We start from the raw sequence: 144179 nt of genomic DNA on the forward strand, positions 1-144179 counted from the left end.
AGCTGAAAGAAAACAACAATTCATTCTAGCTGCGTTTAATGTATGTATTTGCTGCCCGAGGAGCGGGGGGGGGGTATCCCTCGAAGTTGCTTAATCAGGAGCATTTCGTGGCAGCGGTGGGCAAAAATACTCGATCCGGGCACCGCAGTCTGTATAGCAGAGGAGCTATTATCACTGAGAGTTGCGTAAGATCCAGCGTCCTTAGCGTTAAGGAGAGCATAATTTTGAGCAATAGTATTACCTTTTTATTTTTTTAAAAATTGGTCAAATTACGGAGTAAAGGATCTGTCGAATCCCCTGCAGAAATCCGGGAAGATCCGTCTTTTCCCTTTTTCCCTTAGGGGGTGAGAGGCAGCCTGATTGACAGGCAGAAATCTGATCCTGTGAAAGACGCGGAGAGCCAATAGGATGCGGAGATCCATCAGTTTGGATTGGAGGCCCCTGGAGGAGAAATAGAGGAAAAACCACCGAATAAAGAACACTGTCAGTGGAGCTTTTCGTTTCCAAGGGGGAAGTGCTGGGAAATAATTAATGTTTTTTAAAAATTAAATTGGAAGGGCTTCTTTTTGTATGCGTGCACGCCTGTGCGCGCAGCCGATCGTCTGGCGGTACCTTCAGGTGGGTCTTTGGTAGCAACTTTGTTGTCCGTATAGCTTCGCCTGATTACGTGGTTGTGGTTTGCAAAAAGAAGGTAGTTCAGCCGTCTCTTCTCCCGTTAGGTGCAACGCGAGTTTTGTTGTGCGCCATTACTAGTTCTGTTCACGTTTACGAAAGAGCAGGGCTAGTTTGATCCCCAGGGCGCTCCAGGGACCAAACGGACGTATTAATCAGCAGCTTTGCTTCTCTATTTGATTTCTTCCTTCAAAAGTCCTTTTCCCCCTTCTGGCTGTCTTTTTTCCGGCTCTTGCTTGTAACCCAGGAGAAGGCAGCACAGAGAGGGAAGGAGGGAGGGAGGGAGATGTGTGTGTTTTTTATGAATGGGACTCTTGGAGGATTATTAGCTATGCAAATTCAAGCGGTTCATTCATGCCTTTTTTAAAATAAAGCTAAAAGCCATTTTGTGTTCCTGTTTTTAGGCTGCTTGAAGACTACATCTGGAGGAAACTTCTTTAAGTCCAATGTTCAGCAAATAATAATACTAATTAAAAAAAACACTCAGCTGAAGTCTGCAGAATGGATGGATTTTACGACCAGCAAGTGCCTTACATGGTCACCAATGTGAGTGATCAGTTACAAAGTTGCTTAAAGTTGGATCTCTCAGGGGTGAGGGTGCAATAAAGTGTGTGCATGTGGGGAGGAGAGGAAAGCTTTTGCGGGAAAATATTTTCTTTGCAGTGGGAGTAGGCTTCCTGTGTCTGGTTTGTGAGATGGATGTTTATTTCAATGTTTTCTCATTTTCTTCCAAAGACCATCACTGGTTGGATAAAAAAACACACACACTCCCATCAGTGGAAGAAGAGAACAGCGGCAAGGGCTGATACTGCTTTCAAAGTTTGTGAAGGTGTTTGCCATCTGGGAAGAATGATGTGGAGACAACCTATTTTTTTTAACCCTATCAATTTCTTTAAAAAAGGAACTTTCAAAGCACTTTAATGCCTTGAGAACAATAAGCCTTGAGAACAAAGCAGCCTGTTGTTGTCTTTGCGCTGTTCTCCCAATGAGCTTTAATGAAGCGGCTGACTCTTTAAAAATATTCTTGTGTAGGTGTTAGTGCTGCAAATTTCTAAAAATATATCCTAAGCTTAATACAGTGTTGCTCTGGAAAGTATAGGTGGCTGTAGAGATGTGTGTTTTGGGCAGGTGGGTTGAGACATAAAACATTCCCCTGAAAAATAATGCCAATAATCCTGACAGTAAACTCTAGTTTGAAGTTTAGGATTTGAGCGACTAGAAAAGTTTTTTCTCTTTCAGCAATTAATATTTTAGAAATATGTGGCTAGTATGAGTTGTTGTGTTGCCTCTTTTTTTTCTTGTTCTTTAAAAGTAACCAGTCTTTTCTATTTGTAGAATCCCTGTGGGAGAAACTGTAATGAGCGACCAACAAATGTCAGGAAAAAAAAATTCATTAACAGAGATCTGGCTCATGACTCAGAAGGTGAGGATTTGTGTTGAGGGAGGGAGGGTGAATAAATTGTATCCCCCCCCCCCAAAAATAACAAGTTGTCATGTGATGTGCTTTTTATATTCTGGTGTTTTTTCTTTCCCTCTTCCCAAAACTGGGTTCTTGTCCACATCTATTTATAGAAATAAGACAAGAAAACCACATTTAACAATATGACACAAGCTGACGAAAGCGATTCACCGCTAAGCTGCTGTACCTCTCTGTGACTCACCCCTCTCTGTGTTAAGTATTGTTGCACAGAAGGGACATAAATAATGTCACACACCTGAGTTGAGAATGTAGCAAGAGCTGACATGACAGATCCTAGAAGGGTGCGCATAGCTCCTTTGCTTGGATGGCTTTTTCCATCCCAACCCCCACATCCCAACAAAGTTTGTTTATGCTGTTGCTGCCATTGCTTTTCAGAGAGATGCTGAACTCTTGACGTTGTTTGCTTGGCAAACTGGGGGGTTAGCCACGTTATTGATACAGGGCACAAGATAATTAGTGACACTGTTAGAGCCCTGTCTTTGCTATCCTTTGTATCCCTGTTCTCTTGATTGTAGTAGTAGTAGTACTGACCATGCCATGAAATCTGAAGAGGGAATAAGGGCAGCCTTTGTAGCTGTACCTCCGAAGACAGCTCAGGCCACTAAGTCCCATAAAGCTAACTTCTTAGGAGTTTCACACAGTACTATTGCAGTATTACTTCAGTGTGTTTCGGTGTGGCTTGCCAGGAAGGAGATTCCTGCCCATATCCTGTTACAGTGAACAGCTGTTCTGCAGTGGTAATTCTTTGATGGATTGTTCCATGTCATGCAATCATTGGGTGAGGTGGGTGTATGGACACCCGCACAACTTTTTCTCAGATTGCAAGCAAGGCAGTGAAGCCCTTGGGAAATTGGGAGCCCTTAGAACTCAGTTTAGAAATGTCCGCCCAGTCTGGACACCTGCAACAGGAGACAACCTGCCCCCTCCCCCCCCCCACTTGGTCGTAGCTGAGAAAGTTCCCAAACATTCACCATCAGCTTGCAGAGAATGAGCTGTAAGAATGTGGAAAGTGGGTAAAAACACACACACTCTCCATTATTGGCTTCCTGAACTGTTTGTTGTACAAATAACTGATTTAAACTAGAATGACTTAAGACTTGAAAATGTAAACATTGGGTTCAAATTCTTCTCACATTTGGATTTGGGTGTGTATTAACGAAACATGCTTGCAACATAATCAATATACAATTCTTGCTTTACCATGACATGGAACTGCCTTGCCTAAAAAATAACAAATGGAGTTTGCTTCACCATTTTCATAGTGCTACATATGAAAGATATGGATAAAGCAGTGTACCTGTTTGTGCAAGGGTTTCCAGAACAGGTCTTCAATTGTTTCAGGGCAACAAAGATTATGGGAATTTTAAATGAAAACTCAGGCTTCAGACCTGTGCTCAGTTACTTGGGAGTAAGCCCCGGGGAAGTCAGTGTGACTTATTTCTGTGTAGACATGCTGGGAATATGTCATTGATTGACTAACGTTGCAATCCTGTGCATGTCTACTCAGATATGTCCCATTATTTGCCATATGTGCACGTTCAGCTTTAGAGCTGAAAAGGGTACTGATTATTATTGCCGGAGGTGATAGTAAAATACAGGCAGTCGGTCACACAGGTTTTAGAATCTAAATAATAATAATTTGACATTAATAGGGGTATTTTCAGTTTGCATCTATTCCAGAATAGTATTAGGAAGTACAGTTTGTACAAGGAGATGGGGGAATGAGGCACATGTAAGCATTTTATTTTATTTTTTTAAAGGGAAATGTGCTTTCCCTTTATTCATCTCTTCCTCTTTTCTTAGAACTGTTTCAAGATCTGAGCCAATTACAGGAGACGTGGCTTGCAGAAGGTAAGAGGGAAAAAGTCTTTTTGCAAAAAAGGAAAGGAAAAAAGGGGAAAACAACTCTGGATGAAAAAGGGGAGGGGGTTGGTGGAGGGAAAGGGGGGGGGAGGAAAAAGTCCTGAACTTGCTGTCTTAATGTTCAGCCCAATTAATTGAGCTCTAAAAGAGCCACCTCATGTGTCATGCATACATTAGAGCCTCTGATGAGTTTGTCTTTGGGGACTCTGGGGCTGCTCTACCCAATGTCATCACAAATTACCAGGAGAAATTGCTTCCAGCTCACAATCACATCTGCTTTTGGCAAGAACTAATGCTCCAAGACTTCAAGTTCCAAGCCTCTGTTCAGATTTTAATTGCAATTGATCAGGTTTATATTATTGTACCTCAAGAGACTGCATACAGCCAGAACTGGGCTTGCTGTTTCCTTTAGAGCAGTGCACACAATTGTTTGGTCTTCTGGTGGAAGTACTTTTCTGATGGCAGAATATAGTTTCCCTGGGCTCATCAGGACGGGATGCTTCAAGATTTAAGTGCAAGTGTCTTCTTCCCACCTTGCTCCCAACACAGAACATTAGGTGTGTATCGAAATACTGAAGGAGCAATGAGCTTTATTTTTTGGTTGTTTTGCAATGCTTTTAAAAAAAGAGAAACTGTTTCATCCCCCTTGTTTATTTTATTTGTGACGGTTTGAAATCTGATGCTGTGACTCCAGCATTGCTGTCAGGTTTTAAGAAATTAGTTTAATACTGAAGTGGAACAGCTGTGATGTTAAGAGAAGTTTTGCAAAAGCAAGTGAAGTTATTCCTAGCTTAGGGATATTTTTCTGTGACCTGTTTGGCTGTTTTAAAATGTGTTTATTTCCACCATGAAATGAAGATGACTCAGTATAGATTATCTTGCCTTCCTTTAATATATATTTTATCTAGAAGCATAAGGCTGAATTTTACCTTGTTCACATATAACCAATACTGTGCATGCATTCTGACTTGTTTATGAATGTTGAGAATTCATGGGAGTTTTTATTTTATTTTTTTTATCTCTGACTGAATGTACATTATTGTCTGTTTGAATGGACATTCTGTTTCTTTTGGAGGGGAGAACCAGAAGAGAGAATTGAATGTGACTACTTAACATGGAAAGGAGGAAATGCTGTAATGGTATAGGCTGACTAGCTTTTTGATCTCTCTCCATATATTTTTGCCAAGTAGTTAGCATATAGTGTAAGCTTTTCCGTCCTTTTTCTAATCTTTTATTCCTAGTCATGTTTTTTATGTCCAACATCAGTACGGAGAAACCAGGTGCCCTGTGTGCATAAGAGATGGTAGAACTTTAAGTTGGAAGAGCACTTGTAATAGGACCAACTGCAGTGAAATTCCTCTTTAAAATGCAAGAGTGACTCATTATATTAAGGTAACTTAAGTTGTTCATAGACCTTTACACATTATTCATCATAATAAACCAGAAGATTATTAAAACTCTAAAAGCTGAGATGAGGATATTAATTTCAAATTGAGCGATTCATTTTTTTGAAGTTGCAATTTGTATGTATCTGTTTTGGATTTTGGTTCAGTTGATAGTGACTAAATGTTGGCATTAATTTGAGAAATTATTATTGGATCCAATATTTTTGCTGCTGAATTGCTATTTTTAAAAACTATTTTAATATTTTCATATGTTCCGTAATAGTTTACTTTATTCTGTTTATGAAGAAAGGATTCAGAATACTTTTTTCCATATCAATTCATTCATTCATTCATTCATTTGTGTGTGTGTGTATGTGTACAGTCCACATACAGACAAGAGAATTAAGAATTTAGGCTACATTCCTGCATACTTCTCTGGGAGTAAGCCCCATAGAAAACAATGGGACTTACTTCTGATTAAATATGTACCCTATACCTGCTTTACTGGAAATAAGCCAGGAAACTCAGTGGGACTTACTTGTAAGTAGACATGTGTAGGATTGTTAAGTAAAATAAGAAAGTTAGACTATAGTATTACTGAAATATCCTATTTAAAATGAATCACTGTACAGAAATATTTGTATATTGTGTACTGTTACAGTAGCTGCTCTTTAGAGTTTATTTAAATAAGCTTTTAAAGGTGAAATTGATCTAGTTATTTTCCTGTTGTTCAGAAATATCAGTAGTTGAAAGTGAGTGTTCTGGAAGAAAGGAAAGTGGGGTGTTTTTTTTAAAGAAAGCCAGAACTGCACAGTCATAATTTCATAATCTCTTTTTGCACATTAAAGGAGGAAAATATAATCCAAAGTTTGCAGAATATCTGTTAGGGATGCTTCCATTCAGTGTCAACTGCAATTGGACCAGAGATGACTTTTTAACCCCCAAACTGCTATTTCAGCTAATCTCATTTTTACCTTTCCCTTGATTTTGTCCATTGATGGTGGTCCTGGTTCTTTGTAAAGTTACAACTCGACCAAATTTGCAGCCATGCTATTTGTTCACACAATTATTTTCATGATGCTGTGTAGCCAGGAAAGTGGCCATGACATGTTGATACCTCCCTTTTTTTCAACTTGGAGCAATAGCAATTGATAGGATTCTTCTATGAGTTCAGAACTCCCATTGGGTACTAACCAGGTCAGAAAAAAATCCTCTTCTCTGTTGCACTGCAACATACTTAACTCTGTGGATATGAAGAATTGAGGGAGTGGGGATGAGAAAGAATTGCCCTTAATAGTTGAGACGCTTCAGCTGCATATTTATCAGCATCCCTATTCTTCTGTGGAGAATGTTGCTTAAAATGAGTAATCATAAACAGTCTATTCTCTTTTCAGTGTGTGCACAAAAAGTGCCATTGGAAACAATGGGATTTACATATGTATTGAAGGAAGAATATAATTCAAAGTGGTGAATGGAAACAGGCCATTTTATTTTGTTGCTGTTGTGTGATGTGTGCACTATGCCAAGCCCAAAATGTCACACTCAAAAATGTGTTGCATCCTGTAGTGCAAGAATGCAACAGAGGGTTCCACAGAATTTCTTCCTGCTTTACATATAAGGAACAGAATTAGATGACTGCCCCCCCTCAGTGGGGAAAGGAAAATAAAACTCCTGTTCCTCTTAATAGCAATGCTGAGATTTAGAATAAGCAATCGATATCAGGATATTAAAAAAAGTGATGAAAGGCTGTTAATAATTTCCTCGTTTAGTCAAGCATTAATATTTCTTCCTAACAGTCAATGCTATTCAGGCTCTTATATGCATGCACGTAAAAACTGGCCTCGAAATTGGTGGAACTTGCTTTCAAGTAATAAAAGGATTTCAGTACCGCTATATGTGAATTTCCACCATCCCTCCCCATGTGAAGTCATGGTGGCCCCATGCTGACCCAGCAATACTATGCAACTCCTCTTATTGAATCTGTAGCTATTGCATTAAGTTTCTCTTGACAAATAGAAGTTAACCATTGACTTGAAAGAATCGGCTCAAATATGAGCATAATGTATTTTTCATTATGGGAAGCTCCAGCTGTTTGTTCTGTAACAACAACAAAAAGGAAAAAAAGAAGAAAAAGAAAAAGAACTGATGCTGAAAGCCTGCTGTGTTATGGTAGAAACGTTTTTGTGGTTGAAAGAAAAATGAGCTAAAGGGGAAGTATGCTTTTAAATCCTTATTGAAAACATTAAAAAGTTGAATAGAATAACCAGAATGTAAACGTTGTGGGAGAGATGATAAGCCTGTATTTCTGTTAACGTTGGTATTGATTTGACCCAACGCCATTTGGAATTTCAGTATAGACTAATCTGTTAATCAAAGAAGTAGGTGAAGGAATTGCTTGATTCTTTCCTTCTCTGCAAAGTGGCAAGGGATATCCAGGTAAAAGAACTGATTTCATTATAATATGTTGGTGCTGCGTATTGGTCAGTTCTGGTGAATGAACGTTTTACGAAAGAGGGTGCATCAGATCTTTTGCTGTTAGCAATGCTTATACATAATGAGTGCCATGACAGTTTTGATTGCTGCCTCTCTTTATTTCCAACGAAACTAATAGCTACCAATAGAAGTCTCCACCTCCCCTAACATTCAAGTTCTTATTTCAATAGGATCAGTTATTCAGGTGCTGTAAATCGGGTCACCCTCCAATGTTTGCCATCCTGCCCCAAGTCAAGGGAGTTGCAGAATCTTTGACAGTGCAATCGTATGCATATCTACTCAAAAAAGAGCCCCATTGACTTCAGTGGAACTTGCTCCCAGTTAACTGGATAGAGGATTGCAGCCTTAAGTTGAGGGATCTTGCTCTTGTTTGTTGGTACAGTGTTTTTAAAAAAAGTTTTGCCTTTTTTTGAAGATCTCATAATCCGATGCAGGAAATAAAATAGTGCACTGTATTGAAAAATTAATCAGTGGAATATTGGAATGAACTCAGTGCAGTAAAAAACTGGGAAGTATGATAAGACATTATGTTGAAATGGTAGACCTAGCACACAAGTTTATTTTTCATTGGGAGGGGGGGGGATCTTGGAGGCTGAAGCTTCCTGAAATTGGGAAATACATACATGTATGTATGTGTCGCAAATGGGCAATTCTGAGCTTTATAGGAATTGGTGTAATGTTTTGTGCCACTGAGTATTTCTAACCCGCCCTTCCCCAACTTCACTACTTTCTGGAGTTGTTTTAAGAATGCTTATAAGTTTACAAGGTCTGAGCTGCACTTTCAAAATCCACTTGAATTTTACATACCGTCATCCAGTTTGCATGCAGAATTGTATGGGTTCTTAAAAGTGTCTTGGGCAAAACTTCTAGCAATGTCGGCAACATTATATTTCTTGGTACTTTCAGAAGATGCAAAACATGTGCTGTCTTCAAATGGTTGGGTACTCTTCCTGTACAGCTCATTTTAGAAAAGTCACCAGTCACATAGAAGAGACCAATGTTCACTTCCTACATTTTAGCCACCGAATAACTTCTTGCTTCCAGAATAATCAAAGTAATATATCCCCTCTCAACGTGTCTTGATGGTGGGGAAAAACTTTAGGAAATACCTAATCCCTTGATAACCCGAACTCACTAGAGGAAGCGCTGCCATACTCTGGAGGAAGTTCTTCAAACAAGAAAGGGAATAGAAATAGTTTCCCTGCCAATCTACCTTGTCTACTCTTTTCTTTCCCCCCCTTCCTCCCCCCCCCGTAGATTCTGTGACTCTTCATTTAGGGAGCAGCTTTTATCAGCTTCTTAGTTTTTGCTTGACTGCTCATTTATGGTAAGTTTGCTTGTCCTAGTAAGGGCCTGTGCTGTATGTGAGATGAAGCAGCGGAATGGATGTGTTTATGTAAAAAGTTCAAGTTTACTCTGTTCTCTCTTTCTCTTTTTCTTCTCTTTTTTTTTTCCTACCCCGGTGTGACTAGAAAAAATGGTGGTTGAAGCCAGATGTTTCTTGCTGGATTTTTTTTTTTTTTTTGTGAATGGAGGCAGAGCTCCAGTTTTGACTGCTTGTTGTGAAGAATGACTTAGGAGATCAGCTGTCTCATTCACTGGCAGAAAGAATCACTCCTACGTCTTCTGCCTTGTTTGGCTGCAGGTCATTGTTATAGTGGGTAGAGCTGGCTTTAATTAAATAGCAACTCCTTTTTGTATGGGCTGGTGCCTAGTTTTCCATCCTCTCTCTTTCTCCCCACCTTTCAGCACACTCATGCTTTTTTTTTTTGTATATTTGCCAGAGAAGAAAGTAAATTGATCTTCAGCTTATGTCTTTTTCTTTTACAGCCTGCTTCTGGCTTGCTTGATACGCTAAAATCTGAGTGTCTTTCTTTGCCCCACCCCACTCCAAGTAACATGTTCAGATCTCTTCCTCTTAATATTAAAAAAAAAGTTAATTTCTGTACTGTGTTTAAAATGCCAAAAGCACAAAGGGCACGATCTTATCCGCACCTCCGCTGGTCCCATTAAGCTTGGATAGGGCTTGTGTCCCTGTAAAACATCATATGTGGGAGATTGGGCTGAAAGGAGCTCATGTTTTTAACCAAGCAAGTGATTTTAAGGAAAGTTTAAAAAAAACAAACACCAAACTGAGAGCTCTTTGTAAAGATCATAATTAATGCTGTGTTGCCTTTACTTCCACCCATGGGAGATGGGGAGAAGCTGGGAAGGGAGTGGGAGAGGAGAAACATTTGGTAATAATCAGGCTTTAGCAAAGAACAGATGTTGGTCGCTCAAGTAAAGAGTTGGAGAATTGGTGGCAACTTGTCTATATTAATGCAGAACGAACCTGACAGAGCTGTTCCTGCTATTACCAGTATTGTCACATGCTTAAGCTCCTCAAAAGGCTTCTGGTGTTTATTTCCCCCTTCCTTCTCATTTAATTAAACAGAGTGGGGACATGGTCATCTTAAAAAGATGGAGATTATTACATGCATTTGAAGATTTTTGCCCCTTTATGTAATTATCTGTGTTCAGGAAATAATTGTGTTGATGTGCCTCCCCCCCTTTGCCCTGCACACTGACACTGTATTCAAAACCACTGTAGCCTTTATGACAGCCTCACAGAATTGCAGCAACTGCATTGACAAGAAGAGAGGAAATGAATGATATATAAATGTGCTTGCAGTTACATCCCTCAAAAATTATATTTTGCTTTTCAGACGTCTGTGCTTTTAGTTCTATTTAACTGCCTGCTTGCTGGTCTAACTTGCAAGTCCTTCAAGGTGAGGCTCTTTTGGGGTATGTGTGTGTGAAAGTTTTTTTGACAAGATTACATTAGTAAGGGTGTACATCTTTACAAACTTAGCTGGGAGTGTCTCATTGAACCCAAAGGGGCTTACTTCTGAGTGGACTTATGTAGGATCGCATGTAAGTTACTAATGCATCACTGCTCCCCTTCTCTAAAAGGAGTGGAGGCACTGTGGGACAAGAGATTAGACACGAGTCTTTTATTTCCAGGAGAGTTTAAATCTTGGTGTCCTGTACTAATTCTGATATCATCTTTATATTTGATCAGTGTTTTCATTTGTAATGTTAAGGGCAGGTATATATATTTTCTTATACTCATCAACATGGGATTGAGAACTTCTCCAAAGGGAGGTGTTTGCATCCAAGAAACAGCATAAAATGTCAGAACAGGTGTCTAATCACATTTAATTTACTCCCAATAGAGAAGAAAAATCTGCATTTCAGACATTCTTTCTACAGAGTTTTGTAAATGGCTCAGTAGTACTTTTATTTTTTAAGAAAGCTTTTTTAAAACTGTATTTATAAAATGGTGTATACTTGGGGGGGGTTCTCCTTGCATAGATATATTCTATGAAAGGCAACAGTGGGTTCCCCCTTTATTGTCAATCTGGCACATCAAAAGTCAATGCAGATGTAACCTAGTGATAAAAATGAATGTTAATAGTGAATTTCTGCTGTAGATTTTCTGTCCTTTGAAAGGGAAAGCTAAGGCTTTGTTCTAGTTTGTTTTTTTGTTTGTACTGCCTTCAAGTCGACCCCGACTTATGGCGACCCTATGAATAGGGTTTTCATGGTAAGCGGTATTCAGAGGGATTTACCATTGCCTTCCTCTGAGGCTGAGAGGCAGTGACTGGCCCAAGGTCACCCAGTGAGCTTCATGGCTGTGTGGGGGTTCGAACCCTGGTCCTCCAGCTCATAGTCCAACACCTTAACCACTACACCACACTGCCTCTCCACTGTTCTAGTTTGTAATACTACTAAAATGTGTGCAATGAGTGGGTTTCACTGGTAAAGGACAACTTCTGTACAAATTTGTATATAGTACAGATGTAAGTGCAGGCTACATCCTATATTTACTACATGTAGTCTCTGCTACATGTGTCTGCAATATCAGAAAAATGATCCAGTTCATTGTTTTCGCTTAAGAAAGTAACTTTTTAAAATGTATGCTAGTCTGTTCATCCTTGTGTCTTAAATATATCCCTGACTTCCAGTATATCGAGGTCAGAGTGTACAGATACCATTTCGTTGTATCAGATTCTGCCACTCATGATGCTGATTAACAAGTTTGTTACTCTTTTTATTTTAACTTATTAAAATACTTCAACCAATTTTTAAAAGTTAGTCTGAGGACTTTCATTTATACTTCCATTTTCCCTCCCCCACATTGCTACAAAATGCAAAGCAGGTTCTGCTAAGCTGAATAAAACAACTTGTGGAATGCTGCTAAGTTTGCTTTTTCTCTTGGGCTTGTGAATCAGCATAGTGGCTAAGTGTTTAGCTTTGACATGGGGAATTCAGCTTCAAGGCTCCCCTTGTGTCATTATGTCTCAACCTAAACCTACCTCATAGGATTGCTGTGAGGCTAAAATGCTTGTTTTAAAAATAAAGAAAAGTAGGCTGTGTCCTCCTAATGCTAATGATGTCGTGGTTCCCTTTGATGGGAAAAGAGGTTAATCTATATGTACTACTGGAATATAAACTGGATTAAAATATAGAATGTGCAGGATCTTTGTAGTGGCTAGGCTTCTGTGGCAATAAGGGAGAGCAATGAAAAGGGTGGTACATTATAATTTGCAGTTTTGACTATAGTCTCAATGCTTTCCCAAAATGAACAACTATATGAATATAGTCATGATCCCCTATATGCCTACTACTGAAACTTACGTTCGCATTGTTTGGTAGTTGCCAAAACACCATAAACCATTTTCACATTTAAAAGAGTAGAGGTTTTCTCTGTAACATGTCAACAGTAGATGCTAACTTGGATATATAAATTAGCTGTTATACAGATGACAATGCCTTTACCTCAAATATCTCTTGATTCTAATGCAGTCTAATTCTGCCCAATTAATAAAATCATGAGCAAGTGGTGTTGTTGTGAGTGTGATCTAGAAGCCCTGGTCAAGATCTAGGCAAAGAAGAAACTAATTCTGTGAGCCAAAGAACTGTCACACGTGGCTTATCCTCAAAGAACAATATCTCACGCTGCATGGCAATCTGTCTTTGGAAATGAGGGGAGATTCAAAAGAAGCTCATGTTACGATATGGGGCCCAGTTGTTCAAATGAACCTGGGTTGGCATAAGTCATGTGCTCTGAATCTAAGCAGCTCATTAGATAACAGCCTCAGTAAACATCTTTTTGGGCTAGTGTGGACTCCTCTCATATCACTCTTCTTGACTCGTATATGATTTTACATTGGCCTTAATAGGAGCTGTGTATGTTGGATATCTGTCTATTGTGTGGATGTTTTGTGTCAACGAAGCCCTTAATGATAAGATGAAAGCCTGTTTAAAAGTGTTTCATGCTACATTCATTTATTAGTGCTGCAATAGTCCAAAAGGAGTTTTTGTTCCTGCTAGCTGTTTGCCTAATGTTATATATATATATTTGAAGGAGAATAAACCAGTGTCAACTTTTGACACTGGGGAAAATGATGGTGTCTGGTGGTGTCTTAAAAGCAAGCACCCAACTCATCTTGATTTTAAGTATGTTAATAACTAGGGTAGGACTGTATATTTGTTGCTGACTTTAATTTACCCAGATGCTTTCCACTAAGCAATGCCAGCAATGATTCTGATCATGAGACAAATTAACCCGTATAGGTATGAATGTATGGTTAGCCAATAAGCCCCTAGGAGAGGACTCTTGGTGAACTAGGGAAATGAAAAACAAAAACAAAAAATACTGCTGAATATAAACGTAGATTTACAGCTGTGTTGCTTAATCCTATGCATCTTACTTGGAAGTAAGTTGTATTGAACTCAGTGAGCCTTATTTCTGAATAACCAAGCATAAAGAGAAGGCTTGAATTATATGCGGATCTTAGAATATGGTGAAGTGAGATTTTGCTATGTAATGTACGTTTATTTAACAATGTATTTTAGCCACACTTGTGGACACATAGTGGATCCTTGCTAATCTTAATACTGCTTAGGTTTCTTTGCAGAAATGTCCTTACTTTCTAAGCTAAATTATGAATGTTTCAAAGACATTCTTGTTTTAGAAGCATGGAGCTAAGTTTCCATCTGTGCTAAATTAAAAAAACAAAAAATTGGTACTCCTTTTGAATGAGCAGTCTGGAGTTCTTGGTACAATGAATACTGGTTTAGATGGATCCTAGAATTTCACAGCATTCACAAAGAAATGAATCCTTCTAATCTCTTCATTGTAAACAACTACTCCACCCCACCCCCCTTTGACTGTAGCTTTTCTCTTTTCAATAAAATGCTACAGTTCAAAAGTAACAGCCTGAAAAGCTTACATGGACTTCTGCATACATTATGTTTGACCGGTTGGTTGCTTTCTCCAGTGATACCAGCCTAATTTATTACTACATAGATGCAGTGCTTCCTCCTAAATGTTGGTCAGATGCAAGCATAAATCTAATGTGGGTAACTGCTGTCTACCACTAGTTTTACTGTCAGGGTACTTGGCAACCAACACATCACCTAATTTATTGAAATGCACACTTTAACGTTCTGATACGTACCCGCCAATATGGAAATTAATGTTCAATGGTAACAAATGCTCCTGATCATGTGCAGAATTTACACACTCAAATTCTTTTTCTGTTGGTTTTTGTACATAATTTGAATTCTTATTAATGCTAATCATCATCTTGATTTGGCTTCGGCTAGTCCTAAGAGTTAAGATAATTCTTATGTTTTTAGTGGCTTTTGTATGTTAATTCCTTTCTTTCTGTTTTCCTCCACCTTATCTTCAGCTCAGGTACCTGACAATGATGAGCAGTTTGTGCCAGACTACCAGGCTGAGAGTTGTAAGTATAGTGTGACTCACCTCTTTTATTTTCTTTAAAAAGAAAATGTTTTCAATGTCTGCCTCAGGTGTGGGGAATCTTTGGCCCTCCAGATGTTGCTGAGTTACACCTCCCATCAGCCTTAGCAACTGTGGCCAATGGATTGTAGCCAGGAAAAGTGGTTTGACAGAAGCCAGTTTCATTTTTCCTTCTTTTGTGGAGGGGCAGTTGGTGAGAGATGCGTTTTTGCAAGTTGAGGGATCTAATGTGTTCTTGTAATACAGATATGAGCAACCTGCAGGCCTCCAGATGTTGATGGACTACAGCATCCATCACCCCATGAGCACTGGTCATGCTGATAACACAAAACCTGTAAGGCTCAGATTGCCTATCCTAGATCCAACATGATGAGCAGCATAATTTTGAGAGCCTAACCCTGCTCTGAATCACAGGGGTGAGGAAACTGTCACCCTCCAGATCCTGGGCTAACTCCCACCAATCCCAGCCAGCATGGCCAGTCATTGGAGATGATGGGAGTTGTAGTCTAGCAGCATCTGGAGGTTCTCCACGCCTGCTGTAAATGCTAGTGTAATAAGATGAGGGATTCTTTTATGCTGACACTGACAGGAAGGGTGACGGGGTGGAGGTAACCTGTGACCTTCCAGATGTTGCTGGACTACAACTCCCAGCATCCTAGACTATTGGTCATACTCGTGAGGGCTGATGAAAGTTCGAGTCCAACAACATCTGGAGGGTGTGTTGGGTTCTCCATCCCTCATCTAGAGGTAGCTTTGCTTCCTATAGCTTTGTGTCATGTTGCTTGCCATCATCAATGCTGTTTTGCCAGTGCTGGAGAAAAGCCTCTGTGCAGTTCAGCAATAGCACATATGAGGGCAGAAGCAAAGTAGAGAAATAAAGGGGAGTTGAGGCAGCCCATGGTCCCAAGAGTCATGAATGACTAGTGTTGGCAATAAAGGTTAGCAATGGGTTCTTGAGTTATAACTGGGCACTTGTGTAGGATTTCAGTTTAGCTATTTCACTGCAAACACAGCTACTAAAACCTCAAATGGGGTTGGGATGTAGAACATATTTCAGTGTGAAATTGGCGAGATTCGCACACAGCTTATTTCCCCAAAATATCTTAATTTCATAGATCTTTTTTTTAATGTTCTTTTAGCTGTTCATCAAAGGGTTGGTTCACATGAACAGTTCATGCCCCTTTCATTTGCTCAATCACATTTGTTGTGACCTAGATCTCTGTAAACTGCTATTGGTGCCCAGTGGTGCAAGAGCCACAACATGACAGAGAGCTTATTGTGGCTAGCCATTTGTGTGGTAACTGTGATCATCATGCAAATACACTGGATATATGAGCTGCCTATTGTGGGACAAAGACTGAATAGCAACCCCTGACAACAGCTTAGCTCTGATAATGTTCTGGTCTCATTTGCCCCATCCTCCCAGCAGCCCCTGTAAAAGGAAGCAGGAAAAGGATCCTGTTAAGTTAACAGGCTCTGTTTGGAACGCCTTGACTGTATGTCTTTGCCTGTCCCTTGCCTATCTATCCTGGAGTGTCTAAGCTTACAAGGTAGGCCCCTTATCTAGTTATGTTGCTTATATCCTAGTGCAGCCTTTCCCAACCAGTGTGCCTCCAGATGTTGTTGGACCACAACTCCCATCAGCCTCAGCCAGCATTGCCAGTGGTCAGGAAGATGGGAGTTGTGGTCCAACAACATCTGGAGGCACACTGGTTGGGAAAGGCTGTCCTAGTGAGACCTTGACCCAGACATTAATGGGGCAGCAGAACCATTCAGGACATTGTATTACAGTAAACACCTGAAGTCCTAACTACTTCAGGCCATGATGGAGAACTTATACAGATGGTAAATGTGTCAGTACTTTGTCCCTTAACAGTACTTGCACATTTGCAGTTGAGGGCTTGATTCTTGACCTGATAGAATGATTGTTTTCAAAGTAAGTTGCTATCTGTCTTTCCCCGCTCCCAGCCTTCAAACTTAGGAAAATTCAGCATAGGGATGGGGACCTGTTTTTGGGCTACAGCTCCTCTCATTCCTGACCATTGGCTATACTGGCTGAGGCTGATGGAAGTTGAAACAAAGCCCTGTGAGGAGAGACTGAAAGAACTGGGCATGTTTAGCTTTGAGAAGAGAAGACTGAGGGGAGATGTTGTCACACAGAGGAGGGCCAGGATCTCTTCTCGATAATACCAGAGTGCAGGACACAGAATAATGGGCTCAAGTTACAGGAAGCCATATTTTGGCTGAACATCAGAAAAAACTTCCTAACTGTTAAGGCAGTACAACAATGGAACCGATTACCTATGGAGGTGCTGGGCTCTCCAACGTTGAAGGCGTTCATAAGGCAGTTGGACACCATACTGTTGGGTATGCTTTAAGCTGGATTCCTGCACTGGGAAGGGGATTGGCCTTGTAGGCCCCTTCCAACTCTACTATTCTATGATTATATATGAGGACCACAGATTCCCCACCCTGGCAGTGAGGTTGTCAAAATGTATAGCATTTAGCCTTGTGAGTGCATGCCTGCCCCAGAGTTCTTGAGTATCATTGTTGGCATGTCTGTCTTTTGTTTCTTCTTAAGTCACAGTCCTATAAACAGAGGGTAGGGAACCTCAGGCACAGGGTCCAAATGTGTCCCTCCATGCTTCTCATTCCAGTCCTTGGAACTCTGCCAAGGCCACTGTTCCCCAGGCCACACCCCTCACTGACCCTGATCTGTTCCTCTGGTTAATCTACCTGGCTGGAACATCTCCTTGAACTGTGGCAATACCTCTTGCTTACCTGGATGGAGAGTGGTGTATGTATGATTGAGCCCACTTTTGCCACACCCACTGCAGGTAGGTAGCTCCCAGAAGGTTGCCCATGAGAGAATGTGACGCTCGAGCTAAAAAGTTCCTCACCCCTGCGAAACACACTTAATCTGGGAGTAAGTCTCATTAACTACTTCTGAGGAGACATGTATAGACTTGCACTGTTACTTTTCTGTTCTGCCACCAGCTTTATTTCAAGGGGTAAGCCCGTTTGTCATGACTGACTTTTGTGGTCGAAGAGTCATTGCTGGTGACCTTCCTCTCTCATTTTGTGTGATAAAGAGGTTTTGTGAAAGTACCCTCCCCTGGAAATGTACAAATCATAGATTCTGAAAATAACATTAAATGGTCCTTTCAGAATATGGTAATGTGATATTTTACCACGATCTTGTGTGTGCTTAGTCTCTTTCATCTCAAAAACTGGCATCGTTCTTAAAAAAAAAAAAGGCCTATATTTCTCAAAACTAAGCTACAGTGCTTCAACAGTGGCCCATAACTGCTGGGGACACAGAGCCTTTACCTCTAACATTCTTCACCAAGTACACATTGAATGCCTAAAACTGTATGTGGTTAATAATACGTGTTTTAAAGATTTATATTAATATGTGCACATGTCCTGTATTGGTTTTTTAAAAATTTTACCTCAAGAATTTCTTGATTTTTACTATATACGGGTTTTAAATTCAATATTCTACAGCAAAGGGGGAGGGGGAATTTCAGATTTGTTCTGGTTATGCAATTTTCTTATGTTAAGCAGTTCTCAGGTTTGGAAGCTGTAACTGATGTATAATTTGTTCATCACACACACACACACACACACACACACACACACACACACACACACACACACACACACACACACACACACACACACACACACACACACACACACACACACACACACACACACACACACACACACACACACACACACACACACACACACACACACACACACACACACACACACACACACACACACACACACACACACACACACACACACACACACACACACACACACACACACACACACACACACACACACACACACACACACACACACACCCCCCCCAATTCCAGCCAGCACAGTAGATTTTCTGACTTCCCTGGCAAACCTTTCCTATTCCAGTAAACAGTGTAAGTAACTTTTCACTTGCTGAAATAAGTTATTGATTGGAAAATTATAATCTTTGAAATCAAGTACCTGTCAATTTTAATGTTGAGGTGTTGTAAAAATGACATTAAACAAAGACAAGTGAAAGAAGCATATTGTGTCACGTTGAGTGCTATGGCTAAATAATAGCCTCTGAACCCCTTGTTGGATGAAGTTGCCTTTTGTGCGTGAAATGAACCTTGATGTGTTGGCTTGAAATGGAGTTTGATCAAAGTAATTGGAGTATTCAAACTGCATCATACATTTAACAGTCAATCCCTCTTCCCAGGGAACTCTGGGAATTGTAGCTCTGTGAGGGGAACAGGGTCTCCTCACCACTCTCAGTGACCTCAAAAAACCATGACTGTCGAAGTGGTATAATAGTGTCTTAAATGCACAGTGCAGATGGAGCTTTAGAGTACTCCAGAGACTTCTGATGACAAATAGGCAATTCAGTTGAAATGATAGTCCTCTATGGCAGATTGTGGCTTGTATCCTGGCTTTTTGTTGATGCTGTTCTTCTTTTTTCAAAATAAAACTAATGAGCATTTTACAGCGCCCTCGACAAACTACAGTTCTCAGGATTTTGCGGGGGAGGCCATGACTGTTTAAAGTGGTATAATAGTACTTTAAATATATGGTGCAAATGTGGCCTATACATTTTCATTGCCACTTTGTATATTATAATGCAAGGCTGCCTTTGCTGTGTGTGTTGAGTGCACATGTGAAAAAAAGATCGTGTAGAACTCCATATATTTTGACGCTGTGAGCCTATATAGCAGGTGTGGGCAACCTGTAGCCCTCCTGATGTTGTTGGATTCCAGGTCCCATCAGCCCCAGCCACCATAGCCAATGGGATTTGGAAGGTGAGAGGTTGCCCACCCCTGCTATAGAGGGATACTTCAGATTTGGAAAGCTTGTGGCTGCTAAATTCAGTGTCTGTACTCAGTGCAAGTGCCATTTTTGGGTATATCCAAATTCTTTCTCTGGAAGTGCAAAGTTCTGCTGATTATTTTGTTTCACCAGCTATTGTTACAAAATAAATCAATGATTCGTAGAGAAGGGTTATGAACTGTGAATGAGAAATCCTGTCAAATATTGTCAGGTTTCTTCAGTAAATGCTATCCCTTGGACATTAATGCCCTAATCCAGTTAGAGGCCCTCTGTGTGCATAAGCAGACCTCTCTGCCTATGTATCCCTAACTAGATAGGGAATTGTGTGTGCAAATGGTCCTGGATCCATAATTTTCATATCTGAACCAAATTGTTAGTGCTTTATCTATGGTCACCTTTGAATTGGCCATTGGTTTGGTGGCGAAAGTGGGATGGGGGGAAGCACTGGATCCATCCTTCCAGCATTTTGGTGATATTTCAAATGTTTTGATAGAGCTCCATATGCATGACTTCGGGCTGCTCTGCACAAGTGCTTTTTGGATTGGGGCATAATGTTGTAACTGGAACATCTTCAGGTAGAATTTACACAATACTTTCCAAAGATTGTGTATTTGTTTATTTTCTTTGCTTTTTCTTTCTAAAGGAAAGGTCAGGCAAGCTTCCTGGGGAGTTAATCCAGCAAAGGTTACAGAGTTTCCTAAACAGAGTTTAGCTATGCACGTTACATCCATGAGCTGTGTAAAATATCAGGGTAAGCAAAGCTGTTGTGTAATTTTAAGTGGGTATCCCATTGGTGTATTATACAGACTTGCTGTGTATAGCTCTATAAATGTAGGCATACATTTTTTATTTTGGTGGTGAAGGCCTCTGCCCAGAAAAGGATTGTACTCTATGGGAGTGATGGAGAGCACAGAGAAATTGCAAATCTGTGTAGAGGGGAAACAGAAGAACAGTGTGAGGCAGAGGGGGTAAGGGAATGGAATGATGTAAACAGTTCTGATAAATTTCAAAACTAATGAGAGCATATGAAGAAAACATCAGTGCTAAGCCAGGAGTAGATCTGAACAAGTTGCAAAGCTTTATAGTGCCAAATGACACAGGCTTGAGCAAACTGGAAGGAGAGTGTTCCTTTAGTGTATCTTATAGCACCTTAAAGACTTAACAAATTTATTATGGCATAAACTGTCGTGGGCTGGAGTCCACTTCATCAGATACAAGTAGTCTCTTTCCACTGAAGCCTGTGCCATAATAAATTGGTTAAGTCTTCAAGGTGCTACAAGACTTTGTTTTGCTGCAACAGGCTACCATGGGTATCTCTCTGTACACCATTAAATGTGTAGGGGGGACATCCATGCTTGTGTGCTTGGAAAGTAAGCAACGGTTTGTTTCCTTTTCTAAATAGGCACCTTAACGTTAGTTATGTCAGTCTGCTGACAAAGATTCCCCTTTATCCAGGACAGTAGAGTCAATTTCTGCACTGTAATAGGGAACAAAATAGGGATAGTTGGTACATGTGTGGAATTGGCTGCAAATGTGTATAGCACAGTGGGGAGGAGAGCCTGGCTGGGAGTCCAGAGTCTGTGAGTTCAAATCCCCGCTCGTGTCTCCTGGGTGTAAAGGGCCAGCTAAAGATCACCCCCACAGTGAGTGGCTCAGGGGTTACGTGCCCTCCCACCTGTGCAGCCGTGGGCAAGCTGCATAGTCCCAAGGAGCCCAGTTATACCCCACCTGGGAGTTGTGGACAAGGAAGGGGCTGGCTTGTGCAGCTGTAGCAAGCTGAGCAGGCCCTAGTCAGCTGGGGAGGACTGGCCTCAGAGGGAGGCAATGGTAAACCCCCTCTGAATACTGCTTACCATGAAAACCCTACTCATAGGGTAGCCATAAGTCAGGAAGGCAGTCCATTTCCATTTTCATGGGTGGAAAGTTCCTGGAGACTCTTCTGCCATGTAATCACCAGGCAGGTGGCTGTGTTAGCCTTAATCAACATTCCAGTGTTGAATGTCTGGATTTCCTTTTGTAATGTATTATGATATGAGATATAGTTTGGTGATGGGAAAGCTTTCCTTGAGGCATTTAATCCGCTCTGTCTGTTTCACATGAGCAGAACATCACTTAATGTTACAGTGACTGAGTGATCCTTTCTTGTGAACTTGCCCAAAGCTAGGTGATATTTGGGATATTCAAGAAACAATTTTTTAAAAAGCAAAAAATTATATAAAATATTATTTAATAAAACAGCTAGAAGAATCAAAGGTATTCTTTGGAAGTGCTGTTGAGAGCCTTTTTAAAAAAGGCTCTAAAGATCAACAGCATTGCAGGATATTTCTCTTTGATGTCAGAAGAAACTTTCCCAGCTAATCTCAAGGCTTTTGCTTTATTGGGAATGTTTCTTAACAAATATATCACTGTTGTCAGAAGTGAAAATATGATGGTATATACAGCAACAGTAGGTGCTGGCATTTTTAAAAAAATGCCATGCATGCTTTTTTAACTATTAGTTGCAACATCTAAAGCAGTGATGGGGATCCTCTAGCCTCCAGATGTCATTGAACTCCAACTCCCATCAGCCCCAGTCTCCATGGTGTGTGGTCGGGTATGATGGGAGTTGTAGTCCAGCATCACCTGGAGGGCCACAGATTCCTCAGCACTATATGAAGCCACCTTCAGATATTCTTTTTTGGTGAGGGGCCTGTGGAGATGTGCATGCTAGGTTTTACCTGCTTTCACCATCCTGACTGTAACCTTCAACAAGTTGGAGGGCAGCGAAAGCAACCGTGGTGGGGGCAGAGCTAGCACGCTTGTCTCTGTTGCTGCCCCTCCCCCCAACCCAGTGAAGAACAATGCCTGAAGAGGAATTTAATCTTTATCATTATCACAAAGATTTTGGTAAAATCTATCTGGCAATTAAACTGAAATAATGCAAACTTTAATTTTGCAAGCAATCAAGCTCCTGTAGTAGTAACATTTCCAGCCTCTCTCATACACCTCTCCCACTGTCCAGTTTACCTGGGAAGGTGGAAGGAGGAAAATATCTAGTTTACATCTGACTCACTGCCAGAGCATGGACTGTTTGCCAAAATCTAGAGTTTTGCAGTTCATTCATAGTCAGTGACTCGTGTTGCTTTGTATGATTCGGGCATGTATACAGATAATCATAAAATGTTGTATGAACACTAGAAGAGCCCTTCTAACTCTGACCAAAGGCCTGATCTAGGCCAGAATCCTGTCAAGGATTTCTAAAGGCACTTCTAGGCAAGCATGTTCCTCTGGAGCTATTGCTCCATTGACTTTGCACTCACCTCGGGCCATCAACTATGTTGTCACTCTAAGCTGGAGCCATCTTGGAGAACTGCAGGTGACATTTATGCATAAGTGCCGTTATACTGCTGTGATCTCATTGCTGCCATCTGCAGAGAACCATAGTAGTGTTGGCCTACGTTTCCCTTGTGCTACTCTGTTCTGTTTTGAGATTTTAAGCTCTGCAGCAGCCTCCTGCCTTCTGTGTTGAAGCGGCAGCTAGAAGAAAATATGCTGCAGTACTTCTTTGTTTTTAGCCTCCTTTTGTATAACCTTGAGATTATTGCTGTTATTATTTTAATTTATATCCCATTTTTCCTCTGAGATCACTGCAACGCTGTGAGGTAGGTTAGGCTGAAAGACGGTGACTGACCCAAAGTCGCCCAGTGAGTTTCATGGCTGAGTGGAGATTGGAACTATTCTCAGAAAAGGATATTTTAGCAGTAGAGGTCTCAGTATTTGTCCATCGTATTGCTTGATTGAGTTGCTCTTCAGGGCCTCAGGCACTGGTTTTTCACATCACTGGCTACCTGATCTTCTTTTAAATCACCCCTACTGTTAAGAAAAAGAGAAGCAACAACATCATTTCATTTTATTCTGAAAGCTGAGCACAAAGCAGTGTTGCTGGATTGGTGCATCTTATCTAGAGTCAGTCCAAGTTGGAAACATTTTTGTTTCTTGAACTTTTACGCTGCATACACACTTTACATCTAAAGCACCCCACCCCCCAGGAAAGAATCCTGGGAATTAGAAAAGAAAAGAATCCTGGGTAGTTTAGGGGTGCTAGAGCCAGTGTGGTGTAGTTCTGTGACGGATAAGCTACAGTTCCCAGGATTCTTGGGAAACCATGTGCTTTGAATGTATGGTATGTATGCAGCCTCAATAGTTCTGTGCTGAAAATTTCACCTGTGTTTTTTCCCTGACCGTTCTCCAGCAATTAATGAAAAACAATTGTGTTCATAAACCATCAAAGGCAGGGGGAGAGAAAATGTTAGTCAAATTGTCATGGGCGCTGGGGCAGCGTGTTTTTTTTGGTTGTGCTTAACTTTCAAGCAGTGCTATGAGTTTTCTGGAAAATTTTGAATTAGAATTTTTTTCTGTGCAAACTAGAATAATTTTTGCTTAACTTGAATTGGAAAAATTTCTGATGCCCTAGAGTGATCTAATCTAGCATGTTTGTTTTTACGTGTATTTAGGAAGGAAAGCTAGAAGTGTTGAAACTGCTAAACTTGCTTGATACTGTATTTTCAGTTGACATAAGTTCCTTGTCACTATTAAACTTATGAAATTGATTTTTTTCCATGGTGGAAAAATAACACACTGGAAAAAATTCTGCTTTCACATCACTGCTTATAGATGACCAAGGGGTGTTTTCCATTCTACACATCATCTTTCTGGTATGTAATTCTGCAGTCACCCTGGGTGCCCACAATCCCTGAAAACTCCATAATGTCCTTAGGTAAGCTTTTATGTAAACAGGGGAAGGTGGGGATGTTGCCTACTATGTGCCTTGATTGCTGTTTGTCTTTTTTAAAAAATATAGTGATCCTTTTTATGTTTAAAGAAATTTGGGTGGATTTTTTTAAAGCTTAAAGGGAAAGATGAACTTTAAAAACAAAATCAGCAAATGCACTGATCTGAAGCAGTCAAAAGCCAGTTTCTCTGCGGGAAGCTCAGGGGAAGACAGTAAGAGATAACTTCTCCCATTGAGCTTTTTCAGACTGAGGAAGTGCGGGCAGCCAGGGGGACTACAAAACACTGAAGAAATGTTAATGGAAAGAAAAACACCCACACCACCCATAGCAGCCTCACAATGATAAGGAAAACTCAACCCTGGACCCACCAACATTATATGGAAATTCTGAAGTGCCTTGAGAAAGAGACAGAAAAATTGATGCCTCTTTTTGTAGGTAGGGATGTCGGAGAATTCTGACAGAAATGAGAACAGAAATTGCATTTGTGTGCTCTTATTCGTCCCATGTCTGGAAGTCAATCTATGAAATACAATCAGTATTTGTTGTTGTTTTTCAGTCTGTAAATGATACTTAATTAATGTTTCCCCCAACTTGCATTGCATTTTCTTTGCATTGAATGGCCTTTGCATTGAAATGAATGGTGTGGAATAACGTAGCAGTAATAATTACGTAAAACTCAGCCACAGCAGACAGTGAAATGAATAATGTCGTTTTTGTCAGAAGCCAAACTTCAGCGGAACAGACATAGTGCTGCATGCAATAAATATGGATTGGAATGCAAGTTGATGCCTCTTACATCTCTATTTGCAGGGCAAGAAAGGTTTTTGAGAAATTGGGGGACAGATTTTGGCACAGCGCTAGTTTTTACTGTCAAGAATAAAGTCCTCCTCGTCTCCTTCTCTCACTTCAGCTGAGTAAAATAGTTTTAATAATATAGTTGCCTGTTTTTCTTTTCTTCTGACCTCTATGGTTTCATTTTGTGGTTAGCCCCAAGCATTAGTCTGTATTTAGCACTATTCTCCTTTTCTCTAGAGAATTTTTTTTGGAGGGGAGGGCCTACTTAAATTTGATGAAGCCTATTCTTCATGAATATAGCGAGAGAGAGGGCTCACCACCAGACTCCTCCTAGTCAATAATGCCTTTAATCTGTGGTTGTAGTAGCAACTTGAAAGCTTTATTTTGGTTTTAATAAGTAGTTCTTGTTTTTCTGCAGACTGTGGAGATTTTTTATTAATATGTAACTCCTAACTCTGAAGGGTACAAAGACCTTGATATATTTAGCCTCAGTATTGATCTGATACACAACTCGCACAATATTATTATAAAATAAATGGCTGCTCCCTGCCAATGTATATAGACAGTATTGATGTTTAATCCTTTTGGAAACTTTATTTATTTATTTATTAAAAATGACCTTGCTGCTGGGAGGTGAGCACTCTGCTTGCTGACATTGTCTTCTCGCCATACAGGGAAGATGTCAGTTATAGGCCCATGTCCTTTGACTTGACTAGTTTTGGGCATTTACGATGCATGCATGAAATTAACTGACCGGTTTTTCTTTAACCTGATAGATTTTTCTTTAGTCCAAGTAAATACTTTGCCATTGCGGAGGTTCTTGTTCTTTACCAGTCAAACCAAGCTTTTACTTTGCCAAGCTCTGTTGCTCACTACTTTTTAGGGGATTTAAATCTTGGTTTGCATTAAGAAAGTTACCTGCTAATCTTCAGTCCATCAAGTGCTTTCCACATGGCCTCAAAAATCTTAACTGCTGCATATATTTTTTCTCTCTCTTTCAAACTGGGTGGACTTTTGAGTCTGTCCTTTGGTTCTGGAATTTCTTTAAACAAGTTCTGTGTGCTTAGCTATTCATTTTTTAAAAACTTAATGACCCAATATTTTTTCTTCTGGGATTCTTGAACATGTGTATTGTAGGAATAAGCTAGTCAAGTGAACTAGACATTAATAGGTCTCTGGTTTGCCTCAACACAAACATACATGTACACACACACTTGTAATGCAAATTGTCATTGGAGAGTCAAGTCAAGTTTATTGCTTGGGGCCATAGGCCACCGCAGGGTCATATACAGGGTACTAAATATAAAATCCAAATAGAAAACGTAAAAATATAGAATACAGGTATTAAAAATAAGAATTAAAAAGTACAGTACACAAGAAACAGTTTAAAACTAAGGACAGTGAGTACAATTACATCATACACCCTTGGACACAGGGCCCAGGTCAGGCCAGCTAAGATTTATCTGAAGACCTTGCCTGTTTTTGAAACTTAATCCTGGTTTTTGCCGCAGCAAAAGCAAAATTTGCCACTTGCCTCGTAACAAAATTGTCTGTGCCCGCTAAGAGAACACAAACTCGTTCCAGAATGGACCTGTTCTCAAGAAGATGGATAATAGGAGTAAAAAACTTGGACCGCAGATCATTATAAAGGGGACACCTCAGCAAGTAATGAGTAATATCCTCTATCTCACCCAAATTACATATACAGTACCGAAGATGGATCGGTATATTTGCATATCTTCCTTCAAGAAGTGCAGAGGGCATGGTTTGAAAGCGGATAGCTGTAAACGCTCTTCTCAAACAAGGAACTTCTAAGAAGGAGAAGTAGGGCTCCATATTAAACGTGGTTTTAAACATAGGGAACCAGCAGGAAAAGGATGACTGGGTGGAAGCATACAAATCCCATCGTTTGGCATAAAAGAGTATTCTATCCCTCAGTATCCTTTTGGCTCGTGGGGTTACAAAAGAGGGAGGGGACTCGATGCTTATCCCATAAAAAGCTGGGATTGATTTAATTCTAATTAACCAGGTAGATTGCAACGGATTTTGTAGTTGCTCATGGAGGCATTTTTTAGGCAGCCAAGAAAGATCCATGGCAGTTAATCTTAGCCAAAAGGAGGCAAGGGCAACATGGGCCAGGGCTACTAAAGAATATAAGCCAGTCTCAATCTTCAAGAAGGAAATCAGCGTTCCACGAGGGACTGCTAAGACCCTGCGAAGGAAGGCATTTTGGACTTTCTCGAGACAAAGAGGCTTTGCATGACTCCAGATCTCAGCGCCATAGAGTAGCATAGGAATGATTTTCCTTTGAAACACCTCCAGAGCAGGTGGCACCAAGCTGCCTCCCTTAAATTTAAAAAAACGCAACAGCGAATGAATGGAATTGGTGGCTTTTAGTTTAGCTGTTGCAACATGTAAATTCCACGAAAGGGTGGAAGTAAAGGTAAGGCCCAGATAGGTAAAATGGCGCTGTTGATGAATAAGTCTACCATTTAGTTTCCATAGATGGAGTTTAGGTTGTCGACCAAAAACTACAACTACCATCTTAGAGTAATTTATTGTTAAGTGCTCCTTCATGCAATAGGATCCCAGGGTTCTTAAAAGTCTCCTCATGCCTATTTGTGTGAGGGAAATTAAGGCAAGGTCGTCCGCATATAGCAGTACCGAAATCTTTGAGTCCAATATCGAGGGGGGAAAGAAATCGGGGCCTGCTAACACCTTTACAGTATTATTGATGTATAGATTGAAAAGAAGCGGGGCCAAAAGGCACCCTTGGCGAACTCCTCTCTTTATGGGAACCGTGTCTGAGAGAAGACCGTTAGGCCCCACTCTAACCCTAAGGGACGTATTAGTGTGGAGTATACGTAAGAGACAGAGCAGACGACGGTCAATATTTGTGCTTGCCAATTTCTGCCATAGCCTCTCTCTGTCGATTAGATCAAAGGCCGAGGAAAAGTCGACAAAGGTTACAAATAACTCTCTTCTCTTGTCAAGGGAGTACTTCTGGATTAAATGAGATAGGGTAAAAGCATGATAAATGGTGGACTTACCCCCAAGGAATCCGGCTTGCTCTTCTGCGATAACCTTATTCTTGAGAGCCCAGGACTGTAATTTCCCCAGCAAATATTTGGCATATAGTTTTGCTGCGACATCGATAAGGCTGATGGGTCTAAAGTTTTCCGGAGCATCTCTGGAGCCCTTTTTGTGAATTGGGATCACGACACTGTTCTCCCAGCCTTTAGGGACAGTGCCAGACTGATTGATGTAGGTAAATAGCTTGGCAAACTCAGGGGCCCACCAGTCAGGGGCAGCTTTAAATAGTTCAGCCGGAATCATGTACTGGCCCGGGGCTTTTTTAGAAGGAAGGGAGTTGATCAATGGGGATAGCTCTTGTGGGTCCACTGGGGCCCACTCTTCACATGCCTGTAAGGCCATAAAGGGAGAATTGACATGAATGTTTGGCATAGGAGAGGCCACACCGCCGGCCAAAAGGTCTGAAAAATATGAACACCAGCAGGCCGTGGTGATGTGATTATCTATTGGGGAATATTCCCCTTTAATTGTCATTGGAACAACCCTCTGATAGAAAATTATGTGTTGGGTGCATGGGTCCATATGTTTCAAGCACTTTTGGTGGCAGTCTTGAAGCAAAGGGGGTTTTTACTAGTGCAAACTGTTGCTCATGTGTGCAGCTGAGAATCTTTAGTTTGTCAGACTATTTCATCAGTAGATGTGTGTTAGGGAGCCATGACCAGTTGATGTGTGTGTCTTTGCAAACACATGTCTGTGTTCCCATTAATTTACCAGTGTAAATACAAGTTTATATACAGCAAAGTTGCTTTCCATTTAAAAGTGTGAATGGCACTCAGTTTTTATTTCCTTGAAATAAGCTTTTAGCCTGATAAACAGCATTCCATATGATTGAGCATACTGTATCTGATGGTTTGTTTCAAGTTATTCCAACAGCACTATCAAAGGTTTTAAGGATTTGGAGTGGTGATGGGGACCTCAGATATGAAGGTTAATTCAAGCTCTTTCTGCCTGATCCCATCCAATTGATTCACCCCCTCCCTCATGTAGCATTAGGTCTGTTCCAATTAGCATTTTTAGGCTGGAGAAAGACAATAGCCTTTTTGGAGGGTTTATTTATTTATTTTATTTATTATTTTATTTATACCCAGCCCTTCCATCCAGGAGGAGCCCAGGGCGGCAAACAGAACACTAAAAGCACTTTAAAACATCATAAAAAGACCTCAAAATACATTAAAACAAAACAATGTTAAAAACATTAAAAAAACCTTTAAAAACAGCTTTTTTAAAAAAAGGGTTGAAGGCGTTTTATTTAAGGAGAGATTCCTACTTTGGATATGGAAGCTCATTTTACTTTCACCTCCAGTAAACCAGATTTTGTAGGCATTTGTAGTGGTTCAGAGCCTTCAGAGCCCATATGGCTAGAAGAAATGGTGGGCAAAAGAGAGTCCCTCTCTCAACTATTGTTTGTTTCCAGTCTGGGAGAACAATGGAATGCCCCAGTCCTGTGTTTCTCCATGGAGGACACTCAAAAATGTAATGTAAAAAAATCTGCATGAGTAAGTGGAAGGAACCAAGAAGAACTTGCCCCAATACCAAGAATTTGCAACCACTGATTTTTAAAATACCAAGTTTATGTTTTTGAAAGAGTTTTAATGAAGAATTTGATGTGGTAAACTTTTAGGAAGAGTCAGGCACCTTCTTTGCTAACTTAAAACAGGTGAAGACCCCTAATGTCCTGTGTATGAAGTGTATAAAAGATTGGTGTGTGCTCCAAAGATTTAAATTTGGACACTGAAGGAGGTGTGTGTGTCTGTGAGAGATTTTGAGAGAGAGAAGGCTGCATATATACCATACATTTAAATCACATTTCTCCCCCAAAGAATCTTGGGAACTATAGTTTAAAGGTGCTGGGAACTGTAGCTGTATGAGGAGTAAACTACAGTTCCCAGAATTTTTTCTTCTTTGGGGGTAGGGGGAGGATGCACTTTAAATATGTTTTTAAATGTATGGTGTTTACACAGCCAGTATGTGTGTATACACACACAGATGTCCATATAAATAAAACCAGCATTTTAATTTTCTGCCTTCCCGCTTCACAAATTTAATACCTGTCCCATGGTCAACCTGTGCTAGATTGTGAGAAGTGATAAAGAGGGATTAATGGTAGTTCTTAGATATCTCTAATTGGATACCTTGAAAAAGAGATGGGTCATGCAATCTTGGCTTTGGAAATCAACCTTTTAATAGCTCTGTTGTATGCCCTTATGCGAACAGCAGATTGCTTTTCCTTTTTTTATCTTCATAGTCTTCAGTATCCTTTAATTGGAATATTTTCCTGACCCTTATTACAGCTGTGGGAAGTGTACGCAATTTATCGACATAAGTAATGGCTCTGTCATAACATGAAATAAGCATATGCTGTTCATTAGATTAGACATGGTTACTACTTACATTTGGAAGAGCAGTGTAATTAATTGGGGTTTGACTTTGGAAATCATGGCTGCTTTTAAATAAAATAATCTACAGTTTGATTGCAAGTATGCCTAAAGGTGAAGGCTCAAATGTTGTTTTACATTTTGCAGGTGGAACTTTGCCAGAGGTAACTGATTTTTTTAATACACGGACACACAGTTTTCTCTTAATATACATTATACATAGGATTCGGTATTTGACTGGACAAATAAAACGTGGCTAAGTGGTCAAACATTTAAGGAGTGATAAGAGTTATAGATCTAATAATAATAAAATCCTCAGTGGGAATGCCATTCTTGTTGAATCACACTATAACATGAGATTTGGCCTCAGACCTGGTCTCAGTACTGGCGTGGTAAGGCAAAGGCCAGGGCCCAGGAGGGCCCACTAGGACTGGTTGTCACATTTCTCTGGGGTCTTGGCTATCAATTTGATTACAGTATGCCCACCTCCCTAACACAAATGTAAAAAAGGACCCCTGCCTCCCGCTTCAGTACATTTACTTAGGGGGCCCTGCAAAGATGATGAAGAGGATTCCCAGAGGGCATCTTGCCTAGGGCCCCCTTTAACCAGGCACCAGCCCTGTTGGTTCTGGGTTGGGAAAGCAATTGAGCAAAGACACTTCACTGTTAGGTGTCTGGTTGCAGCAATAGTCTCTGGCATTTATTGGACACAACCAATTGCTTCTGTCAAGAATGAGTCTTTCTATAGGTAAAGGTGTTCAGAGAGACAAATAGGTTTAAATTACAGATCTTGAAAAATGCGAACAGTTGACAGGCATGGTGGTAACTAGCACTGTCAGTGATTATCTGTAGATTTATTGGTTTCATGTTTATCTTGATCTTTCCTCTTAGAAGTTCCAATGTGGCGTGCATAACATCCACACAGTTTTCCATCGCTAGATTGGTCAGATCTTAATCTGCCTGGTTTCTGTGATGGTAACTGTGTGCCTTGCAGTTATAGACCTTTTTCTGGGATGGAATGTGGACAGTTTTAATCAGCTTGCATGAAATGCTAGACAGCTAGAACCCGGAATAACAAAAATTATAAAATGTCTCAATAGCATAAATATGTACAGGAAACCATATTTTTTCCATTGTACTAAGTCCTAATTGTAGCTAACAACTTGATGTAGTGTAATATGGAATTCAGCATCTACAGATTAGCCCAGCAAGGGTGTTGTCCTAAATTATGCTTTCCATTAGCATACTAGCTTTGGAACTAATATGGTTTTGTTGCTGATAGCCCATTCAACTTTTCTTGCGTAAAACAGTGTTTCCTAAAGTTTTGCTATCTGGAATCCATTTTTTTTCTGGAATAAAATTGTTGGTACATGTCACTCTTACCTTTACCTTTTGATTAAATTACATACACAGAGCGCTTTTTTTTTGTTAAAAAAAATGAGGTGCTAGTACTCATGCCTTGATAAAAGTGCTGGGGGTGCCAGCACAAAATGGTTGGCATGGGCAGCCAAAAAAGAGGTGCTGGTACTCCATAATGGTGCCTACCATCACAAAAAATTCCTGTGTGTGTATACACACACAGAGACTCTTTATCTGTTCTCAGAATAATGAATAGATACCTTCCTTGTAACTTTGTTAGAGGAATGAAAATCGTCTATTCTTGTGCCGTTCATTGAGGACTCTGGGGAAGGGACTGTGCTTTCTGTTCAATGGTGATGCTTCTTGAATTCTGCCAGCAAGAAGTAGACTGTATCAGGGAATCCTATTGTCTCTGCTCCCTCCTATAGGGTGATAATTGTCCATATATTGCCAGGGAGAGAGGAAAGCTGCAAGGGGTGGTTCCACATTAAGGAGCTTAGAGTGGAGGATGAGTCCTACTTAGTAGCTTAATTTTTACAAGTTATGCCTCGGTTCCATCTCACTTGATACAGTCAGACTGGAAAGGTTTTTTCCAGCATCCGTTCCTGATGGGGATGAAAGCTGATCTGATGGAGGGTAGAGAAAAGGGGAAAGAAGACATTGGAACTGGCTTGCAGAGTTGAGATTTCTGGAGAAAAACAGCATTTTTGGGGAGGCTCTCTTGTTGCTTTAGAACTGATTTTATCATGAATCTTCTTTTCTGAGTGTGATTCCTTCTACGTTACCATTCACACATGACTCTAGTAGAATGAGAGCCCCCTTTGAGTGGTGCACCCCCATGCTACAGAGGAATATGTGTAAGTAATGTGACCACGTTCAGGAGGGTGGTCATCTGGGTTTTTCACACCTATTTGGCACATCCTGCTGGATGATTGTGCCAACTGGCTCGGAAAGAAATATCACTATGTTTTCCTGCACTCCTGTGCCCCTTTATTTGTAGGCACATCCAGTAGCGTGGGATCGTGTTAGGTGGAAACAATTCCCATCACCCCTCAATATCTTGTTTGAACTCTGCATTGATAAATCACAAGATGGCATCAGCCTTCAGTAATCCAAAGTTAAATGCATTGTGTAAAAGCTCCCTGGGAGTTTTCATGGCATGTGGGTCACTCAGAAGTGTTTGTATAAGAGAGTATGCATAATAGTTAATTTCTAGGTTTATAAAATGGCTCAGAAATTAAGTAACCATCCTGGTCTTAGACCTAATATTCGTGCCTAAAAACCGCCATGACAATCCTATCTCTGTCTCATTTTCTCTCCCCCCCCAACAAAAGGAAGTCTTTTTCCCTCTCACCCACCTCCAGTATTGAGCTCTGTAGTTAGAAGGATGACCTGCAAATGTGTAATAGTAATAAATGAGGACAGCATCTATGATATCTTAGTCCTGTTGCATCTATCTGGCCTACAGAGAACTAAACATGAGTCAGTCATTAGCAACTTCCATTTCTGGCTTGTTTTTTCATATTTTGTTTACAAACTTACTCAGCAAACAAAGCTGCTGGTATATTAGTGCAGTGAATGGTTTTGAGAATAACAAATAGTAACTCTCATGTTAGATGGATTGAATGGAAAAATTGTTAAATAGCCTAGTGATCTGTTCTTACTGTATACTCGGTGTTTATATGTGAACCTTTGGGTTGTACTGGCCTTCTACGATTTTATTAGCTTGGTAGAACTTTCCATTTTATTTTCCATTAATTACTGGGAAACTGAGGACCATTTCTGAAGTTAGGCCATCAGAAGAGTGACAGAAGCACGAGTAACTCAAGAGTTTCCTTCTTTATGGCATGCAGTTTTAATGTGTGCATCTTCTCTTGTGAGATGCATGTGCTCCCAGAATGGGGACTGTAGGGTGCTGGAGATGTTCAAATTCTTGTTTGGTTAATACCTTATCTGGAAGTGCAAATTGAGTGCCTCCTTTTCTCCCTGCATATTGTAGTGTTCAAAGCTGATCTAAATCTGTAGTCCTGCGTGTCCTACACATTTGTGTAGAAGGTCTGTGCATGGCTGTTATGAGTATTAACCCAAAATGTGAGAAATGTATCAATAGATCTTGGGATGGAATGATGGGTCATGCTTGATCTAGTTTTTCAAATAGTATTTTAAAAAGCCTTCCCTTTCACTTTGCCTCTCTTCAGGTATTACAGCCTGATAAGCTGCAGATTCAGATCAGGGCTTATTGAAAGCCTTCTTCAGGCATTACAACTATGAAGTGGCAACACAGGTAGAAAAGGGCTACAGTTCTAAGTCTTCAGCCCCTCACCCTTCATCACGTGGCCTCTTCCATCTTTTCCATGTTCTTCTGTGACTTCTGTAACTCTACGTTATTCTACAACTTTTGCTTGTTTGCAGAGTTAACAGCTTTGCAACTGCGAGGTGTTGGAAATTTTTAGCAACATCAGTCTTGTTTGGGACTTGCCTCCTTTGTTTCCGCTTAGAATTCCCTTCCTCCCCTTTTACCACAGGAATAACCAGGGCTTTTTTTTTAGTATGCCCCTGTGCCCATTAATTACCCAAAATGGGGGATGTTTATTTTTAATGCTATCTTTGCATGTGAAGGGATGGGGTTTCCACACAAAGGTAACATAATGGTCTATAAGCTATTCACATATTTAGAGTTAATTGGTGCATTTTGGGCTTATTATCCTCTGATGGTACATCCATTCATGCAGAGGTGCAATGGCAATATCTCTGTTTGTTTTCTTTTTTTAGCAACATGCTTCTATTTAAGTGTCAGCAAACATGCTGGCTTGAGATAAGGAACACGTGCAAGGTCTGATAATAATTTGGCTCGCATTTCATAGTACTGTCATAGAACCCATTGTGAAATTCAAAAGAATCCATTCCAAATGGCAATGATATCCCTGGGTGTTTGCACTTAGAACATTTTGAATATTACAAATATTAATATACTGGAGGATTTGTAGCCTCCCAAGCTTTGAGTAACCTCTTGCATATAGACCCCATTTTAGTGAATTAGGTTTTACAGTGATATAATTAAATCCACCTGACAAGAGTGCCTTAATCGTGGAACAGTAACTTTTTATTTGTTTGATCTGAATATTTACGTGGGTGTGAAATTCATTGTAGAGATGACGCGAAGGAACATTTCATGGGCATCGTCAGTTACCTTAAACCAGGTTGGTACACCTGGGCTCTTTCTGCGAGGAACGATGGGATATAAATTTAATAATGATGATGATGATAATAATAGCCTGATATTGGTTACTCTGACTGGCAATAGTTGGAGTGGTCAACCAAGCCATGCCAAAGAGAATCCTTTCAACTAGAGGTGTAGGCGATACTTATACACATCTTAGCTAAGAAATATGAAATGTGGGGATTGTAATGTTTGCCTCAAATATGAGGTGAACATCACAGAGCTATAATTCTTCTTTGACTTGGATTTTAATCTCAGCTGGGAAAAATAAAACTCTCTTCCTCCCCCCACCCACTTATCTGGCAACGGTAGAGTGGAAGGAAAGAATGGGGGAATGAAGTCAGTTCCCTGTGGTGCCTGACATTGATGCAACACATTGCAACATTGTTGTTGTTGTTGTTGTTGTTAGCCTTTATCGTCTGACCTTCATCCAGAGATCCCAGGGTGGGTTGCAACAGCCTTAAAATACAGTGTTAAAAACAATTAAAAACAACCAGAATCACAAAATAGGATGGGTCCTAAAATATACATTTCAGGTGTCAAAGGACAGAGTAAAAAGGTGCACCTTCAGCATTTGCCTAAAGCTATATAGATGCACTTCAGTGGGGAAGGAGTTCCACAACTTAGGGATGGCTACAAAGAATGCCGTCTCCCCGGCCGCCGCCACCCCAGCTTCTGAGGGTGCTGGAACTACCAAAAGGGCCCCTTCTGCTGATCTCAACACCCGAGAATGTCTGTAGGGAAGGAGGTGGTCTTTCAGATATTTGGGACCCAAGTTGTTGAGGGCTTTAAACACTAGCTTGAGCACCCTAAATTGCACCTGGAAATGAGCTGGCAACCAATGCAGCTGTTTTAAAATAGGAGTTATATGAGATATATGAATAATCTAGCTACTGCCTTTTGGTCCATTTGACGTTTCCAAGCCATCTTCAAGGGCAACCCCATGGAGAACATATTGCAACAATCCAATAATGTACAAATAGACATAGCAAATTTAGCTTTCGAAAGGGCTATAGTAGCCTTTTGGAAAACTACCTTTACCAGATCTGCTTTCATGGTGTGTATGCACCTGGAAGGAAAGAGACCTCCTATGCAGCTTCTGGAAGGCCCTGCCAGGTAGAGGGGATGGAAGAAGACATGGGAGAGGAAGGGGTTGTAAGGAGACATAGGGAGGAAGCGACTTAGACTTGCAGGGATGGGGGAGGGGTTTGATCTCATTGCATCCCCAACTGGGGGCATGACAGATCTGAATTTATTGATTATTTGGTCAGAAATACTTGGTGGGAATAGGTCAACTTATTCTGAACAATTCCAAATTAAGCCTGTGGGAGCTTCCCCATCATTACTTAAGGAACTTTTTAGTGGTGGTTCTTCGTTTGTGGAATGCCCTCCCCAGTGGGGTATGTCTGTTTCCCTCATTATCGACTTTTAGAAGGAAATTAAAAACCTTCCCGCTTACACAGGCATTTTATAGCTGAAGGAGACTGTTCCCAGCAACCTGGAGATCACTGAATGGAAAAATGTTTTTATCTGTAACTGTTTTTAGATTGTTTTTTTGTTAAAAAGTTATGTTGGTGTGTTTGTTGCCCTGGGCTCCTTCGGGAGGAAAGGTGGGATACAAATTAAATAAAAATTAATAATAATAAATAACTGAAGATATTGGATATTGCATCTAGAATCTGATGCAGATAAAGCCCATGCTTTTCCATTTTGCTGTGGGCCATCCCCAAATGATCTTCAGGATTGTATTAATCGAATGGCTGGTGCCTTGCTCCCGTGGTTTCTCTGAACTCAGTCACTATTCTGGTGTAACGGGCCTATTAATTAATCACTATTATCGTACATTTTACTATTTGTGTATTTCTGGCAGGTGTTTTGGGAGGGCAGGCACCTGAAGTACAGAGAACACTTACTTATATAAGAGGGCAAAGCAGAACCTGAAATGGGAGTCAACAGACAAGCTTGACATGCTTTCAGGCTTCAGTGATCTTTGGCAGATTTGGGGGGGGGGAATCACATGCCAATTAAATGGGGTATGAAATGTTTCAGGAATGTTTCTCATTCTTGGAAGTGCAGTGTATGATTGAGTAAAGTTAATAGAGTTGAAAACCTAATCTGACTCTTTACTATTCCACATAAAACTAGGTGTGCATTTATACTGTGAGATTTATGTGCACTGCACCTTCCTCCATGCTTTGAAAGCTTTGACAAACTTGGTTTGGTGATTCTTATTATGGTGTGATTTAGAGCGGCTTTGGACTTTATGTAACATTAGGGCAGAGTGGGAAGGAAGGAGGACAACACAAGTTACCCATGCTTACCTTTGAAATATCAAAAAAAATGCTGCTTTGCCTACCTATCAACCTCTATCTCTCCATCATCAGATATGCAAACTCCTGAAAGAAGAGTGTTTTCAGCCTAAGAATGTGAGGCGGAGATGGAGAGGTAAAAATGGAAGGACAGGACAAGAACAGGAGGGGATTCAGATGGTTCTGCTTATTGGGAGTGTTTCAGATATTTGGAAATTGTTAATCTGCTTAACACACTATGCCTTGTTCAGTTATTTGTTCAAAACCCTCATCCAGTGAGGTATTAACGCATGCTTTGGCAGAAATTCAGGGCAAACAGGGTTTTTTTTAAAAACGAAACACCTGCTTTAAACCCTTAGCTGGTTTTCCCTAAAACAGGGGTGGCTAACCTGTGACCCTCCAAATATTGCTGGACTACAACATACCACATCCTTGACCATTGTCTGTGCCACCTGGGACTGATGGGAGTTGGATTCTAGCAACATCTGGAGCAATATAGAAATATGCCTTACAGTGATTGAGGCTATTGCTCCATCTATCTTTATATTGTCTTTACTGATTAGGAGGAGCACTCCAGGACTTCTAACAAGGACCTCTCTTAGCCTTACCTGCAGATGCTGGAGATTAAACCTGGAACTTTTGCATTCAATGCAGTTGCTCTGCTACAGAGCTGTGGCCATTCACTGGCCAAAGGATACGCAAAACTCCTCTAAATCACACCATAATAAGATTCACAAAAGGATACCCAACCTCTACCCTAAAAGATAAGAACATAAGAAGAGCCTGCTGGATCAGGCCAGTGGCCCATCTAGTCCAGCATCCTGTTCTCACAGTGGCCAACCAGGGGCCTGGGGGAAGCCCGCAAGCAGGACCCGAGTGCAAGAACACTCTCCCCTCCTGAGGCTTCCAGCAACTGGTTTTCAGAAGCATGCTGCCTCTGACTAGGGTGGCAGAGCACAGCCATCACAGCTAGTAGCCATTGATAGCCCTGTCCTCCATGAATTTGTCTAATCTTCTTTTAAAGCCATCCAACCTGGTGGCCATTACTGCATCTTGTGGGAGCAAATTCCATAGTTTAACTATGCGCTGAGTAAAGAAGTACTTCCTTTTGTCTGTCCTGAATCTTCCAACATTCAGCTTCTTTGAATGTCCACGAGTTCTAGTATTATGAGAGATGGAGAAGAACTTTTCTCTATCCACTTTCTCAATGCCATGCATAATTTTATACACTTCTATCATGTCTCCTCTGACCCGCCTTTTCTCTAAACTAAAAAGCCCCAAATGCTGCAACCTTTCCTCGTAAGGGAGTCGCTCCATCCCCTTGAACATTCTGGTTGCCCTCTTCTGAACCTTTTCCAACTCTATAATACCCTTTTTGAGATGAGGCGACCAGAACTGTACACAGTATTCCAAATGCGGCCGCACCATAGATTTATACAACGGCATTATGATATTGGCTGTTTTATTTTCAATACCTTTCCTAATTATCGCTAGCATGGAATTTGCCTTTTTCACAAGATCCAAGAACTCATCTAAATTTTCAGTTCTTACTGTGTCCACTGGATGCTTTTCACCAATCCCCAAACCTGCAACTTCTCTAAATGAAACCTGCACACACCCCCTCCACGTCTTGTTCTTGGCTTATACCCCATTAGTGTACTCAGGATGTTCATGGCAATAAGGAGCGCACAAGGAACAGCCACACATGCTGGCAGTTGTGCTGTTTAAATTAGGGATTTGGGCTTTAGGGGATTAGTTGGACATACTTCAAAATCAGATCAGTATAGGTTTTGTGTGTGATATATGAGTACCTGGTTGCACTGTGAAGACTTGTTCATCTCCAGTATTCAAGGGGACATTCCTCCAGGTATAAGTAAGGTCCACTTGTGACTTCCCACTAGCATTCATATTGAGGGAGCTGCCAAAAGTAGTCAGGAATAGACTGAAGGATTCTGGACAGAAGGGAAGCCAGTTGGTTCACTCACTCCTGATTCCTTTGCAATGATGGGCAATAGCTGTGATAGGGTTGTGATAGGAGTGCTTAGTTCAGTAGGTATTACGGATGTTCTTATAGTACCATCTGTTGACAAGTTGCTTTTTTAACACAATAATGCAAGCAAAATAAAGATCCCTTCTCTAAAGAGCCTACTGTTTAACATCAATATGGGTTGGGTTAGGTTGTGCAGGGAGGAAGAGTTGGCACACAAGTAAAAAGAAACAAAGAATATCTATTTTAAAATAGCTACTGCCCAGAGTTGGAATGGATACAACCTTCTAAATGACTGCATTCTACAGGTTTTCAAATACCCTTTTGTTTTCTTTAAGACTGAGCATTTCCATAAGAGACAGGAGGAATCTCCTTTTGGGGGAATATTCCAAGGCAGGGCAGGAGGTGAATGTGATCCTGACAGTTTTCTATTCATCCTTTTTCTCCCTCTATTATTATGCAAGTGTCTTCTTGGGTTTTGTTGTTGTTTTATCTTTCTTTTGGGATTTTATTGCCACATCAGTTATTGCTTTGGGATGCTTCTTTTGTCTTTCTCTGTTTGCATTTGATGAGGAGACATATAATTAGGGCCATTTCCAGAGGCAAACAGGCAAATGTCTAGAATGAAATTAAAACATTACCATACTATAACCAGTGTAGGAGAGGACGCCAGTAGGTTTAAAATAACTGTCTGAAATCTCATTTCTGCACGAAGTTTACGTTTAGAATGTATAGCAAGGCTGTTTGTACTGTAGCAACTGAGCCAGTGGAACATATATGCTGAAGCTTTCAGCAATCGTAGCGGATAGGGTGCTCATGAATGATCTTGTAAAATGTGTATCAGAGTTGTAATTTGGTGTATATCTGTGCTCTCCCTGCCCTCCTGCTTTTTTAAAAGTTCTTTTTCCTCCTCCTACAGCTGTCAGAATCTTTTCTAGTAATGTGAATTTCCAGCCTATTAACAGCTGAAACAATTTAGGACACTATCCGTCATTTGGCCTAACAAGGTGTTTACTGGCAGCGTATTGAAAAGTTTTCTTCTGTAATTGCTTTGTCTTTGCTGTTTTGGAAGCAGGTTAAGTATCCTTGGCATTTAGTGAAAGCTCCTCTTTGACAGTACCAAGCTGGCCTTCCATTTTTTTTAATGTTTTGAAAGGTGCCTGGTGTGCATAGAGGTGTAGGGGAAGCATTCCTCATTTGATACTTAAATTATATTTGCAATTGTGATTTGTTAATCAATAGGGTGTCCTTTTTTACCTCAACAAAAACATAAATAAATGACTAATAACGTTTGGTTAGGGTTCAACCATGTCTTCATTGGGATTGCATCATAATCACTCTGCAAGTGTAAATCCAATCAATTGGACAACCGCTGCATACTTCCCTATAGTTACACTGAAATAATTCTAAATAAGTGGCTCCTTTAAGGTTTCAAGTGCAGTAATATGCAGAGTTCATGGCTTGTTAAAATAAGACTTGGGTGCTATATTTTCCTTGCTGTAGTTACCTAATTGGAGAAGTGGGAGCAGGTTCCAAGACCAGCCAAATCCCGACTGGGATTCCCACCAGTGGGTCATGAGAGTCTTATCAGTGATTTTTCTGACTGTCTGCAAAGCCTGCTTGGGTGTCTTTAGCTGAAGAAGCAAAGGAGCTTTCGCTTTTGAGATGGAAAGGTGGATTTTCCGCTAGCGATGAAATCATGCAAGTGGGATAAAAACTTTCAGGATAAAATGCTGCATCACCTACAACAGATTTAACTTGGCACAATTGCCATGCTATAGTGTGATATAGTTGTTAGACTCGGACCTGAGAGACGTGATTCTCTCTATCCTTCCTCCAGGCTAGCAAGTGACATAATCTGAATTCAAGGACACATTGCAGCTAGGCAAAACTCTTAAGGAGCGTGTGAAGCAGGACCGGTGAACAAGTGTGTCCGGAGGAGGGGAAGGGAGGAGGGGAAAAGAGGAGCACTTGCCCCCTATGGAATTCTATATGTAATGGAGAGTGCAGTGGGTTGCCAATGACTTGTAGTAACAATTCATAGATCTTGTCTAGAAATATTTCTAGATCCCTCTAGAAATATTTCTGTGGATGCTCTTGCCAGTGAGGCGTGTGGCCTCTAAAAGGTGGTCGTGGTGACATGTTGTGGCCTGGAGATAGTCTCAAGAATTAGAGAAGTCTGGAAGACCACATTCAACTCCCAGTCCTGAAGTTCCCCTCCCCTGTCCTACAGGGAGAAGGCAGTGTGTGTGGAAGCTGCTCCTCCTCCCTATTCCTTGTCTTTGTCTGTTCACCTTGTCACTTCTTTTGCGCGGAGGGGAAAGAACAAGGAGAAAATCGGTATGATCACAGATCTCTGGAGGTTGATTGTGGGCTGTGGAATGATGCTAGCCATTGGTGCTAAGCATGAAGACTGACAGCGCTTAACACACCTGTCGGAGAGTTGGTGTTCAGTTGCAGAGCGCTAGGATGATGCATTCATGCATTCTGTTGGAAACGTTTAGGAGAGGCGAAGGCTTAATTGGAAGCTTTCCCCTATTCAGAGGACTCTAGATAAAGCAAGGTATGCAGCATAAAATATAACTTTTGCTGGTGAGTGACTTCTTCAACTATTGTGGCTGAACTTGGAACTTTTGTAGCCTCCTGTCTATACTTCCAGCAGGGAAACTAGGTTCTGTTTGCCATTTTATTCTTATGTATAATTGACTAAGATTATTTACATTGACCATAATACAGCAGGCCCCAGTTGCCACTAAACTCACCTTCTTCTGAAACCAATAGAGGCTGTATGTATGTTTGGCAAGCTTTTGTCTGTTTTATCTTTCCAATTCCCTCTGTTAAGTTTTCATGTCTCTTCCCAAGGAAGTGGTACAGGAATGGAAACCCTAATATTCCACAGTGGAATAAGAACTGAGAATGAGAAAGTTATTTCTCCTTGGAAAATTAAGGAGTTAGAATATATGGGAGAGGTTGGGAGAGCCCCAGCCCTTAGTAAAAATATGGAAGTGTTAATATGGGGTTAGGCTCAACTGAGTGATGGTGGTTTCATGGAACTTTATGGTCTCAGGATGATGTGGGCTACTGCCCATCTTGAGCTTTTGGAATGGAGTACCACTATTTTAAAATAAGTATCTTAAGGGAGCAATGCTTTGCTGGCACAGAACCTTCAAAACTGGCATTTTGTTCTGTAATATCTGATAGTATCATAGAGTTAGAAGGGGTCACATCTAATTCAACCACCTGGTGATGCAGGGAACCTACTAATACAGCATATCCCTGATAGGGGTCCATCCAGTCTCTTCTTGACAACCTCTGGAGTCTATTACCTTCTAAGGCATCCAGTGGCTCGTAGTGGCCCCGTTGGCACGTAACACTAAGCCAAACTATGGCTAAGCATGAATGAGCAAATGTGCTGGTGTACAGAGCAAAAATTGTGGCTACATTACTCCTCTCCCAGGCTGCTGCACTACTGGGAGCTAATCCATGTTTTCGCTTAGCATTATATGCAAAACCAGACTGATGGTTTGTCTTGGTCCAAAAAACCCCACAAGCTGTAGCTAAAGTTTGTTCTTCGCTTATCACTTTTTTGTTTGGGGGAGACAAACCATGAGTATGGGTTTGCACATAACGCTTAGCCAAAACATGGCTTAGCTCCTAGTAATGCATCAGCAGCTTGCTCACATGTAGCCATGGTTTGGCTTAGGATAACCAGGCCATCATGGGCCTACCTCAATATCAAACTGTGTAGTGTCCGTAAGAGAAATTTATTTTCTTTTGAATTCTGTTATCTTCATGTGTGCTTCTTTTATGTGCAAGGTGGGGGGAAATCTTGGCATGGTGATGGGGTTTGAACAGGCAATATTCTTAAATGTATCTACAATACTTTTTGGATGCTTTGTTTTCTAGGAAAGGTGGCAACGTTTACTGCATAGCTATACTTTTTTTCTTTGTTAGAGAAATGTCCCACATGGCTTCATCTCGCCCACATGATCCATTATTGCAGTTGGCTCAGCCTTCCAGTGCTTGGGCTCATCATACTGAATTAGTTTCCAAAAATGAGATGCCATGCTGTTTCCATCCACTAATCTAGTGTGGGTTGGAAGGATCTGATCTGAAGCCAAAGCAAAACCAGATAGGATTGGATTACATCTAATATCCTTGCCAAAGTATTGTCAAGTTTTGTAGCTTTGCTTTCTGGGAAAAGATAACTAAAGACTGCTTTCAGTATTAATGTTTTTGTTCACATAAGTGATCCTGCAAGTAAATTCTGTGAAGCAAATTGTAATATGGGAACAGTTTAGACTATTATTAAGCCATTAAGCAAAGTGCCATATGGGTACTCCTGAGTGAGACAAGGTAATGGCTAGTATAAATCCTTCACAAAATGGTAATTTGTGTTATGGTTTGTAGGGACATACAGTATGACAAAACATGTAGTACCTGAAGCCCCTGTAAAAAGGGGAGGACTGTGATGATGTCAAAATGCAAATTGACTGCTTATTGTCAGAGGGGGAAGGGGAGTGGATGGTAGAGTCATCTCCAAAATATTGGTGTCTGTTTATAATCTGTTGGAACAATATATTGAAATAATACATTCACAAGTATTAAAGCTTTATTGTAGTTTGTCTTCAAACACATATAATTGGCTATCACAAAAGCATTGCATGCAATTTGTTTTGTTCTGTTTTGCTTTTGATATTTCCAATGTGTGTATTTTTGTGATTGTAATTTCTGTAATGGAGAAGAGATCAGCTGTATGGATGCTGTTGAATTCTTCCATACATGCATCTCCTGAGGGCTGGACTTTTGTGTCAGCAACACCATATGCATGGAGCATCTTATGCTGCATCACAGCAATTATATACACATACCTATGCAGCCAGCTGTGGCAGGGTAACCAGTGACTCTTGGTGGTCCAAGCTAGAGCTGGGCCAACCCACAGCTGGACCAAGCCATGCTCTAGAGAGTCCAGAAGGAGCCAGGCTTTTGGTGAAGAGCAGAGATGTGTTTGAGTAGAAAGTTGGAGACAACCTGGTGGGTTTTTTAAAAGGGCTTATCGGGGTGATGGAGTCCCCAAGTTATGCCCTGGAAGCTTTATGAGAAGGACAGTTCAGGTTCAGTGACTGATCATGTGGAGTTTTCTGAACCCTGCAATTGGGGTTTGGTGAATGGGACAGATTGGTCTCCATGCTGCTAGTCACTCCAATCATGCTACATCTTTCTCAAAGCCTCCAGGATATGACATGGTGCCTTTGCCCTTTCCCTTTGACTTGGCCAGAGTTACAGCTTAGGTAGGGTCTGGTTGCTTCTGTGTTTGGTATGGAATTTTGCACATGTGGCAGAAAGGCATAAGACTATGGGGCTTCGCTGACAGGAAACAAGCTCACAGGATCCAAGCAATGTTTACTGTTGATTGCTAATACTTGAAAATCCGATTTTGAACCTGTTATTCTTTGTAGTCTCGAGAGTCCTACAAATGGGATCTGTCCATGCACAGGTGAAACTTCTAAGGCTTTAGGGGATGATTTTTGGACCATGATGTCATTGTTGCCCTTCCCTTGAGTAGTGTCTTTTGGTGCCAAGCACCTTGATCATGGAACAAAATCAGGACCTCACACACTCAGATCATTTTTGATACCATGGATAAAAGTAGAGAGGGCTCAACAGGCAGGTTCTAGTACACAGTCTAACCCATCTACTAAGCTTAAAAGGGGGCTTATAACGTTTCCCATAAGTGATCTGAAGAAACTTGCGAAGAACCCTAAAACTAAGGTGGCTGTTAATGGTGTTCCTGCTGGTTCCAGAAACACTGGATGCCTTCAAACAAAAGGAAAGAGATGCCCCCAAATAATCTTGTGTCTAAGCAAAGACTGTTATGGATTCAGAAAGTGGAAGAAGAAAATGAATCTTACCAATGCTTGGGAAGGTTATCCCATGCTTTCTGGGGCTGATGGGAGTTGTAGTCCAACCCATCTGGAGGGCTCTAGGTATTGCCTCTGTTTTTGGAGGATAAGATATAGGATAGCATGCTTAGTGAAGAAGAGCCAGTGTCTCTGGTGCAGACAGTATTCTCTTTCAGCTAAGGAGAAGAAGAGTGGTGAGGTGATCTTTCTTCTCTCTCCCAAAAAAGTGAACCAGGCACCCACCTGGATCTTCCTGACAATCCCAAAGGTTCACCTTTAATTTTCTAAGCCAAACAGTATCTGCAGTGCCAGCCCTACTTTGACAGTTTGGATTGAGACAAATGGACTACAGCATGGCTCCATTTCCATTCCACTATCTTAAAGATATGGATATATTTGTGGACTATCTGGATTCAAGTCCCATGGCATCTGTACTATTCCCAGACGAAGGTGCTCCTCAAGAATGTATCTAATGCTGCATCGGGAGCACCATCCTTCATCTCTGTCCCAAGTTCTTCAGAGATGTCCCTAGAATAGAGGGGTTTTAGTACTATCAAATAGGTGCATAGGTATAGACAGCATTTTTTTCTGTCACCGGGGACTATCTCTAACTTTGCAGCACTGTGGGACTCAATCTTGATTCCTTGGAAGCTTCATTTCCAATTCTGTGGGACAGGTTCTGTACTTAACACTTTTCTCCAGAACCTCTGATAACATGCACTGTGGTCAACATGCATGCTTACATGCCAAGCTTTACCAAAACAACTGTGAAATCCTCTCCTTCTGTCACTGGCAAGAGTTCAACTAATGCGCTGTCTCTTGATCCCAGATCTTTTAACACACCAGCACCCATCTTCTGAAGATCCATTTAAGAGCATGGAAGATCTAGTGGGTTTTTTTTAGGTGTTTGAAGATGTTCTTTTTGTGTCTATAAAAATTCCACATGCAAGAAGTATGGGTGTAATTGCTCAGTCCCTCTTCCAAACAACCCTCTAATACTTTTTCATGCATCTTATAGTACATTGTAAAAAATATCTTCTCCTGTTGAGTGGTAATGGAGCAGGAGGAACTCATCTAAAGTTCAATTTGGGGTAGAAACACACTTCCTGTTTTGCCAGTTCCAGTGCGTTTCCACCTCTCTATTCTGAAAATGGGGGCACACAATGCTAGTCAAACCCCACCCCTTTTTACTGTAAAATCCGGTGGGAGCTTCTTCAAAGAGATTTCACAACTGATCGACAGATCAACCCATCCCCCTCCAGGTGTGGTTAATGGAAGCACTTTGTAGTGTGTGTACAGCCTTGGAAGCTATCTCAGCTAATATATCCCATTTTAAAGGACATAATATTTTCTTGTCCAAACAGAAGTTTCTTAAATGTATATCCCACAAGATTCCTCTAGCTTACACTGCAGCATCATGCTTTTGTCCACTTGGTAAGCATTCATTAGATTGCCACCTCTTTAACGTTGTGCTTTTGTAGCATTTTACTTACACTAGGAGAACTGATAAACAGGGAGCTTTATATGACACTCAGTTTCCTAAGATACATGGAAATAACCTGCTCTGCAACCCGGCTTAGAGTGTCTCTTGGTAGTACCCTGCTCTGACCCATGCTTCATGTTAACCAGGACATAGGCCTGTTTTTAATTCTAAATCCACCGTGCACTCTTCCTTTGTGTTTGCAAGCTCCTAGTTTTTATCTGTGCAGGAATGCGCATGATAGTTAATGTGTATTCCCAGACAATAAGTACTTGGATTACATCTGAAATTTAACTGTGAAGTTGGCAAATTTGTCCCTTCCCTTTGAAGATGAATGTTCACTCAATACAAGCCCAAGTTTCTTCAGCAATACTTTGTAGAGGGCTGTTAGTGGCAAAAACTGTACAATTACCAGTTGGCTGTGACGCACACTAGGCCATCGATATTGGGGCCAATAAAGAAGCCCATACGGACAGGGCAGTCTTACAGAACATTGATGTGAATGGTCCTCTACCCGGGAAGATTGCCTTCCCTTCTGAGAGCCAAATGCCAATGATGGGTGGGGCAAAAGTGGGTGGACCAACTAATGTAAATGTTACTTTTATACAATAGGCTAGTTTCTGCACACATTCACACACCCCTCTCTGTTCTCCATTGAGACAAGCAAGAGGCATCATCAGAATTCAAGGCCACTTTCTGGCTTGGTAAAAACACTTGGGGTGGAAAGCAGGGCCATTGAGGGGTATAGCCTAGGAAGAGTTCTGATTATTCATTGTGATCACTCATGGCTGAGTAAGATTGTCTTCCAAGATGAGGTCTTTAACAGTGGGTCCATAAGTGACTGTGGAGGCCAATTCTGGATCCACACAGCGTCCCACAGTGTGGACATAGGTTTCCAGATGGAAGATGGTTGCGATGAGGATTTGTTTGATGTGCTTTCTGCTTAGCTCGTTTGTCCCGTTCACCTTGTATTCATGCTGTTTCAAAGTCCACAGCACCTTTGATAATAGCTAACCTCCATTTGGGACATTCATGGGCCAAGAATTCCCAGTTGTTGATGTTCATTTTACATTTTTTTAGATTTGTTTTAAGAACATCTTTAAACCTCTTTTGCTGTCCACCGATATTCCATTTTCCATCCTTAAGTTGGGAGTAAAGTGGCTGCTTTGGAAGACGGTGATTAGGCATTCAAACAACATGGCTGGTCTAGCAAAGTTGATGTTGAAGGATCATTGTTTTAGCACTGGTAGTCTTTGCTTCTTCCAAAACACATTAGTCTGTCTTCCCAAGTAATTTCCAGAATTTTCTGGAGGCAGCGTTGGTGGAATCTTTCAAGAACTTGGGAGTAGCGTTTATAAATGGTCCATGTTTCACAGGCGTACAGTAAGGTCGGTAGTACAATGGCTTTGTAAATAAGCATTTTGGCCTCCCTGCGAATATCCCGATCCTCAAACACTCTACGCTTCATTTGGGAGAATGCGACATTCGCACAGCTCAGACAGTGTTGAATTTCAGCATCGTCAGCTTTTACAGAGAGATGGCTGCCAAGATAGGGGAAATGATCAACATTCTCCAATGTCACACTATTAAGCTGGATTGATGGCTACACAGGGACTAGTTCGCACCTGTTGATGTACTTGGTTTTTTTAATATTAAGTGAGAGCCCAAGCTTTCCATATGCTTCTGCGAAGACATTTAGGATAATTTGAAGAACTTTCTCTAAAGGTGCAGAGACTACATTATCATTGGCATATTGAAGTTCTACGACAGAGGTTGACATTACCTTACTTTTTGCTTTCAGCCTACTGAGATTAAAAAGCTTTAATTAAATTAAAAGCCAGATTATTATTATTATTATTTATTACATTTGTATACTGCCCCATAGGCGAAGCTCTCTGGGTGGTTTACAACAATTAAGAACATTAAAAACAAATATACAAATTTAAAAACACTTTTTTGGCCGCTAGGCCTCAAGTTTCTCACCCCTGCTCAACCCCCTTCTCCAAGTTCAAGTTCAAAAATCTCCCAGTTGTGAGACTGCACAGAGGCTATGAAAGGCAAAACAGAGTTGCACATGAATGACTACTACTTGTTCAAATGGTTTCATGAGCAGTCAAACCATGTATTTCCCAACTGTGGTGCTTTCATGGATCCACCTTCATGGCATCTGGGTGGAACTAAATGGGTAAGGCACTAGTTCCTCGGCTAAGGTTCTTGGTACCAAAAGACACTAGACATTAGTCAATGTGAAGGAGGGGAGAAAGACTGCTTTAGTTTCCGTGATTTGACCTCCACATGTGTAGCTCTCGATTGTTGGACTGCAGAGCCACATGAAGAACAGCCAGTAAGTGTAACGTTGTTTTCAGTGCATCTTCAGTGTTTTCATATGAATACGTTAGTCTAGAATGCATCTAGTGAGATGTCAGCCTTGCATCTCTTTGGTAGAACTCAAGTCTGTAAAAGACACGAACATTGTGATTAGGGTAGTATTGTTACAAATGTATTTTTAGCATCAGCAATTCTTGATTCCTTTTGGAAAAAAATATTAATGATTGTTCTTTTTGTCAAGAGCACTTATTAGTAGCAGAGCCCATCAAGGCAATCCTGTAGCCATTTTTGGGGGGTGGGGTGGGGTGGGGGATTGCATTCTTGGTAATAAACTTTTTGTATTACCTAAAGATACTTGAGATGATAAACATCATTATCACAGTCCCACCCTCCCTCCCCTGCAAGGTTTGCTTCTTAAAAAAAAAAACTTCAGCGGGAAACATTTGCCCACTTTTGAGCAGGTGAAGAAAATTGCAAACAAAAACAAAATCAGGGCCCCTGTCCTTTAAATGTATTTCAGTTTGCATTTTGATCGCAGTTTAGAAACGTTATCACCCACTTTGTCACAGACATAATTCACATCTTTCTTCAGGCACTGTAAACAAGAGAAATGGTTTAATGGTTCCCTAAAAGGCACTCTGCACTGATAGCTGAGATTAGACCCTTTAGTAATGGATTTTTGCGAGCTGGAGAAAGCAGGGGGAGGGAGGGCTTGGCAGAGGGAAATGTACTGGAAAAGAATCTTTGAGAGGCAGTGGTGATGGATCTGAAGTGCCTGCTGCTCTAAGTCTTATGCATGGGCAGGTAGATGGGTTTAACGAATCTTCAACACTGTGGGTTTTATGAGTAGCCTTCTGCCTCTGGAATTTAACTGCATATTAATTGAGGTCATCTCAGTCAGTTCATTTGGAGACAGAGTGAGATCAGCTGAGATAGGATTATGGCTGGCCCATCTTTTCTGTTCACTCTCATGAAAAAGCATGTGCCCTGTACATATTGCTTCGTTATAAGACTCTTCATTCCAGATCACTTCTAAAATTCCTTGATTGGGCTGAAAGTGAGTAAAGCTTTCTTGAAGACATAGGTTTTTTTTAAAAAAAGTGCTTTGTATTAGGATGTGTGGGAGAACTAGCCAAGACATCCCTTTCTGGTTTATGTTTTTTGTGGCAAATCTTGTGTCTTTTGTTACTTTCTTTTCTGGTAAAACACAAAGTTTTTCTTTTGTACGCTTTTGGATCTAGCATTGATAAATGTGCGTTACATGCAGGTTTGCAGAAGCTAATGATTTGCTGTTGGCAATGTTTTGCACCAGTCACTGCATGAATGTCTCTGCTTTTATAGATTTTAATATACATGTTATCTTTTGCTCTATGAACTCTGCACGTTGCAGAACTTAAGTGTCTGTGGTGAGAGCTTGTCAAAGGTCATATGCAAACAGTAAAAGTCCTGTGATCTGCTCAGAGTGTGTCTGTGTGTATGCATGGAACACTGAAGTCTTACCCCAGGCTTAATCTTTTGCTCATTCTGATCAGGCCAGGAATGTTAGTTCACAATATTTTAAATTGGAGATATCTTCCAGCTTTTTACTCAGAAGTACCCCGGGAGGACTTTTCTTCATTCCAGCTTTGCCCATCATTCCTAACTTGTTCTTCTTGTAGGTCACTGTAGTTCACATCCAGTACCAGCATCCTTATTATCCTTGTGTGCTTGGCTCCCTGAGATGAGGAGGCCTTGTCGGTGTGTGTGAGTTGCTTCTTTCATTGTTCTCAGCAAAATTTGAAAAGTAGTTTGCAGAAGCTTCCTTTAGACTTGATGTTTCTATCAACTATTCTCCTGTCCTTTCTATCAATGACTCTCTTTTTGCTAGCACGTTTTGTACAAGCTTCCTAGGTGAGCGTCAGATCCTTGAGATTAGCAAAGGAAGCCATATCAAGGGAAAAATGCCTAGGTCTTATAAAATCAGTACAGAATCCTGCATGTTAATGCAGGCATTTGCTTACTTAAGTTTATTTATGTGTGATTTATGGAAGGGCATTTCACAGAAACTTCCTGGACTGTGGGATTTGAGAAGATGACCGTCAAAGGATTTGGTGATCTGTAAACTGAATCCTAAGGGGGAGGGAGACATAAACTTGGTGGTAATGATGAACAAAGGCTTGTGCAGAGTAAAAGGAACTGAGGGAATGACTCTAATGGGGCTCAGTAATAGTCTTCATAAAAATGTAGGAAGCAATCCAGACCGTCAGTCACATGGTCTTCAGTGTTTGTATACTAATGCCCAGAGTATGGGAAACAAACAGGACGAACTTCAACTCTTAATACAGGAGAGTAAATATGATTTGATAGGTGTAACTGAAACTTGGTGGGATGACTCCCATGACCAGAATGCAGCAATTGAAGGATACAACTTGTTCAAAAAGAACAGAAGATATAGAAAGGGAGGTGGAGTCACGTTATATGTAAAAAATATATATTCCTGCACAGAAATATAGGAGAATGAACTTTCTCCTACAGAATGTGGAGGAAGCAACTAGAGGATCAGCTATCCTTCACTTGATTCTAACCAATAGAGATGACTTGGTGGATGAAGTTGCAGTTACGGGAACTCTGGGGGAAAGTGACCATGCTATACTTCAGTTCTTGATTTTAAAGGAAGCAAAAGCTGAGAGTAGCTGTATGTGTGCCCTGGATTTCAGGAAAACCGATTTTAATAAACACAGAACAATAAGTAAAGTTTCATGGCAAGCGACCCTAATGAGAAAAGGAGTCCAAGATGGCTGGGAGTTTCTAAAAAAAGAACAATTGCAAACAATTCCATCAAGAAAAAAAGGGAGAAGAGAGCAGAAGAAGCCATTGTGGCTTCACAGAAAGCTTAGAGATGACCTGAAAACAAAAAAGGACACATGCAGGAATTGGAAGGAAGGCCAGGCCACAGACAGGTAGCGTGGAATTGCAGGGATGGCGTCAGGAAAGCTAAAGCTGAGAATGAGCTGAGGTTAGCAAGAGATGCCAAAAGCAACAAAAAAGCTTTCTTCAGGTACATCCATAGTAAAAGACAGAGAAAAGAAATGGTGGCACAGCTACTCAGTGAGGATGGCAAAATGATAACAGATGACAGAGAAAAGGCAGAAGTGTTCAATTCCTTCTTTGGCTCAGTCTTCTCCCAAAAGAGGGTTTATGACCCTCTTGGGAAACGTGAAGTTGAATGGGCAGTATTGCAGCTTGAAATTGATAGACAAATGGTCAAAGAATACCTAATCACTTTGAATGAGTTCAAATCTGCAGGGCGCAATGAACTGCGTCCTAGAGTATTGAAGGACCTGGCTGAAGAACTCTCTGAACTGCTGTCTTTGTGAAATCTTAGAGGATGGGTGAAGTGCTGAATGACTGAAGGAGGGCTAATGTTGTCCCTATTTTCAAAAAGGGCAAAAAGGAGGTACCTGGGAACTACAGACCAATCAGCCTGACATCGATCTGGAGCAGATTATAAAGCGGTTAGTCTGTAAGCACCTTGAAAACAATGCAGTGATTACTAGAAGCTAACACAGATTTATCAAGAACAAATCCTGCCAAACTAATCTTATTTCATTTTTTGATCGGGTAACTTTCCTCATAGATTGGGAATGCCGTGGGCATAATATATCTCTACTTCAGCAAAGCTTTTGACAAAGTGCCCCATGATATTCTGCTTAGCAAGCTAGCTAAATGTGGGCTGGATGGAACAACTATCAGGTGGATCTACAGTCGGCTACAGAATTGTACTCAATGCTTATCAATTGTTCCTTCTCAAACTGGGGGGAGGTAATGAGCAGAGTACCGCAGGGCTCAGTCCTGGGCCCAGTGTTATTCAACATTTTTATTAATGACTTGGATGAGGAGGTGCAGGGAATGCTGATCATATCTGCAGAGAATACAGCATTGGGAGTGATAGCTAATACCCTGGAAGACAAACAAAATTCAAAGTGATCTTGATAGGCGGGAGCATTGGGCTGAAAACAATAGAATGATATTTAACAGGGATAAGTGCAAAGTTCTACACCTTGGAAAAAGAAACCAAATGCACAGTTGTAAGATGGGGGGGGCAGGATACTTGTCTCAGCAGTATGACATGCGAAAAGGACCTTGGGATTGTTGTTGATCACAAGCTGAATATGAGCGAAGAGTGTGATGTGGCTACAAAAAAGGTAAATGCTATTTTATGCTGTATCAACAGAAGTATAGTTTCCAAATCATGTGAAGTATTAGTTCCCCTCTATTTGGCCCTGGTTAGGCCTCATTTTGAGTTCTGGATACCATACTTCAAGAAGAATGCGGGCAAACTGGAACAGATTCAGAGAAGGGCAATGAGGATGGTCAGGGGACTAGAAACAAAGCCCTAGGAGGACAGACTGAAAGAATTGGGTACGTTAGCCTTGAGAAGAGAAGCCTGATGGGAGATATGATAGCACTGTTCAAGTACTTGAAAGGTTGCCACACAGTGGAAGGCCAGGATCACTTCATGATCGTCCCAGAGTGCAGGACACGGAATAATGGGCTCAAGTTGCAGGAAGCCAGATTTCGACTGAACATCAAGAAAAACTTCCTAACTGTTAGAGCGGTACGACAATGGAACCAATTACCTAGGGAGGTGGTGGGCTCTCCAACACTGGAGGCATTCAAGAGGCAGCTGGACAGGCATCTGTCAGGAAAGCTTTAAGTGGGATTCCTGCATTGAGCAGGGGGTTGGACTCGATGGCCTTATAGGTTCCTTCCAACTCTATGGTTCTATGAAATTGCATTTCCCATTGGCATAATAATCTACTTCTAAAAGACACCGTTAATTCTTATCTTCCAAGGAGCGGTACTTGTGTTTATTCTAGCTGAAAGTGCTCAGCCTAATTTTTACTACTTTCCTCCTAGGGCTTAGTTTTATATTAGATGATATGTGGGCTTAGCACTAAAAGACTTATTTGGAGAGCGCTGAATGACAGAATTATTTCTCCAAATCAGTAACAACAATTTGTATAACATGTACTGTTCTAATCTTTCCTAGATAAGATAGGCACCTTTGCAATCTAGAAATGTTCTTCAGAAGCAATTTTGGGAGAAGGTCTCGTTTTCCTTGTCTCCAAGGAATAGAGAACCAGATGGCTGAATTGTTTATGCTTATTTATTATTTTCTTACTCTTTCCATATAGATGCTGATAGAAGGTAATGAATTTATCCAGAGACCTCCACTCTGTTTTAAACAAAGTTTCAAAGATTCCAGTAGAGAATGTGATTGTAACATAACATGAACAGTGAAAGGGGGTGACAATGGGAGGCTTATTTTTGGCACTAAAAATGTGTTTTTTAGCATCTGGTTACTGTGCTGTTATAATTCATTGAAGCTTTAAATAGATTTGAAACAATAAAAATACATCTGAATCAAATGAGTAAGTTTGCCTCTTCTGTAACAAACAGGCCCACTTTAAGATACTGCGGATAAAAGTTTTGCCCAGTAAACGGAAACTTCACAGGGAATCCCTTGGAGGATAGTCTGCCCAACACTACTGCTTGGAAATTCTTGCCTCTCTCAGTGGAGATTGTACAGAAATGATGCTTAGTGGATTGCCCTTTGGAGTTTTTGAGGCTTCCTTCCCCGGTCCCCCCCCCCCATGAGATGAAAGAGTTAACCTCTGAGATGCTGCGTCTCAGATAACCCGAAGAAGGTGGGATGAACTTTAATTAAAACTTCAGCACGCCAGCCTCCTAGTTCTGTATGCTGGAACTAGCTAGTCCTTTTCTGTAAGCAAAATAAAATATACCTTGCAGCTGAGGCAGAAGGCAGGAGCCGTGTTCAGTGAAAGTAATTTAATTAGTGTTGATCATGACTCCAGATGATGGTGATTTGATAAGGAATAATTTAGTACTTAACAGCCTTTTACATGCACCAACTCCATGTGGGAAGGTAAAGCAAATTGCACAAAATGAATGCACTGCTTTTTCTTGTCCCAGTGCCAGTGAGCTGGAAAACTGCCTGCTAGCAGCCATTCAGCTTCTCCATGCTGTGGTGAAATACTCCAGCATTTCTCCACATAGGCTTGTGATGTGGGAGTCTCTGCGGTCCCCTCATTTTAAAATAAAGAAGGGGAATGCATTTTTCATAGCAAACTCACTGCAAAGAAGGAAATGGAAGGAGCAAAGTTAGAAAAAGAAACTGGGACCCGTCTGTAGTTTTGTGTTGGGTGTGGGATATGAGCATTTAAAAGGGACAGGAATGTGTTGTTTTAGGCAGGTTTTTTAAAAAATAATAATTGTTTCCAGTTCTGGAAATTGTTTGTATAATAAGTCTGATTCTCATATTACTTCTTCAGTAACACAGAATAGGCCTTTAGACCCAGATAAAATGCTTGGTGAACATAACACTCTTGGAAAAACAAAGATGACTGCTTGATATCAACACATACATTATTTATATGGCATTGAGGAACAGTCATGGCTCTGGAATTCTTAAATTATTATTGATTACATTTATATCTTTTCCTTCAAGGATCTCAAGGTGACGTACATTGTTTTCCCCTTCCTCACATTTTATCCTTGCAACAACACTGATATAGGTTAAGTCGAGGGGTGGTGACTGGCCTAAGGTCACCCAGTGAGCATCATGACTGAGTGGGAATTTGAACCCTGGTCTCCCAACTCTAGCCAAGGGTGGGGAACCTGTGACCCGCCAGCTTTTGTTGGACTACAACTCCTGTCATCCCAGACCATTAACCAAAGTCAGCTAGGGCTGGTGGGAATTAGAGTCCAACTACAGCTGGAGGGGCCACAGGTTTCTCACCCGTAATAACTACACCAAACTGGCTCTTTGGGATGTCTTCAGTAGCTACCAGCACACTTGGATCCTGATTGTTCTATTTGGTAGATGTAGTTCATATTCCATTAAAACCTAAGAAGAGTTTTAAAAACTATACATTATTGTCTACTGGATTCTCTTTCCACAGTAGAACTATTGAAAATGTCTGGGTAATTTGAAAACTTGCCAATAAAGGTTGGTCGTTTACCTATTTTGTATACTATTCGTTGTCCGTGCTGGAACCAAGTGGACGTCATTCTAAACATGAATATTGATGGACTAGTTTGCATGCCATGCTAAACCAAATCATGTGGTGGCTCTGTGAGAGATCCCAACTGCTTTGAGCAGGTACTGGGGATGTACATGCAGTCACAGTGGCAGCACAGGGTCGCTTTTTTTAAAAAAATGTTTTACTCCTATACTAAGTGGGGAGGAGAGCCTGGCTGGGAGTCCAGAGTCTGAGTTCAAATCCCCACTCGTGTCTCCTGGGTGTAAAGGTCCAGCTAAAGATCACTGCACAGTGAGTGGTTCAGGGGTTACATGCCCTGCCTCCTGTGCAGCTGTGGGCAAGCTGCATAGTCCCAAGGAGCCCAGTTGCCCCCCAGCTGGCAGTTGCAGACAAGGAAGGGGCTGGCTTGTGCAGCTGTGGCAAGCTGAGCAGGCCCTAGTCTGCTGGGGAGGACTAGCCTCAGAGGGAGGCTTTGGGGAACCCCTTCTGAATACTGCTTACCATGAACACCCTATTCATAGGGGTGCCATAAGTCAGGATCGACTTGAAGGCAGTCCATTTCCATTTTTTCAGTCTTAATATTTTACTTATTATTTTACTTATTAAAACCGATGTGGTAGTCTTTAAGCATTAACATTCCAACTTGTACATCCTTTTCTACCCATGTAAAAAGTGAATAGCCAATGGTCATAGATGATGGGAGTTGTAGTGCAACTACACCAAGAAGACACCAGTCTTAGAAGGCTGCTCTTTAGAGTTGTGTGCCTGATTTGTTTGTCCTAGAATTATTTAAATGTGTGTGTAGGGGGGGGTTAAGTTGGTGTAAGTAAAAGTAGCTCCTCTTCATAAGGAATAAATTTTGCTTAATGCCTTTGTATTTAAAATCTTGCGATTAACTACCTTGGGAAAGGGTTAGGAGGTTTAAACTTGAGCTATTTTATTCTTAATATAGAAAGACCTTTATTTTCTAGTTTACATACCAGCTAGAAGGATTTCCCAGGGTATGGTCTGAAAACACATGAGGCCATTATCCTGCTGAAACTAAGCTGGAGACCACCTTGGAACCACAGGTATGCTGCCTTGGATTCCTTGATGAAAGGAAGGCAGAGTCTAAAAGTAAGGAAATAAATAAAATAAATGCTCCAAAGGATTTTTTATTTTATTTTAAAGGAAGCAGTCTGTGGAATTGCCACATAATGAATTGGATCTAGCCTAGGTTTGTTATGCTTGTCCCATTGAAATAAGTGGGGATAGTGAATCATGACTGAAGTCCCATTTTATTGTAATGACACTTGAGTGCCACTTATGAGTAAGTCCCTTTGAACATTGTGGGACTTACGTCTGAGTAAGCATGCAAAGGATTGTCCTGGACTGCTTGGATCCAACCGTGTATGTTCTTGAGTACAAGCTATAAAATTATGTCTAAATTACAAGTTGCTCCACAACTTAGATCAGTGAGCTATTGATGGCAATGCTGGATGCTGATAATGGACGAAGTCATTTTGCTGTTGAGCTAGGAATTTATTTGAGCTACGTTGTTTTTATAGCTAAAAGTTGCTCCCTCTCCCGTAATGATATTTTCAAGTCTTTTCTCCTAGTAAGTGCAATATCTGTGATATAAATTATAGTAGCTAAAAACAAATGTAAATGGGTCATGGTTTCCTTGCTAATGAGCTGGGAACTTGGCCATGCTTCAATTTTAAAGGATAAAAGTGCTAATAGCACAAAGGATCCCTGGTGCCTCCAATGTCTATTAGACACCCCAAGAAGTTCCTGATAATACTCACTCACTCGCACCCATACACACTCTCTCTTTTGGCACTGCATTTTTACTCCAGTGATTTAATTAATCATGAATTTTGTTAGTCCCATAAACCAAGGGGAGGAAGGATAACTTGCCCCACATTGAAGGAAAAATTGGAAATATAATGAACTACAGGCCTGCAGCTACTTTGCTTATTTTAGGTATGTGGAAGTAATATATGCACTGGATTTGGGTATCATTTCCATGAATCCTGGAAGGTGCCAAACCAGAGTTGATGGACATACGGCTTCGGTGCACCTGTTCTGTGCTTGTAATAGGGAATCGACATTTGTTTGTGTAGCCTTTGTAGAAGAGAACAGGAAGCATTAGTACATGTGGTTGGGAGTGCTAAATTGCATCAGTTCCCTTCCAGTCTGAAAGGAGATGATGGCATGTTGGGCAGGGAACATGGTGGGTTGGTTTGAACATTGTGAAAGTTTTTTTTTGGAAGGAAATAAATCTTAATTTGTGTTTCTTCTTTTTGCTACAGTCCTGATCCTTAAGCATTTTCTTATCATATTTTCATGAGGGCTATAAATGTGTCTTTTAACATCTGAAATCCTTTATATATTAAGAGTTTACATAGCACAAGAATATGCTTTTTGATTCCCATTTTTAATGAGGCGTTGGGCATGCCTGAAATGTGCTTGCTTGTGAACTATTCCATGCAGCCATATTCATGTATAAATTCAGCCCTTGTTCATAATGTATGCAGTGTTAGCATACTAGGAGCATGCTGCTGACCAAGGCCACAATATCACAGACGGAGCCATAGTTCCTAAGTTCTGATGGTCTGGAGTCTTCCCTAAAAGGTAAACCTGCTATGCTAATGTTTCCCCCACTCCTATCAATAGAAGCCTGATTTTAAACACAAGGCAGGCTATATAAGATGCCTTATAGGCAAACAATTTCAGTTCATCCAATGTCGGCTTTAAAATGGACCCAAATCATATGTGGTCTCCTGATTCTCGCATCTGATTGCATTGCTTGTACTTGATGATTTTTCTGTTTTTCCCCCCGTCTTTCCAGTGGCTTTTCATGGTCTCCCAGTGAAAATCAAGAAAGAACCTCACAGTCCGTGTTCTGAACTCAGTTCGGCTTGTAGTCAAGAGCAACCATTCAAATTCAGTTATGGGGAAAAGTGCCTGTACAATGTCAGGTAAAGTAGCAAGTGTATTTTTGTAGTGAAACAGCCACACATCCACTGATGGGGGACACAGAGGACAAAACTGCAAGTGCCTATGGAAAGATTTATTTTAGGCCTGTCACATTTCGGAATAATCCTTCTTCTTTGAGTGGTGTTTTAAGAAACAATTCTTATCAAGTGCACCAACTGCTATAGTAACTCATATAGTAACTATGAAGGGGCATTCTTAAAAGCATTTGGCCTGAAATAAATCTATCGTCAAGCACCTGGAGTTCCTTCCTTACCCCCCCTCCATATTTTGTAGTAGCATTGCCAGTGGAAACAAACTGTAGTAATAAAGCCATGATGGTAACTGAGCCATAAAAATTCCCCTTCTCCTGCAGCTACAGCCTGGTCTAGACTTGAAGCAGAATGTAGTCGGAAAAGTCCTGACGTGGTAGAATAGACTATACTGCTTCAGACTGCAGTTGGGGCAAACAAATATTTTAATGTTCCACAGTAGGGCAGTGGGCTAGGTTAGAACCATTACCCTGAAATATTAGAGTGCTTTCAGTCTGAAGTGGTACAGTCCATTCCACTGCTTCAGGATTTTTATGTAAAAATACAGATGACAAAAAGAAAGATCACCAGATAACAGTATAACCGATCCTTAGACTGATTAGAACACATTTAGCTGAACAGGAATGGATATATTTACACTCTGATCTGACAAGTTCTAAACGTTGTTGTTGTTGTTATTTATATCCCACCCCTGCTCCCAAACGAGTTTGGGGAATGTCTGCTGGAATTTTTCCAGTGCAGGGGTGCTAAAAATACTGAAAAGGAAGCAGACTAGTTTCTCACACACACACAAAAATGAGAAGATTGTTCCTGTATATTTTGCTTTGTATCTTGGGTTCTACAAATTATTATAATAATTATTATTACTACAATAATTATATTCTACAAGTGCTAGACACTGACTCCTTTTTTAAAATGTAAGGTGGGGACCTGGAGATTTCTGTTTAATGCCAGGGAAGGATGGGCAGCTGCCCCTTTGCCTCTCTGTGGATGCCCATTGTTCTAAAATCATTTTAAAGTAATAGCATCCCTTTATATATCCGCAGTGCATTTCACATTCCTTAGAAACAGCCTGAATTTCAAAAGGGAGGCTTTTGGTTGCCATGAGGTAGGTAGGTAGGGTGTGTGTGTGAGAGAGCACTTTTTAAAATGCATTACATGCATTAGGTTGAAATAGCCCTTCTTGCAAAAGATAGGCCTGGGCAACACATTTGGTGTTTCTGTCAACGTTCGCAGATGATATATGTGTGCATTCATGGATGATTATTAAAAGTCTCATTTTATTCGGCTTTACAGACACTATTAACTCTTGAGAAGCAAGTTGCTTCCCTTTGGGAATGAAGGGTGGAGAGCCAAACTTTTTTAATGGCTTGTAGAATCAGTTTTAATTGGTGTGATAGCATTATGACCTTTAATAGCTTTCTGTTTTGGAAGCTTTAGTTTATCAGCACAAAGTTTCTGTATGCATTGCTTCTCCAAAATCTTATAATCTATGTAATCTACTTAGAAGTTACACCTATGTAGTAACCATCTACAAAATGTGTCCCAAATTCTTGCACCATCAAAGGACAACAGGCCTTTTATAACTAACAGTAAGAACGCTAAAGTTTTTACTATTATATTTCCCCCAAAAAATGTTGTAGATAAAATCTCGGTTAACAGAAATTGTACTTGGCATATAAACATGTTGTCCAGCGTGAGCCACTTCCATAAATTGCTGGGCATCATTTTGTAGTTACAGAGGTTGGCTCCAGTATTTTTAAAATATAACTGGTGTCCCCGTTGTACATATTATTCCCATCAACTGGTAGGACAGTCTCATTCTGATGGTCTCTGGGCTTTTTCAAGAGATTGTTTTAAATATGGCACTTGGATTTCTCAGGTTTATAAATAAACAAAGAACCCAGTTCACAATGTCATATTAAACCATAGTTACTGTTTAACTGTGGTTTTATCTGGCCGTGCCAGTAGCAACAAACCACAAGTCTTGACTTGTGTTGTTTGAACTTGGGCTAGTGCAAACCGCATGCAGTAACCAAAGTTGGTTATTTATTTATTTATTTATTTATTTTATTAGATTTTTATACCGCCCGACTAGCATTAGCTTTCTGGGCGGTGTACAACAAAATATAAAAAATACAAAACATCTCAAAATCTCATAATAAATACAGCATAAACATATATAAAAACAAGGAATCAGAAAACAATTACAACAAAATTTAAAACTAAAACAAGTTACATATTAAAACGCCATAGCAAAGAGGAAGGTCTTATCGCTTGTGGTTTGTTTGGGAGAATCAAACCATGAGCCTGATGTCAGATGATAAACGCTCATGGTTTGCTAGTCCTGTTACAGCCAGCTCCAGGAAAGGAGCAGTGTACCCCAGTACTTGTCCTAGTTAAACCATAGGTAAATAGTTTGCGATGTGCAAACTGGGCAAAATATCCATGTTGCTTGGAACATACAACCTGTTTTAAAATGTTTTTCTTCTGCTTTGTGGTTCTTCTTGGAGACACAGAGTGCTTTCTCCTTGTTAGTCACCTCAGCCACTTGTTGAGGAGAATGAGAAGCTTCTGGGGGAACTCTTCTTAAAAATATAGCTATTTATTTTGAATTCAGTTGAAAAACTGGGAATGGATTTAGGGAAATGTCTAAGCACAATGTAAAAGAATGACATTTAATACATGGAAATATAGGTCTGTCAATAGACAGGTTCGGTTAATAATGCTCCTAGTCTAATAAAACATTGTTAGACTATGAATGAATATTGCGCTTGCACAGTCATGTCTCCCTTCACTCACATTCTGGAACAGAAGACTGCCTAGGTTTCTTAAACCATAGTTTCTTGTTGCATCTGAACCAGACAGCTGTAGTTTAATCTCATACTACAAACCAGGATCAGATTCTGATTTCATATATTGAATTCCAAAATGTTTCATATACTGGTTTGCTGTCTGAGATTAAAGTGGTGTTTATTGATTCAGATGTGCTCCACAAGACTGCTTTGAAGCCTACTACATAGCACTCCACAAGCCCCCGCTATGGAAACTTTGCACAGCACTTTACAATGGGCCTCTCAAGTTCCAACAATCAGCTAATTGTTGGGTCTTGCAAAAACCATTGCAAAGCACCCCACAAGACTCAACAATCAGTTGACATTTCTAGCAAGCACAAAGAATATTTGTTTTGTATATTACATCCATGTCCTGTCCTGTCCTGTCTTTAACTTTCAAACTGAGTTAGGAAATGATGGTGGATAGAGAATGATTTGTCTATTAATATGTTACCCAAGTTTCCCATGTCTATGACCAACACCAGCCATTAGATCATATAAAACTGCTTTTTACCACATCAGACCATTGATCCATCTAGCTCAGTATTATCTACACCGACTTGCAGCAACTCTCCAGAAATGTTAATGGTTGAACCCAGAACCTTTTGCAGGCAAAGCATGTGTTCCTCTGCTGAGTATATGACCCTGTCCGGACTACACAATAGTTCTTAAAGAAGGCTAACATATTGCATCCCTTTGTTTAACTGGCAGTGCCTATGATCAGAAGCCACAAGTGGGAATGAGGCCCTCCAATCCGCCAACTCCATCAAGCACTCCAGTTTCACCACTGCATCATGCATCCCCAAACTCAGCTCAGAATCCTAAACCTGACCGGGTATTTTCTGCTCACTTGCCTCCATCCCAGCCCATCCCAGACAACGCTTTCCCCATGGACCACAGGTAAGAGAATGTTTTTCCTCACTTCTTCCAAGTCAAGTATTTTTCGGTGGGTATATTACTTATTTGTATTGGTGTTTATAGCTGATTATGCCATCATCATTCACCATATTTGCTGTTATTGAAAACTGGGATTATTTATGCAGAGCCAAAAAGCACGATAGAAATGCAGAGACGCAAAAGACCAGAGGAACACGCTGGTCAGCAGTGCAATAGGTTTTATTGTAGCCTTGTTTATTCTTTTTTTTTAATTATTAGAAAAGTAAAAAACACACACAATATACATTAAAATACACTAATTTGATCATTATGTATAAGCTATTACCTTCATTTTCATTTGAACTTTATAATATAGCGGAGATTAAACACCACAAGTAAAGACTACAAAAAGTAAATATGCACACACAGACAAAATACTGCTAAAATTTGAAAAACAGAATAAAGCTAAGTGTCCTTGAGCAATCTTACTACATATCTAATTGCCAGGAAGATTATGTAAGAAAAAATATCATATACGAAAAAATAAAATATAAGGCTAGACATTATCTTGAAAACGTATATTCCACCTTCCAATAAATGTGTTTGGTAGCCTTGATTATTCTGTGGTCCTGTCTTCAATAATTGATGCTCTTGGAGAGGGATGGGGAACTTGTGCCTCTCCAGATATTGCTGAGCTACAGCTCCCATCAATTCCAGCCAGCATGGACAATGTTCATGGATGATGGCACTTGTGGCCCTCCATGTTGTTAGCCTACAAGTTCTTCATTCTTACTCTAGTGTCTGCTTGTCTCTGGATGCCAAGGGAGCAATGATGAGCAAAAGGCAAAGGGAAGCTCTTTAAGGAATGTGACAGGTAGGTGTTCTTCGGAGGTAGCAGTTGTTATAAGCAAGCAACTCTCATGTCCATATGGGTGTTCAGAGTTCTACTGTTGTAAATCTGATCAAATGCAGCACAATATTTCTGTAGACTACACAAACTATAAAGGAGTAGGGTAGAAAGCATGGAGGTATATGCATATGTATAAATTTATTTTCTTGGAATCGGGTAGATAAGTATCATAGTATATTATTCAATTCAGGAGGATATGACTTTTCAACATAACAAATTACTAGATGTTTTACATTGTACTTAACTTTTTTTATAGCCATCATCTACAGGCATTACTGCTTGTTGTAAAAATTTGCATAGTATCCATTGAAAGGGTGTTGGTTTTTTCCCCTTTGAGCTTTTTGAAATGCAACAGCTTAGGAAAAGGAAGTTAAGCTGCCAAAACAAACTACGTTCAAATAACGTTAGGCTGAGCAAAACCACAAAAGCTAAAAAACTGTATTGAAGCTTCAGCTACGTCCCTAAATCACCCTGCTTAGTCTTTGTACTTGAAGTCCTAAGGCAAAGCATTCATTGACAGAGCTAAACCTTATTTTGCTTAAATTTTGCTGTGGCTGTGTTTGAATTGTGATTTTAATTGTTGATTCAAGTCTGATCAAACATTTACCTATTTGGTTATGTTCTAACCTGCCCAGAACATAAGAAGCCAGTTCTGATGTAATATTATGTGTTTCTTTCCCCAGCCCCTGTGAAGTAATGTACAGACCTACAAATGGAATACTACTTACGAATTTGTGCCATTATGGCCCATGTAATTTGATGACGGTTCCATGTGGTGGTTTGATTTATGCATATTCCTAGCATGATCATTCCAACACAATGTAAATGCAGTTTTAGGCAATCTAAGAGTTTCTATAATTATGCCTATCCCCTTCTTATGTAATCATTAATGAGTGAAATAGCCTGTTGCCTTACGATCCCCTCTGTTAAAATATGCAGTTCAAGAGTACAGTCCAATTCTATCTATGCCTACTTGGGAGTAAACCCATTGAACTCAGGGGCTTGCTTTGCAGTACATGTTCAGAAGATTATATAATTCTTCTGCTCTATAGATTATGCTATCGCAGAGGCTTCCTTGACACATTACTTTTATCCACGATCATGATCTCATTTGACATCCTGGCTTTTCTGTAATTGTATAGTGGCAGGGCATGGCAAGGTTGGGGTTGGAGGGAAATGGAAGAAAAGTCAAAGTTTGCAAAATTTTGTGAACCTCTGGCTTAGCATACCTGCTGCTCCAATAACACAGTTTATAAAAGGCATAAGTATGTAGAATATAAATGGCTCTAACAAGCACCAACAGGAATCAAAGCCACTTGTATAAACACATGGCTTGATTCCATACAAAACTTCCAGTGCAAGTATTAACTTCCTTTGAGGCTTCATAAGTGAGCCTGTTTCTTATTTTAAGTTCACTCTTTGTCAGGTTTTAATGATGATTTCTGCTTCTTTTCTTTACTGAAGGGGAAAAAAAGTGGGAGAAGAGTATGAATGTAGTGCCAGTCAACTTAGCTATTTTCTGATGCTTTGATGTTTAAGACTTTATTTTCTGAATGCGTAGGTGGACTGCAAAGGCATCACTCCTTTCACCATGGCACAGAATATTTTTAGCAGCATGAAATATATTTGCTTCCATTCTATTATTTTTTATTCTTTGGAATGAATGAATTCAGCATTACTTTGAATGAACCTCAAAATTTAAATGAATCCAAGCAAAGACAGAATTTATTTCTAACAATACTTTTGGTCTAATCCTTTTGCTCCTGTAGGCATATGGAGACTCAAATATAGTCTGTACAGTATACAAGGATGGGCTGTACCCTATTATATGCATAATAATACTCTTTGCTGTCATGAAGTACCCTTTCATCTTATTCTACTTGCTTGGTCCAATATTACTGTCAAAATAAATTATTATTTCTAGCTTCATTTTTTAAAAACGAATTATTTACATTGAAACTTCTGAAGTTAAAATAGTATGAAATTTGACATAGCATAGTGGTTAAGTCTCGGATTTTATGTTATGGTCAAACTGGGGTTTTGCCATTCGAACTGTGTTTCCAGCTTGCTGTGCTCTCCTTTTTTCATGTGCTCTAATTCCCTCCCTTGCTTCCTAGTTCCATAGTTTACCAAAACATTCAAATCCGGCAAACTGTGGTTTGTACAAATTATAGTTTGTTTCAAACCAAATTGAATTTAATGATCAGTTTGAAAGTAATGGCAAAGTGGGAATTGGCCACACCAGAAAGCAAAAAAGGAAGGAATCTGAGTGCATGAGGGAAGTGGATGTGAGATCATATGACCTCAAGGAACGGTGTCATCAAAACCATAGTCGGCCGTTAGATGTCAGCTGAGCCTCAGCATATGTACATAGGCTCATGTTACCCATATATGTAGGCTCTTTATAGCATGCCTCACAGAGACAAGAAGTCTTGAATCATACTATCCATTTCATTTGAACTGGGAAATTATCTGCTTTTGAAAAAGCTGGGATCTTATACCTTGTTTTGAAATTGGTTTAAGATCCTACTTTGTTCCAAAGCTTGTAGCCTTAGAGACACTTCAGATGTCTCAATAAACTATGGACTCTCATACTCTCATCTTGCGTAGCCATGTCTGTGTTTAGATTAACTGAACATTTTCTGTCCAAACCCAGCCACTGTGTTTGAAGCAAGCCATCTTCAAACAATGAGTTAGGAAGCTGGCTTGTTTCAATAAAATATTGTTAAGATTAACCACAGTTTAGGGTTTTGACGTAATGCTAAACTACACAAATGAGTAGCAAAAATTGTCAATCTCCATGTGGCCATGCCACAATCAGAGTGGTCGGAGGGTATGCGAACCCGAAGATACTACTGTTAATTCCCATCATAATCATTTTGTATGCTTTGTTGACCATCTCATAGTTTCCTGTTTCATCCAAACCAGGAAACTATGGTTAATTAGGGACTTCCTGGCTTAGCAAGTTGAAGAGCAAAGCAGCTGTATGCATAGGCAAAAGGTTCATGCATATTTTTAGCAAAGATTACATACATGACCGTATATTTTTCTTTTGTTATGCTAGAACAGGGACATACTCTACCATAAAGGAATGTACAAAGTATATTATAATATGTTATAGGAAGGAATATCACTTTAGCAGAAGCCAGCATGTAAACCATCATCTGCAGAGCATTTGGAAATGAAAGGGGTGGAGAGTAAAAACCTGAATAATGTGTGTATTTGATTTTTTTATATCTCAGTGACCAAACTTTTTAACATTATAGTTTATAATAGTTGGATTTTTTTACACCTCATTTCTAAGACTTTTGGGTTAATATTAACAAGAGGTTAAAAATAAAAAGAACTCTCAACTGGTGGTGCTAGGGAAATAATTTGATCATTGGGCCTATCATAAAACCTTCTCCAGAGGCAACTTTGCTTATCTAATTCTTGGAAAGTGATGCCTCTTATGTTAGGTTATAGACAGACTAGTCAAGGCATTACTATGCAAAAATTTATATAAGCAGTATTTACATTGGAGAAGGGTTTCCTTCCCAGTAAGCATACCACCACAAACTGTTTCCGTATCGCCTGGTGTGAGAGCTTTCTCCCCTCCCATTTCTCTACTTTGTCATGCTGATTCCCCCTTCTTCATTTTTTTCTCTTGGATTAATATTAACAGCACTCTGTACCTGGATTTTCTCTCTGTTTATATGCTAGATTCCGCCGTCAGCTCTCGGAACCTTGCAATTCATTTCCTCCTTTGCCAACCATGCCAAGGGAAGGCCGCCCGATGTACCAACGCCAGATGTCTGAGCCAAACATCCCTTTCCCACCTCAAGGGTTTAAACAGGAGTACCATGATCCAGTGTATGAACACAATGCCATGGTTGGCAATTCAGTCAGTCAGAGCTTCCCCCCTCCTCTGATGATTAAACAAGAGCCTAGAGATTTTGCATATGATTCAGGTAGGTGGAAGATTATTCTTTCTTCTCTTTAGTTCAGTAGGACTTTATTTCACAGGCTGTGCTTCCTACATTAAGCCTCATAGGAGAGGCTCTTGTTTGATAACTCAGAAAGGAGTATTCCAATTTATCATGTAAAAGCCTTTTGTAGTATAACAGTCTTTATCGTACTGGACAGCAGATTAGCAGTGCTGTCTCATCAGAACAGAAAAAGTTGTGTGCTAATGATCTTGCTATGCTCTCTGTCTCTCTCTAGAACACTTTATTGATGAATTGCATGGGAAACAAAGCATTTAAGCTCTTGAGGAAGAGAGATGGATGTTGAACTTGATGCTGCTGCTCATGATAGTTATACATCCTTTTGTCTAGACAGTGATGTTTTATTTATTTATTTATTTATTTAATTTATATCCTACCTTTCCTCCCCAACCCCAATTTTAGGATCAGAATTGAAATGCTTACATTCTTATAGCCATCTTAGAGGCTGGATTCTGCTCTTGGTTGCACTTGTATTAATTGAGAATGTAGTAGAACTCCATGCCAATCAAAACAGGGATGGGGAGACTGTGGCCCTCCAGATGTTATTGGACTCCAGCTCTTACCAGACCCAATCAGCACAATGAATGGTTATGGATGATGGGAGCTGTACTCCAGCGATATCTGGAGGACCAGATTTTCCCCATCCCTGCTCTGGCATCTCCATATCATTGTAACACCATTTCTGTTTATCTCAGTTTAGGCCCCATCTGCACTTAAAGCAGTATTATACCATCTTAACAGTCGTGGCTTCCCCAGGGGTGTAGTCATGCAGGGTCTTAGGGGGGCTTAAACCCTTTACTTTTTTGGGAGCAGGGTCCCTATGTCTCCAGCATCCTACAATCCAATCAGCATGAAAGAGTGAAAGAGGAGTGTATTAGCCACTGAAAAGAGTCTTTTAACCTGTTTCCTTGTCCTTTTGTGGTGATTGGAGCCAATCAGAGTGAAAGGAGGTGAGTCAAACAATGAGAAGACTCTTCTCAGTGCTAACACTCTCCTCTTTCATGCTTATTGGTTCCTAGGCATTAACAAGGATCTCATTCTCAACCCCACAGTGAAAAAAGCAGGTAGGGGGAATGGCTGTGATTAACATGAAGGGACCTTGCACTTCTGAAGTTGCCACTATACTACTGGGCTTTCCCCAAAGAATCCCAGGAACTGTTGTTTAAGGATACTGAGAGTTTTTAGGAGACCCCTATTCCCCTTGCAGAACTACAATTCCCAGAGTTCCCTAGGAAGAGGTACAGGAATACCCCGCTATACGGACCTTCACTTTACGGACACTCGCGAGTACGGACATAGTTACAGTAGCACCATTCCCCTGTTTACGTACGCTTGCTTCGCAAGAATGGACATTTAATGGCATGACACCACCGCCCGATCAGTTTCCAACTACAAACTTGCAGCTACGCAGAAGTAAGCCCCAGTGAATTCAAAGGGGCTTACACTTGCCCCCCACCCAAGAAATATTTTTGTGGACACTCTTAATTCGCAGGTGAAACGAGATTAGGATTGCAGCAAATTTTTAACAATGCGTTGGATCAGACCACAAATGCTTCCAATGCCACAATCAAATGTCTTAAGGTCCCACCAGGCTCTTGTTTTCACTCTAGCTTCCATTTTCAACAAATAAAAAAGTCATTCTCATTCCCTGTCCCTATTTTGCCCCAGCACAATCCGGGAGGGCTACTCTCAAGCAGGTGCGGCGAGCGTGGGTTTTGGAGAAGCAGCTGACCTATCTCTCCACGGCCATATCCACGGGTCACATCCCCGGGCAGCCCTCTCTTGGGGAAAAAAAAGCAAAACCCCACGTCGGAGAACGGAGCCCTTTCTCCTAGTGGTGACGAGCGCTCATGAGGCCTGGTGTACGCTGGGCCGGCTTCGCCGCCTCTCTCTCCTCCTCTCTCTCTCTCTCCCCCCCAAAAAAGGTTAACAAGTGGGTTGCCTCGTCCGAGGAGACCTCTTTGGCCCTGCCGAGAGCACGCACCACACGCCTGCAAAAAGGTTTCGGGAGGGGATGGGGGTGACTAAGGAGAATGGATTGTCTCCAAAGTCGGTTAGCCGAGCCAAGAAGTCCTTAATAGAAAGGACTCGAAAGAGGGGCTATTGCAGCGCCCGCCGTCTTTTTTATTTAGTTTGGAAAGCACGTCCTCGATGCGCCTAAGGAGAGCCCCCCCAAAATGGTTGGGCCCCGAAAGCAAAAAGAATCCTCTTGGGGCGCAAGGGCTCACGCGTCTCTTCGCAGACCCGGGCCCCCTCTGTGCCCTTGAACCTCTTGGCTGCCTGCTTTGTAGGCCTGAAGTACACGGCAGTGTGCACTCTTTGCCATAAAAAAGGAACCCCAAAGTGTCCAGAGATGCGAGCGCACGGCAGCTGCAGGATAGCCCTCTCCTGGAGAGCTGGATGCCCAGGCCGTGACTCCAGCCTGCCCACGGCTCTAGTGCTTCGGCCTTCCTCGTGGTCGAAGAGCCCGCACGCTCAGGAGAGGCTGAGATTTCGGGAGACTGCGGTGGGGAGAGCCTGGGAGGGGGTGGGGAAGAGTGATAGGCGTCATTTCCCATGAAAGAGCCGCCTTTAGCGGCCAGCCCCTACTCAGTTTTGCGCCTCTCATTGGAGTAGGTCATTTCCCCTTTTCAAGAGAATCACCCCCCAAAAAGGGGCCCAAAGAAAGCGTCCTGAGTGCCAGATCTTTGTAAGATCCTTGCGTTCAGTTTGTTCCCTCTCCTTCATCCATCTTACAATAAATTTTTGTTCATCCATTTCGCAAAAATCAGCCGACATTAAAGATAAGCTTACCCTTTTTCTTAAAATAAGGCCTACAGTACTGTGTTTATTTTAGTTATAAATGCGTTATTTACTGTACATCAGTTATGCCCCTATATGACGATTGCAGTGCAGTACATGCATCAATAAGTGAAAAAAGGTAGTGCTTCACTTTAAGTACATTTTCGGTTTATGTACTCGCTCTGGCCCCATTGCGTATGTTAATGCGGGGTATTCCTGTATTGAGTGTTAAACCACTCTGGGAATTGTAGCTCTGCGAGGAGAATAGGTGTCTCCTGAAAACTCTTAGCACCCATAAGAAACTACAGCTCCTAGGATTCTTTGGGGGAAGCCATGACTGTTGAAGAGGTATTATAGTGTCTTAAAGGTACAGTACAGATGGGGCCTTACAGTACTCCAGAAACTTTTGATGATAAATAGGCGATTCAGATGAATTGACAGGCAGATAGTGACTTGTATCGTGGCTTTCAGTTGATGCTGTTCTTTTAAAAAATAGTAATAATGAGCATTTACATTATGGGTGAAATACATTTTTCCTCTTCAAGAAATGTTGTGGATGCACTTGCTTGATATAAGGCTATGTGTTATAGATTAAAGCTCCCATTGTTGGTTATTGCCTGGTCTGGTTATAAGATAATCTACCAAGTCTAGGAAGCTAGGTGTGCAGCATTGGAAGCTGCTTTTCACAGAGCCCTTGTCCTTTGTTTAGCAGAAGGCCAGTGCTATTCGCCACCTGTTAAGTTGCTCAGGAGGGGCTAGTTAAAGTTCCCGTTGACAGATCTTGAGCACTTTTCTCTCAGAATTGCAAAATAAGTGTTCCATATTTTTAAGAGTTGCTCAGAATCTTGGAACTGTTTCATTTTAGCATTGCATAGCAGATGTTGATACCCCAACACAGGGGAAAAAAGAGCCTATACAGTCTTGGGCACTGCTTTAAGAACTTTAAAAGTGCACTTATTCAGGCTACTAAATTTAAATGACAACAAGGCTCCATTGTCAACATGGTTTTATGTTTAGGCAAGAAGTGTGCTATTTTTCATACTTTTATGTTAAACTGATTCTACTACTAATTCTTTTTCATTTATTCATTAAATGTTTCCTCTGGCTTCTTCCCTTTCACAAAGATTCTCATCTGGTAGAGTAGTGTGTGAACCTCTGTTTCCCATTACTGTTCTCTCTCTCTCTCTCTCTCTCTCTCTCTCTCTCTCTCTCTCTCTCTCTCTCTTTCTTTCTTTTTTCACAAGTTCATTTGTTGATACTTTTACCCATGAAGGCTGCCTTTCAGACTGTCAATATTTTGCAGGTGGGATTTAATCACATACTGGAAATTTAGGAATTCAAGATCAATGCTCCTTGTCATATAACCTCCCTACTAACAATTCAAAACAATTGCTCAATAAGGACCAGACCTAGTCTAACTGCTACGTAACCTTTGTGCAAGCAAATCAGGATGAATGCTCAATAAACAGGTTGTCTGGAGGAGCCTGAGGTATCCCTAATTGTGAGAAACAGCTTTGCTAGACTTTAATTTATTAAGTGGTTCTTCTCTCTGCCTTCCTTTATCTTTGAAAAGGAAAGTCATTTATTATCGCCACATTAAAGTTGAAATATACATTTTTACCCCACTCTTTCCTTCAACGAAGTCAGGGTGGTATCCAAGATTCTCCATCCTCTATTTTATCTTTGGAACAGCCCTATGAGGTAAGTTAGGCTGAGAGACCTTGACTAGCCCAAGGTCACCCAATGAGCTTCATAGCTGATTTGGGATTTGAACTTGGGTCTCCTCAGTCCAAGTCTGATACTCTAATCACTTCATGCTGCCTTCTTGTCTGTGGTTGTGTCTAATTAGATGCCTTCCACACAAGGTTCTTCCAAAAGATGCCATGTTTTCAATTTGATGGAAAAATTTTGGGCAATCCTTTCTGGTATGATCTTTTGCATCAAAGGATCACACTAGGACCCAGTGTAAACCTCCTGTCTTCAGCATGTGGACATCACATCATCTCAGCCATTATCTGAAAAAAAAAAAGATTGGAGCACCCCCTTCACATCTAGTCCTCCAAACTCTCTCATTTGTTTATTTAAAGCAGTTTTATCTCCCATTCCTCAGCCAAAAAAGGCAGTCAGAGCTGCTTACAGATGTCAATGATTAACGCTGTCCCTGCCCTTTAGTTTATAATTTTAAAAATATGACACAAAAGTAAAAGGGACTGGCATGGAGGGAGGATAGCGGAACACTCAGGCAATAGTACTTAGTTACTGTTTCTCTCTTACTGTGGTATGACCCAGAATCTGCTTAGAGTAGGAGTGGCGAGCCTTAACCTTCCAGATGTTGCTTAAATGTAACCAGGGCTGGCTCCAGGCATGCCGGGGCCCTTGGGCATCAACTTGCCCTGGGCCCCGGCGTGTGTGTGCGCGTGTTCGCGTGCGTGTCCCCCCACCTACCTGTCTCCTGTCTTTTACTAATGCCATTAACCAAGATGGCGGCCGCAGTTTCCCTAAGGGGATGAAGCCTCTGCCACCATCTTTGTTGATGGCACACATGCGTGCTATGTGCGCGCATCTCTGCCATCAACTAAGATGGCAGCAGGGGCTTCAGTACTATAGGGAAACCGTGGCCGCCATCATCATTAAGGGCAATACTAAAAGGCAGGAGACAGGTAAGTAGGGGGCGTGGGGGGCTGCAGATCGCAGAAGGGGAGCAGAGGGCTGTTGAGGGCCCCCTGTTACCCTGTAGCTCCTGGGGCCCTCGGGCCAGTGCCCCACCTGGCCGCCCTTTAGAACTGGCTCTGAATGTAACTCCCATCAGTCCTAGCAAGCATAGTCAATTGCCAGGGACGATGGGAGTTGTAGTTAAGTAACATCTGGAGGGCCTAAGGTTCCCCATACCTGGCTTAGAAAATTGTGCTTGAATAGATTCTTTGGCTGGCTGAAACTTTGACTGTGTTGTTGTCACATTTTGAGTAATGGATATTATGCATATTGTAATATGTTTGGGTTCGATATATAGAACCAACAGTTAACAACATAGTTTTATTAAGTAGTAGATACAATAACACCATGTTTTCCCCTCAAGCTCCTTCAGTCGGCCAGCCTCCACCCCCTCACCTCATTCTTCAGGGATCATCTCTAAACTCCCATCCCAATGTTTCTTGTCAGGAAATGTCTCTAAATTACTACAGTCACTACAGATACACAATGAGGAATGAGAGAGATGGCTCTGGTAGGGCATTATTGTGACCCCTCTATGCACTTTTATTTTTCTTTAGTACTCAGGAATATGGAGGACTCCTCATTCCAATACGAGTTTGTTTCTGATTCCCCTTCATTTCTACTCATTATTAACTTCAGGAGTTGGTATCTTTGCTTTTGCAGGAGAAGAATTCGTTCTAAAAATGAACTAACAGTGCAACCAGTGGTCATTAAAAATTGATTTGTGGCCTCAAAGTACATTTTATTGGCTCCAAAATTCCTGCATTTAAATTGACACATCTGTACACAACATAAATTGTAGTCAACAACTATGGTCTGATGCTATTTTGTCTTGTTGCCATCTATTCTCCAAAAAACATCATTTTCCCAGTCCTTGTTCTAAGAGTACATTAAATAACCCTTTTAGAGACACAATGCATTTGCCATTGAATCATTGATTTTATTATGCTTATGGATGTTTGGGTATAAGTCGCTCTGAGAAAGAGCTTGCATAATATTGCTTTGCTATCCAGATAAAAACTCAAAAATCTGTTTTGTAAGATCATTATACTAAGATGTTCCTTCTGGGATATTTTGAAAGAGCCTCATAACTGCTGATTGCTTTTGAGCACTGTATTCTTACCCATTTTGGAAATCTGGTGAATGAAAACCATTATTATGGAATGATTATAACTCTATTAAAACATGACATTAATTATGACATCGGAAATGGCAGATCAATTAGTTGTAATTGTAATTGCAGGTATGCAATTTCTATTGCAGAATGTTGAGATAATGGAACATAGAAAGAAAGAGAAATGTCAATAGAACAGAAGCTATTTTATTTTTCCACCCATCTTAGGAGCCATGCTATGGCTGGGGTGGGGGGATTAAGTAATACAAATTAAGGCAGTTCCTTTGATTTGTCTAACTTCTATTGGGGGAATAATACAAGCTGCTTAAGTTACACAGAATTCTGCATGGTGAAATGTTCTAGGTAAAATGTTCTATGCCTGGTACCTTCTTTATCCATCTTTAGGCACCAGGCAAAGACCTTCCTTTTCACTCAGGTGTTTGGCCCTTGAGGTGTGCTGTCTTAATTTCTTTTGTTTGGGTTTTAAGTTTTTATATTGTATGTTTTTAAATCTGTTGTAAGTTGCCTAGAGACCACTGGGAATGTGGCAACCAAAAAATGAAATAAATAATAAATAAAATAATAATAAATTATTCTGTAGCTTCTATACTGTCATAAGCAACTGAAGTTAGTATATTTAAAATAGGAATTTACCTATATAATGTTTTGTCATTAACAAGTATTGGTACAGTAGGGACCCGCTTTTCGGCAGCTTGCTCTTCGGCGTTCCGCTAATACGGCGGCTAAAATTAGAGTAAGGCTCCACTCATACGGCGCTTGTTCTGCTTTTATAGTGTTTTTTGGGTGCTGGGCATTTTATTGAAGGAGTTCCGCTTTTTGGCAGGTTTTGCTTTTAGGCGGGGGTCTGGAACGTAACCCGCTGTATGAGTGGGACCCTACTGTACTGGACATATCCCTAGTCAGCTATCACCCTATCATCAGCCTTCCTTTTTGGGAAAGGTTGTTGAGTGACTAGCTGCTTCAGGTGTGTCTGGATGCTGCACGTTTTCTATCCCTTTTAGTCTGGATATGGCACTGGGACTCCACTTGTAGCTTACAGAGATTCTCTTTTCTTAGGCAACATTTGGAGAAATTATGCTGTATTGTGATGGCTGGGCCTGTTGATTGTGGAAGTGCAGATTTTCCTGGGACTTGTCTCAGACTGATCTGTTCATTTTTGTGAGGGAAGTCCCAAAGTTTGGTGTTGAGCAACTGCTTATCTAACTCCTCACTTCTTCTCTCTAGTGCTCTTCAGGGTTCAAATGTTTCCCGTAACCTTCAGATTATATAAATTGTGTAGTGTACCATCTGGTGTTGTTTGTCACACAGCTGTACATGCAGATCATTTTCCTTTAGCCCAGTTCCTTCCAAATTATTATTTTCCTTATTTATAAAATACCTACACTTGGCTGTCGGGTAAATCTCTTTCTTAAAGTAGTTTTGCATGTTATGAACAAGTAGTGAAGGTGCAAGAGACCTGTGCATGCTTTCTTTTTCTTTTCTGTGTGGTTGCAGCCATGCATAGATGCATCTCCCCCATATTACAGTATGTCTGCTTCATATAAGGACATTTGTGTTTCCTCTGTTGGTGTTATCTGTGTAATGTGCCATGGTGGGAGATTAGATATCGGTGAGCCCACTGAAGCTTGGTGTAGACCACCCTGAAATAAATTATGATTGGCGAGTCATGGGTTTTAAAATTTTTATTTGGGTAGAAGGGGCTGATGAGATAGCAGAGGGTGCCCCGTGTTTAATCAGTTCAATCTCTGATGGTGAACCAGATTCACAACCTTGAATATTTTTCAATCATTACTTCACCTGGATCCTTATTTGATGCTGTGGCCAGCAGTGTATTTATCAATAAATATTCTTAATCAATAAATAATAAACTCCATCCGATTAGGTTTCTGTGGATTTTTTAAATTGCAACTTGGGCCTTCACTATGACTGCCATTTAGGGATTTCATAAAGCTAGATTACTTAATGTAAAATATTTGGGACAACTAATGCTGATTCTTCAAAGCTTCAGCTGAAGCAAAACATGATAACTTGCCTCTAGATGAGGGTAAATTGCATTCAGCATCTGTGATGGTTCCCATTTACTTCTGGGCATGATTCAAGGTGCTGGGTTTGATCTACAAAGCCTTAAATGACTGGAAGCTGAACATTTCTTTTGAGACTGCCAGAAGAGGCTGAGGAAGCTGATCTCCCATCACCCTCAGCCAGCATTGCCAATGGCCAGGAAATATGAGAGTTGTGGTCCAACAACATCTGGAGGCACATTGGTTGGGAAAGGCTGCTCTAGCCCTTTGACTTGAGGAAAAGAATGCCAGCAGTATTTGACCCAATTGCTCAGTCAGAAGCTAACATGCTTCTGCTTGCCAATAATCTGGCCAGGGAGCATAAGGGGATTAGAATGAATTACAGAACCCAAGTGCTGATATCTATAATTCTTAAGAATGTTTAGTTAAAAACAACAACACTAAAGTGGTTCATAAGAAAAAAAATAGCACACAAATAAAAATACATGAATCCATAGCAATGATAACAATTCAGAATTACACAGCAGAAAATTATAACAGAAGAAACAAAATCAGGAAAATGAAGCGACAAAAATAACTTTCCTTTCTGGAAAAAAGAAAACAAAAACAAATCAATCCCCAAAGGTCTCCCTAAGAAGCCCAACTTTTCTTGGTACTCTAAGGACCAAAGTGTTGGGGTCTGATCGGTTTCCCAGTATATAAAGAGGGCATTCCACAAGGTTGGCACCACAACAGAAAAGACCCTGCTTCTGGGGACATAGTGACAATGTTTCAAATGGATTGTGTGATGGGGTACTTATAGGGCAGTCATTATATAACTTTGGCTTCCTGTATTTTGGTTTGGGCTGTGCTTTTATTAATTTCTCAGGAGTACCCTTGGGTCTCTTCATCACCAAACTTCTTAGCATGAAACTGGACCACCTTTCCTCATGTGCCCTATTGCACTCTCTTAGAACATCCAAGTGTATCCTTCTGTGTAAACCCAATCTATGTAAATTAAGATCAAGGATATGAAGTGTTCTTGGTGATCACTCTCCAGTTCTGATTTTCTCTGGCTGAGCCTAAGCATCTTCTCAAGATAAAATGAGATCTATTTTGTTTAAGAAAGGATTTTGGACATAAGTAAAAGTGATTTTTAGCAATATGTATTAGATCAGGGGTGGAGGACTACAAATCTCATTATCCCTGACTGTATTGGTGATGCTGGCTATGACTGATGGGAATTAGAGGGCCACAGATTCTCCATCCCTATATAAGATTGACTTTTTTGAAAAAACAAAGAATCTTCAATACAGTAATTTTATTTATTTGTCTTTAAAATGTTGTTTCCTTTAGAGATGGGATAAGTTATATCTGACCAACAGTTCAACCCTAAACATGTTTAATCCAATTAAGTTCAGTGGGATGTATTGCTTAATAAATGTGTTTTAGTATTACAACCTAGAGATGTAACATTTCTGGAAATTTTGAAGCCATGGGAAAAAACTGTGTTTTTCTGGGGGGGGGGGAGTTCAGGAAAAAATTGAAATTTTCAGAAAAATTGAAAAAATGCAATATTAGTACTTTTTACAGATTGAAAGTCACTTTGTTACTTCAGGAACATAAAATGTAATTAGGTACAAGTTGGTTTCGCATAAAATTATCACATTTAGTATATTAAAAGTACATTTTATTCAAACAATTATTACAAATTGAATTTACTTTTTAAATTTTTTACCTTTTTTTGTAACAAATGGATCTACAAGATTCTGAACTGTAAGGAACCTCTTTGTTTTGCCAGTGCAGGCAAAAAACAATTTAAAAAAACAGAAGAAACCATCAGCATTAATAACAAAGAAAATTATTTGTCTCTGCTAGTCCTCCATAGCGTTAAGCAGACCTAAAGCATCCATTCCCATAAAAAGAACTGAGAAAAAGGAGGTGACCAAGATTCAGTGAAACATTTTATTTATCATGTTAAAATAAAACGTTCCATAAACCATTTTTTCTTCATTTTTTTCAATTTTTCCAATTTTTTGAAAAAACAAAACAAAAACGGCTTCAGAAAAAAATGGGGGGGAAATGTTTTTTTCCTAATTTTTCTGGTTTTTTCCCCTAGGCCTTCACATCTCTACAACCTATACCGTTCCCCCCCGTTGTGCTTCTTTCGAAAGCTGAAATTATCAGGTGTAATCTGAAATTTGGCTAAGATTGTTATGTTATGTCATAAGATTTTGTTTTTTAAAAAATGCTTGAATCACCTTTTTAGATGAATTCTGTACATTTCTAAAGTAGAAAGTGTTGCAGGCTAATTGGTGGCTTTTTGATAAGCTGTATATTTTACAAGCTTGTGTAGGGTTTGCACACCAGTCAGTTGCAGTTGATTGACTGCTTCTTATTTGACTGCTGTGAAATACTCCAAGAATGCAACTGTAGATAACATTATCTTGCTGACTTTCATTAGCAAAAGTGAGACTGAAGGCAGTTTACCTCTGAATTCAACTTAGCAGTCATCAGTGACAAAGGCTACTGCATAGTTGGTGTCTGGCTAGGACCAGAGAGACCCAGGTTCAAATTCTCATTTAGCAGGAAAGCTGATGAGGTGATGTTGGACCAGCTGCACACTGTAGGTTACCTTCATTGACAAACCATGACATTACAATAATACCTCAGTTAACAAATCCTCCAGGAAAGAAACTCATTTTAACAGTCTTTTTTGGGTGTGGGGGGCATGGAAGGGCACACACTCTGACATAGTCAGAATGTGGCTCCTAGTCTACTGGATTGCAGCTGCTGCAGGCAGCTCCCTTACATGTGGTTGTAGTGGCACTCCTTGCCAGGTGGTACAGATGCCTGTGCAGTAAACAGTGCTTCCTGCAGGCATGTCTGCTCGAGTGTAGGGGAGGATGGCAGAGACAGAGAGACCCCAAGCACAGGGTGGTGGTGGTGGCTGCCCCTTGCCTACCTGCTTGAATATACAGAGAGGAGAATTGTGCTCAGAGCTTTTGATTGCAATAGCAAGATGCTACATAATAGAAGAAAAAAGGCAGGCATTCCTGGATGCATTTTGGAAGAAGCCTTCAAGTGGTCTGTATGCAAGGTTTACCTGACCTGGTGGTTTCATTTCAGACTGCGTATTGTTTTGAATAAAAAGGTCATTAAAGTATGTTGAACTGCTCTTCTTTTTTGTGATGTGGGAACCTATCCCTATACTTTCTATGTTATTACTTCCTCTGGTACCAAAGTTTCTGTTAAAGAAGTCATGTACTTCATTAACTGAGGTATTACTATATCTAACTTCCATCATTCATTCTTTAAAAATACTTGACCGTCCTTTGACAATATTCAGCAGGTTAGTTGTCCAAACCTAAACTTGTGCAATCCATTACTAAACTATCTGAAAGTCCTACCTGTGTTTTCAGCTTCATAAAGAAAAGCCAGACTATGATGGTACTGTACTGCTTTGCCTAAACTGAACTACAGAGATAGCTCTGTACATCTGGAACTTTGTGTCAATATGTTCTGTATGTTACAAATCTTTGTGTCAAAATATTCTCTGTTCACTGTTCTGGAATGCTGTTTGTTTTCTTCTGTTTGAAATATTCAGAGAAAATAAGACACAAGAATGACAGCAGTCTGTCACTTGTAAATTTAGTGCATGGTGGAGAATTGGGATGGGAGTTGAAAAAAGTATACCAGCTCAGCAAAACACTTTCAAAGATAAAGGGTTTTAAAGTCGACTATTCTCACCATACCACTCACAATTATCATAGCCTACAAATTCCTTTTTTGTCATTGCGAAGATGAGAAAAGCTTGTTGTTAACTAGCGTTGTGCACTCACACCCAATCCGATTTGTGGCTCCGATTTATAAATACAGATAGGTCCAATCCAGTCTGGACAGATTCGGACCCGATCCGACCTGATTTGGATCCAAATCTGGATCACAATCTGGATATTACAAATTCCTGGAAATCCCATTGATTTACATTGCAGAACTGAAACTTTATTGCTTTCCACCTAGAGACATTAAATTTGGAGACATGGTAGCACCAGGGAGTCTCTACACAACAGAAGGTCCCAGGTTCAATCCCTAGCATCCCCAGATAGGACTTGGAGATACTCCCCGGCTGAAACCCTGGAGAGATGCTGCCAGTCTGTGTAGGCAGTACTGAGCTAGATAGATTAATGAGTCTGACTTGGTATGAGTTGGCTTCCTATAGTTTTAAAATTGGAGAGATGGAAGGAAAGAGCAACGATTATATAACCTATTATTGTTTGTCTTCATTTTGGCTATTTTTCCTTTTTTTTCTCTCCTTTTTCTTATGTTACAAACTTTTATAAATGCCTTTTCTCTTTGATATACATCACTCCACTCTGTAGAGTAATACCTAGGTTGCAATGCTAAACACACTTTCCAGGAAGTAAGCCTCATTGAACATACTGGGACTTCTGAGTAAACATGTATATAGTGCTGCTCTTAATGAAAAGGGTCAGTGAAGCTTACAGTTCTTTTCCCATTTGATTGTTATATTAATATTAGGGACAAGACAATTCCAGTGCAAATTCATGTAGATACCTTGTGTATCTTCCATAAATCTCTGCTTTACTTCCTGTAACAATTTTTTTTAGTACTTCTCTCTTCTCCAGTTTCTTTCTTGTTTACGCTAATGCTGAAGTCCCCATCAGTACAACATTACTAGTTTCAAATGAATTCCTAAATGCCCTATAATGCAGAAACAACTCTTCTGCTAGTTTATATGGCAGTCACAATGGTATTGTCCTGTTTTGCCCAAGGCAATGAGTTGTAGTGCACTTTGCTTAACACAATTCAGGATGATTATGTACAGTTCTTTCTGCTAGACAAAAACTGTAACAGCTTCCCACAGATGCCAGTGACAGCAGCTGTCCTCAACACATCCATGGAAATGAGTTTATATTGATGTCCCTGATGGTTTTAGTTTTTAAAGCCCTGTTAATAACATGGCATGAAAAATACAATGCAATAGGCTGCTGCCCTTGTTGCTTGTTGCTTCACAGCCTCTATAAAGTTGAATGTGTTGCATCATGCTGTTCTGAAGGTTTTTTTCCACAAACAAACAATAAACCTTCATGTGGTTGCATGTGTAATGTAGAACTCTTAACTTTGTCCTTATGAGTTGTTCCAGCAACCTGATCTGGCAGAGATCATCCACTACAATCTGATGCTATGCAAATAGATAGAACAATTGAACTCAGGCTTTGCCCCATAGTGAAAAGACTATACATGAATATAATGTGCAATAACACACCTGTTCACATAGCTCCTAGTGTGTGGATGAGTAATGTTCCATTGTAAGGATTTCTATGTTGAGTCCTATGAGGCTATTCCCTCATATTATTGGGTTTGAATTTAAAAGAGGATAGATTGGCTGAGTGTTGCTACTTTCTTATTTCTCATCAGTAAATAAGTAATGAAGAGGAGAAAGAACAGGCCTACAGGTGTCTGGAATGAAGGCAAGGACAGACATCCTGTTGGCTTTCAGCCCACACAGCTATAAATTGTGGAGTTTGATTCATTTATTAACATATTTTCAACCTGCCCATCAGTACAGGGCTAGATACATTAAAGTATTTATTTATAGCAAGGTTTATATACTGCTTAATCAAAAAAGTCTAAGCAATTTACATAAAATAGTATAAAATATTTAAAATAGCAATAAAAACAGAGTTAAAAATAGTAGCTATAATTTTCAAAATATAGATAAAATCAACCATTTAGAAAAGCAAATGTACACAGTAAAATTAGATGTCTGAGCAGGCTTGCCTAATTTTTTTTAGCTGGTGTCAAAAACAGAACAACGAAGGCAACTGCCTAATATCAGAACATACATAAAATGAAACTATATGTAGTATTAATATGTACATAAAAGTGCATAAAATAACATTAATACCCAATGATATAACTGTAAAATGCCTTCTAGGGACAGCAAAACCACAGGCAGGATTGGCCCAACACCGATTAACTAAGGCCACATCCACACCAGACATTTATTCAACTTTAAACAGTGATGGCTTCCCCCAAAGAATCCTGGGAAGTGTAGCTTGTGAAAGGTGCTGAGAGTTTTTAGGAGACTCCTCCTGACAGAGCTCCAGTGGCCAGAATGGTTTAACAGTCAGCCCCTCCTCCCAGATAATTCCGGGAAATGGAACTCTGTCTCCTCTCAGGACCCTTCACAAACTACACTTCCCAGGATTCTTTGGGGGAAGCCATGACTGTTAAAAGTGAAATAAATGGCTGGTGTGGATGTGGCCTAAATCCCTAAATATGCCTGTGTAAACTGATAGGTCTTAACTGAGTGCCAAAATAATGTGCTGTCACCAACTGTGCTTCTAAGGGGAGGGTATTTCACAAGTGGGGCACCCCTGCAGAGAAGACCCTTTTGCACATCACCGCAAAACACACTTTACCCAAGAGTGGAATGAGAACAAGATCCTCCTCTGAAAGCATGGACAGAATGACATAGGGGGAGGTGATCCTTCAGGCAATTGGGTCCCAAGCTGTTCAGGACTTTATAGGTAAACACCAGCACTTTGCCATATCAACACAAGATGGAGGTTCATTCTAATTGCTGTAAGAAGCAAGTGGTATAAATGGGATAAACAGGCTGTTTTACCCATCACAAAACAGATAGCAGTCTGTAGAAATTGTGCATGTTATGGAGAGAGCATTGCAGAGTTTGAAACTGTTGGTCAGCCTTTGAAAGTGTCTGTCTTGGCCAGTATTCTTCCTTCACTTCCCCCATTTCAGTTGTCCACATGTACACAAAGTTTAGAAGTTAATATTACCAAGATTTTTATTTTCTATTTTAGAGGTATAACTCCATAAATTCCATAGGTCTCCTGCAGAGACTGCTATATTAACTCTAGCAGGCAATATCTATAATGTTTTGTCTTGTTTCTCCCTCCCCTTTCAAAGAAACAGATAAAATATCCTCTGAATCTACAGTTACAGTAAGTGGCACTGGCTAATGATTTGATTTGAGAATTGAGAATACAGTCTGGATTTACTCTTTGTGCATTAACGCAGGTCAAATGGACATGGGCTGCATTTTAAATCAGTAATGGAAGGCTGAAGCTTCTCTTAAACCAATCACATCAGTCTTTCCAAGACTGACTGATCCCTAGAGGCCAAGTCTAGTAAGCAAAGCTTTTATATGAATGGACTCTGTGCAGCCTGGAGTTTCATTCATAAAATGGATGCTGAAAGGGAAAAGGAGGGGAGGGGGTGGGAGAGAAACACATATTGGAATGTCCATTTATAGAGAGCTGAAGGGTGTAGTGTTCCATCAGCTGCTGCTCTTGCCCGTTGACTTGAAGTAATGATTAATGCTCTCTGGCCGCCTCTGCATGTAACTTGACACCATTTATGGCCTTGGTGCGTTTCTAATATATAGTGAATGAGAAGGCTACATTCTCCAATCAGAAACATAAACAGGAACTGGTTGGTCTGAATTCCATTCAAATATGTCACTTCAACCAGGCAGTATTTGTCGAACTTAAATTTTATAGACACAGAATGGGGTGGAGGAAGAGGCTAAAGTGAGCTGTGCAGATGTTTTTTGCAGCCAAGGCTTGTGCGAAACATTTTTATGTGTTTTCTTGCTGGTTAACCTACACACAGTTTTAAAAAGTAATCTCATATGACAGAAAATAAATTGATGTGTAAAAGTGGCGAGCCACCCATTTGGAGAGGATTGTACATTAAAAATGCGATAGCTTTTTTATATTTTGGATCTGCTGTCAACAATAAGTAACCTTTTGTTGAAGGAGGCTGTTGTTGCCTAATGTGTTTTCTGAAAACCGGATGTTGTGATGATGCCAGAGTAAGCCAGCAGTTCGCTATATAAAGCAATCTGGTGTATTTCAGGGAGGAAAACTGGGGATTTTATTTTGCATGTGTTTTGGTTTCTTTTGGAATTGCTTTATCCAAATTAGATTACAACTTGTAAGTTGTTGCCAGATGAGAGGTAGGGATTAAGTTCTCTTTCTATGAAGCCTGGCTTTTGTATTTATTGACATCTGTCATAATACAATGTTTCTGTTACCCTGAATTAATTTTAATTTTTAACTTAATTTTATGGAGACATATTTTTTTTGCATCCTCCTTTAATATGATCCTGATGTCCTGGCTCAAGTATTGGGAATGTTGCTAACAATACTTGTGTTATGTAAAGGCTGAGAACATCTTAAACTATTACCTTCTTCCAGCAATTCTTTATGGGTATGGGTCCCCTATCTGCCTGAGCTGGTCTGCTTAGCTAAGTGAGGTAGAAGGGCCCCGGTGCAAATTCATCTCTCCCTCTCTCTCTCTCTCCCTCTCTCTCTCTCCCTCTCTCTCAGATATATTGGAACAAGGAGGCAGACTGTGCAAGGGAGCCATCAATACAATAGGCAACTGCATCTGTGGAACAACTGCCAAACCAGTTTTCCAGTTAATAGATTTAACAACTTAGAGTCAATAAATGGTATCACTGATAAAGATATCCTAGGATTTTCCTTCTGGTTTTTAATATTAAAGGGATATTGCTGCTGCCAAGATGGTCACTGATTTTAAATTGCATTGTACTGTTCAGCTCATCTGGCCCAGTTAAATAATGTAAAACTGAAGTGCTTTATCATAATTATACAGCTTGGAAATATGACAATCTGTGTTTTAAGGAAGTATTTCTTAAAACTGCAGGAGAGACTGACACATAGTTGTGGCATTCTTCTTGTCAAGTATCGAGGATTAACAGGGAATATATATTGCTGCCATCAGGGTGTCCTTGTTAATTTCCTTAAAATATATGAATATATAATATAAAGAGGATGTGATATAAAATGGTCCCCCTGATCTGATTCAGATGGCGATTCTTGAATTAAGAACATATGCAGAGCCTTGCTGGATCAGACCAAAACCCAGTCTAGACCAGCATCTTGTTCTCACATTCACCAACCAGATTCCCATGAGAAGCTCACAAGCAGGACCTGAGCACAATAGTGGTCTCACCACCACACTTGTGATACCCAGCAACTGGTATTTTGAACTACACTTCCTCTTAATACTGGGAGATAGTATATAACCATCATGACTAATTTGTATTTATTCTTATCAATGGCTTACATAGTCATTTATAGATTTATTCTCTATGCATTTGTCTAATTCTGTTTTAAAGCATCCAAGTTTTAATTCTGATGCTGTGGCAGTAGAAGACATCTAGCATAGTCTATAAAAAAAAAGACATCAGTCAGTTCCATCACCCTGTCTACTTGTCACATGTTGCTACTCCAACTTTGTGAGGAACATGGTTGTGACTGATTTGTTGCATCTCCATTTATTATGTACACCCCAAACGCAAGATTGCTTGTTACACTCTTGCAAGTTTATGGTCTGGAAGGCAGCTGTGGTTCAGCTCTGCTTAAAATGAACCATATATTTCACTCTCTCTCATTTTTTTATATAAGTTAACAATTTGTGGTTCAAGCAAAGTAATGTAGGACAACTACGAAACTAACAACATCTTAGGAACTGGTGTTTTCTACAGTTCTACTCTCTGAACACTCCTCCTGTTCTCTAGCCGTGCTACTTACACCTACAACTTCACAGATCACCACTACAGTATAGTAGGTCCCCAGTGTGTGAAAATGGAAAATATTGTGCTTAGGGGAATCCCCCAACTACTCCCTGGATCTCCAAAACTATTGCAGGCCCAGAGGTAGTGACTGCGTACACATCATGCAATTAAAGCACATGACTTTCCCCAAAGAATCCTGGGAACTGCACTTCACACCTCACAGAACTATAATTCCCAGTACCCTTAACAAACTACAGTTCCCAGGATTCTTTGGGGGAAGTCGTGTGCTTTAGATGCATTGTGTGTACGCAGTGTCTGTGCATTTTCTTCTGCCTTGGGGATTATCTCTTATTGGAGCAGGCAACACACCTTTAATTGTATTGGTGGAGCTGGGCTCAACCAACCCAACTTTGCTCCGTGGCAGAGCACATGTTGCCATGCTTTCTCAGAGCCCCAAATTACAGAGGAACGTAGGAAACTATTTTATACCAAGTCAGATCATTGGTCCACCTAGCTCAGTATTGTCTACAGTTGACTGGCTACAGCTCTACATGGTTTCAGAATGGGGACATTCCCAGCCCTACCTGGAGATGCTGGGGATTGAACGTGGGACCTTCTGCATGCAAGGTGGATGTGGATGAAACAGTTATTTCAGATGCAAAAATAATCATTAATATTAATAACTGTATCCATTAGGGAGACCTCAGAGGGGGAGGAGGGAATTGGCTTGGAGACAAGGTGTCCTTTGCCTCTGAGTCCACCCCCCTTGCTCCCTGTTACTGCTTCAGAGGCAAAGGGAAGCTGACCTCTCACTTTCAGAACAGTCTTTGGAGGAAAGAATTTCTCCTCTGAGTTTTGTGGGGTCAGCACATTTTATTTCCTTTTTATTGATCAACCAACCTTCTAAGGATGCAGTCATACCCATTTACCTGGGAGTTATCCCCACTAAACTCAATGGGATTTAAAATTAAGTAGTCACCTATAGGATTGCATTTGGGCAGTGCAGTCCAACTGATGGGTAACCTGCAGGAGGGAGGGCTGGCAGTGGAGGAGCCGGCAGGAAGCTCTGCAGCATCCACTTGCTGCCATTAGAAGCCATGTGTGGGAAGAGCCAGCTCCAATGAACAGGTCTACCAGGGAGTAAGCAGTCCTCATAGGCCATCATGGGAATATATTTACTGCACCAGCCTATCAGCTGGTGGAATTCTTGTGGGGATCTGGACCCAGGGGAGTGCTCTGAGGGGGACTTGGATGTTGCATAAGTCCCCCCCCTGCTCCTCCCAACCACACCCCCAGAATGCCCTGTTTTCAGGGCTACTGCCAGCTCCTGCCAACTCTCCATTCGCCATCCTGGCCATCCCTGGCAGACCCCTAGTGATGCCGGCATGGTCCTGGTTGCACCACAGCTCAGGGACTTCTGCTGGTGGAGCTGGGAGCCTGCCAGCTCAGCTGGGGGTCCACTGCATCCAATTCCCCCCAGCCCGGCGGAAATATGAATTGGCTTGCACCCTTAGTCAGCAGACTTTTTCCCAAGGCAGCACACTCCCTTTCACATTAGGCTTTCCTCTTTAAATGTCTCAGGTTACCAGATGACTAAATTCTTCATCATAGCTTGTCTCAGGCAGGGGGTGTAAACTGTCAGGGTCGTGAATGAACAAGGGTTTTGTTTACAACCTCCTCCCTTGTTATGATCAATGTTCTCCCTTACCCACTGGACAATGGGATAGGAGTGGTAATTTCCTACACAGAAACTGGCCTCAGGACTGTGCTCATAGGACTTCCACTCCCTGAATAAAATGTGTCCTTTGAAAAGTTTTGTGTTAAAAGAAATAATAATGAGTACTATTTTTTTTAACAGATGAGGCATATGGCTCAAAATGGCAATTTGTTTGCAAGCTGAATACTACTGCTTTGTGGGGCTGAAAATCATGTTTTCTGCATTTGTTGCTCTGATTCCTCTACCTACTCATCTATAGGAACATAGGACAAGTAAGGTCATTGGTCCACCTAGCTCAGTATTGCCAACACCGACCTGCTGTAGCTCTCCAGGGTTTTGGACAGGAGTATTTCCCAGCACTGCTTGAAGATGCTGGGGATTGAACCCAGGACCTTCTGCACACAAACCAGGTGCTGTGCCAGTACCCCTGAGTGGCAGCCCTTCCATGATGGATTTTATGCACAAGAAATTGTTGCAAAATCTAGAATGGGAACTGCTTATTTCTAAACTACTTAATATTTTTAAAACCTCTAAGTGATGTGCACTATGTACAATATAAAAGCAATATCCATTAAAATAAATATACAACCTAAAACATATAAGTAAGTAAAACAGATTCAGGGGATTCATATACATAACACAGGGCCCAATCTTATGGATCAGGGAAAGCCTGGGCAAAAAGATAAGTCTTTACAAGACATCTGAAGCAACTGGTGGTTGATGCTTCACATATGGCAGAAGAAAGGGCATTCAACAGTACAGGGGGAAAGCAGGAAATGCCTGTTTTGGGGTCACCACCCTATGATACTCCGTAGATTGTAGTGTCATAAGTATAGGTAACCTGGTCCTGAGTTCAGGGTTGTGTATGTTAACAAGATCATGAACATGGGCCAGTCAGCTGATCAGTAGCCAGTGCAGTCTCCCCAGCATAGGTGTAATATGTGTATGTCCAGTGCTACACTTAACAACCTGGTCACAGCATTCTACATGTGCTACAGCTTCCAGACCAATCCCAAGGAAGCCCCACATATATCACATTGCAATAGTCCAATCATGAGGTTGTATTAACACATGAATTATGCTGGGAATAACGTGTAGTAAATTTTTAAACATCTAAATGTTGGTGCAACTCTTCTGCTTGAACCACTTCATTCCATCTTGAAGCCAGTGCCTAAAACTTTACTGTACTGTTTTTTTTAAGGCCGTCTTGAAACAAGAAGTAAATATACAGTTTCTTCTGCTGCTGCTGCTCCATATGACCCGTTAGGTAGTTAAAATTACTTCTGGGTCTTAGTCAAGCATTTAGCACAATTTAAAACTGCAATGTTAGATTTCATTGGTTGGCCTTTTTATTAGATAAAGTAGAAATGAAAGCAGCAGGCAATTTAATCGGCAGTAATTTTTCTGGGCAAGTCATTACTTTGATGAACTTCAGAGCAATGTTTATGGCCCCTAATTAACCATGTTAGTCATTTGATTGAATAATCACTTTGGAAATGTTTCTACAATTTGATTAGAGTTTGACCCATTCTGATAGTCATAAATAAACCAATAGCACTTTAGAATAATAAGAGTTTAGGTACTTTGCAAGGAACAAAGTCTTTTCAGATGTATTCTTTCCCCCCAGTCCTCTGTGGACTGTTTAATCATATGCTTATGTTGCAGTTAATGTTGCTAAATACAAGGTGTCTCTTTGCAATTCCTGGTTTTATCCCAGTCCATATTTTGTTGGACTGCAGCTCCCATTATCCTTAACCATTGGCCATGCTGGCTGGGCCTGATGGGAGTTGGAGTGCAACAACATTTGGAGGACCATAGGTTCCCCACCCCAGCTTATCCTATGTACACATAGCCTAATGGTACATTTGCGTCCCCTTCCTGAGCTTTTGTGTCCCCCTGGGAGAATTTCCAAACACCTGTATTCAGAGGTGCACAGTGGAATTTAGACAGAATGATCTCAATCTAATAAGTCATGGCTTGTTGGACCAAGGATGAGCACTGTGTCTATGCCATCCTTCCTCCTTTCCTTGCATCATAGTGCACGACTTGACGTCTGTTGCATACATACCAGGGAATGATGAAGCTGAAATGGACATTCCAAAGGCTTAACTATTTTATCCCACCCCACAACATGCTCTCCCTTGTGTTACTTATCTATTTTATAACGCAAATAATTTTGTACAGGTGACTTTGATTTTTTTGCACCAAAGCTACATACCTCTGAGGTGATGCTTAACAAGTTCTCCCCACTCTCCTGATAATGTTCAGCTTACCCATACACATTCTATGCTAGCAGCAGCCATTGATTTGGCGTTGAGGTGAAGAAATGCAAAGCTTGATGATTTTGCAGGTAAGCCTGCCTCAACATTTATGGGGAGAGGAGGAAGAACGTAACACAGCACTGTCATTTTTTGGTGGCAGGCTCATCATGTCTAGTATTGCATCTGCTTTTGTCTTGAGTTCTGTGACTTTTTAAAAAAAGGAATTTTGAAATATTGCAGATCCCAGGTGATGGGCACGCTTCATAGTGAAAAAGAGTAATAAACATTTATGGAATGAGACTATGACTAGATGAACTCTTGTTGTAATAAGAGCACTTGCGTAGTGAATTCAGTGTAAAATCTCATTTTCTTCTCCTTCCAAGTCCTAGATACTCATCACTAGTCAGTGAACAGTGAAATTCAGGATTGAGTTTTGGAAAAGTCTTGCACACAACACTGGACACATTATGTTTGATCCTCCTGCTGGTTGGATGTTTGTGATTCTTAAATGAAGAACAGAATGTGATGGTGTACTGAACAGTGTTTTAGCTATAAAATAGATAAGGCTGGTTACACGGGAGTAAGCACTGTTGAACTAAGTGGGAGTTACTTGCAAGTAAACTTGCATAGGCTTGTGTTCTATGTGCGATATGTGTTTTGCACATTAATACCTATGTTAGCCATGCAGATTTACTCAGAAATAAGTTTTATCTCCTTGGTTTACTGCCAGAGTACAAGTGCATAGGATTGCAGCGTAAAAGAACAAAATGTTTTCATGTATGTATAGATGCTTACTTGTTAAAGCATGTAGCAGTAATGTGTGTTTTAACAAAATCGATCGTTTTGATCAGCTGATTTACAATATGTATTGAAGAGCTGAAAAAAATTCCTTCAAAAACGTAAGTTCAGGATGTACAAGGTACATTGTGGTCCCGATCGCATGTAACATTAAAACACAGTTTATTTTAAATTTATGGTTTAATGCGAACAAGCTCATGCTAGTGCAAGAGTGAGCCAGATATTAGCCATGTGAGGTCTTCTTTAATTGCTGAGTTGCTCAGACTGCAGAGCCAAGTTCTGAAGCTAGTGCTTTATAGAATGATGGATAGGGAGTGGCCATTGTGGACAGCTCAAAGAATACTTAGTCAGCTGATGGGACCAGTGCTGCCGCACAGATGGCAGTACTCTTGAGGTTCAGAGCTTGTCCATCTTTGGGCTGTTGTGGCACCTGTATTCTAAAGAAAATAAGGTGCCAGACTCCGGCTGAAGGAATCCCTGTTATACCTAACCACCTACTTACCTACATACATACATATGTGCACACAGAGAAAGAGAGAGGGAGAACCTTGACATTGGATGTATTGATCTCTCATTACAGATGAATGAATGCCTCCCTGTTTATTCTTGCACATATGGTCTGGATTAGTAAATTGCAGCATTTGTATGGAAGCTGTATTGATTTCAGTAGAACCTATGCCCACATAAGTGGGTGTTTTGGTGTCTGGTCTAGAACTGCTGCTTATTGCTTCCCATTTGTGTATGCTGAATAAACGGAGTTTGTGTTAACACAGGAGTAAGCAACCTAATGTTTGATACAGTCCAAAGATTCCCCAGAGACACTGCCTTCTTTTTTAAATAAGAATTGCAATCATTTCACAGCTAAATTATCAGACTAATGACAGCATAACAATCCAAGAAGCAAGGGGAAAAGCCTTGGTAGGCTGAACGTAGCCTATTATGGACCATACTTCATCTACATTAAAGCATGTAATATAAGCAGAATACCAATGTTTGAACAGAAGTTGAACCTTGAAGTTGCCAAGACTTATCTCTATATCCTTTCTACTATACTAATGATATTCAACCATGATAATTTAGAGTATCATATGTGTTTGAAAGCAGTTTTGTGTATTCAGGATATACTGCTTAAACTTCATCAGCATCAGAGCTGACCAAAGAAAACAATGTGTAAACTGTAGCTGCTTTCACCAGGCATGTCTGATGTTTTGCTGAAGCTTGACTGTGAGGCTGGTTGAGATGACCAGTTTGTTCATGAATGACAATTCTTAAACTGTTGATCAATGGAAAAATCTAATCTTTCAAAATTCATCTTTTGATGATAAATTTTCCTTTCATCTAATCACAGTCCTTCATTTTAAATTATTACACCAAATAAGTTGCCCAGTGGTTTTGACTTATAAAAGTATCTGTATTTGGACTATTTATTTATCTTGTAATTGTAATGGACTTCACCAAAAGCTCCAATGACAGTTTAAAGATTTTGTTTAATGATCTGTGTTGGGTATGATTGCTTTTCCTCACATCACGGTTTCTTTTTTGCTTTGCCTTTTTTTTAGTCTGCCTTCCACATGCTATTCTAAAGTCCTAACTATGTGTTGACAGGTTCCCCCTTCCCTGTATCCTTTATATATTACTATTCTCTCTACAGCCTGCTTTATTTGTTAACCTGTGCAATCCCAGACAGTCTTCTAGCTAACATTAAGTGATATCCAATTGTGGCAGTCCCTTCGTGCATTAGCCATTCCTCCAGTAGGAGCCTTGTTCTTTGTGTACTGAAACAGCAAATCCAATGGGTGTCTTGCACTTACTTTATCATTACTAATATTTATTCAATTTGTATGCCACATTTCTGCACAAATGTCACAAATGTGCTCAAAGGAGCTCACAACACAAAAGAAAAAAATGCACATCAGTATAGCATTACAATAGCAGTCCAATGTCCATTGAAAAACAATGTAACAAACCAAGCAAAGAATTCATTTTGAGAACACAAATGTTGTAACATTTAAAATACATTACAAAATAAGGTATGTTGCACAGCACCTAGTGCTGCTGCTGCTGCTATTATTATTATTATTATTATCAGTGACATTTAAGCTTATGTGTTGCTGCTTGTGCAATGACGTCACACTCAAACTGCATTGAACCTCACCTGTTTCCTTCTCTTTCCAGAAGTGCCTAGCTGCCATTCCATTTACATGAGGCAAGAAGGCTTCCTGGCTCACCAAAACAGAACAGAAGGTAAGGGTGTGTGTGTGTGTGTGTGTGTGTGTGTGTGTGTGAAATTCTGCTTCGTCCAAAAGCAGCATTTAGTATTGACATAATAAATGGAAGACTATGGAACTGCTTTTGAAACTCTAGCTTCTGTTCTGAAAAATTATATAAGCCTAGTTATAATCATACATTTGTGTTTTGCAGAACAGGCACATGAAAGTTCTGGGAGAAATTCTGCAGTTTGTGTGTCTTTTCTAAGAGAGAATGTTTGTTTCAGTTACAACACACTTCCATCTGTATTCAGACATGTTGTGATAACCTGGTAGCAAACTCCTGAACTGGTAATTTAAACATATGCCTTGATTACTTCTCTCTTTGTTGAGGAGCACCATCCACTTTTTACTTATTTATATATAAATTTCTATACTGCTATTTTGTTAAAACTATCAAAGTGTTAAAAATCAACTACAGAAAAACATTAAAAACTCAATAAAAACAGGTCAGCTATTGTGAAAAGATATCATCTTAACCAGCTGCATAAGCCTGGTAAACAGAAAGGTATTCAGCAGGTGCTTAAAAGTTAAGACAGAAGGCACCTGCTGAATCTATGTCGGCAGAGCATTCCAGAGAACTGGGCCGATGACACTGAAGGTTTGATTTCGTGTCGATGGTAAATGAGCCTTGCCAACTTGGGATATGACCAAGGCTGCTCCTGCAGATGATCTCAGTGATCAAGCTGGGATACAAATGTCCAGGCAGTCCCTAAGGTACCCTGGGCCTAAGCTATTCAGGGCTTTGTAAATTAATACAAGGACTTTGAACCTGGCTCAGTATTGGATGGCTAGCCAGTGCAGATGTTTTAAGAGTGGTGTCACATGTTGTTGGCCATGTGTTCCCATCAGCAGTCTGGCCACTGCATTTTGCACCAGCTGGAGCTTCTGAACCAGGGCTAAGGGCAGCCCCTCATAGAGTGCATTGCAGTAATCAGCTTCAAGGTTACCAAAGCATGGGCTATAGAGGTCAAGGTAGCCTTATCAAGAATGGTCATAGCTGACAAACCAGACAAAGTTGGTAAAAGGACATAAATAGGGCAAAAGCAGTTTACATGCAAATCCACCCATAGTGGTCAACCAGTGTGCCACACAGTAAAGCAGAAATGTGATCTTGGATTTTCTGGCTCTAAAGACCGTGAGCAGCTGTACTGAAGGGTCTCTCACTTTTTTGTATACTTCTCTGTGTGAGCTTCTTCTGGTAACTTTTCCTGGTAATGCCATATAAGGTAATTATAGTAGTGAATAGCAAGGGGGGGGGCTGTGCCATTCATCTGACCTCCCTCCATCTGTGTCGCGGCTGCATGCTGGGATGGGGAGGGGTGATGGCAGCATCATGCAAAAACACTGGTGGAGCCAATCTGGTAATCCTGCTGGTGTGTTTGCACCACACCAGCCTCTCTACCTCCTCGCTCCTCCCCATCCCAGTATGCCGCAGTGACGCAGCTGGAGGGAGATCATGTGAGTGGCGCAGCCCCACCATGCCATCTGCTACATCCTAGAGATGACTGGATAGAAGAATGTTTTTAAACTGTAACTGTGTTTTAAAATGTTTTTCTTTTTGTTGCTATTAAATAGGGTTTTTTTGTGTGCCTTCCTGGGCTCCTTTTGGAAGGATGAGTGGGAAATAAATTTAATACATACTTTGAAAGTCAGTTGATTCATGACTTTTTCATTTCTGCGTTTTAAACTGCTGTTCCTGACTGGCAAAACCACTGTTCCAAGAATATGTAGTAAAGGGGATTTTCTTACAGTGAAGGTTGGCATTTTGTGCTGTAGCAGGACTTTCTATTATCAACTCATTCTCTAGATTAGAACAAAATGACCAATCCAGCGTATGTTCATGGTTTGACCCCTCAGTTTTAACAGGATGCCTGTTCTGAGTTCCTATAGCATTTTTTCCTCATCTGTTTGCTAAATAAGCTTTTCTTTCTAAAATTCCAGGTTGTATGTATGAAAAAGGACCGAGACAGTTTTATGATGACACCTGTGTTGTTCCAGAGAAATTTGATGGTATGTTATACTGATATGTATTTGTAGGAGAGTGATTCTTCATGTGAAGAATTGGAAAGGATATGGATTTTTTTTACTTGATTTTTTTTTAAAGGTTAGCACTATTCCATCTCAGTGCCATTTAACAGACCGTTTGCCGTATGCCTGACCAAAGACTGACCTTTCCCTCCAGAAACCAAAGCCTGCTTTTCAATAGGATGTCATTCTATTTTTGCCAGCAAGAGATTCTATACCCAGAGACAAGATAAAGCACTGTCATTCTGGCTGTTCTGAGAAGTAATAGGAGGATTTCAATTGCAGCGATGATCACATACAGCTTGTTATTAGAGATTTATTGAAAGCTGATCCTTTAATTAACGAAGCAGAACAGAAAGCAGCTACTCTGGATTTACTGATGACTAATGCAAACTCTTGTCTTTTTTTATCCATGAAGAGATGAATTATGGAGTACAAATGCCACAGAGCTATTCGGGGTTTCTGTGTGTTGTAGAGAAAGCTGTGCTTTGTTGAACGTTGTATTAGTTTGCTTAATGAAGCTGATGCCTAAGAGTATAATGTATAATATCAGTTATTTTCTAAAAATGTTCTTGAGGACTGCTAACTAGCATCAAATGTCTTATGAAATAAAACATAGCCTTCTCATTATTAGATATAAATCCAGCATGTATTCTGTGGGGAGAAGTGCTAATGACATTAATGTTGCTTTTATAGCCAAAGGAATTTGGACCGGCATTTCATGTCACATTAACTGTGCTACTCTCTGGCTTTGGGGGGCGGGGAGTTGGTTTGCAAAACAAACAGCTAATTGACTTAGTGGCAGGTATGGTGTCATCCCCATATTGGTATAGAGCTAAAAAATTATGTAATGTAATTATTGTTGTCAAAAAGACCTAAAATAAAAAAAGAGCTGGCAGTTGAAAAGATATATGTGCGTGCCACTTCAGAACGCAGGTCAGCCGTCAGTCTCACGACTGCCTGCCCTCTGCCACCAACTCCAGCTGAGGAAAATGAAGAAAGCACACTCTGTAGCCAGGTGCCTAAGATGTGAGAAGTGCACACCACTTCCTTTTTGTGGAACCCTGCACAATGTGAGAAGATCAGGCTGACCGTGCACCCTTCCACTTAATCTGCTGGGGTGCAGATTATTGTCTCAATTTGCAGAAAGGAAGGGAGGAAGTGATGCAGCCTCCTCTCATCCCAGCCATCCAGGTGCAGGGTGCTCAGTTAATTTTTACCCAAATAAAACAGAACGTGGAGCTGGTTAGCAGGAAGGAGCAAGACTAATGGCTGAACTGGCATTCGGTTCATTAGTAGGCACAAAGGGGAAGGGCTGGAACTCAGTGGTAAAGCATCTGCTTTGTATGCAGATGGCCCTTAGTTCAACCCCTGGCATCTCCAGGTAGATCTGGGAAAGATTCCCTGCCTGAAACTCTGGAAAGCCACTGTCAGTCAGTGTAGACAATACTGAGTTAGATGGACCAATGCTCTGACTCAGGTAGGTTCCTATGCATTTCAGTTATGGAACTGGGCTTTTTGTATAGCTGAGGGGTGCACTGTTTTGGTCATCTTTTTCTGTTATGCATGTATTCATCCAAAGGTGGTGTTCAAATGAAATCCTCAGTTTCCAAGACTGAAATAAGTTCAACAGTGCTAGGGCAAAAAACTGAACCTTCCTCTGCGGATTGAAAATTATTTCACATCTTTCTGTTGCAGAGTTTCTTTAACTTCCTCTGAACATTGAGACTGGATAGGAATGAGTTTTATGGACTTAAATGCCAACATTCAATGGTACTACATTGAGCATGTGCTACCTTTTTGATATTGAAATTCTATATTATCATCATCATCTCCTCACAACTTCCTCCAAAGAGGCCCTTGGCAGCAGACATGTCAATACTAAAACAATACAATTAAAACTTCTAAAAACAGTTTAGAACTCCTAAAAACAATCACCTACTCTCAAACTAATCATTTCAGAGACATTGCAAAGGATTGGCCTAATAAAAATAGCATCAAATTCTGTTTCTCTACTTAAGAAACTGGTTTTCAGTCAATTTTATGTCTTTGTTTACAGAGTTGTCAGATGTAATCAAAAGTAAGAATCTAATGGAAAGAAAAGTGTTTAAATACAAATAGCCTTCTTTTGCCTGTATTGGTGTAAAAGGTCCCTGTATGAACAGATTTACTACAGAGCTATGTACCATAGCACAGGACTTCAGCTTCCTTTTTATATCTGTTTATTTACATCAAAGTGGGAAATGATGCATTTTTGCTTGAAGATCAGGCATTGCACTCATTATTAGCAGAAAAAAGTAATCTCACTTCTGAGCTTTTCAGCTGACAATTCTGTGAGCTGCTCTGTGAGATTAAAAACTGTCTTGTGCTGAACATTGGCGTTTTGTTGGCTTTTTCACAGTCAACTTATGATAAATCTTTAGATTGTCTGTTTTGCCTTTCCAATTGACATAATGCTTCTCAGGAGAATTGTTAATGCACGGCTAAACTATGCTAAATACAAACCCATTTTGCATGCAAGCCCAATATGCCAAAGAGGAACTTGTCTATCCGCAGGATTTGCATACTCGTACATACATAACGCTCATGCTGTTTAAGTCCTAGTCAAATACTCTGTCAAATTACTCTTAGAAGAATTTGCATGCTAAAGGCACTTCAGTCATAGGGTTTTGCAGATATAGAAATCATACACTGCATTTCCAAATGAGGGATTGTGCAAAGTTTGTGTACATATGGAATCCTTCAGATGCTCCAGTTGTTATAAAAACAGGCCATGCTCTTTCAGGACTATGTCTTGCATAACGCTTGCAAGTTAGTTTTTTATGGGCTGGGAATGGGACAAACAAGTGAGACTGCAATGAAGCAAGTGTGAATTTAGCCAAGTTGATAGCATTTTATTGATTGATGTGTGTATCTGACACCCAAATCTTCTGTGCTGGACTATCTCCTACAGAAAAAGCAGCACATACAGTTTTGTAGGACATACATGCTTTCCTGCAGCTGTTGGCTTGTATCAGTAGTTGGTCACACAAATTGATTTTCATTAAGCAGTGCTTTGTTTTGTGCAGGTGATATCAAGCAGGAGCCGGGAATATATCGTGAAGGGCCCACATATCAGCGGCGGGGCTCACTTCAGCTGTGGCAGTTTTTGGTAGCCCTTCTTGATGATCCATCAAACTCTCACTTCATTGCTTGGACTGGCCGAGGAATGGAATTTAAGCTGATTGAACCAGAAGAGGTGAGCAGAAAGGGTCCAGGTCTCCCTTGGAATGCCTGCATACACTTTGGTTAAGGAGCATTACTTCATTGTTTTGGCAAAGTGTATTTGTCTTTCTATAATAGTTTCTTTAAAATGGAAACTAAAGCATTCATACCATAGTGGTCTTGAAGATAGATGTCTGTAGGGTGGTCAAACCCTGGGAGGAAGACCTGGAAAAGTTTCAGAAAAGGGCAACCAAAATGATCAAAAGGCTAGAGCAACTCCCCTATGAGGAAAGCTTACAACAAATCAGACTTTTTAGTTTAGAAAAAAAAGTGACCCAGGATGGGGTACACACGATAGACATGTTTCAATTTTTACATGGTGTGAAGAAAGTTTATCTCTGTCTCAATACTACAACCTGGAAGAAAGACTTAGCTGGAACCCTGAACAGGAGCGCTCCAAACTACAACGGTCCCACTTGTATCCTGGAATAATTTCCGTGCTTGAACCATGTCTGTGTTAGAAAATGTTTTGTTTATATCTTTGACTTCTAGGTTGCCTTTTCTTTTATAAAATACAGCCAAAGATAAAGCCTGCTTGTTAAATGCATTTTAACAAATCAGTGCTAATCTCTTTCTGTGACAGGTGGCACGTCGCTGGGGGATTCAGAAAAACAGGCCAGCCATGAACTATGATAAACTTAGCCGTTCACTTCGTTATTATTATGAGAAGGGAATCATGCAAAAGGTGAGCAGCTAATGTGGCATCAAATTTCATTGGAATGTTTCATGTTAATCTTTAAACCAGTTTATAAGGACAAGCAGTTGTAAATTGCATTGTTCCAACTAGTTTGTTCCCAATATACGGAAGTGCTGCAAACATTAAGATTGTTGTGGTTTGGAGGTTTCTGTCCCTCTTAATGTAGAATCCATAGGTTCACATTTAGAATTTGACTCCTACATTGGTGGAAATGCTAAAATTGCATATATATGGATTGGATTTTGAATCTGCCCCTTTACGCATTCTTAAACTCCCTGGCAGGTTAGCCCAATTTATTTATTTACTCATTCATTCATTTATTTATTATTTTCATCCTCACCTTCCTCCAAGGAGCTCAGGATTACATTCCACCCAACCTATTTTATCCTCACAACAGCCCTATGAGATAGATTAGGTTTAGAGATACTGACTGGCTCACCAAGTGAGCTCCATGGCTGAGTGAGATTTGAACCTGGGTCTGCCCAGTCCTAGTCCAGCATTTTACTACTGCACCACATCAGTTTTCACACATAATAGAACAAATAAAAGGAACTTCATTCAGCAAGTTTATTTGTATTTGTTAATTAAAAACATATTTTCTTCAAATCAGCCCCAGCTTAAACCTGTTTTAAAATAATCAGCATAGAGAATAAGACCCTGCCTACATGTTACATTCATCTGATGAAAAGTAACTATATATAAGACAGAAAGTTAGAGCTTGGACAGAGGACATCCTTACCTCCTTACAATACTTCCTCTTGTAGTATTGCTGGCAGAAACTATATTGTTCAGTCTATTCGAGGGTCCATGCTTTGGATGCCAAAGATCCCAGCATCAATCCTTGGCATCTCCAGGTAGGATAGAAAGACTCCTGTCTGAAATACTGGAGAGCCACTGCCAAGTAACAGTACTGAGCTGGATGGCTCAATGGTCTTATGAAGCAGCTTCCCAAGCCTGGTGGAGGCCAAATTTGGAGGTGTTTTATGTGCTTTTCAGTTCAAACAGCAGTAAAATGATAAAGCTAGGATAAGAAACCATTGGCCCAGGGCTTAAATACAGCCCTCCAGGCCTCTCTATCTGGCCTTCGGGACTCTTCCCAGACTACGCTCCCCCCATGGCCCTAATTCAAGCTCTCCTTGAGTGTTTTTGCCTGGCTGTAATATTTCCTTGAACTCCGATAATGCCTCTTCCTTGTCTGCATGGAGGATATAGGGAGATGCATGGGGCGTGGGTGTAAGAGATACATGACTTTTCTATACAAAGGTAAGAGTCGTATCTGTTGCTTCGCTCACTTTTGCCTCTGGCCCTGCCCATCACTGGCATGCAGCCCCCAGAAGGTTGCCCATAAGGGAATGTGGCCCTTGGGCTCAGAGAGATTCTCCACCCCTGTGATGCAAGTGATCCTACAGTGTGGTGACATGTTTCAACAGTGAAAACAATAAATGTTCCATTTCACTTCACCACTCCCACTGGGACATCTGTTGCTTCTCTTGTACATCTGGTTTTCAGTGTTGGGTACTTTTTTGCAGCTGATGAAAGGAAATTCCACTTCTACCTCTTACCTTTTTTCCATCCCTTCCCCTTCTCTGACCTTGCCCCTAAGGTTGCTGGAGAAAGATACGTCTACAAGTTTGTTTGCGATCCTGAAGCCCTCTTCTCCATGGCCTTTCCGGACAACCAGCGCCCCTTGCTGAAGACTGACATGGAGCGTCATATCAATGAAGAGGACACTGTGCCTCTGTCCCATTTTGATGAGAGCATGGTCTACATGCAGGAAGGAAGCTGCTGTAACACCCACCCTTATAATGAAGGCTATGTATATTAACTGCAGTGACTCTGAAGAAGCCCACCTCCCCTCACCAAGCTTCTCCTCTTTCCTGAGACCAGGAGGAAACCTGAATCCTCTTCAGTTGGTTTTGTAAGAAAAAAGAAAGAAAAAAAGAATTAAAAATAATAAAATAGTACTATAAAGGGGCTTCTCCTGTTGCATTACTCCTATGGTCTGCCATGGACAGTGCACTTTATTTGAAAGGGGAAGATTGGGATCTATCAATTTTATTCTGTGGAACAAGAAGAAAAGGGTGGGTCTGCTTTTTTCCTCTCCTTAAGATTGGGAATAGAACATACAGGTTTTAAGTACAACAAAGCTGTATCATGTCTGTTTTTGTTTCATATTGGCCTAAAGATATTGTACAAGTTCTCTGGGTATCCATAGTACAGTTAATTCTAGATGTGATCAATAAACATTCGTACACTACTTGGGAAATTATCTGCCATGAACACTCCCCCACAATTTCCCTGTTTGCCACACCGTAGCCTCTTTTCATCCAGCGGGTTCAGTATTGTCTACCCTGACCTGAGCAGATCTCCAGAGTTTCAGACTGGAGTCTTTCCCAGTCCTGCACGGACGTCCCAGGAACTGAACCTAGAATCACATGCGTGCAAACTGTGGGCTCTACTGCTTAGTTGTAGACCAATTCTACAAGTTTTAGAATTGGGTAGGAGCTAGGAGAAGCAGTGCACCTTTCAGCTTTTGTTGGTTTATTTTATGTTGCCCTCTGTTTTTCACAAGTTATCTCTTCATATTGTTTCTGTTGCTTTGTGTTTGTTTTAAGGAAGGCATTCACTGTGGGCCGGAGAGCACCATCCCTGGCTTGAAACTGCCAGTTGCAGGGTTTTAGATTTGCTTCTTCTATCTGGTGCTTTCTTGCTATGCAAGTACAGCACATGCAACCTTTTTAGACTTTTCAAGGTCCACCAGAGTATAGTAATACCATGTGATGAACTGTTCTGGATATCATTTCAAGACTGAATACAGAATTATGATCACAGAGGAAAAGTTGTATTGTGCCCTTCCATTTACTTTTAGGCATAAATAAGTTATTTAATCAATAGGAATTAACTACTAGGTCACATATCTCATTATGCTGTTTAGACCACAGCAAACACTCCTTGAGCAAAATATCCAATACACTAAAATAGGTACTTAGTAATTTTTAGACATGGTACCCATTAATATGCATTTAAATCTTTTACTGCTGTGTTACATTGATAACCTATATACATACTAGATAATGCTAATGCTTCTGCTGCTGTCTTTTTTTCTGTAATATTCTCTTTGCTGAATTTACTATGCCCGTTTATAAGCAATGCTGTAACTACAGGTAGCATTTCAGGACAAAATAGATGACTTGAACAATTTATTGCTTTGAAAAAATAGCTTATGCCACAGCTGTGCTATAAGCAGCTTTTACATGCATTGGGAAATGAATAGTAAGCTTCAGCTTGCTAAGAGGAGCTCTACAGAATCTTTTATACCTTTCAGTGGAGCCAAGACTTATACAAACCATCAAAGAATACAATGATTTTGCTGTATGATGTTGTAGTGCTGGCACTGATGCTATCAATCAACTTTGTTTTGGACACTAAATGTAAATGTGATCAGATATGTTTGGAAGACAATTTAAAGGGTTTTTTGATTTTTTAAAATGGTTTTTATTTTTTAATTTTGAGAAGGGTAATATTGAAAGCAAGAAACACACCTTATTCTACATATAAAGAGAAAAAAAGTTTTAAATATTTATGAAGACCTTTTCTGAAATGTTGAGTTTCCTAGTTTGAAAAGGATAGAAATGAGGTTTGAGCTGTCCAGTGAATATTTTAAGCAGTGACTCTTCATGGTAGTTTCTCCCCTCCTGTCTCCCCATTGCCCCCCATCTTTTCCAGTTGCTAACAACTTTGGAACAAGAAAGGTGGGAGTAGGACTCCATAACTGTTAGCCACAGGAATGATTGTAAATGACATGATATCAAAGATGCCTTGAGGTAGTGATTTACTTTCCACTCAGTGTCGGTCAGGAAACCAATAAAGCTATAAATGATTTATTATGCAATTCATTTTGAACTAACGAGTGTTAGCCACTATAAACCACGGTTATAGAAAAGCACACTGGGTATGCATCTCATACACCTAGAAGCATAAGGTATCTTAACAGGTGCATGTATATAAATCCATGGTATGCTACATAAAAAAGACCTCAATGGAAAGCCTTCCACATTCTTGCTGCTAATCAATAGCCCTAATGCTCCAATTGACTAAGTGAACAGAGTAAAAGTGTATGGTGTGGACTAGAATGTTTCAGAGCTTGGAAAAGTTACTTTTTTGAACTACAACTCCCATCAGCCCCAGCCAGCATGGCCACTTGATTGGCCTGATGGGAGTTGTAGTTCAAAAAAGTAACTTTTCCAAGCTCTGGAATGTTTAAACCCAAGGGTAGGGAGCCTGTGGCCCTCCAGGTGTTGTTAGACTCCAACTCCCATCAGCCCTAGCCAACATGGCTATTGGTCAGTTTGTCTACAGGCCAAACTCAGCTGTGTGTATGTTTTTAATAAGCCCATTTGGCTATAATGCGGTAGTGGCAGTATATGGCAGTATAACTTTTTATACTGATTTTTTTAAAGCTGCTTTGTCCCTGTTGACTCTCTCTTAGTATCAGAGCTGGCCTGAGGGGAAGTGACTTAACTCAATGGAGCATAACTTGGGTTTTGCCCTCCTTTCTTGCATGAAACATTGATACACCCACCTTGCTTTATAGCTAAATAAGCAAGCATATGGTTTAGCCCTATGATGGGTAGGGAATCGGTGGCCCTCCCAGATTCTGGATTACAACTCCCATTATCCCTGGCCATTTGCCATGCTGGCTGGGGCTGACAGATTAGAGAATAACATGGGTTGAAGGTGGGAAAACACAGATTTAGATGGGGTTTTTTTCCAAATACAATGAAAAGTTATGTAAATGCTTTTGATTCTGTCAATATTAGCATGGAGCATTACTTGTCAGGAAGAGATGTATATTTGGTGAATGGGGTGGGTGGTTTAAAAAAAAGCCTAACATTGATTCAACTGTCTAATAATATTTTTACAAATTATATATACTGTATAAGGTAGTGATTCACTGAACAAAATAGGCAATTCACTCACCATTGAATGAATTCCCAGGGGGAGCGGGGAGTGGTACATGAAGATGTTACATGGAATTGATTAACCCTTTTGAAACTGTACCTTTTAAAGAGAGTTTATTTTAAGTTCTGTTTTTCCACTTTTTCCAGGTAGATTAATAAATCTGGCAGCTGATTTCTGAAAAGTGGTTGTTTGGATTTCTAATGATTTTATGTTCATTAATTTGAGACAGCTAAAACATTTGCTGGAGCAACACAGAAAATACCTTCCCTTGCTGCATCCAGAACAGCATGGCCAGCAAATATCACTCTTGCTAAAGAAGCTACTTTGTAGAAACAGAAATGGAAGCTGATTATTTGATGGGGGGCGGGGGGGGGGTTGGTTAGCCTGCATTCAGACATAGGGCTTATTGCACTAGGTTTACAGATTAATAGTAGCACTTCTGTCCCAATTTCTAATATTCCGTTCACACTGCAATACCAGGAATCATGGCTTGTTGGCTGATATAGTGCCATGTTGCATGAAATGCCTTTCAGATTGCTGGAACAAATGATTTGTTTGCATCACTCACTTGTTATAGACATGCATGCTGTAGTGCCCCATAATTCACCTTGCAAGCATGTCTCATCATGTCTCCATGTGACCCCTCTTCCTTTCAAGTCTGATATTTTTGTGGGGAGCGAGTATGGAGGGGACTGTTATCCTTCACCTATCAGCACAATTTTTGTGAGGTTAAAAAAAAGGCAGGGGCTAATTGCATGGTGGGATACCACAACTCACCTGGTTACATGAGTGGTGGTAACATATCATGGGAAAATGACAGCATAAAACTTCCACGATATATTGGATTTTAGGACTTGCAAACAGAATATTTCTGGAATCATCACAAAAACAAGCACTAAACTTCCACTGTATTCCATTAGATTTCCACAACTGGCTTTTTACATTGTGTGAAACAACAAAAAAAACAAAAATTGTGAGGTAAGGAATCATTAAAAAATGTACTGCCTTCAAGTCGATTCTGACTTATGGCAACCCTATGAATAGGGTTATGAGGCTGAGAGGCAGTGACTGGCCCAGGGTCACCCAGTGAGCTTTGTGGCTATGTGGGGATTCAAACCCTGGTCTCCCAGGTTGTAGTCCAACACCTTAACCACTACACCACACTGGCTCTCACAAGGAATCATTAGGGAAACAGGTGAAACTGCTGTTGGAAAATATCCTTAGACTTAGCATGCAATATGGCAATTACTTGGTGGTAACAGAGTGTCTTGTGGGGGGCACTGAGGTAGAGTAATAACAGTCCTAACTGGTTCTTCACTGCAAAGAATGCAAGTTTGTGGTACAAGGTTACACACCAGTAAACCCAGCACTAGATCAATTGGTATGTCAACCCTCAGTCTAACCTTGTGGTGAATCAGGTGTTTTTGACTTAAATGAGGGGCACATATGAATTTATGCATATATACATTAATTTTTAATCTTAAAGATCTTCCCCAAAAGGGTTAAGGGGAGAAAAAGTGCTGGTAATAATAAAGGAACTAGCTAAAAGGCACCTATCAGAGCTATAATGCAATCAGTGTCAGAGAAGAATTTTGCTTTTCCTTAGTTTAGCCTGACTGCTTGATGAAAACTTGCAGGTCAATCCCCTCCCTGCAAAAGCACATCTCACAAGTGCTTAGTTATAAAATGTTATCTTCCATTTTAAAAAATGCTATACATGTCTTTACCCATAGATGTAACGAAGAGGTGCTAAAGAGGTTACATAAACATTCCATCTATCTAGATTGCAAGGCTGCTTTGCACATGCAATATTCTATACTCTATATATCATTCTAATTGTGCACATCACTATTCCCCTGCACGTATGGCTTCACATATGACCTATGGTGTGAATGTGCGCATGTAGCCCTCCTAAGGAAGGGTCGGATGTATGCATGTTTGGCCCATTTCACACAAGAGAAGAAACATGCAGTGAGCTGCAAGCGCCACGTGTAGTAGACTAATGACTGGTGAATGTGGGCTACTGTTAAACACAGATGCAAATGCTTTTTTAAAAAATTATACTCTGAATCCAACATAATCACTAAGGACTGAAAATAAACCCACAAAATGGTTGTGTCAGTCAGAGGATTCTAGATCAGTGTTCTTCAACCTAGGGTCTCCTGATATTATTGAACTACATCTCCCATCATCCCCAGTTAGCTTAGCCAATGGTCAAGGATGATGGGAGTTGAAATCCAACAACTAATAGGGACCCGAGGTTGAAGAATATTGTTATAGATCAGGGATAGGGAACCTTTGGCCCTCCAGATGCTGCTAAACTACAACTCTCATCCCTGACCATTGGCTGTGTTTGCTGGGGCTGATGGGAGTAGTAGTTCAGTAACATCTGGAGGGCAAAAGGTTCCCCAGCCCTATTCTAGACTATATAGAAGAAAGGATCATTAATGAATGGATAAGAACACTAGACTGGTAGTACATGAAGAATGTGGCATTGAAAAGGAAGACTGCTCTGATTCTAGATAAGGCCTTCCAGGACAATATTTTATTATTTGTTATACTTACTAGCCACTTCATCAAATTTACAATCTAAAATGTATGGAAATGGAAATGGACTGCCTCCAAGTTGATTCTGACTTATGGCAACCCTATGAATAGTGTTTTTGTAGTAAGCGGTCTACAGAGGCAGTTTACCATTGCCTTCCTCTGAGGCTGAGAGGTAGTGACTGGCCCAAGGTCACCCAGTGAGCTTCATGGCTGTGTGGGGATTTGAACCCTGGTCTCCTAGGTTGTAGTCCAACACTCAAACCACTACACCACATGAACATATCAAATTACCAGTAAACTGCAGCCCATCAACAAGAAAATATATTGCACACTGAAACCCCAAGTGCAAGTTAGTAGCAGTGCAGTTCTAACTAGGTTTACTCAGAAGGAAGTCCTGTTGAATTCAAGTGAGTTTGCGCTGGGCATCTTTTAAAAAATGGGGACAGAATTGGATGAAATTGCGGGCAAGGTCACACACCCCTGATCTCAAATTCAGAAGGTTGCAGTGGTTTTCCTGCAAGGAAAGCCATTATAGTTTTGGGGTGAGTAAAGAAGGAATCGCTTAATTTCCCCTTGTGTTTCGTAGGCAATTAGTTTGAAAATTGTAGACATGAAAGGTGCTCATATGTAAGAAACCTCCCAAATTGCATACAAATAGGTACAGGAGCTTTCATGGTAGGCATCTTAAAATTTGATTGGGGGAGAACTAAAAGGGAATAACTTCTGGTAAAATAATTCATTTTAGTTAATTAAAACAGAGCTCTCTCTGCACCCTCACTCCACTTCAGTGTTTGCTGTCCCTTTCCCCTTCACCCCACCCTAGCATTATTCTTTATGGCTTAGAGACATTATTTTCATTTTAGCAGACACTTGGCAGCAGGATTTTTTTTGATGTCTGGATTGCTTGGCTATCAATGACTACTAGCCAGGATGGCTGTGCTCTGCCAGCATAGCCAGATGCAGTATGCTTCTGAAAACCAGTTGCCAAAAGCCGCAGGAGGGGAGAGTGCTCTTGCACTCAGGTCCTGTTTGTGGACTTCCCACGGGCATCTGGTTGGGACTAGGTGTTCAAAACTCTGGTTGTTCAAATTGTGTAGGCAATGGGGAGGGTTAGGGTTAGGGGAGAGTTATGTTAAGGTAGCAAATTTGGAATTCACATAATCATCACTATTTATTAAATTTATATAGCCACACATCAATAAATATTTTCTGGGAGAGAACTAATATCTTGCCAGTGAGTGGGTCCTGGCAGGTGCCTATCTTTGCTTATATATAAGAGTAGGTGGACTTGGACTGTACATATACAATTTTGTCCCAAGGATATGGATAATACAATTGAATTGGGCTTACTTGACTATCAATATTTTGGTATTTTTATTTTTAGAAAAACACCAAAGAAAAGGCAAAGCTGAGTCAGATGCTCAGGAATGAATGTGTTCAATGCAGTTTAACCAAAGTGTTTCAAACATGATCTTCAGGGGCAAAAGAGTTTGTTAGAAAGTTCTCAAAGTAAACAGGTGTTACCCACAGTTGCTATTAAAAAAGATGCATCACTTTTGAAATACCTTGTGCCTCTAATACATTACAGTATTTGTTTCTGAGCAATTTCAGACTTTGCTCCTCCTTTTAGTTTTTTGTCCTCCAATGTTGCCCCTCCCCAACTTTAAAAATCAAGTTAATGAGCTATATGCTGTGCTTTGGTGAATTAAGTTTATTTTGGAGTATTATTTCAAATGATTTCTAGTTCATCTTCATGTTCATCCCCTAGTTCAGCACATCAGCTAGTAACATTTTGAACGCTGAAAAATAATTGCTGAAGGTGAACATTTTATGAACTAACAAGTTCTTTTGGATAAACTGGAACTGGAACTATTTCATTTTTGGACAGGATGAATTTGCACTAGAACTAGCTCCTTTTAAAAATCAGACCGATGGCCTATCTAGTCTACCATCCTGTTTTCACAGTGGTCCACCAGATGCCTATGGGAAGCCTGACAGCTGGACCGAGTGCAATTGCACTCTCACCACTTGGGATTTCCACCAACTGGCATTCAGCAACTATCATGCTTGTTTGCAGGTTGGATGTCATGAGGTGGCATCAAAGGCCCAGTATTTATACATGCAGGCAGCGGCATCACTAGCTGGAGCGCAGGAGGGGGGGGTGCGGACCTCTAGCGCGTGCCCTCCCACGCGCATGCACGTGCTCCAGGCTGGCGGTGGAAGGCCCGTCCCGGCTTCACCACCAGCAAGCGGGTGCCTGCTTTCCGTCTCGCCCACCCGCCTCTGAGGAGGAGCTGGTTGCGCTGACCCAGAGCACTTCTCAGCTCCTTTGCTGGGCAACGGTGCAGGGCGGGGCATCTCTGGGTGTCACCCCCTCAGGGTGTCACCCGGGTGCGATCCGCACCCTCCGCACCCCGGTAGTGACGCCCCTGCATGCAGGCACACAGCTTGCCCAGTACAAGCCATGATGCCACTTAGCAGCCATGCATTTCCTTAGGAACGTACCAGAGCCCTGCTTGATCAGACCAAAAGCCTGTCTTGTCCAGCATCCTGTTCTCACAAAGGCCAACCAGATACCTATGGGAGGCCCACAAGCAGGACATGAGTATAACAGCACTCTCCCTACTTTTGATTACCAGCAACTGATACCTAGAAGCATACTAACCCTTGTCCAGCGGCACTCAGTTGTGGGAGATGGTGGTTCATCACACATCTGTGGCTACATATCTTTATCTTGAAGATCCAAGTCTTTTTTATTTCGCTTGACTTTTAGTTGCCAGATTGAGAAAGATGAGGGCTGGGTTGTAACAAAGGGAAGGTTTTTTTAAAAAAAAATCAAGGGACCTCAGGCTACAAGTTGAATATATAAATAACTCAGAAGACTTAGTCACTGATATATTGTTTGCTTCCCTGTGGCATGGAAAGGTAATGACTCTAGAGTCAAGCCCAGAGGGGAAAGAGGAAGTTGGATGACCCTGGTTTATCATCTGAGACTGTTGCCTGTCAAAGCCAAATAGGAGTATAATTTTATTGTCTCATTATAAGAGCTCCTGTTAACTGAAGATTAGCCCTCAGGTTGTATGTTCTCCACCTGCCTCATTACCTGGTATAGAAGATATATCAGCACACATGCAAGAAACCAGATCTGATATTTGATATTTATTGTCCCATCCCATTATCAATTGCTATTTGGTTCCATAGCATTTGTGCTTCGGGATCCTGCAGGACCTCACTCACCACTCCACCCTACCCCAGTTTTCAACATATGCATAAACTGCTTTGGAAGGCCATCTGGGGATTTGGCATAAGGTGTCATCAGTACACCCAACTCTGATTCTCTTTTATGTTGGAATCAGATGAGTTAGTAGGAATGCTGAATCGGTGCATGGAATCAGTAATTGGCTAGACGAGGGTCAATAAACTGAACCCCAGCCTTGAGAAGATAAGAGTTTGGTAGGTAGGCAATTCATCAATTCAAGGAGATGGTGTTCTGGATGGCCTTGCACTCTGACTGAATGATCAGGTCTGTGGGGGATGAAGAGAGCTCTTCATTCTGGCTTTGTCACTTGTGGTCCATGTGACCTAAGTGGCATGAAGTGCCTTTTACCCTCTCAAGCTGGTGTACCAAATCCAACCTCTCCTAGATGGAGATAGTCTAGCCACAGGTTATCCATGTTCTAGCAACCTTCCAGTTAGACTACTGTAATGTATTGGGTATGGGGCTTTCTTTGAAGACTGCCCAGAAACTGCATTCAGCTCAGTTACTGCCCTAGTTCAGAATACAAATGCTAGGGTCATAACTAGGACCTTTAATTGGGAACACATCACTGTCCACAACCTCCAGGTTTGCTTCTGAGTACAGCTCAAGGTGCTGGTAGTTATCTATAATGCCCTACACAACTTGGGGCCAGGTATCTGAGGGATTGCCTTCTTCCACATCAACCTGTTTGGTTACTATGATCATCCTCTCCAAAGGCCCTCCTCTGAGTGCCCGCCCCATCTGTGGTGAAGCAGGGGGCGACTGAGGAGGGCCCTCACTTGTAGGACTCTCATGAAGGGAGGCTTGCTTGGGCCCAGTATGTTACCCATAGGGCACCTTTTGATCCTCTCAAGCCTTTTGCATCATTTTCTAACCACTTTACCATTTTATCTACCATTTTACCATTGCTTTGTGACCAAATGTTATTTTTGTTGTAACACATTTTGCTATATTTTTAATGTATTTCTAAAACTGTCCTGCAAACATTTTGCTGAAGAGTGGTATAAAAATCCAGCAAATGAAATGAATGTTACCTTGTGGCAGATGATCAGACCAGTTGACAATTTTGGTACCATTCAAGACTTTGATTCAATAATTTACCTACCATTCTGAAATAATACTTGTGTTGAAACCTTCCCACTAGATATGGTTGAGAAATTTGCATTTCAAGCTGAATCTATCAGATTCGCACTGTCTGAAACAATATGAGAACCGAAACACAGCCATCTTTCAAAATTCGCCCCTCCTTCAAATTTTGCAATGAAGTTCTCCAGCCAAACAATGTTTACAAAGGTGCATACGTTAGGAGAAAGTGTGCATAAACATGAACATATGAGTGAAAATAGCATACAAAAATGCATTATGAGAAATTGCTTGTAAAAAGGTGTACATTAGTCAAAATTGCCTACAAACAGTATTTTAGTAGGAGAAATTCACACTAAAATTCTGGGGAATTTTTGTGAGGATATTTTAAAATAAAAATTCACAAACTGCTACAGAAATGTAGAGAACCAAATACAAGATTGCAAAAATGAGAAATGGAGACAACTGAAATTGACAGATTTTTCCATCCCTACCAATCCATTGATGGCACTGGCAAAGCAATCCTTCTCTGTTCACAATAATAGCAAATTGCTTCTCGTGGAAACAACTATTGGCATCCCTAAGTAGGAGACAGAGAATAAAGCCCAATTGCTCTTCTGGAATGTAAAACTCAGCCTGTCTAAACAGAAGCTTGAAATGCAACATTTGATTGCATGGTAGTAAAGGGCACTTCGGAAGCAGTCAGGAATGAAGATGGAGCGGAAGACAACAATTATTTTAATTGCAGCACAGATGAAATAAATATTTTAAGAGAAAATCAAACTTTCCTAGATTAAAAATGCACAACATCCCTCAACCACTACCACCCCGAGAACATCAAGGCCAAAGTAAAGTAGAAAATCTGAGCAACTGAAAAAGAAAACACAGAATAACCAAGTTAGAAAGAACCGCTAGCCATCTGTTCCGGCTCCTTGCAAACCAGGGAGCAGGTACACATAGGAATGAATGAGAGCAAGGATGTCCCACCAGCATGAGTTTGATTCATTTGTAGATTACCAAAGGGAGGCCTGACCTGGTACACAGGGAGATTGTTGAGGGCCTCACCCTACATTATATATCTGGGATAAGCTACAGCATGAGCCACCCTACGTTTCCAAAAACAGCATAGGAATCACACTACAGTGATATCCGTGCTGCAATTATAACACAAGAAGTGTATGTAAAATCTTCTCTTGAAGCAGGGGACTTCTGGGAGGTTGTAGCTAGCCATAGACTTTGAATTGTTGCCATAGGAAGGTCAAGAAGTGGCTACCATAATTAAGAAGTGGGGCCAGGAAGGGAACATGAAAAGGACCAAAGAACACTGTGCTCCAAGTGAAACATTGGGAACATAGGACACTGCCTTATTCCACATCAGACTTATTTGTCCATCTCACTCAGTACTGTCTACTTTGACCGGCAGGCTCTCAAGAGTAGGGGTGGACTGTGTCCTACTGTGTGACTTGCAGTAGATTGGCAAGAGTTTCCAAATGCCAATTGTCTGACAATTGAAAATGGAAAAGGATTGCCTTCAAGTCGATTCCGACTTATGGCGACTCTATGAATAGAGATTTCATGGTAAGCGGTATTCAGAGGTGGTTTACCATTGCCTTCCTCTGAGGCTGAGAGGCAGTGACTGGCCCAAGGTCACCCAGTGAGCTTCATGGCCATGTGGGGATTCAAAGCCTGGTCTCCCATGTCCTAGTCTGACACTCTAACCACTAAGCCACACTGACAATTGCAACAACTAAAAAACTTCCTTCCTCTAAGGTAGGTTGCTGAACACAAAGCAGGTTAAAGACATAAGGAAACAATAGACTAGACTGGGGGATCAGGGTGGTGGTGTTGCTATTGTCCATAGAAGCACCAACTCCTTTACCAGACAACCTTTTGGTTTGGGGATGGGCTTAGGGGGTCTGCACCTGGTGTTAGGCCAGAAATACAAACTGGGAATAATGCTGGTCTATTGACCACTGAGCAGGCTGAGGTGGTGTTCAGCATGGTGTTGGAGAACCTCAGGACAACAGTTCTGAGTGACTTCAGCATCCAACGGAGGCTGCCATTGGGCTAGCATGAAACTTCATGGCCTCCATGACAATCATGGGGCTCTCTCAAATGGTCATCGGTCTAATACATCAAGCAGGACATAGCCATGATGTAGTTTTTACCCCAAGTGATATTACGGATAGACTGAAGGCGTGTGTGTGGGGGGGGGGCTAAGACATTATTCCTTTTATTGTGGCAGTATATTCACTTTGGAACACTCTGCCTATTAACATCAGGAACACTATTCTTCTCTGTGCCTGCTTAAAGCATTTCTGTTTAGGCAAGGTATCCAGACAAACAGATGTTGATATGTTTTAATCTCTTTTTAATTTACTGCTAGTTTAATTGCCTATTTAATTATTCTTGTAAACCACTTAACAGGTTTTTTGTTTTTGTTTTACACTTTTTTTGACAATTTTACAAGTGGTATATAAATTTTGTTAAATAAACAAATAAAGAACACTTAGGGGGCAGGGCTTTTTAAAAGGTAAATTCAGAACTGGCCAGCATTATGTGATTATAATTTGTGGTGCAAAATGTGAGCTCTACAATATACCTGTGCATTTTCCTTGTGCGTGCATATATGCTTTTTTTTTTTTTTTACTTAAAGTCATGTTCCATGATATTTAGAAAACTGCACAGAGTGGGAGAAAATCCTCAGAAGTGGGAATGTGACAGCGTCACAGCAGGAATGCAGAAGACAGTTACAGCATATTGTCTTCAAATTAGAAACACTGTTGAATACTCTGTGGAAAGTAGCAGTGGCAGGTAGGGTTGCCAGGCCAGAAGCATTCTAAACCCTGAGATTTTGGGGGTGGGCCCTAGTGATGTCATAGGGGCATGCCTGAGTGATGTCATGGGGTGGGCCTGAGTGATGTCATTAAGCATGATACATAAGCATCAACCACAGTTGCTTGGCGCATACAATTCAAACAAAAACATTTCTCTGATTGGAAATTAAGACAGAAATCTTAGCTAAAAGATGGAGCCTGGGTAGGGAACATTTAATCTAGCCAACTTGCTTCTGGCAAAAAAGGGTTTAAGTGCCCTCAGGCCAGGCCAGTCACCAGAAGGCCAATGAAGAAAGAAGCCTAATGTTGTGGAGATGTTAAATGGGAACACTCAGGAGTAAAGATGGATGCCCTGGTAGGGCTGCAATTCTAAACACACTTACTAAGGGTCTAAGCCCCATAGAACTCAATAGGGTCTCAATAGCGACTAAGCCCCATAGAACTCAATACAAACCCATTCCAAAGCATTGCCTGTTTAACTGCTTACAACATGTAAAATGAAACACCACAGATGGTCCTGCTTTACTAATGTATTTCCACTGATGTGTCAATACACTTCCTCTCAGATCTTTTCTCTATTTATTTTTTAAATTTATCACCTTCAGCTAACACCCGAACATTTTGTAACCCTATAAAAATATAATCCTGATAAAAAATATGGTGTTCCCTAGTGGTACGTTTTGTCACTCTTCTGTCAAGCCCCAACATTTTCAGGCAGGGCTGGGGGAGACCCCTGTCTGAAATCCTGGACAGTTGCTGGCAATCATTGTGGACAATATTGAGCTAGATGGACCAATGGTTTGACTCAGTATAAGGCAGCTTTCTATGTTCCAACCAGGGGTATAGTTGTCTGGGGTCTTGGCGGGTCTTAGGCCCGTTACTTTTGGGGGAGAAGGATCCCAGCAGGGACCCTATGTCTCCAGCATCCTAAAAGCCAATCAGCATGAAAGAAGAGTGTGTTAGCCACTGAGAATAATCTTCTAACATGGTTCTTAGGTCTTTCCTGCTGATTGGAGCCAAAAGAGTGAAAGGAGGTGAATCAGCCACTGAGAAGACTCTTCTCCATAGCTTACCCTCTCCTCTTTCATCCATGGGACATCTGTTGTTGTAGGAGAAGGCATTAACAGGGATCTCATTCTCAACCCAGCAGCAAAAAAATAAAGGACAGGGGCATAGCTTTGACTATCATGAAGGGACCCTGCACTTCTTAATTTGCCACTACACTATCTGTTCCAACTAACTTTAATTGTTTCCTACCCACCCACCAAATTTGTTTCCAGCCAACATTGCCACTAAGATTGCTGCATCATAAGTGGCACAGTCGGTGCTGCTAAGCTACATATTTTTGTGCATAACCCCATCCTTGGTGGATTGCTCTTCCAGATAAAGGGTTGGAGCCAGGCTTAATCATGCTTAGAATAGGCCCATTGAAATCAATGAATTAAGTGAGTTGGAGAGTTCTGTGTCTGTGCCGGAGCTTCTACACCTGCAAGGTCACAATGAGAGCTGAATGAGACAGAAATCGTATAGTTACTAAACAGCCACTGCTTTTACAACTTCAGTTTTCATTCAGGAAACAAGTGTAAATTTGTCACATAGCAGCTGGATGTAAGACTTTAAAACGGATTCTAGGAGAGCAAAGGAACCAATTTGGGGAAACGCTGATGATGCATGTTTATGCTGATTAGATCATATAATTTCAGGGATGATTAAGGCTTCACAGCAAAACTTGAGACTTTTTTTGTCTTATGTAACTACTGATTTTAATTGTTGAAACTACAGTAGGCTTATTCCTCTGACAGAGGCCAGCAAAACAAATACCTTAGGTTACATGTATAAGCTGTTTTCTCTGCAAATGTATTTCCAAGCAGGCACAACGAGCTCTGATAATACTGCTCATTTTTTAGATGTCATGTCATATTTAGGGGAAATGATGCTAAAAGAATACACTGAAGCATGGTCTGCAGTACAATCAAATGATCACAGCAGGTCCCCCCCCCTTTTCATCCAAACAGATGGCTTTAATGATTTTTGCAAGCCATAGTTAATTCATCTGCAAATAACAGAGATCAGCTTGCAAATGTGTACAGCAAGAGAGAGGCATTACTGTTCATAAATGCTCCTGAAGTTTGCTTTGCCCTGTCATTAGCGACAAATGGTGTTTGTTTAAAGTAAATTATTTGTGTGAACCACCTCGAAGTCAGTGTTGCTGGCACAATAAATTACCTGTAAAGTAAAATGAACATCACTTGGTTAGTGCAATTGGCTCCATAGAAGATGTGAACATCATCCATTTTCTTTTGGATTAAAATGGCACTGTCTGTTTAGTTTGCATTTCTATTAAATGTAGCCTATTGAAGGTTGCATCTTCTTTTACTCCCCTTCTCTAACATCCCTCCTTTTTACCAGTTTAATTAATGTATTATTAATGTTGCTGATGAGATGTAAGGACACGCAGGGAATACTACATGCTTATTCCCTGTACTAATAACCTAATAATGGTTTTAAATTGATTTGGCCTGAAATAAGTTCAGAGCAGATCTAATTACAAAAATGTGATGTACTGTAGGACTCCAATTATCTGAATCTCATTTAGCAGGATCATATTTTTATACAAATTTGCAGTTTGTATCCTATGTATCCCAGTGCTAAACCTGTTAATAGCTCTCTCTTCTAATTATTTGTTTGTTCCCCAGACAATGTAGATCAAATAAAGATAGATTCTCATGAACATATCAATTAGTAAAGTGATTAAACTTTTCGCATGCAAGCTTTCTTCCGCATTGATGAACAGTGCTTTCATGACCAAATGACTGTAGCCCTGGTAGCTGACACATGCTAGAAGCTGCAGATAGTCAGATGATTGCATGATCATTGTATATACCACACACCGAGGCACAGGGCTTGAGAATCATAAGTTCCATCTGCAATACCTTCTTAATACAGTATTCTTCATATAGGCTTAATTAATTACATAGTTATTATAAAAGTAGTTCATAGGCTTAACTGGCTAGAGCGCCAGTGTGGTGTATCAGTTTGAGTGGCGGAGTAGGAATAGGGATGGGAAAATCTGTCAATTTTGCTTTCTCTCAGTTTCTAATTTTTCTTATCTTCATTTCACATTTCCAGTTTGAGGTTTTTTTTTTTTAAAAAAGCCCTCATTAAAGTTTGTCATCATTTTAATGCATATTTGGTCTAGTGTACACATTTTTGCATGCAATTTTGCCTAATATATACATTTTTGCAAACAATTTCACTGAAAATGTGTTTCTGTATTTCACAAATACATGCATCATTATGCACACTTTCCCCCAATATACAATGTTTGTACACTTTTTTTTTTTGGGTTGGACAACTGCATCACAAATTTAAGAGAGGTGCGAATTTTGAAGGATTTCAGTGCACATTTAGTTTTGAGAAGTGTGTATTAAGTAAGTTTGCATGAAGAAGGCTAACCAAACCAAATTTGTTCCTCATCCCCACCTGGTGACCAGGATTCAGATCCCCACTCAGTGACAAAGCTTGCTTGTTAACCTTGAGCCAGTCACTGCCCCTCAGCCTAACCTACCTCACACAGGAGGATGAAGAAGAACCATGTACACTGCCTTGAGTTCCTTGGAGTAAAGGTGGGATATACATGTAATAAAATAAATAATACTAAAGTGCAACCCCCCACCAATCTAGAGCATCACCAGTGCTCTAATGCAGACATGAAGCTTCCATCTCAGTAGATAGATTTTCCACACTGGTCCAGTGGAAGAGACAATTCTGCAGACACCCAAGCAGCTGCCTCCTCCATGCAAGTGAATGGGAAACTTTTGCAAGTATCCGTGTGGGATCACCCATGAGCAGGGATACACCATATGAGGTCAAAAAGGACTTCTTCTGTGTCTTAGCAGCTATAGGCCACATGGGCAATAGGGGTTTTGATTCTGCCTGTATTGTACTCTAAACGTGGGAGTAGGGTTTTTTTAAACAGAACAGGCATTTATCACTTATAGATGTGAGTAATGTATCCAATTAGGCCATACAAGGCTTTCTTTCTTTCCAAAGTGATCTTACTTGAAGTTAAAATATGTTTCTTGATTTATGATTGATGGTTTGCCAGCTACGCCATTTAAAATATAGCAGGCATAGGCAAAGGTGTTGGGATGACATGACTATAATAAATAACATGAGATATGTGTTAAGAAAACTGTGAAATTAGATATCGAAGAGCATTGATGCTTGGGGTTGTAGATGTTCTTGATTTTGAATAGAAATTATAAACAAAAAATAAAGTTGTATTAAATTAAACCCAAGAAAGTTGCCTTGGCATTCCATTTCCCCCCCATAGCCATCATAAAGTTCTGGAGAATGGACCCTGAAAACAGATGGCATATTAAATAATTCTTATTCTGAAAATGTATCCATGATCATTTCTGTTGTTTTGGATGCCGCTGTATCAGGTCTTGACAACAAATATGCTTACATCATCATACTATTCCAGTAGAATTCTTAGAAGTCAATTATTTCTGAAGCAAATTATCATCAGCACAATCTTTATGATTTTTCACTAAATTTCCATGTTCTTTTAATGATCAGTATGTATCATCCCCTTGTATAGATCAGAGGAATTACTGAAACCATGTCGGGGGAAATTCAAATAGCAAGAGGACAGATTTCATCTTGAATAGAAACTGTCTTGTTTGTGCCTATTGTTTTAAGAGTTGGGCCTATTGCTCTAATGCATATTTGTTTGTTATTGTCACTGATGTATTCATTTTTATGCACATTTTCCCCAATATATGTATTTTGGTAAACATTGTTTGGAGAACTGCATTGCAAAACATGGATAAGTGTGAATTTTGAAGGATGTTCTCATATTGTTGGAGAAAGTGTGAATTTGATCAATTCATCTTTAAATTTATTTATTTATTTATTATTTGATTTTTATCCCACCCTTCCTCCCAGTAGGAGCCCAGGGCAGCAATGTTAACTGAATCAAATGTCTCCCCCATCCCCACTCTGTGGCTTGAGGTTCACCAATACAAAGAATAAGTCCAACAGACCTCTACTTGCAGAAACTCCATTCTCGGCATTTTCATGCAAGACCTGTGAAAAAAGGCAAATTCCATATCGGGGATCATTAGGAAAGAGATTGAAAAATCGAACTACCAATATCATAACAATGTTATACAAATCTATGCTGATGAAGCTGAATGTTGGAAGATAGAATGCAAACAAAAAGAAGTGCTTCTTCATACAGCACATGCTTTAAAAAAGGATAAAATGCATGGAGAATGAAGTGATCAGTGGCTACTAGCCATGATGGCTGTGTACTACTTTCAAGATTTGGCACCATGGCTCTGAATGCCAGTTTCTGAGGATCACATGTGGGAGATGTCCTGCTTGAGGACTTTCCATATAAGCATCTGGTTGGCCACTGTAAGTACAGGATGCTGGACTAGATGGGCCTTTGGTCTGATCAGGAAGGGCTCTTCTTGTGTTCTTAAGCAGCTTCTGTCTTCCAGGAAAGTGAACAAAAGTCCTTTCTTAAATGTCAGCGTTCTGTAGCTGACTGAAAGCAGAACATTTGCATAGTAATATAGCGTAATGGTATTTTAGACAAGCAGAATCCCAAATACACTGGTATCATGCCTCATTTTGAATAAAATGTATTTTGCTCACTAGGATAACAGAATATACTAATGTGTTCCAGTTTCCCTCTAGTGCATGACATTGCAATATATCAGCTTACACTGGAAGTGACTCTTTATCCCACAGCAGCAGAGATAGTAAGAGATCGCAGAGACAGTAGTGGCATAGGATTGTAAGGATCTTGTCCTTTGGAAATACTTTTCATCCTTTTTTTGCTATGAAACATCAGCTATGGGGCAGCTGTAATGAGTAATATTTAGACATGAAGATACAGAAAGACTCTATGTTTCTGCCTGAAGAGCAGCCTAGCGAGTCTATTGTAAAAATGTATTTATTCAATCTGATTTGAGACGTAACATCTCATCATGCCAATTGTCATGAAAGAACAGCAGCAAGCCAGTGCATGCACAGTTGTGAAATTCCCAGATAACAGCAATCAGATCAGCTATCTGGCATGCTGCAAGAAACAACAGCAGAGATGGATATTGGAAAAAGTTTAGATATGTAATTGTTTCCAACCTGAGATCCAATTTTATTTGGAAGGAAATATATGAATGTGGTGTTAATGATAAAAAGGATCATGATTAGAATAAATTAACCTTATTTTCCATGCCTCCCAATGCTATGGTGGCAGCAGGCATCATAAATGGAATGTACATTAATGGAAGTCTTTGCAATGATGTAGCGCAGAGTGAAATACATTGGACAGTATTCCTGCGGCTGCAAACCACACGTGGATAAACTACTCTGTTTTCTTTTGAGCTGGATAAAGTTCTATACATGCAATGGAACAGCAGCATCATGCACATCCCATCTGAAAGAAAATGGAGCTGTCAGACAGGGATGGATCTGTCTATTTTCGGTCCATGTAACTTTTTCATGTGTTCATTCATAAACCCCGTTCCATATTGTTTTCGCATCATCTGTTGTTTTTATTTATTTATTTATTAAAACCAGCTAAAAACACATTTAAATATGACTGTATTTTAAATATTTTAAATGTATTTTAAATATTTTCTCACAAATGTGCATTTCTATACATCTTTTATCTCAAATTACTCCTTTTATAATCCATGTTGATACGTGTTTTTGAGCCAGGAATGGCACTACACAATTTGGAGAAGTGCAAGACGGAAGGATGACTGCATTCTGATACATGTATTTGTCTGGGAGACACAAATTAAGTCAGTTTGTGTAGGAATTCACAAAAATCAAATTCTTCACGTTTCCCTACCAACAGATCTCTATGCATCCACTGGATTACCTGAGAGCTATCTGAGCAGCAGTGGCCTCCAGTAACCTCCATGCCAGCAGTGTACTAACTTTGCATGTTATTCAATCCCTTCAGAATATGAATTTCAATATTAGATACTACACTGGGAAAAGGGAATAGTAACTAAATTTGACATGCATTTGAGTACAACTGATGTCATATAGCCAGAATCTCAGTGAATAATTCAAGCAAAATCTGATGAGGTAAGAGAAGTTACATGAAAGCACTGCATAAATAACATGCCAGGGGAAAAAAAAAAAGACGACCTTAGCTTTCATCCACTGGATGGTCCGTAGTGCAAATATTTAACTTATGTGGAAACTAACTAATGGTGAGTTTCCCATTAAAAGACAAAATATCACAGCATTGCTCAGGAAGGTGAACAGCATTATCCTGAAGAGCCTTAGCAAATGTCTCATTGCCCATCCCAGGCAATCGCCAAAAATTTTCATAGCTTGCTATAACACAACTGACTGAGGGTTTGTAGATTCTCATTCTTGGGCATCTCTCTATATTTTTCTCATCATCATCTGGGGTCTGGGTAATCAAGTCTTGCCCAAGCAAAGTGAATGACAATGTCCAAAGAGGCAGCCTCTAAAACAGGGATGGCGAACCTCAGGCTGAGGTTGACCCCACAGGTCTCTCAATTTATTTTATTTATTTATAAAAAATACTTGTAGATTGCAATTTCATAAAAAATAGCAAAGGGGGTTACTCTCTCTCCATTCTCTCCCTCTTAACTATTATAGTAAGTGCTTTTATTAATTGGATAAGCCTGGCGGCAAAGAAATGTTTCCAGCAAACATTTAAAAGTTAACATAGAGGATGGCTGCTGAATCTGTACTGGAAGAACATTCCACAGGACAAGGCCAAAGTTATTAAAGGCTTGGTTTCATGTTGATATCAGATGAGCCTCACCAGCTTGGGGGACAGCCAATGAAGCTCCAACAGTTGATCTGTGATCAAGCTGGTATATAAGGGTTCAGGTAGCCTGGGCCTAAGTTGTTCAAGGTTTTGTGAAATAATGCAAAGACCTTGAACCTGACTTGGTAGTAGATGGGCAGCCAGTGCAGATGTTTTAACAATGGTGTCACATGTTGTTGGCTATGTGCACTCATCAGCAGTAGGACTGTCATGTCCCAGCCAAAGGAGTCCTTATCAGAGGAATCCTCTTCCAAGGAAGACCAGGAGGCTTCATCTTGGATCAGGCTCCATCTGATGGTGAGGAGCCAGGATCCTATGACAAGGCCCAGGATAGGCTGCCAGCACCCAGGGTAAGTTCGGCCTCTGACATTGAGGCTGAATGGCCTCCAAGCCCAAGGGAGAGGCATTGCCTCAAATGCCAGATGGAGAACCAGTCCATCTGGAGCAGTGCACAACTATTGGCCTGGACTTCTTGGGGGTACAGGTCTTCTCAGGGGTAGAGGACTCCTTGGAAGTAAAGATCTCCTCAGGAGTAAAGGTCTGGTGGCAGGGGATTAATAAAAAGAAACGAACAGTAAAAATTAATAATGGTGGCAGGGGATTAATAAAAACAGGCCATGAGAATGAGAATGGAAAACAGATTGGGCATTGGATCAATGGGCAGGTACAGTCCTGTTGAGTTAAATGGGACTTTATCTCAAGTAAATGTGCACATAACTGCCACCTCAATATGTTCATTTTTTATCCATCTTTTTCACTTATATCAAATCTCCTTGAATTTATGATATTCAAAATTAAGATAAATCAGAAAGAAATGCCTGTGTCAATGGATTCTGAGATACAACACTACTGCTGAGTGTCTTGCCCCACCAGACGTCAGTTGGATAGTTTGCGCTACAAATGACAGATTCTGTCGCCAAAGTTGATCTAGGATGACAACTTCTTCTTTTTTTAGATTTTACCTCATCAGTTGCATGTTCTCATCGTAATGACTTGGAAGTGCCTACCAACAAGGCATCTTAGCTGCTGGGATCACGGTTTATGTTGAGATCACAGTTTAAATCTTGATTTAGCTAGTTAGATTGTCAGAATTGAACAGGGACTTGCCAACTCTGTTTAGTGGGGAATAATGAAGCAGCCAAACATCAGAAACACGAGCTCAGGATGAGCTTGTCATTGGATCTTAACAGTGGGAGTCCTGCAGTCAGTAATCGTTACAATTGTCTAATCTATTGCATGCTTACTTAGTCAGTGGGGGATTAGGGTAATGGTGCTAAAGAAAGCTGTTGGGAATATGACTAAAGAGGCGTAATGAGACTGGTGTGTAAAAATAATATATATGGAACAAAGTGTCAACGTTTCTGTATTAAACATTGTTGGCCTAATAAAACTATTTGCAGCAAGGTAGAAATCTCCTTTAGGGATCCAGTCTCAGTTCTCCTGAGCAAAAAATATTGCAACAGTGTCCTTTTGAGCCTTTTAAAAATTTGGAAACTGCCTGTGAACATTTTTAACTTGAACCAACCAAGAGAAGTTTCTGGCTTGAGTGCTGCACTGCCAGCTATGTGAAGTAGAATTGTGCTTGACTCCACCAGTTGTAGACTTAATTATACATTATAACATCTAAACGTGTTTCTATTGTCATTTCTTCAAATGCTCTGTGACCTATTCTTTCTTTCTTTCCTTTTTTTCTTTTACAAATATGCAGTTCAAAGGTCTTGCCTAACAATGGTTTTCTATATAAATACTAGATGGCAGGGTTGAAATGAACTACCAGCTTTAGCTTTGAGTGAGAGGTTGAGTTCCTCTGCAGTAGGGTTGCCAGGCTCAAGGCCTGAGACTGATCCTGTATCTTTAGGAGAAGAGAAAGTCAGCCAAGTGCAGGTGTTCTTGCAACACTGTAATGGGAAAAACCACAAGGTGGAATTCTCCCTTCCCCCTGCTCAACATTTAAAGATACAGAAAACCTCTTGGTTGCCAGGCCCGGCCTCCAAGAGGTCTTCTGTATCTTTAAAAGTTGTGCAGGGGGAAGGGAGAATTCCACCTTGTGGTTTTTCCCATTAGTGTTGCAAGAACACCTGCACTTGGCTGACTTTCTCTTCTCCTAAAGATACAGGATCAGTCTCAGGCCTTGAGCCTGGCAACTCTACTCTGCAGTGATGCTTGGGGTGGCTCCTTCAAAGATGGGTAAAGTTCACCTATTGGGCTGGGGACAGGGAGAAGACACAATGCTACTTTGTTACCTAGGTCATCCCTTTCCCTTCTGCCCACATCGTGTTGCAGCCTGTGAGCTGTTGCAGCAGAATATAGGAATAATAATAATAATAAAATTTTATTTATGAGTCGCCTATCTGGCCGAATGAACGGCCACTCTAGGCGACGTACATAACACAGTAAAATACAATATAAAAACCAATGAGACCACAATCAATAATTAATCTAAACACCACCCTTCCAGTTAATAACGGCATTAAAAGCTAATCTACCCCAGAGATCCCATAGGCCTGCCTGAACAGCCAGGTCTTCAAGGCCCAGCGGAAACCTATCAGGGCGAAGATCGAAAGGAAGGGAGTTCCAGAGGGTGGGGGCCACAATAGAAAATGCCCTCTCTCTGGTCCGCACCAGCCTCGCTATTTTAACTGGTGGGACCGAGAGAAGGTCTTGTGTGGCTGATCTCGTCGGGCGGCATAATTGGTGACGCTGGAGGCGCTCCTTCAGATAAACTGGGCCGAAACCGTATAGGGCTTTAAAGGTCAACACCAACACCTTGAATTGGGCCTGGTAAACAACTGACAGCCAGTGTAGATCTATTAACACCGGAGTAATATGATCACGGTGACGGCTGTTTTTAATCAAACGTGCAGCTGCATTCTGTATCAGCTGTAATTTCCGGACCTTTTTCAAGGGTAACCCCACATAGAGCGCATTACAGTAGTCTAAGCGGGAGGAGACCAGGGCATGTATCACCCGTGGGATCAGATGGATAGGAAGGTAGGGTTGCAGCCTCCGTATTAGATGTAATTGATACCAAGCTGCCCTGCTCACTGCCGAAATCTGAACCTCCATGGACAGCTGGGAGTCAAGAATGACCCCAAGGCTGCGGACCTGGTCTTTCAGGGGTAGTCTTACCCCATTGAACACCAGGTCAATATCTCCTAACCTTCTCTTGTCTCCCACGAGTAACACCTCGGTCTTATCGGGGTTTAGTTTCAGCCTATTCCTTCCCATCCATCCACTTACGGCTTCCAGGCACTTGGACACGGTGTTCGCAGCCAACTCTGGTGAGGATTTAAACAAGAGATAGAGCTGAGTGTCATCCGCATATTGGTGACACTGCAGCCCAAATCTCCTGATGATGGCCCCCAGCGGCTTTACATAGATGTTGAATAGCATGGGGGAGACAATAGAACCCTGTGGGACTCCACAATTAAGAGGCCAAGGGTCTGAAACCTCATCCCCCAATGCCACCCATTGGTGCCTGTCTGAAAGATAGGAACGGAGCCACCGTAGAACAATGCTCCCTATTCCTAATCCCTCCAGGCGATCTAAAAGGATACCGTGGTCAATGGTATCGAACGCCGCTGAGAGGAAGGAGGGAAGAGTCAACCAATAGCCTCAGCAATGTCGAGGCACATCCTTCTGTTTCCATGTGCACTATGAATATTTTTTTCTGTAGTTGCAAAGTCGTATACAGGCACAGAAGAAGCAAATTAAAGGCACAGGTGGGGGGGTTTGGAGAGGGGATTAGATCCTTCAAATACCTTGTTCTTTTGCTCCATCTTGGTGATAATCTTGATGTAGCACTAACAGAAGACCATCTTTAAAAAAATGCAGAACCATGAAAAAATCAGAATAGCTTTAAATTAGTTTAAATTTTGTAAGGAAGGTATGAACAGAGTTACACCACTGATGAATTTGTACACTCTGATCATACTTATTACAAATGATGAGTCATTACTAATGCTGTAGTTATTGCTATATCAATGGTTGTAACTATGATAAGATGATATGAGTTAGTTGTCCTGCTTTTCAGTGGAAGAATACCTCTCATTTAACAATGCTGAGGAGCATGCATAATAACAGACGTCTCTCTCCATCATGCCCTGCATGGGCTTCCAAGCAGCATCTAGCTGGCCACTCTTGCAAAGCTTAGAAAAAGATGTCTGAATTGGATGGACTTTGGGCTTTAGTCCAGCAAGGCAATTATGTCCTTATGATGTCTTTGCAGTTGCTTTTATAAGCAAACAAAAGCATGGGTCCAGCATTTCAAAGGAACCCCACAATGGCATATATTTCATATATAGTCCATTTCAAGAACTATTTTGGAATGCATTCCATTCGTAAATGTATTCTTCACACAAGATTTACTAGAGAGAAAAAAGTTGGAGGAGACATCTTGAGAAAGCACGTGGAAGGAATATGTATGCTGTTGGGGACAGTCAGCCAGGAAGCCATAGTGCATGCAGAGCATAGGCTTGTTACTGCTCAAAATAGTCCATCCTACCAGGAATCCTAGGGGTTCCTCTAATTCTTAAAGTTGAAAAAAATTCCCAAAGCATAATTCTTTTTGTTTCAGCACCATTTTGATTTTACAGGTACCCCTGCACTGGGGCTGGGATTCTGGTTATGAAAATCAAAATGGTCATGAATAGTCCCACAATGCTTACTCTTTGTAATCAATCCTTCCAAAGTAATTTCCTAACTTGACGATTGACTGAATGCATGATAAAAAGTATGCATCATGTACGTGACAAAAACATTAGAGGGCTGTTATACCTATGGAATAGTTTTTCTTTAAAGAAGAGCAGAATGTTAAGGCTTGTTCTTCATAGAGAATACTATAGTGTGGAAACGATACCCAACAGTTGACGGGGTATGTCTATCTGTCACAATTACCCAACTGCCTTTTGGCAAGTCTGGTCGGCTCAATGTTTAACCTTTAAGTTGATATGTGCAAATTGCTTTGCAGTGGTAATAAATGCATTCTTGGTCAGAAAAAGGGGGAACATAAATGAAATTACAGCTGAGTGTTGAGGTTAGTGATTGAGCAGGCTGAAGTGATGGAACAGTTTTGTGAACACTGTTGTTTCCAGGAAGATGATTTACGAACTGTGAATCTACCCTTGTTCCACTTGTATGTATTTAATATCCTTAGGTTTTCTGCAGAAAGGGTGAAGAGTGTGCATTATGATTCATTAGCCACTTTCACAGCTCTGAAATCACACACAACCAGGCTATATAATAAGGTATGCTTAAAATGCATCCACTTATTTATGATTTTAAAACTTAAATGTTTTGAGTTTGTGAATGTGCTTATTCTAAAGTGCTCCCCACTTCCCAAAATGGAGAGAAGTTCAGGGATAGTTCAGGGGTTTATTTCCCTTCAGATAACGGAGCACTGGACTGGAGACTTATGGTTTATTTGTAATTTCTGGTTTATTTATAAGAGGTAGAGCATATTGGAAGCAAGTACTCCTACAGCAAGCAACAAAACCACTGATCCTGCGTTAGATTCATCGAGAGTCAAGAAACCATCTGATTTCTTCCAGTCCAGTGAAAGTCACAACTCAAAGCTTTCAGGACTATTCCTGCAGAGCACTGGTCTCAGACCCTGCCCTGAAGATAATAATTAGGATGGGTTTCACAATCCTTCCTGCCCAGGAAAACATTTTCTAAACATTTGTTTCCATTCACTCAGTCAATTTGTCTGAACTTAGCTCCTTCGGCAGGCAATTGAAAGGCTGCATATGCAATGTCAGTCATGGTGAGCAGGGGGGGGGGGCTTAAACAATTGTCTTTCTCCAGCCTAAGATTCTGGCAAAGTGGCTACAGCTTTCCCTCTGCTAAGCTACACGACCTGCTCATTTGAAAATTCAGTTGAGCATGGAATCATTTATTGTATGCTGTCTTTATTACTGAAATGAAATACATTGAAAAGGGACATAAATCACTGGTGGAACAGAAGCCTGTCATTTAAGGCCTCAAGCTGGATGCCTGGCATCTCTCAGTTATGGTAATGGGTGGAGAGCTTGTGTCCCTCCAAATGTTGTTGGACCCCAATTACCATGATCCCCAGCCAGCATGACTGATGGTCAAGGATGATGGGAGTTATAGCCCAACAGCATCTGGAGCACCATAGGTTCAGCAAAGGGTTGCCAGGTTCAGGGCCTGAGACTGATCCTGTGTATCTTTAGGAGAAGAAAAGTTAGCCAAGCACAGGTGTTCTTGCAACACTGTAATGGGAAAAACCACAAGGTGGAATTCTCCCTTCCCCCTGCACAACTTTGGTTGCCAGGCCCGGCCGACTCTTTGGTTGCCAGGCCCGGCCTTCAAGAGCTTTTCTGTATCTTTAAAAGTTGTGCAGGGGGAAGGGAGAATTCCACCTTGTGGTTTTTCCCATTACAATGTTGCAAGAACACCAGCACTTGGCTGACTTTCTCTTCTCCTAAAGATACAGGATCAGTCTCAGGCCCTGAACCTGGCAACCCTAGTTCAGCGTCCTTGTATTAGATTGTACATGGCTAGGTGGACTACTAATCTGATGCAATATAAGGCAGCAGTTGTCAAGGGGCAGGTGAAAGAGCCCTGTAGGGACAGTGGGCAGCAGAAGAAACACACAGCTGCAGGATATTTCTTTTCTCCGCTTTCTTGTCACCACTGCCACTACCTCTTCCTCCTGAAGCTGGTGCTGGGGAAGAAATCACCTTCCAGCCGAATGCTTGAAATGAATGCATTGCAAACTCTGTACATCCCATGCATTTTCCCAGCAGTGTTGCATTTTGTTCCCCAACAGAAAGAGGAAGAGGACTTGTCAAAGACAGAGTGGCCAGTCAATGGGCGCAGAGCATCTTTATTTTGTTTAACCAATTTTTAAACCACCCTTCACTGATAGGATCCCAGGGCAGTTTACGAAATACAATTGAAATAATAAAAATGGAATAATATGCCAGTGTTCAGTTTGCTCATAAGTGACATTAAGAAAAGAGAGCTCCAAGTGCATTGGCAGTGCTGTGAACTACTTTTCAATGGATACCTGTGTGCATCCAGAGAATCTCATAAGCATTTTTTTCCAGGCTTTTGGTTGTCAGAGCTGAACTTCTAATGTTGGAAAATCAAAGTCAGAGTGGAAGCTCTCTCCCCCGCCCTGCAATTCTTTCCCTCTCTCTTTTTTGATTTCTTTTTCTCTTACTTTCTCTCTTTGCCACGATGACTGTATCATACTGTGTTGCTGGTTACCGAGGTGCTGCTTCACCTTCTGCAATGTTGCTTGATCTTTGATTTCCTGTGAAGCACAATGAATCTTACATTAGACTGTTCAAAGTCAGGTGGTGCACCATCTGTTCCCAGGCTTGGAAAACACTGAGTAACAGAGATCAACAGAAAGCAACAGCTTCACCGGTTTCATCAGAATATTCATATTCACACAGTGACAAGGAGGCAGATGACTCTTGTCTTCTAGCAGCATAGACTGCTTTTTCCTTTGCAACCCCCCCAAAAAAACCTGATAGCTGAGTTTTTTTAAAAAATAAAATATATACTTCATTAAAAGTGCATCAATAATATTGATGAATAGGAACTGCATGGTAAAATGTGTTTATGAATCTGGTATTATTTGGGTTGATGTTACACAGACCATGCAACATATAGCACAAAGGATGTTTAATAAAAATGGCACTTAACGGCAGTTGTTCATGGGAGCTGCCAAGGCAGAAATAGCTGACAAGCTCTACTAACAAGACACAGATACTGCCGAAGATATAACAAAATGAGAGATGAATAAGCCTTAGTTGGCTGCATTTGAACCTCCCATTTAAAATCACAGTAACTACTCTATTGTCTCCTCTGCATTTACAGCTTCCCTTCTGTGCTATAGTCTTAACATGTATCCCTTCTTAGTAATTAGGCTGTACTACTTCTTCCTCATGAGCAGTTTATTTCTAGAAGGATTTATTTATTTGTCTCATCTATCCACATGTATATCCAGCCTCATGGACAGGGCCTTGAGGGCAGCCCACAAAGTTATCACAATAAAAGGGAAAAAAACACCAGTTCAATACAGAGCCTTCTGCACATACCATCTCATCTCAGTTTGTTTTAACTGATTTTAATATATTATTTTTAGCTGGTTGTAACCTGCCCTGGTTGAAACCCATGATAATCATCATTATCATCTGCTATATATTGTGGAAAGATGTTTGTCTATTTGTATGTTCTCTATGCATTTGGACACATCTTAAGATATCGTAAGCAAATTTTGAATGATGGTTCCTGAGATCAAGTAGCAGGTTTTTGTCTATGTTTTAATACAATTGGATGCCATTTTGAATCAAGACAATGAACTGAATCTTTCAAAACTGCACTGATTTGTTTGATTTTGTAGAATTCTTGAGTAATGCTGGGTACTTTCTGCTTGTTGTTAATCACCACCATCAGGAGGTTCATTCCATATGATGTAGGAATCAGGCCTTTAACATGGTGGCACCTACTCTTTGGAAATCCCTCCCATTGACTTCCGGGAAGGGTGACTTAGCCTGTGCCTGCTTTTGAGACGGGCTCCTGCCTCAAAAGAAGCTTATTCAGATATATCAGTCAGTTTTTTCTTTTTTTTTGACTGATTAAACTTCTCCCGGGTAGGGAGAAACGAAGAGATTAACCTCAAAGCCTATTTTTGTTGGGACGACCAGATCTCATTAATTTATGGGACGAGGTCCAGCCGACGAAGGTGGGACGGATTTTCAACAGCAAGCTCTATCTGTTAAAGCGAACGTTCATCTTATCTTCTAAGAGAGAACGCATTAACAGGCAAGCACCCTTCTTTCTATATTTTTCTTTTACTTGACTTAAATTGTTGCTGTTTAAAAGAGATTTGCCAGATTGATCGGTTTTTGACATCTCACTGGGGAGCCGTAACTTCTCTCTGCTACGCACTAATTAATAGCTTATCTCTGTTTTTGTTGCAAAAAGCTGTCCTGGATTTGCATTCTAAAGATACACACAGAAGAGGGATTTCTATTCCAGATTTTTATTTTGAAAAATATTATACTGTTTTGAGACTACTCTCTTTTTGGTCTATTTTATTTTGACGAATCTGTTTCTTGACGATTGCCATTAATTGTTTCGATCCTGGGAACTGCATTTTGTTTACTTAACTATTGGAGAGATAAGGCTGTCTGCTCTGTTTATACTGTGATGTCACCAAGTTTGGAGTATTAACCCAATTGTTGCTGAAATAAGAAGTGGTTTTCCTATATTTTTCTTTTAAAATGGCAATTAAGAAAGTGGCTGAGAATCTGGAAATAACTATGTTTCAGAAAATAATGGATGAGATTGAGATAACGAAAATTGAATTGAGTAAAATGAAGCAGGAGATTAAAGATATAAGGGTCCCTGTGAGAGAGGTGACCCTGGAAGGGGTCCCTGTGAGAGAGGAGACCCCGGAGATTGGAACAGGGGTCCCTGTGAGAGAGGAGACCCTGGAGACTGGAATAGGGGTCCCTGTGAGAGAGGAGATCCCGGAGATTGGAACAAACGTGGAACAGGAACAAGATTTGGAGTCTATGGACTTTAGAAATAAAATCTATTGTTTGGAACTCAATGTTATCTCTGAAGAAATTAATGAAGATTCTAGAGATAAAGTTATCAATGGCATGGATTATCTTCTGGACTGGAATGATGTGATGGAGCCCAATATAGAGAAAATCTATGGAATTAACTGCAGCCATGTGACAATGGAAAAACTTTTAAGAGATGACCCAGTGTATTTTGAAAAAAAGAACAGAGATATGATTTTACAGCAGTATTTCAGCAACCTATTCAGAATGGATGGCAAGAAAATATTTGGGATAGAGGTAATTCCCATCAGACTCTTACTATATGACTATGGCTTTGACAGCAAGATTATTATGGAATACTGATAATGGAAGATTGGATATTGAAATTACTGGACTTAACAAGACTACTGAAGATGGAAGATGGAAAATGGAACTAATAGAGATAATAGAACAATGGCTACTGAAATTACTGAACCTAACAGATTCTGATGTGATGGATTAATTGAAATGTTTATTTTGACTATGGTTATGACAATAAGATTATCATAATTAGTAATGAGATGGATTAATCGATATGCTTATCTGGAAAAAAAAATTGATAGATATATTTCTTAAAGAATTGAAATCTCTCTTTGACTTTTTGTGGAAAGAATAAAGTAATGTTTATGAGATTTGATGATTAAGTAAGATAACTACTGGAGGAAAGTGATTTTATAATATGACTTAAGAGACAGGATTGCTATATATTATAGACTTATAACTGATTTGATCTTTGACAAATGGGAAGTCAATATTTTACTCTTTATTTTTTATTTTTGTTTTTTTTTTTTTCTTTTTTTCTTTTTGTTTAACTATTTTTGATTTTGTTTTTTGTCTTTGAATGTTTTATGATTTTGTCTTGTATGTTTTATGAAAATTTGAATAAAAATTATTGAAAAAAAAAAAAGGAAATCCCTCCCATTATATATCAGATAAGCCTAATCTCTATTATCTTTTCTGTGCCTATTGAAGACCTTCCTTCTTAAACAATCCTTCTTAGTGGAGATTCTTATCCCAGTCCTTATCTGTATTGGATTTGAAATTATTTTTACATGTTTTATTGCTGATGTATTTAATCACTTTGGGATGTTCCGTAGAAAGTGACTCATAAATGAAATAATACAATAACATACTAAAGAACACAATATTAAACCCACTTTTAACCACCACCACATCATCATCATCAACAACACACTGTATAGGAAGCACAGACAACCAGCTTGCTTAACTATTGCCATCATCCTCCAAATGCTTGCTGAAACAGGAATCTCTTCATTTCTTTCTGGAAGCTGAGCAAAATAGTTGGCCTGCCAGGCTGTGAAAGATATTCCAATGAAGTTGCAAAGGGAAGACAGAACTGTTTGGCAAAGCTTGGATTGTCTCTTTTGCCCACACCCACCTAACACAGAGCAGGTTTTCCAAAGACAATCGCGGTGTACAGGATGCTGGTATAGAAGAAGGCTCTCCCTCAGATAAGCCAGTACTAGACTCTTATAAAGTAGGGGGACTTCTAGCCCATCACATGTTGGACTACAGCTCCCATCATTCCTGACCATTGGCCAAGCTGGTTGGGGCTGATGGCTGTAAGACAACATCTGGAGGGTCATAGGTTCCCCAACTCTTCTTTTAAAAGATGTTTTATTTAAAATATATTTTTAAAGATGTTTTAATTTTGATTTTAAAAGATGTTTTTAATGTTTTATCACTTGAACCCATATATTGTTTGCCACCTTGGGCTCCATTTGGAAGGAAGGGTGGGAAATAACAACAACAACAATAGCAATAACAATGATTTATTTTTGATTGTGCCTGAGAATGAATTGGCAGCCAGTGCAGTTAGCAAAGATGTAATATACTGTCATCAGCTCACACATGTGGCCCCATTTTGTCCTCAAGCTTGCAGATAGACTTCAAACACTGCTCCACATACAGTTTATTGTAGCAGTGTAGCCTAAAGGTTACCAAACCATGTGCCACAGTAGCTGGGCATAAGTGATTAAACTATATAACATTATCTATACAGGCCAATAGTAAATGTGATATTGGACATCTGTAATTGTGTCTCCTGTATTTCTTTTGAAACATTCATGCAGGGCGGCAGAAATTGGATCAGAACTGCAGAGCTTGTATGAGGTACGGGGGCTAATCCACGCATTTTCCTGATCTAAATCTCCCCCACCCAACTGAAATTTGTACCCATGTATTTTCTGTAATGGAACATATAGTATAGCAGCTTGTGGGGCAATTTAAGTTGAGAAGGCAATGTGGGGTGAAAGCATGAACCTTCCTTCTCCCTGTGGCATGGTCTTGATCCAAATCATCCTCCCCCCCACTTTTAAAAGAAACCAAAGGAAATTGAAGATCTAACATGCTGCCTAATGTGGCCTTCCTGTGTTAAATAATGTGTTCAAGAACTGATCTAAAATTTAGTGCAAATGTCATTTACAATAACACTTTTTTAATGAGCATGAATCTTTTATTGATAAAATATTGAATATGCTTGCCATGCAGATAAAAGAGACTCCCAGTGTTAAATGCTAAACTTAGATCATGAACATGTCATATTTTATTGAGCATGGATATAGCTAAGGAAGTTTCTCTGCTGGACTTCATTCGCTGCACAAGGAGTCACAGGTATAAATGTGATATGCATTCAAATGTGCATCCAAGTACTGACACTGTTGATCCACACTGTGTTGTTTTCAGTGGGATGTGGGAAAGCAGAGAGGGAGGCACTCCAAATGCACCGTAGCCAAGGACAGGGGAACCATTGAAGTGCCAAGTCAGCAACCAGCCAAAATGAAAAGTAATAATTGTCTATTGCAGCCCAACACATTGTCTCCTTTCCTGATTGATTCAATTTTTGAGTCAGCCTCCAGCAAATTATGGCATTGTGTATTTTTAATAGACAAGCTTATAAACGTTGTATTGTAGTTTATATTCTTAAGCACATTTTATAATTGATTTTAATGTTGTTCATATGTATTTTCACAGATTGCCCTTTATCAAGGTCTTTCGATACCTAAAACACATTGGGCTGCAATAAACAATTATTATTTTCATTTTGGCTGCTTGCTGGCTTGGCACTTCGAGGATTCTCCTCTCCTTGTCTGCCATGCTGGTGGGATGTGCATTCAAACATGCATCCTGAGATACATTCTGTTGCAGTTAGTCATGCATAAATACTTTTTTAAGGGTGAGTAGAGTTGGACTGGGATCCTTGTATGTACAATTTCATCCCACAAATCAGCAGATGGTTAAATATACTGACTGACCATGAAGAATAATTCAAAGAACAGAGATCAACATTTCTAAGACAGATACCCATAGTGGTCAATGGTCCATCCCAAGCTAATGCTAGCACAGCGTCAGTCAGATTTAGAGGAAACCAAAATTGCTTCAATTGCTTTGCTAAATATTGTGCCTATTATAGAATAATCTGGTGGAAAGATTTATCACATTTTTAGCAACTGTCTAAAAAGTCTTCATTGATCTCCTCCTGGCACTTCAGCTTTACAGCACTTGTTTTCAAGCATTGTAATATAAAGGAAATATTAAAAAACTAGAAATTTAGACCTGCCAAAAACAAAATGAGGAAATTAGGTCAAAGAGAGAGAGAGAGAGAGAGAGAGAGAGAGAGAGGATGATAGCATTAGAGGCTGCATAACTTACTCTCACCAGGATTCAGCGTTTGGGTAGTTTCAAAACCCTGCTGCAATATTGATGCAATCAATATTGATCACTCCTCAGTCATTCACTGCTAGTACAAGCTTACCTGGGGAAAGTGTCTGCTCTGCTTTCATTAGTCCTCATACCTCCTATGAAAGCAAGCAGGAAGTGGCTGGTGGCACACTGGAACTCCTTGTTTTGCATCCCCCCCTCTTTTATCCCACCCATTCTTCTAGTTATGCTTCCCCTGAATATGTTTTCTGAGCTGAACCCCACCCAGTCCTGCCTTTGCTTACTCCATTTCTTCCTGCCTTGAGTTTTCCAGCCCAGACTTTGTTCCTCAACTTCTGACCCATCTAAGCAATTCATATCCTGGTGAATCTATAAATTGGACCTCATTCTGATTTAGCATTATCTCTACCTCTCTGGGGCACTGCATAGCTTGATGCTGGTTTCAGATACAACGAAATTAGGCAGCGCAGTTACATTGCATTAGGCCAAATTATCATCCGAGGAGAAAGTTTCATTGAAAAGCTGTGGGTGAGCTGTAACTCTATACCTTCACTAACACCTCTAAAAAACTATTGAACAGGTGCCTCTCATGGCTGTCGTGTATGTGTGTGAGGCTGCTTCAGTGTGGGAGACTGTTCGTCCCTAGGCTGTAAAGAGTCATGGTCAGATGCCAACTACTGGATGTTAAGGACATCAGAAAAACCCTGCTGGATTAGGCCAAAAGCCCATCTAGTCCTGTTACTATAGTGGCCATCCAGATGCTGATATGGGAAGCCTGCAAGCAGGGCGTGAGTGCGACAGCACAGTCCTGACTCCCAGCAACTGGTAATCAGGAGCCATCGTTTAACTATGACCTGTGTGAAGAAGTACTTTCTTTTGTCACATTCTGACTTGGGCCTATTCTCTCTCTCTCTCTCTCTCTCTCTCTCTCTCTGAGCATGGAAAACAAGGTACAAAATTCATTTACATTTTACTTGTGGAGAAGGAGAGCAACCTCTGACTAATAACAGAGATTGTGCTTATATGTGAGCATAGCATACGCCCCCCAGATTGACAAGTGAAGATTCAAACTAAGCTTCAAGCCACTTTCCTCTGGGCTGTCTGTCTGTTTTGCTCTCTGGGATGTATGCACATTGCCAAAACTGGCAGCCTCAGCTTGGCACCTTCCAGTGTAGTAACACCGAAAATGTTACAATTCACAAAACAAACTCCACACATCTCAAACTGATATTGTATAACTCAGCACATCACCAACAGCATGTGGAGCAGAGAGGTGTTGTGTATCATGCTGTAGATGTCTAGAAAAGCTGTCTCTCTCCTCTCATTCTCTCCCAGCCCAACAAGAAAATGCTTTGACAAATCTTGCAATTGGTTGTGTAGATGGCCTTTGCTTATCTTCCCTATTTCTCTGGCATCCTGCATTTAGTGAAGGACAAAGTACAGGTGTATTTTTAGAGGGCTTTCCCCCCAGTCTTCCAAAGTATATTATTTAATTTATTTATTTATTTATTTTGGTAACCTGCATTGAGTTGGAAAGAGGTGAACAGCAGGGATGGATGAATCTGTCAATTTTGCTTTCTCTCCATTTCTCATTTTCCCAGTGTTAAGTTCACTTCATCACATTTCCACATCTGTCTGCATTAAAAAAAGAAGTCATGAAAATTCATCACCATTTTAGTGTGTATTTCTCCTAAAATATTCATTTTTATGCAATTTGCCAAATGAATACATTTTGCAAGCAATCTTTCCTAATACAATGCATTTTGTATGCTATTTTCACAAATTTGTACATTTTTATGCACACTTTCCCTAATATACATATTTTTGGTGTGCACTTTGTTTGGAGAACTGCTTCTAAAAAAATCAGAGAAATGCAAATGTGGAAGCATAGCTAATGCTTTGGTTCATGTATTATTTCAGGAAATATGAATTAGTTAGGATTGCATTAAAATGCAAACGGAATTTCTTGCCCCATCCCTAGTGAGCTGTGAGTCAAGGGCTTTGTGTAAACTAGATACCTTAATGGCCTCCTGAGCCCTTATACTCCAGCCCGATCATTGTGGGGTGGTGTTAGTTGTCCCCTGTGTTACAGAGGCTTGACTGGCCTCAAACAGAAGTTGGGCATCTAGGGCTGGTTCACATGGGAGCTGAACCTCGGATTAAAGATGCAGCTTTATCTATCACAATAGATTTGCAATATTCACACTACCAATCCACTGTTTTCCACTACCTTCCAATTTGCTGTTTTCCGTTCACATATGGAAAGGTTTTGTATTGCTGTTTCCTTATGGCCATGCCCCCAAATTTACATGTTTACTCCCTTTGGAGTATTGCTAATTGAGAAGGGGAGGGTTTTTTTGTTTCATTGTTTCTCGTCAATTGCACACAGAAGCCCGGAGAGAGTGGGGGGGTGCAATTGACATAAAAACTTTTTTCTGTCAGTTCCATTTCCTCCTGCCATATTTATAGCAACCCCCTTTTCTTTATTAAGTAGGTATGAAATGCAATTTTAGTGGAAGTGTGTGTGTGTGTGTGCACTCGCGCATGTGCCTTCTGCCACATCATTTGCAGAGTGCACAGGATTATTTTCTAATTATCTCAGGACAATTGCTCCATGTGGAGTCAGAACTTGCCTTTCTCTTTTGCCGTGTAAGACCAATTATTATTTCTCTCCTCCTATTCTGCCTGGTCTCTCTCTTTCCTCTTGGCCTTGCCCAGAAAGCAAAGTCTTAACTGTGGGTCCCACCCTGAAGTTTCCCTTTTCTCTTTTGGTTATTGCTGATCTCTGGGAAAAGAAGGGATGATGGGGGGGAGAGAGAAATCAGCATGGGTTATGCATGTGTGTACGCTTGTGTGCAGCTGCTGAAGTTGTTAGTTGTTATGCACCCTGGACTGCCCCGTTTCTATTGGGACAGGGCATTGCTGCTGCCGCCACCACCACATGCTTCGCAGCCCAACATTCCCTTCCTTCCTGCAGATCAGTGGTGCTGTGTGGGAAAGTTGTGGGGGTAGTTCAGCTTCATTTTTGCAAAGCCCAAGGGAGCTTGCATGGAAACAGCTCAAATGGTGCCAAAGTTTAAAAAAGAAAGAAAGAAAGAACAGGAATGAAGGAAGACAGTTTACTGGGCAAGAAAGGGGCAAAAAAAAGGAGGGCTGCAGCAGTTCAGAAGCAGTCAGTCGGAAGTTGCTTGTTGAGCCACAGGAAATGAAATGGAATTCATGGACAGTTTAGTGGGTGGAGAAAGGGGAGTATCTGAAGGTGACGATCCACCCCCAGCAAAAAAACATTGGAGCAATGCACCTACATGGGAGGAGCGCAGCGAAGCAGAGATGGTTTTTCCTTCACTTTTTGCATTTTCAGCAGGTTGGTTTAATTCGGATTTAAAGGGAAAAGCAGTGACACACCTTCCCTTTGCCTACAGAGTCATGTAAACTCTGCAAATTAAGTGGGCATGCAAGTAGCACCAATCTCACATTAAATCGCTGTGTGAACCAGCCCTTAGTGTTGCTGGTCCCATGCCATGGAACACTCTCCCAGCAGAGATTCAGCAGGCATTCTCACTTTTGACTTTCAGGTGTCTCCTGAAGACTTTTTGTATGCTAACAAGCCTATGCAGTTGTTTAAAATTTTCTTGAATAGCCACAAGCCAGTCATTTTAATGATTTTCTTGTACTGTTTTAAATGGTTTTTATGTTTTTATATTGCTGTATACTGCCCCGATATTTTATGAAAGGGTGGCATATAAATTCTTTTATAAATAAATAGAGTGATGGCCTGCAGATCTAAACCAACACATTGGACTGAGAGATTTCCAAAGGCCCTTTCTATAAAAAGAAATGCATGCAGTTCAAATCACAAGCTTCCCCTGTGTAAAAGGAGCAAGTACGGCACTGCAAGATAAGTCAGTCTTGCATCACATATCCGAGACCAATGTTAATAAAGGTGCAAAACAGAGAGCTATATGAGCATTTCAGTCAGATTTGATGAAAAAAGGAGCAAACGAAACCCCTGCCACTATCCTGTTCTACTTTATACCAGCCCACTTCAAGCTCCGCTTGCGTTTTTAATGCCTAGCAGCATACGCACGTCATGCAACTTCTTCTGGTTTTAATTAGAGATCTGTGAGGAGTGGATTCTCTAGAGATAAAAATCCTGTGCTCACCCCATCCACTAATTATCTGCCTTTTCCTTGAACAGGTATTTGATATTAGAAGCTACTGTTCATGGGGGAGGGAAAAATATGATGACCTTTGATGAAACATAACACAAAGTGCATGAATGTAGTAGAAGCTAATGAAAATGCTATTACGTTGGTCTCAGCAACACTGATCCACAAACCAGGAAGATAAATTTAAAAAAATGCAGAAGTAATTCATGCTGGTCTAACCCTGTTCTTATAAGCCCCAATGTCAATTATATTTATACGCCAGGAGAAGCTGTTGTTCATAAACAACAGGAGTTCATAGCTTAGTATGTTGCTGCTAATGAATTAAATGTTGATTGCACTGCTGGCTTAATGGAGTTTCTGAGTCAGGCTGAGATTTAACCACTGCATATGACAAATATATTTAATCTTTTTTTTTTCTTCAAAAAAGCCTTTGACTCCCCTGCAAACCTATCCGAATGCAGGAGATGATTTTCTGGAAAAAAATATATGGAAATAGGGGAAAAGAAAAAATACTTCAGACTCAGAGATTTCTTTCCACAAGGCAAACCAATCACTATCCAACAACTGAAAATAGATATTCCTTCATGGAATTTAGACTGGCTACGTACACACCAATTGAATTCTATACTAAAAAGACCCTCAAATTAAAACATATGCTACTAAAGATATTACACAATTTGAAAAAGTTTTGTTGGAAAATGGTCGTAATGGAAAAGGATTGGTATCTAAAATGTATAAAATATTACTGCAAAATGACATGGGAAATCTTACAGGATTAAAAAATCAATGAGAAAGAGATCTGGGTTATCAATTGGAGATATCTGATTGGTCCTCAATATTTGTATCTAAACACAATAAAACTGTTTCAGCCATGCAGAAAGAGACTACTTTGAAAACGTTGCATAGATGGTACTCCACACCAGTTAAACTCTCATATATTTCTTCTTCAATATCCCCCCTATGTTGGGGGGGTTGTAACCAAAAAGGAAATGTACTTTCATCTTTGGTGGACTTGCTCAAAGATCAATAGATTTTGGATTTCAATTCAAGATGAACTCAACAAAATTACGAAAGAAACAATACATTTAACACTGGAATTATTCTTATTATCTTTATTCAACGGTGAAAATAACACACTAAAATCAAAACATCTAATTTCCAAATTATTATTGGCAGCAAGAATAACGATATTACAACATTGGATGCATCTAGATGAATTGAACTTGCAGATCTGGTACAGCAAAATCTGGACAAAATCACACTACACCTTCCATTTAGGAGAGGTGCTGCTAAACCAGAAACATTTATGTCAATATGGTGGAGATTTATAGGCTTCACTTCACAACAAGATCTACACAAACAGCTTTCCCCATCAGCAAAAAGTGATTTGGTTTTCATGAGCAATTAATTATTTCCTTATAATTTTATATCTCTTAATTATGATTATGTTATACTAAATATTCAAGCTTCAAAATACTCACCTGTATATTAATACTTACCTTTTTATTTCTACAGCTTTGCATATACACTAAATCAATATCATAAGTAATGGCTCTAGGGAGAGAGGAGGGGACTAGCGTTACTTTTATATTGTTATATTATTTATGTTAAACTTTTGTATAATAACAAATGATCAATAAAAATAAATTTTAAAAAAGCCATACGCTCCAAATTATAAAATCTTTAAGGACTGCTAAAAGAGCATAAAACAGTGTAAGGGTGAACACAGTATTCTTTGGATTGAAAATGTGCTTTACACATACTTGTTTTGTATATATGAAATAATGTTAATGCCTCTCTTTATGTGTAGAAGGAATAGTTATATGTGTGCAATAATAATAATAATATTTTTTAAAAAGATATACTTTGCAATGGAATATTGCATTATGTGGAATTGTTTGACAATTAAACAATCTGGCAATCTTTTAAATAAAATCTAATGGCATGATAGATTTTATGTGTGTATATACACAAACACATACACAAATTCAGCTTTCTCAATAATGTTCATATATATTTGACAAATTCTGATTTTCACACTGCTGTTTATTTACTGCTCTTCTACCAGTGTAATCAAGGTGGCTTACAATTTAAAATGACTTATAACCAGAGGTAGCCAATGTGATGCCCTTCACATGTTGCTGGACATCAGTTCTCATCATTGCTGTCTATTGGCCATCTGGCTGGGCTGATGGGTGTTGGAGTCCAGCATCATCTGGAGGGCACCACATTGGCTATCCTTGCCTTGGCATAGTCTTGAGGCAAAAACTAAAAAAGGTGGAGAGGGGGAAAGAAATTAGGCAATTACAAGTACTGAGTTTTGTCTAATGTTACATAGCAGTTACACTATCATGATAATATTTTCCCCAATCATAAATTAACCACTAGTTATACAACAAAGTTTAAAAGTTTTTTTAAAAATGGATGCCTACTGGGGGTCTCGGGTATTAAGATAATATTCCAACAACATTCGCCAGTTCCCTTCCAGTGTTGATGTGCCTCCAAGCACCTACACACTTGATGTATATGAAAAAGGACTGTATGTGCAAAGGGCTCTTTGTGGTTGTGAATCGTGGGTCAATCGGGGGTCTGGATTGCAAGAAAGACCTGGATGAACCTAAGGCTCTTTCTCACTAACACTGAATATATATCTGCACAAGCATGGAGGGACATAGTTCACCCACCCCATGTGCATTCACTGATTACCTCTTTTGTTTCAGATGTTTCAAGTCACTACCTCTCAGTCAAAACCATTTCAGAGATTGCTGTGAGGATAAAATGACATAAATCCCTGAGCTTTTTAAGCCGGATAAAAAGAGGACAAAGGATGGATGAGTAAAATTGTAATAAAAAGGGTAAATGTGTCCATTTTCAGCAGTTTTCAACTTGGTGTAACTGTGACTATTTTCATTAGATTGGTTTTAAAACTGGCATATTTATAGACCACATCAAGTAGACCTTGCATGCCAACTTTGAAGTTATTTGCACAATATGTGCCTTTTTTTTTAAAAGAGTAGTATCTGTTTTTTTGCACTGGACCATTCCAATTCAATGCTTCTGATCATGCTTGTAGATTGAACTCCTGTCCCCACCTCTCAGTTAGATTATACACTTCTCCAGATTTTGCAGTATAGGTTCAGTGTGCAAAAAATATCCATAGCAATATGCATTTTACACAAAATGGAATATTTTGTGGATAAATGCATTGAAAAGTGTTTATTTTATGTAGGAGGTATATGCAAAACTTTTACAAAATGTATCAAATTTAAATGCAGACTTTTAATGTGTTCTTTACAACAAAACAGGAAGGAGTGGATTAATGGATGAGTGTCAGTGGGGTTGAAATGGAATGGAATTAGTCTGCTAAATTTACCCCTAAAATAAATATTATGTAATAATGTTTCCAGAACTACCTAGCCACTACTAGATGTAATGATTAAACAAAACACAGCAAAACCCCTACCAGTTTAAGTCCAAAGTTAGGGCTATCTCATGTTGGCTCAAGCTCCACAGAGCAGGAAATTCGAAGCTGATGCTGATTCCTTAACATACATACTCCATGATCAATAATGACATTGTGCAATGTCATATATTGGGCTTGCTTACAACTTTTCCTCCGTGTACCCATCCTTTTCCTTGGTCTTTCAAGCTCAAATCTTGATGATGAGGAAGGTGTAGTGCCTGGGAGAAGTAAAGATGACCCATGTTGTCCTGGACCTGTATGCCAAATGAAGCATCTGAACCTTACTGTATTGTTAAAGGAATCATCCTGTGAACTGACTCATGTCTGTTTGTTGGTTACAATATATGATGTGCCTCCTGAAGAATTGGAGTGAAAAGGGCAAATGTGTCAATTTTCAACAGTTTTTAACTTGGTGTACCTGTGGCAATTTTTATTGGATTGTTTTCAGATTTGGCACATTTATAAACCTGATCAAGTTGATCGTGCATGCCAAGTGTGAAGTTATTAGCACAATAAGAGTATTTTATTTAAGCAACAGAAGTTTGAGGCTGATAGTGGTGAGACATCTTTATTTTGAGCTTTCTTGCAACTCCCCTTCCTTAACTAAAGAGGCACTATGGTGAGACACCCAGTGATTTCTACAGTTTTGTGTATATCTACAGTTCCCACAATGGCACACTACTCTGAATATACCACATACATGTTATAGCACTCCATTTAACTGTTTTTTGGCATTTATATACCACCCAGCTAGCCACGTCCTCTGGGCAGTTCACACATTTCAAATTCAATAAAATAAAGATATGATCACTAAAAAGCACACACATGCTGTGCCATATGAGGCAGCAGAAGATTGGTACCTGCCTACACTTGAATTTGTAGGTTTGGTTATGCTTGTTGCAGGTCTTTGTTCTAAAGTTAATAAAGTTGTGAAGTTAATAAAGTTAATAAAGTAATGCCTTGTATCTCCATTCCAGGTGGGGGTGGGAACGGGCTGATTGGTGAAATTTCACCAATAGCTTTACATACAACTACTGAAGACTAAGAAAGAGACAAAAGAATATTATTAAACTTCTTATTTTCAATATATAGCAGTGAACATGCCTTCTTTTAACATTGCACCTTTGCTCAAAGGCCTCATGTCTTAACAGGCACAATGCCAAAGGGGTCTGGACTGCTCTATGCATTTTGTATAAACAAGGAACAAAGAAACAATAGTCCTACTGTAGATGGGGGCAAACCTGCAAGGAACAGAGTTTAGACAGAGACCTTGGTGTGTTGAAAGGCATAATCCTCTCAGGTGGTCAGGCCAATGCCAAGATATCAAGCATGCTTGCAGAGACAGGCTTACAGTCTCTGAAAAAGGGAGAGCACAGTGGATGAAGCAGCAGAACTGATGATAATCAGGGAAGCAGATGTCCTATGGGTTGTATAGAGCAGGTAGGAAATGCATGCAAGACGAAAAATAGAATAGATGATAGGCTGGAAGCTGAATCTAGGGAATGCGCTTCCAAGTATGGAAAGAAAGGATAGAGCAAGCAGAGCTTGGAAAAGTTACTTTTTTGAACTACAACTCCCATCAGCCCTAGGCAACATGGCCACTGGATTAGGCTGATGGGAGCTGTAGTTCAAAAAAGTAACTTTTCCA

The 144179-nt window shown here is 40.4% G+C and overlaps 1 protein-coding gene across 4 annotated transcripts; it reads left to right on the forward strand.

The window, feature by feature from the left end:
- The first annotated feature begins 332 nt into the window (after positions 1-332).
- Positions 333-104228, forward strand: ETV1 (ETS variant transcription factor 1). 4 transcript variants are annotated; one of them, XM_061586524.1, is made up of 13 exons: positions 334-618; positions 1077-1218; positions 2008-2095; positions 3956-4003; positions 14634-14687; positions 59065-59194; positions 62788-62976; positions 67565-67812; positions 93023-93091; positions 95059-95127; positions 98211-98380; positions 98990-99091; positions 100707-104228. In XM_061586524.1, exons 2-13 carry the CDS (start codon positions 1174-1176, stop codon positions 100926-100928), a joined length of 1434 nt encoding a protein of 477 aa, XP_061442508.1. In that variant the 5' UTR covers positions 334-618; positions 1077-1173; the 3' UTR covers positions 100929-104228. The 4 variants fall into 4 exon arrangements, with proteins under 4 accessions (XP_061442509.1, XP_061442508.1, XP_061442506.1 ...); XM_061586525.1 differs by lacking the exon at positions 14634-14687 and having other exon boundaries at positions 333-618; XM_061586522.1 differs by lacking the exons at positions 334-618; positions 1077-1218 and adding an exon at positions 1369-1491.
- Positions 104229-144179: the final 39951 nt, after the last annotated feature.

The sequence above is a fragment of the Rhineura floridana genome, chromosome 10 (assembly GCF_030035675.1).
Source record: "Rhineura floridana isolate rRhiFlo1 chromosome 10, rRhiFlo1.hap2, whole genome shotgun sequence".
NCBI lineage: Eukaryota > Metazoa > Chordata > Lepidosauria > Squamata > Rhineuridae > Rhineura > Rhineura floridana.

What these genes read in the sequence shown, in the direction of transcription:
- ETV1 (XM_061586522.1), top strand. Translation starts at nt 1,372, where the DNA reads ATGTTTATTTCAATGTTTTCTCATTTTCTTCCAAAGACCATCACTGGT. An exon ending in TCTGGCTCATGACTCAGAAG is followed by an intron (nt 2,096 to 3,955) that starts GTGAGGATTTGT and finishes CTCTTTTCTTAG; the next exon opens with AACTGTTTCAAGATCTGAGC. An exon ending in GGAGACGTGGCTTGCAGAAG is followed by an intron (nt 4,004 to 14,633) that starts GTAAGAGGGAAA and finishes CCTTATCTTCAG; the next exon opens with CTCAGGTACCTGACAATGAT.